Genomic DNA, 111021 nt, shown 5'->3' on the forward strand with positions numbered 1-111021 from the left:
AAACAACCTAATAGAAAACTGGCAAAAATGTGAACAGGCACTTCACAAAATAAGATATTCAAATGATCAATAAACATACAAAAATGTAGTAAGTCTCATTAGTCATCAGGAAAATGCAAATTAAATGCACAATGAGCTACCACTACACACCCAGCATAATGGCTAAAATGAGAGACAGATGAAGCCAACTGTTGAGCAGGATGTACAGCAACAGGAACGCCCATATATACTGCTGATGGGAGTGCAAATCAGTAGAACTATGTTAGAAAACTTTTTGGCTGCATCTACTAAAGCAGAGCATAAGCATATCCCATGATTCAGCAGTTTTACTCCCAGGTATACCCGTAACAGAAATGCACACATATATTTACCAAAAGACACATACAAGAATGTTCATAGCCCCAAACCAGAAGCTACCCAAATGTCTATCAATGGCAGAATGGATAAATAAATTGTGCTATATTCACATCAGTGCAAAGAGGATGAGAAAACTACAACCACACCCAACAACACAGATGTTTTTTTCACATCACATTGAGTGATAGTAGATAGACAAAAAAGAGTATATATTGCAGGAATGTATTTACATAGAGCTAAAAACAGACAAAACTAATATGCGCCCTTACAAGTTAGGATAATCATTTTTCTTTGCAAGGTTTTAACTAGAAGGGGGCATGAGGTAGGCTTCTGGTTTTGATCTGGGAGCTGATTACTTGGATGTGTTCAATTTGTGAAAAATCATCAAGCCGGACACTTAGTATTTGTGCATAAAACTGAACACTTACAATTTATGCATAGAATAAAATCTCATTGCAAGATAGCTTACGATTTTTCTGTTTATTTTTAATTATATTTCGAGAGGCAGATTTTACATGATAGCTTCAAACCAACCATTGTGCGTTAACCAAAGTTCACACAAGCCATTTGAAAAAAGATCTAAAAATGTGCTTAGTTATTGGTATTATATAACATTGATCAAGCACCAAGAGTGTGCTGAGAGCTGGACAGACAAACATAGGAAAGACAAGTCCCTGCCTTCACGGATCCCCGTTCCTTTAGAGTGTCGCACATACAACTTCACTTTACATTTCAAACCCTTTTATTCATAAGGCATAAATAAGGAAGTTTGTTGCATTTCTCATTGTTACTTCATTAAATAACTAATACCCTTTTCCCCAATTATACCAATAATTACTAATATCTTTGCCTTAAATACAAATTTCTGTAATACAATATACAGTATATGCTGATTTGGTATTCACACAATTGACCACAATATTCTTGCAAGTTGGTTATAATATGAATTATGTTGAATTTCAACATTCACAAATTTTTAGACCACTTAACAGAATCATTTACTGTTGGCAGAGCTTTTTTTGTTAAAAAGAAAAAAGAGAGAGATGCCGTTGCTCTTATATTGATAAACTGTAAACAAAAACAGCACCGCCTTGATTCCAATAAAAGTATCAGAACTTATGGCACAGAGGCCGGCCCCATGGCTGAGTGGTTGAGTTGGCACGCTCCGCTTCGGTGGCCCAGGGTTTCACTGGTTCGGATCCTGGGCACAGACATGGCACTGCTCATCAGGCCATGTTGAGGCAGCGTCCCACATGCCACAACTAGATGGACCCACAACTAAAATATATACAACTATGTACTGGGGGAATTTGGGGAGAAAAAGCAAAAAAAAAAAAAAAGATTGGCAACAGTTGTTAGCTCAGGTGAAAATCTTAAAAAAAAAGAAAAGAACTTATGGCACAGTCAGAACAGTGAATTTTAGCACATCTATTAAACTAGCCTTGCAGATATCAATCACATAGCTGCATGCCCTAAAATACTAACAATTTATGATCAGCTATTAATGGGTGATATAAGTATGATTTGCTTTACTGTATTTGCAGTTTAAAGAAGGGAGTACTGGTGTAAAATATCTGAAAACTGTGAGCTGGGAAATTATTTTGCTTTTCTGCAAGGCTGTGTTCAAAGCAAATTCAGACTAGAAAAGAGGATGAAATGATTCTGCATTTAATCATTGGCTAAGGATATCTGATTTCAAAATAATCCCTTAAATAACAACATCTGAGTATTCATTTTTTAAATGCAAGAGAAATGAAGTGAATTTTGATAGTGTAGTGATTTTAGGCTCAGGCACAGGAAATTATACTCTATGTGAAAATGCCAGAGAGTGTGGTATGAGATGGCACCCAGTACAGAAGATAGGCCAGTCCCTATGTCACCTGCAGGGAGCTCATAGCAGCAGGAGATGAGAGGTAAATTTTAGAGGGATGAGTAGATGTCTCCTTCCAAGTCAGACTCTGGTCTTGCCCCATTCTGCAAACAGAGGGATGGAGGAGCCAGCGTGAGGATGGGGTCCAGGGAAAGAAGGCTTTAATAAGCTTGTAGTCAATGGAAAGAAAGGACCCAACTGTGAACTTCACCTTCTCTAGATCCCAAGACCCCAAGCATCCATCAGCTTCAAGCTGTGGCACAGGTCCATAACTTGACAGCAGACTGGAAACTATCAGGCTGAGGATGACCCCTTTCCAGAGGAAACCACTTGCCTTTGAGCCATCACTGTCTGGTTCCCAGGAGTATTACCAGGTCTGGATGTTTCCATTACGTGGCAATGATGTTGAGTGGAATTTTAAAGCTATACTGGACTTAGAGCAAGACTAAATTTCTCTGACTACCTCCAGAGATATGCAAGGTAGAAGAAAATTCTACAGAGTCCCTTCCTTCCACGTGTGGGATGGGGCTTATAGTCACACTCTCCTTAGGTAGCTAGGCACATGGACCAAACAAGGCCCATTAGGAATAGATTCATCCAAGGGCAGTGGCAATAGTGGTTTGGTACATCCCCCATCATCCTCCCTGGCAAATGGAGGAGCCCGGTTGGGATTTGACAAGATTTTTCTTATCCTGGGTAATAGCATCTCCACTTCTCTGCAAATCATGGAGCAAAAGATTGGGAACTACCTATCTCTGATGCTCTCGTAGCTTAATCTGTGATAAAGGGGAGAATAGTAGGACTAGGTTGTGTTACAGAGCCATACTGGTTGGGAGGAGAGTTGGCATGGCAAGAGTAAGGTAATCTAGTATTCCCTTTGGGGTGAAAGAAACAACCTTATTGAACGTGCCCAAGTGAAAACAGAGCACCAAAAGACTAAAATTCTGACAATGGACAGTAATATATATATATATGTATAATTTTCAATTATAAATCCTCAGTTTTCCATACTAAGGCTTAAGTTTCAGTCACCTAGTCAAAAATCCATACATGAACATGAGAATAGAAACAGATAACATGAAGACCTCCAGAAATAAAGGCTCACTACAGATGGAAGCATCCATCCTTTATTTGTTCACAGCATGAAATGTTCTGACTACCCCTTATGATGAACAATAGAGTTATACACAGCAAGCTAAGCACTATTTGGAAGTTTTTAGGATGGATGCTGGACTCCTATTGCTTTAAAATCTGAGGAGTTTCCTAAACCTCTCTTTCAGGAATTTATTATATCATCCAGAGTGATTATTTTTACTACCAAGATCTATTTATATCCCACCTTGTTCTCAGAAGAATTAATTAAGGTAGCTAGTTTCTGTCAATCATTTTTCTCTAACTTGTAACAAGGCATTAGAATCAAATGCTGAAAATGACTCTGTCCAATTGTGTCAAAGCACCATTCAACAGGTGGAAACTGAGATCAAATTCTAATGAAATTACAACGGCTTCCTGTACACTGGAGAAATCTCACTCTCAGGTTATTTAACAGAGAAGACAAGAGACCAAAATCAGGTATTTAGACAGACATATAGATAGATAAACGGTTAAATAGATAATATTTTTTGCACTGCTGACAAGTATTCAAAACTCTGGAGTAGATGTTGGAGTAGCTGAGAACACCTCAGTGCCTGTATCGTATTATTGACACACTTTCAAAATCTTTTTAAAGCCATTGGAAATGGCTGATATTAGTGATGCACAGAAACCATGGTCTACATTTAGAGTGTCAAAGTTTACCCATTGTCTCTGCTCTTCAAGGCACAAGGACAAGTTCCAAATTCTTCAACTCATCTGAGAGAAGCAGAGCATCTGGTACCACCAGGAGACAGAAGCTCAAGGAGGGAAGCCACACACCAAAGCAAGAATGGGAGATCCTTCGGGGCGGCTGCGATTTTCAAACATTGACCTTACATTATTAGCAAGCAGCTCTCCCGTCTTGGGGTGGGGACAGGAAGGTCTCCTGGCCCGAAGACCTTGGCCTATTCAGCAGAGAGAGCGCACTTTACACCATGTCTGCTTTGGGAGTTCAGCTCCTTCCTACCCTGGGCACAAGGAAGAAGGTGCAGAATGCGCCCATGAAGATCTGCAGTGAAGATCAGAACGATGACAGAAGGGCAAGAACGGAAAGTCGGTAGCCCTTGACAAGAGCCAGAGGAGTAAGCTCCTTTATGGACAGACACCCTGTCCCTTCACCTGCAATGGTCTAGGAACATTAAGGAAGATAGAATCTCTCCTTTCGTCCTTCTCATTTTGCCACCTCCCTTAGCTTCCTCCAAAAGAGGCACGTATTAAATATCTTCTGTATAACATATTCCTTGCATGAAACCTCATCAAAATGGAAGGAATCCAGTCAATCTTCCTGGAGTTTTTTGTTTGTTTTTCTCTTGGAGTTCAATTAGTATCTACTGGTAGTCCATTACAATTCTTTTGGTAAGAAAAGATATTGCACTTGTAAAAATGTATCCGAATGTAATTAAGTCAAAGCTAATAGGTAGGTAGATTTCTCCCTAGAATGCAGACTTTCTGAACACCATCTTCAGCATTTGCAGAAAAGCCTCCATGATTTCATCTCTATTTCAGCAAACTGTTGCCACATTGCGGCATAATTTTAAACTACGGAGGGAGACATTACTAGTCATAAGCTGTACACAACGTTGCATCCAGAGGCTCATGATTTCATTGTGCAAATGGGCACAACGATGACAAGGATGACTGTGCACGCGGCAGCAGCAATCACAGCGGCTATCTTGCAGATCTTGGCTCGTCTGAACTCGGCTTCTTTACGTTTTAGTAATGAGTCGTAGCCTGGAGTATAAATATCTTCCATCCAATATTCTAAGTTGTTTGGGTTTAAAGATTCTTGTGTCTAAAAGTGAAGAGAAGATGTCAGAAATATGGTGAACACTTGCAACAAGGTCCAAGACATTCTGACAATCGTCGCTCCTGCAGCACCTAAGAATTGTGTGCAGCTGGCAGTTAGAGGTGACCGAGGCATCCACCACGGCCCACCAGCCCCGCCTGAGACAGGGACTCAGGCTCCCATCCATCACAGACTGCACCTGCCCCTCCCTTACTGCAAATGTCATGATGTTTTTGACACAGGGAACCCCATGGCTCCTCTATTCACGAGCAAGCAAAATAGGGTGGAGACAAACAGGACTTTAAACTTTAAGGATATACAACCAAGAATAGGCTGCCCCCGCCAGAGGAAGTCTGAAAAATATTCTCCACTAACAGTCCTGAAGAACAGAGCTGTTTGAAGCAAGACTATTGTATCGCTCTGATTCAGTTCTCAGTTCCTTGGAAAAGCTTCTGCTGAAAAATCAAAGGCAACTCTCGGATAAGCAGTTCAAACAAAACATAAAATATTTCAATTTCAAACATTTGTCTGAGCAAGTCAGGCCACTGCTCAAAGTCAAGGCCTACAGACCGGTGACAGACCATCCCCATGCCAGGTGCAGCATCCCCAGTGGGAGAGCCCCCACTGACATTTGTCTCCCAGTCTCCCTGAGATTAATCAATTGTCTGCAGGAGAAATACCATATTTAACCTGTATTGCTCATAAGTCCCATTCCCCGTTAATAGTTACAGTCATTTCCATAAAGAAAGGCAGTGTTCTCATTTTACGGCAAGCATTTAATAATGTAAGTGTCACATAAAAGCAACAACACATTGCCATTCCAAGTGAGGTCACCTAAATCTTTGAAACACAAACAAAATATCCATTTTGAAGATTTTCTCAGATTGTTTAATGCTCATAAACATGGGCACATTAAAAATCACACATACACACACACACACAGGATTACAAAACAAACCCTCCACAAACTTAACAAAACTCAGTTGTACCACGTTATTGGTGGAATATTGATGATTCTAACCCATGCTGGTCATCCTGCACCTGTCCTTGCAGACCTGTTCTCTGCTTTTATCCACCTTGTTCTGTTGCCCCGGGAGACTGGCCCATGTAAACGCAGCAGGGGGCTCCCAGGTGGGTTCAGTCAGTGGGATGGGGTGCTTACTCTCCCGGTTCCTCCCTGCTGGGCTGCAGTTGGGCAGAGGCTCAGTTTCTGTCAAGCACCCGCTCCCAGTCCGGGGGGCTCTTAGTGGGTTTCAGAAACAGCTCCTTTCCCTTGGCCTTCAGATCCAAGGGTGCAGCAGCCTCTCCCTGTTCCAGGCTCTAGATGTTGCCTGCACCAATGTAATACTCTCCCATTACCCCTCTGAGTGTGCTGTCTGCTTCTGCTGGGGCGCTCGCTGACTACCCAAGGGCCATGAACTCCTCTGGCTGCTTTATTGCTCTCCTGTTGCTAATAGTCTTCTAGAACAGGGGTCTGCAGAATGCGGCCTATGGGCCAATTCCAGCCCAATACACGTCTTTGCACAGCCTAAGAATGGTTTCTACATTTTTAAATGGTTGAAAGAAAATCAAAGAAGAACAATAGTTCGTAATATGTGAAAATTATATGAAATTCAAATCTCAGTGTCCCAAAATAACATTTTATCGGAACACAGCCACACTCAGTCATTTACAAATTGTCTATGGCTGCTTTTCCTCAACAACAACAGAGCTGAGCAGTTGTGACAGAGGCTGTAAGGCCTGCAAGGCCTAAAGTAGTTACTATCTGGCCCTTTACAGAAAGAGTTTGCCAATTCCTGTTCTAGTATATTCTATACAACATTGCATAATGAAAAGAGCATGGGACTTAGAAACCAGGGAAATTCTCCCAGGTCCCCTTCCTCTCTGAAGCACAATGCTTAAAGGCTATTGTCAAATTTTTCATGTTATCTTGAGGGGCAGAAGGCAGTGCTGGCCATGTAGGATGCCCATCAAGAGAAACAGGACACTCTCAATAATGGAAAATTCTTTGGAAATGCAGGGTACTCTGTTCAACCCTACAAACTTTGCAAGAAACTCCTACTACAGCATCCTCAGCTGAGTCCCAGAAGCCACAGTCTCCTTAAGCTGCCCAGGGCAGTTCTGCTACTGCCCAGCCCTTATGTGTCCTTATGCATGAGCTGTAACTCCCTCTCCCTCAAAACTCTGCCCTCCATGGGCACTTGGGATCAGTCTGCTCCTCTAGGTATGAAAGTCCCTCAGCAATTTAATGGGCACTCTAGAAGGGAGAGATGGATCCAAGATGGGCATATTTTCTTGGGAGACTGGTCTGCAGGGGTGGGTTGGGTTCAGGCAGAAGGCTGAAGTACCAGCCCTCCCCACCCTGGCACCTTGAAGACAGGCTCTGGCCGTGGAGCTTGAAACAACCACCTATTCTTCCCAATCTTCCCAAGTCTGGCCCAGGAGGTAAACAGTGTGTAAATGACACGTCAGCTTTTGTTGTGTTCCCTCCAGCTCAGACAGAAGGAAACTGGCTTCCTTTCATAATTATATACACTTTATGGGCTGGGATTCAGCCTGTGAAATACACTATTTTTAATTAGTTTTTTCAATAACTGTAAGCTCTAATGATACCAAGTAGCAGAGAGGTAATAGCAAGGTTTCAAGGGACACAGGCAAGTGTACTCAACTGTCAATTAGGCCTGCCCAACACTGGAAATGAAAATAGGGCTTGCACCTCTGCCTATACCCTCAAGTGGCCACCAGTGATGGCAAATCTACATCTTGACAGCAAGGGACCCCAAGAAGATTGTCCAGATGCTGAAGGTACCCTAAGACAGTACCTAAGTTTCTGCAAAATGATGAAAACTAACAAGGTAGTGCCTCTGCCTTTATCGAGCTCTGGATGCCCAGGCCACTTTGCTGCAATTACCCTCACAAGGTTATTGAACTCTCTGCTCCTTCATATTTTGTGCAACTGGATAAACTATCCTTTGTATTTTTAAGTGATGTCACATAAAGCTAACTCAAGGATCTGCTTTTATTTTTTATAATTTTGTCTTTATGCTTATAAACATTGGCACATTAAAACTGCATGTATCTATAGGGACAAAATCTCCCAGCTCCCTCCTCTCAAACTTCAAAAAGATGTTTCTCAATCTATGACTCATTCAATTTATCTGACCCTTTCAAGTTCATCTGATGATACTGGTTAAATATTGATTATCCCACTAGTTGAGCAGTTCACACTTTCAGGTCCTTCCTGGCTCATCTGCTGCTCATGGTATCCTAATACCCATAGATCATCCTGTGACACCCATGGCACAGCTGCACAGGGACCCACTTGCAGAAGAATCAAATCTTCGTCTAGCCTGCTTGACAGCAGGACAATGACAGAAGAGGAAGTGGCCTGAAGGGACAGGTGGCATGCAGCACACACAGGGACATAACATGCAGGGGATAAAAGGGGCAAGGAATATCTCAGGGACAGTCCTGCTGCCACCACAAACCTCGCTCTCAGGATCTGGCTAGAGCTGCCCCTTCCAATAATTGCTGTCATTTAGAGTCCAATATAAACAAACGTCACTGCCATCACGTTTGTGACATGAAGCTCCATTATACTCATCGACAGAAAAATGAAATGGTGGAGAGGTAACAGAAGAGAAAGAACACAAGACTTGTTGCCAGGTAGTCCAGGATGAATTTAGACCTGTTTGGCCTGGGGCTAGTTACCGAGCTTCTCAGGACCACAGTTTCCTCATTTTTAAACCGGAGACGGCCATAGCAACTCCTGCCTCGCAGGCCACCGCGTCTTGCCCTGAGAGCCTGCTGTGAAAAGCACCGTGAGAACTGATTGATTTCAGTGTCACTTCACCAGCCCTGACTGCCTTTTCAGTGCCTACTTAATGCCAAGTACTTTAAATACATTATTTTCATTTCTCACAATGACTCCACAACTTAGATATTATTATGCGCATTTAACAGGTGAGGGAGCCGAAGCTCAAGCAGGTGAAGTAATGTTCCAGGTCACACAGCAAACGAGCCAGCCCTGGATTAGAACCCAGCACTGCTGGAAGCCAAAGTTCTCTTTTCTCCAACATGCTGCACCTCCCCATAGCCCTCTCTGCTTTAGAGGGAGGCCATTTCTGGGGGGCATTGCCATACCAACCCCCACTGGCATCTCTCCAACTGCCCTTTAAGTGGCATGGTCATTCTGGGACCTGTTCATGACTGGGACTGTTGGGACTACGACCTCACTGCCTACAAACCTAAGCCTACAGGTGGAGACAGGGTCTTTCCTGTGCTGCTGCAGTGATGTGGAGACAGATAGACATGGTGTGAATGGAACCAGGTGAAGGTGCCCATCAAAATAAAAGTGTGACCAGAACCCAGTCCTGCCTGTGGGTGAACAGAAATATGCCCTCCAGCCACAACGGCACTCACAGAGCTTCTGGGGATGGCTCTTACCTGGGACTGCTCCGTATGGAAACATAATCCATAGCTTGGCTCCCACAAATATGCTCATCCCACGTGCTACACATGGAAGGAGAAATCAGCTTGTATTTCATTAAACAGTTTGGCTCAGGTCTTGTGAGCAAATATGAGAATCTGCGCTTGGTACAGAGTCTTAAATGCATTGTTAACAAATAGGATGGCCAAAGGAAATCAGTCAATCAAGCATTCCCACTGCCAAATGTTTACAAATTAGCAAAGTAGCAATCCCCTTGTTAAAAATCTCTGCTCTACAATTTACTAAAATTCAGAATTCCATGGTGGGGACCCAGGGAGCTGGGGGTGAGGGAGTGGGCTGGTCTAAGCCATCTGCGATCCACTCCTGTTTCTGCCAGGGCGAGGCTGGGTTCCCCCTGCCCCAGTCAGCAAGAGGCTCACCTGCAGGTCCAGGGCTGTCAGCTTGCCCTTGTCACCCACGTTCCGTGCATACTCCTCGATGGTCCAAGAAGGTTGGCCCCGCTTCACCTCGGCCAGCTCGGTCAGCCGCATGTCTGTGTACAGGGGGTTGTTCTTCATGTGGGCCTTGAGGGAGGTGGGATAAGGGTGAGGGCTGAACACCTGCTCCACCAGGAAGCCGTCTTTGGGCTGCTTGGGCAGCCGGTGCTGCGAGGGGATGTCGTACTGCCTGTCTGCCTGCAGAGGGGCACAGAGAAGTCCAGAAAAGCAGCACAGATGCCATCGGATTTCACAGTGCAACTGGGCAGCCACGAGCTTTACATCACTAAGCTCTGTAGACAGCCAGGTAGCAAAATGCAGTTGTTTACAAACAAATAGAAAGTAAATCAGGACCGGGGGAAATTCTCCAAGAAAAGCCTATGATGATAATAGCACGAATATGAGCTACCATTTCTGTGCCAGGAAGAGATTATTTTCTCTAATCCTCACATCATCACTAATATTATGAACCCTCATTGTGCAAGTAAGGAAATAGAGCCCAGAAAGACTCAATAACCTACCCCAGGGTGCACAGCTGCCCCTCTATGTGACTACTTAAGACTGCGTGCAGACCCCTCGGCCAGCACTGTTCCACTGACCTGTAACCACCTGTTCGCCCGCCTGTCTCCTCTCCTGGACCGTGAGCTCCTTGAGGGCAGGGGACTGTGACGTACATTTTTAAGCCCCCACTCCAGCAAAATCTACCACCAAGTAGAAGGACAGATACCATGACATGAAGTTGTGCATATGAAATAGCACAAAGAGCTGTGCATGTGAGCAACAGAAAGAAGAAAAGGAAAAACAGGAATGTGAGCAGAGGTGAGTGTTGATGAGTAAGGGAAGGAGAAGGAGGTGGGGTGTCACAAGAGGGAGAGTTTACGTAGGAGCGTGTGATAAGCAAGAGAGATGTGAGTGTGTGTGTATCCTACACATGGACCAGACCAGAAGCACACGTCCATCTCTCAGCAAACCTCTTACAAACACAGCATGATATTTAGGGCTTCCAAACCATCCAGACTGCTGACACAGATACAGGGGAAGCAGGATAAACTTCGCCAAACCCAAACAAGGAAATGAGGTTGCCTCTTACTTTTTAACTCATCAAAGCCAAGTATCTTCTAAGAGGCTTCACTGATTTTATTTATTCTGCTCGTCATGGCTACTCAACACTCATAGAGCTCCCACTGCATGCAGGGCCCACACTGAGCAGGTGGAGTGGGCAGATGGCAATGACAATAATGACAACGGCAGCTACTGCAGTCATAATTATCAATACTTGAGGGCTGACTGTGTGTCCACCGCTATGCTCATTGCCACATGGATCATCTCATTTCATCTTCTCAAGAACATTCCACGGTTGTAACTACTATTCTCCCCACTATGGATCTGGAACTCGGATTAGAGAGGTTAAGAGATTGACCCAATGTTGCAAAGGCAGTAAGTGGTAGAGCCAGGATTTGAACCTGTTCTCACCTGTAAGACGGAAAATTTCACTGCAGCTCATGCCTGCCTCCCTGGTGCTTCCACTGCATTCTAACTTGGCAGTCAGTATATACAAATATGCATTTTTAAAATAAAAGTTTGTATCTACTATGTCTGAACAAAGAGGATGAATGGCTGTAGATCAGAAATCAGCAATAATCCTTGGGAAAGCTTTCAGAAGTTTACGAATTGAGGGGGGAACACAGGATCTAGATCAGCACAGAGTAGGTGGACAAGACATTCTTGATGGAGGAATCGTGTGAAGAAAGGTTTGACAGTGGAATGGGGGCTGGTGATAATGGATGCTCAATTAGTATTAACTGAATGCGTGACCGAAGGAATCAGCATGGCATTTTTGAGGAAAACCAGGTAGACTCGTCAAGGTAGAGAGGGACCAGTCTGGGTGAATTAGAGCCTTCTTATTGGGGAGAAGTACGTGAAATTCCCAGACTTAAAGGCTTGGCTAAGAAGGTTGAAATTTTTCACTGAGCAAAGAGGAGCTAAAGAAGAGTTGGGAATAGGAGCCACCGCACATTCACCAAGTACAGTTTAGGAAGGTGAACATAGCAGCAGTCTATGAGAAAAGATAGACGGTGAGGAAGATAAGTAAAGGAGACCAGTTATGAATGTGCACAAAAAGCCCAGGTGGGATGTGGTAAGCGCCTGGACTGAGGGGAGGGAGGATGGATTTAAATGGAAATGGAGGCAGAGATGCAAGAAACATCACTCAAGATAAATTCACAGGGTCTAGTGGCTAACCTGGATATGAGAGAGCCAACGAGGGAAGTCAAAGATCAGCGAGGCCTCTTTAGTTTGGGGAATTGCTAGAAAGGTGACCCCAGAACGGAGACAGTGAGAGGGAACACTGGCTTTGAAGGGACAGAAAAGTCTAGTAGGTACCTGCAGATTTTGACACATGGGTAGACATCCAAGGGAATTGGCCTTGAACAATTAGAGATATGGGACTGAAGCTCAGAAGGTGGGCCAGGGCTGGTCACCACCATGGGAAGTGCCAGCCCAGGGGGGAGGAGAGCCACAAACCAGGAGGGAGAAATGAGGTCACAGAGGGTGACAAAATGAAGAAGACAGCTCATCCCAAATATTAGCAACTTTGTACTATGCATTTCAAGCAGATCTTTCTCAAGCTTTCGGCTACTTCTGTGATTGCATGAGGCTTTGACATTTTACAGATTGGAAGCACGGCCAGTTCAGTTTAACTTGATATTTCTATAGAGGTGTCTAACCATTCAAGTCCTCTAAATGCCCACTTCTCAATGCTATCTAGGACCCAGGCCTCCAGAAAGCTGGCAGACCCTGGCAGAGAATGACAGTGGACCCAGAGGAGAGGGCCAACAGCTGGGCATCTTGTCAGAGCAGTGGGATGCTTTACATTCCAGTTTCTCCCCACCACCATATGTTGTCAGTGGCTACAGAAGATCAGAGCAGTGGCCAGCACAGATACAGGAGGTTTCTTTGGGATCAGAAAAAAATCACTTCTTTTATTTACTCTTTACCCCCACTTTGACCCTGAAAACTTCCTTAGAGCCCAGTTTTCCAAGTTTTGCTTTCTTGGCACGATCTGAGGAACCCAGCCTCCTGCTCTGGCTTTGAGTGTCTGCAGCCTACAGCATCTTCGCTCTTTCTCTCTGATGGCTGGATCCTCTAAGATCTCAGGAGGCCCCATGGTCTGTCCACTGACCTTTAGAATCAGGGAAGGGAACTGAAACAAGCAACAAACTGAAATTACACCACTTTAACCAGAAAGAGTTCATGTAACCCATGAAGAAGAGCTGCCACAAGTTCCACTGAAACAAATCATCCTTGCTGCAGAGGATGAGAAAAAGAACTAATGTGAGTGTACGTTTGTGCACTCACTCCAGACCTGACTGGGAGATGTCGGCTATCATGATGCAGAAACACTCAAGCTCACGCAAAAAGAACAGAACATACAATTGCATAGGGAAAGAAATCTAAAAAGCAAAGGAAGACACTATATTAAGAGTTGCTATAAGAAGACTCTATATTAAGAGTTGCTATGCTTGGGTGGTGGACCAATGAATAATTTCCTGATCTATCTTCTTTTCTTACTAATCATCTATTGATCTTACAATGAAAAAAGTCCAACTTTTAAAATAGAACACGACTTGTGCAACGAAGTACATGAAAGGGACATATGAGTTAGCCCGCTTTTAAGTCATTTCCCTCATTTTCTTTGCCTGCATCCTGTTGTTTCAGAAAGGACAGGAAGATATCCATGGTGGTGCTCACCTGCTCTGATACATTCCCCATTCCATGAAAATCAGGTCTCCCACCACCTGTCCAATATCTGAACTGTACTCTCTCCTGTTGGCAACATGGCGGTGTGTGCTGCTCCAGCTGACTGACAACTTGGTGTAACAAACAACCTGCTTATGCTGCCCTCTCCATTTGGAGAGGAAAGGCCTGCCAGATCTGGAAGGATAACTAGCACATGGAAGGAAGGCCTCTATCTTGTTTAATGTAACATTCAAGGCTTGGAAATACACCAGGGCCATGATAAAGCTTGTGCCCAATTATGTGAGCTTAAACGTCAGTTACCTCTTTCGAGTTTCGATGCCAGTCCTTATTCTCTCCAAGGCCTCTGTCTTTTATCTCTTCCTCATTGAGGCCCATGCGGTTGGTGTAAGTGATGGTGCGCCAGTCCCTGGGCGAGTTGGAGATGCTGGCGATTTTGGACTCTGTGGCACTGTTCTCCTCTGTCAGGGACCTAGAGGATGGCCTGGTGAAGAGGCTTTTTTTTAAGGCCTTTACATGAAGGCTTTCGCTGTTGCTTCCACTGGCATCAGAACAGCACCAGTCGGCAGTATTCTCCAGTTTGGGTCCATGGGAGCCATTCTGCGTATGGAACATACGGGAAGAGGCACTCTCATCGGACGGAGCCTCGCTCGTCAAGGAATTCAGATCTATCTGCACACTCACCTTCTCGGGCTGCTGTATTTTCTGATCCAATTTATTTAATTTTCCCAGGACCTGGGAGATTTCCTCACGAACACCTGACAGTGATTCCAGCTTCCGTTCAATTTCACCAATCCTGAGCACCAGTTTGCACACACTGGTCTTCAACTCCTCTTCAGAGTGGTGGCTGTTTTCAGGCCGGTTGCCCTTTTCTCCTTTGCTGCTGGTGAGCCCGTTGGCAATTTTGGTTAGGTTATGCTCCGGTGAACTGTCACAGTCTGACTTGTGCAGCTGAGACAAAGACCCTGTGCTGTTGTAGCAAGATGACTGCATCACTCCCGTCGAGCCACTGATACTCATGTCATCAAGAAAACGGAAAATGTCACTGATGTCATCGCTGACAATTTCTGAGTCATCATCTGATTGCTTCATGGCATGCCTGTCACTGTACTTGCCCTGCCCCAAGGTGCACAAGTCTTTGCATTTCTTGGGTTCCAGCACATGCTGCTCAGTCTGGGTGCCCACACTACTGGTATCTGAGCTGAGCTGCCCGCTGGTGCAGCTAATGCTCTTGTCTTTAAACTTTTTGACTGGTTCGTGCTTCTCCAGGTCAACGGGGGATGAAAGCTCTTTAGATTTGAGCCCGTTTGGTTTTGCTGTATAGCCAACAGGGAGAATCAGCTGTTGATCCTTTGGCGTGAGGTAAGCCGGGCGCCTGTCTGGGGCTGGGAAATTGGGGGTCTGGCTGCTGGAATTTGGATAGTGTAGTTTCTCCTCAGAGGGATTTCTATTGAAAAAGGACCGTTCAAAGTCAGGGACTTCTTCGGTGTTTAGGCTCCAGCTTTTGGCTGGCCAGGGGGTCTGCTTGCCCGGCCTCCCTGGATAGCGCCTGGCTTCCTGGGTCCCCATCACTGGAGTGGGTCCAAAATACGTAGAGGCTTGAAGGTCATCTAAGCTTTCATGTTTTGCCCGCCTTTTGTCAGGAACAGGGGAATACGCAGGATTCAGGTAGTGGCTGTTGTAGGGCATTTCAAAGCTGTGATTAAAGAAAGCTGTCTTGTGGGGTTCCTTTCGACTCTGTGGTTCCCCATGTTCACCATCTGCCTTGTTAGCGGGGCCAACCAAACTGGGGGCCACAGTCATCAGATTGTGAAAATCCTCTTTGAAGATGTTCCTCTTCTGGACACAGGACTGGACCACAAATGGCTCCTCATTAGAAATGAAAGTCTCCTTGATGCCCTGGCTGATGGGCAGGGAGTCCTGATCGGAGATGGACTCATTCTCAATGTTCGTGGGGAAGTAGGTTCGCTGCATCTCACAGGGCTGAGGGCTGGCCACCGAGTACGGGGCCAGGGCCTGCAGCCTGTCCAGGGACGCAGCCCGATTTTTCAGCTCTTTGCTGACACCTAACAAGAAGTTGGGTTCGGAGGCAGGTACAAACTGTGGGCAGTCCTTGCAGTCCATCTTCTGGCACTTGGACGACTGTCTGGTGGGGTAGCCCCGGCTGAAGGGCCTCTCGCTCAGCTCACAGTTCAGGGCCTCACACTGGGCCGCGGTGCAGATCTCTGTGTCGGACCTGCACGATTCAAAGGACACCTCCTTCCTGCGCACCTTCTGCTGGCCCATGGGCAGCTTCTCCTTGGCGGCGCCCCCATTCATTTGAATCAGGTTGAATATTGTCACAATATCTGCTGCCACCATGATTTTCTTTGATTGCTGGTTATTCATGGTGCATTTCATCTTGTCCTTGAATAATGTGGCTGGAAAACTGGGATCAAGACAAGCCGTGTAGAAGAGCACGCTTCTCAGTTTGGCAAGCTGGGACAAATCAAAGCGGGCACACAGTGATTTGCACAGGTCCTGGTAGGAAACGGTATTTTGCTTGCTGTCCAGTTCCTCTAAGATCTTCACCAAGAAAAGGGAAGTTTCCTGACTGGCCTCCATGATTTAGAATTTCAAAGGCTCGCTGACTACACTGAAACTTTGAGTCAGTTCTACAGGGACAATATTGGGAAAAAAAGGGAAGAAAGAGGATTATAAACACCAGAGGAGTTTTAAGTCAAACTTGTTATGAACCACACAAAGAAACACAAGAAAAGACTTTCTAATGTTAAAATTGCATTAAGAGCTTTAAAAAAGATTTATAACATATGACTTTGTAATTCCCTTCCCAGGAATCTACCTTAAAGAAATGATCAGTGATGATGATTTATACATAAAGATGTTCACTATGATGGTATCGATAATAGTGAAAAAAAATAAAACATCTTAAATATCCTAATAATAGGGGAATGCATAAATAAAACACGTTATGATATATAATGACTTTCTACAAACATTAAAATCACATTAATGTACATCCTTATAATGGAATACTACTCATCAATAAAAAAGGAAGAAACTACTAGTACATACAACAACATGCAAGAGTCTCAGAGGTGTTGTGCTTGAGTGAAAGAAACCAGAGTCAAAAGGCTACATACTATACAATTCCATTTTAATGACATTCAGGAAACATCCATGGTTGCCAGGGGCTGGATGTGAGGTGAGGGGTTGGCTACAAAGGGGCACAGAGAAATTTTCTGGGATGATGGAACTGTTTCACATCTTGATTGGGGTGCTAGTTGCATGACTGTATGCATTTGTCAAAACTCATGGAATTGTGTGCTAAAATCTGTGCATTTTACTATATGTAAGTTTCATCTTTAAAATTACATAGTGAAGACTTTTCTGACAAAAGAAAACTATGATACAATATTGAGTGAAAAATATGAAAATAGATCTGTATATGGAGTAAGATCTTAATTACATAAAATTATATGTTCTTGGAAATGAAAATGAAAGAAAAAAGTACACACTAAAACGTTAATGGTGGTTATGTTTGGATTGTAAATATGGATTTTTTTCCTGAATTAGTAATCTTTGTCCCTTAATATTTTATCAGGCAAATTTTCAAGCATATTGCAAAGTTGAAAGAATTTTATAGTGAACACTCATATACGCACCATCTGGATTCTACCATCAACATTTTTCTATATTTGCTTTATCACATATGTATCCATCTATCCTTCATCAAGCATCTTATTTTTTAAATGCACTTCAAAGTAAATTGCAAACATCTGTACACTTCCCCTTAAATATTTCATCACGCATATCATTAACCCAAGCTCTATAATTGTTTACAGTTTTTCTTTTAACATAAGATTTACATATAATGAAGTGCGCAAATCTTAAGTGTGCGTTTGCTGAAGTTTTAACAAATGTGTACGTCTGTGTAGTAACCAAACCCCTTTAAAGATCTAGAATATTCCCATTTCCCAGAAAGTTCTGTCATGCCCTTTCCCATTAAATCACTGTTCTTATTTTTCATAAAAAGGTAATTTTTATTTTTTTCTTTATAATTTCCCATCTTTTTCTAAAATGCCGACAATGAGCACGTGCTATTTTGTAATCACCAAACAATAATAAATCTTACTTTGAAATGGAAAGAAAAAGCTACATTAAAGAATCTTGAATGGAAAATCTAAAAACACCAAACCAAAAGTTCAACAAAATTTCATAAGAGAAAGTAAAGCTCAGTGATCAGCATGGACCCAGGTTCTGAGATTTACAAGGAAACATCAAACTACACAAAGCGTTAGCTTCCCCAGTCACACCCTGCTCAGAAAAGGCATTTTTATGGTTGACTTATTGATTTTAAAGTTGACTCAGTCCACACAGTTCCACCCCATTTTCTAGGGGAACAATGTCTTTTCTTTGGGTTAAATTTCAGCTGCTCTCAGCAATGGGCTCTCTCTCCATTCTGAGGGCAGTGCTCCTTCTATACACTTTAGCATGCTCTCTCCCTGTCTGCAGAGACATGCAGAGACCGATGGTTTGGATTTCTTGTATGGAAAAACGCAATGAGGCCCTGAGAGGTTTTGTTCCTGCTTAGAACAAGTCACTGGGAAAAGCACCTCTCCCCACACAGCACTCCCTGCCCTGCCCCAGCCATCAAATTCATCTGATAAAAGCATCTTGTGTCAAGATGTTCTGGTTTGTTAAAGGTACAGACAACCTTTCATGCTTGAGCTCCAAGTAAATAAATGGGCGTAGAAATCAGAGCGGAGGACAAATGAATGCAGTTGAGGGGAGAGCAATGCAACTCATGCACATGATATTTTACAGTTTTGGTGACACAGAGCACCTTCATAGATACTCTCTTCTTGAATTCTTGTAACACCTTATGAAGCCTCTTTCACTTTAAAGATTTTATTTTTTCTTTTTCTCCCCAAAACTTCCCAGTACATAGTTGCATATTTTAGTTGTGGGTCCTTCTAGTTGTGGCATGTGGGATGCCGCCTCAGCGTAGCCTGATGAGCACTGCCATGTCCGCGCCCAGGATCCGAACCGGTGAAACCCCGGGGCCACAGAAGTGGAGCGCACGAACTTAACCCCTTGGCCACGGGGCCGGCCCCTCTTTCACTTTTATCATTACTCTCTGACAGATGAGGAAACAGGCTTGGAGAGCTTAAGGAAGCAACTGGGAGCAATGAGAACGAGAGCCAGGACTTCCAGGCGCCCCCCCATGCTGTGCCCTCTGTGCCTCCCAGGAAAACCCAAGACTGCTTCCTCATGAGGCTTTCTTGATTTCTATGCTACTTTGCATGGCTAAAGAATTATTAATCCCAGGTCAAAAAAGGTACTTGGAAAACCAAGGCCCAGTGTCTCCTAAAGCAAATAAAAGAAACACAAGTGATGTGCTAAACCTGAGTCATTTTTATTAAAACTGAAATTTGGGAGCTTATGAATGGGGTAGGCACGTGCCCCCCAGGCAAACAGATGCACGGATATGTGCGGGGCATGTGTGCATACGACAATTAATCGTCATAGAGAAACTCCATACAGATTCCTACAATACGCCAGTGGGAACCAGAGAGGAATAAGGACAAAAGGGAGGCTCAATGGAAAAGTTGATTTCTAGGCTCTGTACAGTGGAATAGGATCCAGCCTGCAGCGCGCGGCCCCTGGCCGCTACCTCCCGGGACCACACAACAACTCCGTGGTGTGGGAAGAGCACTCCAACCTTACAAATGAAGAAACTGAGGAACTGAGAGAGGAAGGAACTGTCTAATCCAGAGAGGTGACCGGAGTTGCCTCTGGGTTAGGGGCCCAAGTGGACCATAACCCAGGCTAATGATGCTGTTAAAGGAGCACCAGGCTAATCTCATGCCAGGAGGAGGAAAAGCCTCCAGCGCCAAGTGATAGAAGTGAATTGGGGGGTGGGGACAAGCAAGGGGGCCCACTACAGCCTGACCACCCTCTCTGCACCTGTACTTTCCAGGAAATGTCTACAACAGCCTGGAGAGGGAGGCACCACCACTCTGCAATCTGTTCAGGAGAAATGAAGGAAATGAGGCTACAGAAATTACACTGAGCAAGATGCGTGATCCGAAGCCAAATCTGGTTAAATCTGAAGCCCAGGCTCTTTAGTCAGTGACAAAAGAGCAAGTGAGAAACATCAGCCTGAAAGCTCTGGGAGCTGAGGGAGACTGCCAAGGAGCATGTATGGGTGTGTACACACAGACAGACACACTCACACATACAGTCACGCGCACACATTCATAAACTCACAAGCATTACAGACACAGACACAGGGGCATACAGACATTCACACACAGACACACACACATACAGGCACACACATTCACGCACACACATTACACACGTGCACACACACACACAACTCTCAGCCACACAATCACATTCCCACAATTCACACATGTACACACGCTCCCACTCCCACACTCACATACATATGCACACACAGTCTTATCCGCACCCTTGTTCTCTTTGGTCTCTCTTAGCTGTGCCCTCGGGGTTTGAATATTCTTAAGCTCCCAGCACAATCCGATGCATATTTTGGGAAAGGCCGAGACGCCAACACATGCACCCTCTCTGGAGTTTGGGAGGCCAGCCCTCTAGCACATCACCCGCTGGCAACAAGCTTCTCATGAATCACAGTAAATACCTGGAGATGGCAAGCACCAGGCAAGGCTGCACAGCACTTTTGCTGGGCAGGAAAAGCTCCACAAGGCACTGAGAGGTACACGAGTACATGACACCCACCACCCCCAGCCTTGGGAACTACGTTCTGAAGGATGGCCACACCCCCCCACAGGCAGGGAAACCGGCAGAAGGAACCGGGAGCAGCTGAACATCTGGAAATCAGACCCCAGCAGGACCCCATCCGGCCCAACTGACCACCCAGCTCAACCTCCAAGGTCCAGGCCTCCCCTCCGCGCATCTCCTACAGACCACTCTGCATTTCCCACGGAAGGCCTGAGGCTCCTCACCGACCACTGTCCAGGAATCCTGCTTCTCTTCCAGGCCCTTCTCAGACAGCCCCCTTCCCCCCAGTCTCTCACTGGTCCCCCTAGTTTAAATTAGTTGTTCCCTCCTCAGTGGGAGCAGCCCTCTGCCTGTACCTTGGTTATAGCATTTCCCACACAGGAAAGATTTGCCCGGAATGGTTTAAAACAAACTGAGGTCTGGTCCCTCAACCTCAGACCAATTAAACCAGAATTCCTGGGAGGGGTCCAGAACATCAGGGGTTTTTAAAGTCACCCAGGTATTTCTGAATCATGGGCCTTCAGAATGAGGGATTGAGAAGACCCATCTAGAAAATAGAGGGCTGGGTTTTGTGAGAAGTGGTGAAACCTAATGGTTGAGAGGATGAGCCATGGGGGCACACAAACCTGCGCTCACATTCCAGCCCTGCCCATCACCAGCTACGTGACTATAGCTAGTAGGTTATCTACAGCCCCCAAGCTCAGTTTCCTTATCTGTAACAGTGGTTTTAATCAGCAAGCACATGTGAAGCACTTAATGAAGTGTCTCCCAAATGACAGCCATTCAACAAACGACAGCTGTCAGTCACCGGATAGCTGTAGCAGTGGAGGTTCTAGGAGTCTCAGTTGGTTGATGCCTCACGGCGCCTCTTGTAGGTTATGAAAGAGGACTACATGTGCATTTTTTGAAAAACGACTCCATTGTATGCAAAGAGCAAGACATGCCTGCCTAAAGCAACATTTTGGCCTCTCTATTTTTACATTTTCAATGTCAAAGACTTAGTTTCCTACTGTAGAAAACTCTGTCCTCAATCGCATGCTTCCACGGACCCTCATTAAACCACAAAGAAGAAGTTGTCTACAGAGTTCATTATTCATCTCTTTTTTAAACAAGAGGAAAGTTCATAAACTGATTCCATGAGGAAGTTCTGAAGGCCAGAGTTTGGAATTGTCCACTCAGGATAAATGGAGGTGTCCTCTTAGCCATCTTCCCACACATCACTGTAAGCCCAGCCTGGCCCTCCTCATCACCTACATGGCACCCACTCGGTGCATCTGCCTCGTGTCTCCTTGAAGATCCCGCAGGCATTCAGCCTTCACACACCTGAGCACCATGACGTACACGACACTGTGCTAAGCACAGCTGAAAAAGATAAGAGGGCTACTGTCACAGAGCCCACCATCTTGGAGAAGAAAACAACTGTTAGAGTCAGGCCAGATGGGACCACAGTGAGCAGCCAGGCTAAGCCCTTGTTTTCACCAGTGGGAAAATTGGGCCCAGTGCCATAACTCTTCAAAGGCATATGGAGAGTTAGTGGGGGAACTGTCCCAGGACCCAGGGTTCCTGACACCTAGCCTGTTTTCACAAGTGTCTGCAAAATGCCCAGTCCTGACTGGTAAGTGCCAGAGAAACACAAACAAAGAGTGGGGAGCCTGTAAGACGGAGATGAATTCCAGCCACAGGGAAAGGGAAAAGCTGACTACACAGAGCAGGTGCCATGTGTCATGGCCTCAAGACTGAACAGGAGAGGGGTGTTTGATGGTCTGGGGAATGGGGACAACAGAGAGATTCTAGGCAGAGGGCAGGAGGCAAGAAGGCACAGCGGGGCAGGGTGGAGTCTGTCTGTTTGCTCAGGATGGAGAGAGGGAGGTAGAGCTGGACGAACAGAGGGGATTTAGAGAAGGCAGGGTGCCGAAACTGGGCTGGGCGTCTGGACTTGACTCTGCAGGCAGTGGGAGCTGGGAGCACAGACAGAGCAGGTGTTGGAGTGTGTCAGGCCTGCGGGTGAGGATGAGCACTCAGCCTACAGAATGCGAAGACTGGGATCCACATTCTCTTCTCCTTCAACACCTCCTGCATCTGCACAGCCAGGAGAACTCCAGGCTCTTCTAACTGCAGATCCAGGGCCATTTCTACTAGACAACAGGCTATGGCTTTGGGAAGGGCAGGAACCAGATGCTTGATTTTTTTCCCATTATTCATGGCACCTGTGCATTTCTTATGTCACACTCTGGGCATGACAAATACTGTTGTCCAATCTAAAATAAATGTGCACCTTTTCATAGCCTTTTGCATTTTTAACTGCTCAAAGTGCTGACATCTGATCTTGATCCAAATGGAGCAGAAGAAAGACAGATACAATTTAGGGATGTAACTGGCAGGATTGCTGCGTGAATCTCTGGGCAGAAGAAAAGCTCTCTGAGTTTCATTTCCACCAACTCACTTAAAGGTTTCATCTTCCCTCTGCCAACAACCCTAAAATCTGATGATGAGAACAAATGATATAAGCCTTGAACTGGATTAGTAAAACTCAACTATAAAGTGATTTTTTATTAAAGCTTTCCCATATTCCATAATATACTGATCTTTCAGAAACCGAAATAATATACCTAGATAGAGTACGGCCACAGTGTTCTCACTTCACGCTCCTGAAAAGTGCTCTGTGAGAGAATCTGGCTACAGGATTTGTGTAATTCCTGCCCGGGTGTTGCTTGCTCATTGTTTTGGATTTTGTTTTTTTCCAGGATGATGCTTGCTATTTGGATTCAGTGAAACTATGGCTTCAAAGAAACTATAAAAGGAAGGTATTAATTTAGGAATCTAAAACTTATGGTCAAGAATTTCTACAGTCCCTTGTGTAACCTTTAATAAAATTTCAAACTGAAAGGAGACCCCTTTCTCTCCTAGAAGCAGCTTTATTCTGCAAAAACTGCTAAAGAGGGCAGCATGGAGTTGAGAATGGGGCTACACTTCTGTTTGCTAACATGTATCCCCACAAAGCTCAACTCTGGTCTAAGTCCTTGATTAAGAAGTCAAGACATTATGAAACAATTTCCAGACCTGGCAAGAATGCAAGCTTAGAAAATGTGGAAAAGTCTCCCATTATAAACTCCTTGAAATTCTGGATAAAATAATATTTTCCCCCTTAACATGTGTAGCTAAGCTTGCAAGAGAACAGGTACTAGAAACAGAAAAGACCGAAAGTCACAGAAGTAGGAAGGAGAGCTGATAATGTGGCTGTTCTAGGGGAGGAGAGAGGGAGAGGTTCCTGCTAAGTTAGACTAGAAAAGGCCCTCCATGAGAAGACAAGTGGGAACATCGATGTCTGCATAAAGCAGGGACCATTGATGGAACTGTTTTCTAACTCAAAGTGAAAGTATGAAGTAGAGAAAAAAATCTGCTCATGAGAACGGGAAACAAGGAAACTTGTCAGCCTCTGCCTAGGCTCCAGGTTACATAAAGTAAAAAATTACCCCACAGGAATGTAAAACAAGGCTAATGTCTTATACTTTAGGATTCAAAGTTAAGTTGCCACAGGGTTTAGGACTCTTGAGCTAAGAAATTAATGTGAAAATAGGCTCCATGCTGGTGATATCCCTGAATACAAGCAAAAACAAGTACAAAACTGCTCTGGAAAATCAAGGCTACGCCACAGAGAAAATAAGTCACAAGAAAGTTGAATTATATTTTTAAAAATTACAACACACAGCAGGAAATACTCAACAGTAAGAGTCAGTAGACACAAAATAATCAGGAGGATTAAAACTTCACAAAACGGAACAGCAATCTTAAAAAAAGTTGTAGGTATATTTAAAATAAGTAAAAATATTTTAAAAATTAGGAAATCCAAATAAAAGAAGACACTGTGAAAAAAACGATATACAGATCTGGAAAAGAACCAAATAGTATTCCTAGAAATCAAAAATAACCATGAAATAAAAATTACAATGGACAGATCAAATAACATATTAGAAATAAGTGAAGAGAAAACTAATGAACTGGAAGATAACTCTAAGGGAATTTAGAAGGATGCAGCACAGAGAGATAGAAACATTTGAAAAATATGAAATTGAAGTTAAAAGACATAGAGCACAGAAGAAGTTTTAACAAATGTCTAATAAGAGTTCCAGGAAAGATAAAAGACAATGGTAGAAAGTCAATAACCAAAGTGATAATGTTTAGGAATGCTCTAGAATTAAAAATATGAATCCTAAATTCAAAGAGCAACATAAACCCCACATAAGACATCGTGGCCGGCCTGGTGGTGCAGCGGTTAAGTTCACACGTTCTGCTTCTTGGGGGCCCAGGGTTCGCCAGTTCGGATCCCAGATGCCGACATGGCACCACTTGGCAATAGCCATGCTGTGGCAAGCGTCCCACATATAAAGTAGAGGAAGATGGGCATGGATGTTAGCTCAGGGTCAGTCTTCCTCAGCAAAAGAGGAGGATTGGCAGTAGTTAGCTCAGGGCTAATCTTCCTCAAAAAAAAAAAAATATATATATATATATATTAAAAAAAATGAATTCACCCACACACACCAAAGCATATCATATTGAAACTGAAGAAGATCAGAATCAAAGAGAAAGCTTTAAAATTGGGGGGAGGGGACCAGCCCCATGGCCTAGTGGTTAAGTTCAGCATGCTCCACTTTGGCGGCCCAGGTTCAATTCCTGGACATGGACCTACACCCCTCATTGGCAGCCATGCTGTGGTGGCAACCCACATACAAAAAATAGAGAAAGACTGGCACAGATGTTAGCTCTGGGCAAATCTTCCTCAAGCAAAAAAAGAGGAAGACTGGCAATAGATTTTAGCTCATGGCAAATCTTCCCCCAGGGGAAAAAAATTTTGGAGGGAGGGGTAATGAATTACCCAGAAAAGAATAAAACTAAAAACAGATTTTTTCAAGAATAAAAATAGAGACTAGAAGCCATAGGAGTAAAATCCATTAAGTGCTAATGAAAAATAACCTATAGTTTGCAATTCTATTACCAGGTAAACTATTGTTCAGAAATAAAGTCAAAAAAAATTTTCAGGGTCTGCCCTGTGGTGTAGTGACTAAGTCTGGTGCACTTGAGCAGCCCAGGTTCACAGGTTTGGATACCAGGAACAGACCTACACCACTCATCAGCCATGCTGTAGTGGTGACCCACACATAAAGTGGCAGAAGACTGGCACAGATGTTAGCTCAGGGCTAACCTTCTTCAGCAAAAAAAAAAAAAGAAAAAATTCAGGTGAAGACAAAGAGTTTGTCAATCACATTCCTCACTATAAAAACTACTGAAGAAACTCTTTCTGAGAGAAGGAAAGTGAACCCAGAAGAAAAAAAGCTGGTAAACATATAGTTTATTCTGAACATGTATCAACTGTATAAAACCATATTAAGGACTAATTTTAGAGGTAAATGGAAGGGGGAGCGATAAGGGCTAAAACTTCCTAAGCATTACTTTGTATTCTCTGGAGGAGAAAAGGGATGTTGAGCAAATTTATATGTTAACTGAAAAAGGTATGTTAGAAAAATTTATGGATAACCAATAATAGAACAGGAAAAAAATCTAGAACTTAATGTAGGACTTCTAAACCAATGTTGAGAAAACAGGGAATAAAGAAAATTCAACCAATTAATAAAAGGTAGGAAAGCAGAGAAAGGAAGCAAAGACAAAGGAGGGCAAGCAAAAATCACAAAGATGACAGAACTATTTCCAAATACATCAAATCATAGTAAACGTAAACAGGCTAACCTTACCAGTTAAAAGACTGTGATTCTCAAATTGGATTTTTAAAAATTAAAAAAAAATTGCAGTCAAATGCTACCTATAAGAGATATACCTAGACGTATTGTCACACAAAAGTTGAAAGTATTCGGATGGAATAAGATATATCAGTCAAAACCAAATCAGAATATAGTTGGTATTCATTACAGGCTGAATGGCATAATAGCTGAAGATCACAGACTCTGAAGCCAAATGTCCCAGTTTAAACTGAAGCTCTTCCACTTACTAGCTGTGTGACTTAACGAAGTTATGTCTCTCTTCGTGTCATTTCCTCAGCTGTAAAATGGAGGTGATAATAGTATTTACCTCATATGATTGACTTATATGTATTAATGCCTGACAAACAGTAAGTAATTTGGCAGTATGGATAAAGCTCAAGATAAACAAATCCTGTTGCCCTCCCGACCCACCTCTAGTTGTACACCACAGATAAACATTTACATGAGTTCACAAGGAGGCAAACTGTGTTTTAAGACACTTTTTAGTAGTAAAAGACACAAGTAGGGAAAGAGATAAACTTGGGTTCATTCATATAGTTAATATTACACAGCAGCTAATCTGAAGGAATTATTTACAATAAATTTAAACATAAACTTCAAAAACATAAAAAAACATGGAAAAAGAAAGTTGGAAATAGATGTATCATATCATTGATGTAATTGGAAAAAAACCAGATTGTTTAGGGATGTATATATAAAAAGGAAAGTACAAAAACATACATGGAAATCACATACATCAGGTTTGGGATAGTGATTTCCTTTGGTGAGATAGAGGGGAAGGAAAAATGTGGTGAAAGGCTGAAAATTAAGGCCCAATATTATGTACTGCCTTCGCATCTGGTGAAATGTGGGGGGCCTTGAATGACCTAACCACAAGTTCCTTTCCCCTCTCTGCTCCCAAACGTAAGATCTCTTTTCCAAATAACCTTCATGATCAAGAGGACCAGCCACGGTTCCTACTTATCCCTGAGCATCAGGTTCTGGTAGCCTGCCAGCCCAGAGAATTATTCAAACAAACCAATCACAGCTTTCCATGGGAACCAGGGGTCACCTCACTATCTTGTTACTACAAAGCTTGCCTCTCACAGACCCTGTTTGTTCACTCTGTTCCTGAGTGCAACAGAATGTATGTGTAGTGTGCTGCATTCTCCTCCTCTGGGCTGGGAGCATATGTGATTAATAAACGGCTGTTAGAGAGAGGCGGAGCAGAATGGTGGGGTAAGCTGACCCGGGACTCTCTCCCCTCCAAAATACAACCAAAGAAACGGAAAAACTGCATTTCAACCAATAACCCCTAATGCTGAGAACGTCAGAGACCTACAGAGCAAGACAACATTGGACAGAGAGGCCGCAGCTGGCCTCAGAGGAGCTGGAACGGGTAAGAGAGAACTTCGCTTCCTCCCCTAGAGACTGGGATCGCTGCTGCGAGTGAGGGAAGGAGTGGGGGAGGGGCCATGCGACCGGGGGATCGTCCAGGACTCCCTCCACCGGTGCAGTGGAAACCCGCTGACATGAGAAAGCTTCCATGTGTGGGGACCCCATCAAGCCAGGCCCTCGGGAGACCAGAGAATGAGAGCTGATCGGAATCCAGATCGGCACACAAGAGACAGTGCACCTTCTCCCCCAACCCGCGCTAGGTACCACCATCTTGGCTGAATGTGGAGGGCTCAGAACGTGTGGCTCTCGACCCCCATCTAGTGGCGACAGGCTGTAACTGCAACCGAATACTACCATCATGTGAAAAAACCACTCCTCTACCATTCAGCAATTTATAAAAGCTCCAGACCAGAAGGAAAACAATAAAAACACAGAATTAAGTCCTGAGGACTTGGAAATAGGTAAACTAAGTGAAAATGAGTTCAGAGTAGCTATCATCAAAAAACTCAATGAGGTAGAGGGAAAGGTAGAGAAACAAGTCAACGAGTTCTGGAGTTACTTCACAAGAGAGATTGAAACTATAAAGAAGAATCACACAGAAATACTAGAGACGAAAAATACAATGGACCGGATAAAACAAAATACAGATTCCCTGAATGCCCGGGTAGACACCATAGAGGAGGAAATTAGTATAAACGAAGATAGACAGGCTGAATGGCTCCAGACAGAGGAAAAAAGAGAACTAAGGATTAAAAAGAATGAGGAAAATATCAGAGAAATAGCAGATTCAATGAGGAGATCGAATTTAAGAATTATCGGAATACCGGAGGGCGTGGCAAAGGAAAATGGAGCAGAAAGTGTGCTCAATGAAATTATAGAAGAGAACTTCCCAAATCTAGGGATTGAGGGAGAAATGTGTGTGGAGGAAGCTTTCAGATCTCCTAGATTTTTCCATGTAAAAAGACCTACTGCAAGGCATATAGTAGTAAAAATGGCAAAAATGAAAGACAAAAAAAGAATACTCAGGGCAGCAAGACAGAAGAAAATAACCTACAAAGGAACTCCTATCAGACTTTCAGCGGATTTCTCTGCAGAAGCCCTATAAGCTAGGAGAGAATGGAGTGACATATTCAAAACTTTAAAAGATAAAAATCTTCAGCTAAGAATACTCTATCCAGCAAAATTATCCTTCAAATATGAAGGAGAAATTAAATCTTTTCCAGACAAACAAAAGTTAAGGGAATTTGTAACCAAAAGTCCTCTACTACAAGAAATCCTTAAGAAGGCCCTCATACCTGAAAAAAGAAAAAAAGGGAGAAAGGGGTCACAAACCACAGAGTAGGGAGACAGATAGATAGAACAAGAATAGGATAGCAAATATTCAACTATAGCATTAGGATAAAGGTAAGGAAACCACCAAATCAAAGACCATTTTATCACTCTAACTAGAAACTCATAACACGAGTTGGAATAAGAGATGAAAATAATAATTTAGGAGGGGAAGAGCAAAGGGACTAAATCAGTCTAGGCCAAGTAAGTAAGAGACCACCAGAGAATAGACTATATTATACACGAGATTCTAAATACAAACTTCAGGGTAGCCACTAAACTAAAAAACAGAACAGAGCCACAAAACATAAATAAGGAGAAATCTAAGAAACCTAGCATAAGAAATTGCAGAAGTCAATGGGTAGGCTAAAACACACAGGACGAGAAACAAAGGTAACATAGGAAAACCAGATAACGAGCGACAGAATGACAGCATTAAGCCCACATACATCAATAATCACCCTCAATGTAAATGGATTGAACTCTCCAATAAAAAGACACAGAGTGGCTAAATGGATTAAAGAACAAGATCCAACAATTTGTTGCCTCCGGGAAACACATCTCAGCCCCAAGGACAAACACAGTCTCAGAGTGAAGGGATGGAAGACAATACTTCAAGCTAATAGCAAGCAAAGGAAAGCAGGTGTTGCAATACTTATATCAGACAAAACGGATTTCAAAATAAGGCAGGTAAAGAGAGACACAGAGGGCCAATGTATAATGATCAAAGGGACATTTCATCAAGAAGAAATAACGCTTATAAATATCTATGCACCCAACATAGGAGCACCAAAGTTCATAAAGCAACTATTAACAGACCTAAAGGAAGATGTTAAAAGCAACACAATAATAGTAGGGGACCTCAACACCCCACTCACATCAATGGACAGATCATCTAGACAGAAAATCAACAGGGAAATAGTGGAGCTAAACAAAAAACTAAAACAATTGGACTTAATAGATATATACAGAACACTTCATCCAAAAACAGCAGAATACACATTCTTCTCAAGTGCGCACAGCACATTCTCAAGGATAGACCATATGTTGGGAAACAAGGCAAGCCTCTACAAATTTTAAAAAATTGAAATAATAACAAGCATTTTCTTCTATCATAATGCTGTAAGGCTAGAAATTAATTACAAGAAAAAAGCTGAGAAAGGCACAAAGATGTGGAGACTAAACAACACACTACTGAACAAGCAATGGATCATTGAAGAAATTAAAGAAGAAATAAAAAAATACCTGCAGACAAATGAAAATAACATGCCATACCAACTCATATGGGATACAGCAAAAGCTGTATTAAGAGGAAAATTCATCACAATACAGACACATCTTAACAAACAAGAAAAATCCCAAATAAGCAACCTTAAACTACACCTAACTGAATTAGAGAAAGAAGAACAAACAAAACCCAAAGTCAGCAGGAGAGAAATAACAAAAATCAGAGCAGAAATAAATGCTATTGAAACAAAAAAGGCGGCAGAAAGGATCAATGATCTTCTTTGAGAAGATAAATAAAATTGACAAACCCCTAGCCAGACTTACAAAGAAAAAATGGGAAAAAGCTCAAATAAACAAAATCAGAAATGAAAGAGGAGAAATAACAACAGACTCTGCAGAAGTACAATGGATTATAACAGACTACTACGAAAAATTATATGCCAACAAAATGGATAACCCAGAGGAAATGGATAAATTATTGGACTCCTACAATCTCCCAAAGCTCACTCAAGAAGAAGCAGACAATTTGAACAGACCAATCACAAGGAAACAGATTGAAACAGCAATCAAAAATATCCCAAAGAATAAAACCCCAGGTCCTGATGGCTTTCCTGGGGAATTCTACCAAACTTTCAGAGAGGACTTAATACCTATCCTTTTCAAGCTATTCCAAAACATTAGGGAGGATGGAACACTTCCTAACACATTCTATGAGGCCAACATCACGCTGATACCAAAGCCTGACAAGGACTCCATGAAAAAAGAGAACTCCAGGCCAATAATGCTGATGAACATAGATGCAAAAATTCTAAACAAAATTTTGGCCACCAGAATTCAGCAATTCATCAAAAGGATCATACATCATGATTAAGTGGGATTCATACCAGGGACACAGGGATGGTTCAACATCCACAAATCAATCAACGTGATACACCACATCAACAAACTGAGGACTAAAAACCACATGATCATCTCAATAGATGCAGAGAAAGCATTTGACAAGATCCAGCAGCCGTTTATGATAAAAACTCTGAACAAAATGGGCATAGAAGGGAACTACCTCAACATAATAAAGGCCATATATGACAAACCCACAGCCCACATCATACTCAATGGGCTAAAACGGAGCACCATCCCCCTGAAAACAAGAATGAGACAAGGATGCCCTCTATCACCAGTCTTATTTAACATAGTACTGGAGGTCCTGGCAAGAGCAATCAGGCAAGAAAAAGGAATAAAAGGAATCCAAATAGGGAGGGAAGAAGTGAAACTCTTGCTGTTTGCAGACGACATGATCTTATATATAGAAAACCCCAAAGAATCCATTGGAAAACTCTTAGAAGTAATCAACAACTACAGCAAAGTTGCAGGGTATAAAATCAATTTGCATAAATCAGTAGCATTTCTATATTCTAATAACGAGCTAACAGAAAAAGAACTCAAGAACACAATACCATTCACAATCGCAACAAAAAGAATAAAATACCTTGGGGTGAATTTAACTAAGGAAGTGAAAGACCTATACAATGAAAATTACAAGGCCTTTCTGAGAGAATTGGATGACGACATAAGGAGATGGAAAGACATTCCATGTACATGGATTGGAAGAAGAAACATAGTTAAAATGTCTGTTCTACCTAAAGCAATCTACAGATTCAACGCTATCCCAATCAGAATCCCAATGACATTCTTTACAGAATTAGAACAAAGAATCCTAAAATTCATATGGGGCAACAAAAGACCCCGAATTGCTAAAGTAATCCTCAGAAAAAAGAACAACACAGGAGGCATCAAAATCCCTGACTTCAGAACATACTACAAAACTACAGTAATCAACACAGCATGGTACTGGTACAAAAACAGGTGCACAGATCAATGGAACAGAATTGAAAGCCCAGAAATAAAACCACACATCTATGGACAGCTAATCTTCAACAAAGGAGCTAAGAACATCCTATGAAGAAAGGAAAGCCTCTTCAATAAATGGCGTTGGGAAAATGGACAGCCACATGCAAAAGAATGAAAGTAGACTATCATCCTTTGCCATACACGAAAATTAACTCAAAATGGATTAAAGACTTGAAGGTAAGATGTAAAACCATAAAACTCCTGGAAGAAAATATAGGAAGTACACCCTGTGACATTGGTCTTAGAACGATCTTTTCAAATACCATGTCTACTTGGGCAAGGGAAATAAAAGAAAAAAGAAACAAATGGGACTTCATCAGACTAAGAGCTTCTGCAAGGCAAAGGAAACCAGGAACAAAACAAAAAGACAACCCACCAACTGGGAGAAAATATTTGCAAATCATATATCCGACAAGAAGCTGATCTCCAAAATATACAAAGAACTCACACAACTCAGAAAAACCCCAAACAACCCAATCAAAAAATGGACAGAGGATATGAACAAACATTTTTCCAAAGAAGATATACAGGGGGCCAAAAGGCACATGAAAAGATTTTTAACATCACTAATCATCAGGGAAATGCAAATCAAAACTACAATGAGATATCGCCTTACATCAGTTAGAATGGCTATAATCACCAAGACAAAAAACAACAAATGTTGGAGAGGATGTAGAGAAAGCCTTCATACACTGCTGGTGGGAATGCAGACTGGTACAGCCACTATGGAGAATTGCAGCATCATTCATAGTAGCCAAGACGTGGAAGCAACCCAAGTGCCCATCGACTGATGAATGTATAAAGAAGATGTGGTATGTATATACACAATGGAATACTACTCAGCCATAAAAAAGACAAAATGGTCCCATTTGCAACAACCTGGATGGAACTTGAGGGTATTATGTTAAGTGAGATAAGCCATACAGAGAAAGACAAACACCATATGATTTCACTCATATGTGGAAGATAAACGAACACATGAACAAAGAGACCAGACTAGTGGTTATTAGAGGAAAAGGGGGTTGGGAGTGGGCATAAGGGGTAAAGGGGCACATATATACAATGACTGACAAATAATAATGTACAACTGAAATTTCAGAATGTTATAAACTATTATGACATCAATTTTAAAAAGTGCTACAAATACATACTCTTCAACGTTGCTTACAATAAGAAAAAATCAGCAATAATTTTTGTATCCAACAATTGGTTATATAAAATTGTAGTACACCAATATGATGAAGTACCACACAGCCATGAATAAATCATGTTGCAGAAATATTTTTACTGACATGTTTAATTTTTAATGATGTATTCTTAAGTGGAAAAGCATGTTACTAAATGGTATATTGTAACATGATATAAAATTGTCTATATACATACATCCTCTACATACCAAAATGTTAAGAATAATTGTCCCTGGTGTTAATTTCTTCATTTTCTTTCAGGTTTGTTTTGCTTAAATGTTCTGAATATTTCATTTTTCTAATAAAAAATAAAAAGGAAAGGATTTATAGGCAAATCCCAGCAATGAAAACTTGAGGAAGTAAATTATCATCTCTGATCTTTGGTTTTCTCATCTTAGAAAAGCAAGAGATCAATTCCTCCTCCTGGGATTCCTAACAGGGTCAAATGAGACATTCATTTACTCACTCAAAAAGTATTTTTCGTTTTTGTAACTGGCACGTGTCAGGCAGTTTTAGCTAGTGGAAATACAGCAGGATATAAAGAAGACAAAAAAAAAAACCTGCCCTCATGAGCTTATATTCTAGCTGGGGAGACAGGTAATAAACAAAATAAACAAGTAGAATGTACTGTATATTAGATGGTGGAATGCGCTATGGAGCAAAACAGAGGAGAAGGGGAGGCGGGTGGGGGCTGCAATTTTAAATGAGACGGCCAGAGAAGTCCTCAGGGGAAAGATTTCATTTGAATGAAGTCCTCAAATAGGTAATAGAGCAAACCATGTGCCTACCTTCCTTCCCTGAAGAGGAAGGCAAGCTTCCCAGGCACAGGCAACAGCAAGTGCAAAGGCCCTGAGGTAGAAGCATGACTAGCATGTTTAGTTGGCCAGGAAGGCACTTTATAAAATATGGTATGCAAAGAACTATTGTTTATTAGTCTATTATCTATGATATAATATTTTGCTCCAAAATGTCCCCCAAAATAGCTTCCTAATGCTCAGGCATTGCTCATGTTTCATTTTAGAGTGAAATAAGAAGTAGGAGCTCCCTTAACCTAACCCTCTTTCCACCTAAAATCTTCCCTAGGTCAGCCTCCCTCCTGACCTTTGACCTACCAGGAAGAGGTGAGGCCCTGGACCAGGTGATGGCAGCCAGAATGGAGAGGTACAGATAGATACCATTTTTTTGGCAAGGGAAGTCAAAATGTTGCTTAACAGCATAAGAATCCTCTGGCTCATTTTTCATTTAGGAAAGTTTTTCTGATTCTCCTTGCATATATTCTCAGAGGTATGCCATTTTTCTATCTTGTGTCTTAAATTGTTTTAACAGTTTGCTTTCATTTCAGTGATAAATCTAAATGCGTATTGTAGATGCTGTGTGTGGCCACCTTATAACTATGTATGGCTATGTGGTTTCAGTGTCCACACGTGCTTTGGGGACAATGTTGAACTTCTACTGTGTGTTTCCCAAACTGGGGTCCACGGAATCTTTGGGCTGCATAAGTTCAGTTTAGAGAGAGTAGAGTTTTAGGATTTAAGAAACACTGACCAGTGTGAGGATCTCATCAGATTCTCCAGACCGCCCACTGCCTCAGAAGAAGTCAGACAAAGTTATGCTTCTGGTTCTGCAGAGTTCTCTTGCCCTCCCACCCTTAGGTGTCAACTACTGGTCATCTCAGAGGTTGTGCTGGATTAGTTTCTTATGGCTGCTGTACCAAACAGAGCAGTTTAAACAACACAGATGCAGCATCTTAGAGTTCTAGAGGTCAGAAGTCCAAAATGGGTTTAAAATCAAGTGGTCAGCAGGGCTGCATTCCTTCCGGGGCGCTCTAGGGCAGGATTGTTTCCTTGCATTTTCAAGCTACTGGAGGCTGCCCGCTTTCCCTTACTCAGAACCCTTCTTCCATCTTTAAAGACAGCAATTACATCATTCCAACCTCTACTCCAGGGGTCACATCTCCCTCTCTAACTCTTCCACCTCTTCTTCCCCATTTATAGACTCTGGTGATTCCACTGGGCCCACCCAGAGAATCCAGCACAATCCCCCCATCTCAAGATTCTTAATCACATCTGCAAAGTTTCTTCTACCATGTAAGGTTCTGGGGATTAGGACAAGCAGACCTTTGGGGGCCATTATTCCACCTATAGAGGGGCCTTTACCAGAGGGTCTGAAGCTCTGACCACTAACGCACACAGAGAAGGAAGGAAAGCCCATCCTCTCCACTTTCTCATATTTAAGGTAGATATACTTGGAAGGTCTGCAGTCCTTCTCAGAAGACAGATTCTCTGCTCTAGTTGATAAATAAGATCTAGTTTGCCCAACCTAGAAGTTAGAACCCTCTACTGACTGGCAGCCAAGGAGAATGATAACTGGTGATGTTAATAAAGACTCTCCTGTACTATAAGCCTCAAATACATCCTAAAATCCTGGAAATAGGTGAAGCCACACTGTCATGTCCCTTTCCCCAATCTCGAAGCTCACAGCAATGCTGACCCATACCTGCAGCGCATGATGGTCCTGAGACAGAAACAATCACAGTCTCCCAAGGCAGCCTCTTCCACATTCCCAAGACAGTGTGCTTCCACCAGCTAGTCCTAGCCCTGCCCTCAGGACACAGAGAAGTTGAAGCCCTTTGCAAAGGGCAGCTCATCCAGGGTTTAAGGATAGCTCTTAGATCCTAGTTCCTCCAACCACTCACTCCAGGACCCAGCTGCAGCTCCCTGCGTCCTTCCTATTGATGGGGACATGGTTGCAAGACCTGCTATCTAACTTGGAATGTCAGCTCAAACCTGAGCTCTTCCCCTTCTTCAGGCAACTCACAACAGCACTTGTAGATGTGGGTGACAAACCAGGGCTCAGGCCTCACGCCCAGCGATTCTGACTCTGCAGATCTGGGGCAAGGCCTGGGAATCTGCATTTATAGAGATCCCCAAGAGGCTTTGGTATGGTTGATGTACTGACAGTTACTTAGTAATTCTGGACTAGATACACCTTGGTGCCAATGATTCATGGTTCTTCTTTAAATAATTTCCAATTGGCTCACGAAGCATGATGCATCTAGAGTTAAGGCTCCTAATATGGAAGTACGAAAAGAACAGAAGTCTCTTCACTCATTCTGGATGCCATCTTTCACCAAGGATATTTTCAGTGGCCACGCCATACTGTTGACACAGACCAAGGTTATGAGGAATTCAATCATTAAATTTTTTTCCTTCATGCGGCAGCTACAGAGTCAGGCCTCCCCGGTCCCTGCAGAGTGCCTTCTGAATCAGCCAGTGCATTGTTCATTCCCTCCTTCACTGACTGCCCAACCTGTGCCAGACACTGTGATAACCACCAGGACAAAAAGATGAATGACACCATACCATTCTTCCAGGGGCTCACAGTTCAGTGGGAGAGGCAGATCAGCAAACCACCTGCAGTCAGTGCTCTGATGGCAATGGGGCCAAAGAGGAAGAGCCCACAGCCAACTACCCACATGCACTCACTACCCACCCCTACCCCATAGCCATTTATTAACTACCCCCACTCACACCCACTCACTACCCACTCCCTCCCCACCCCACTCACTATCCACCTCACCCCCATTCCAACCCATCACGACTCCACTCATACTTACTTCCCCCACTCCAACTCACTATCTACCCTACTCCCACTCTTACCCACCTCCACCCACACCCACTAACTATCTACCCCCACCCCCACTCACTCACTACCCACCCCCACTCCCATCCACTCACTACACACACCCACTCACTGCCTACTCCACATCTTTCACCCACATTGACAAATGACCCATTTTCTTCAACTTCAATTCTGTAGACAGGCTCCCATTCCTTGTTTCTCTTGGTTGGCCTTCTCACAATCCTTGTCAATCCCCTAGGCTTCCGTGATGTTCTAAAGCCCTTTGTGCTCACAGGACTCCCATCAATCCTTATTGGTCTGTTGACCTTTTTTGTTTTCTCAGCTGTTTATTCAAGTCTCCTCAAGTAACCATAAAACTTGTGTGTTTAGTATCCTTCATAAAACTTTTCTTTCCCAAAATCTAAGTGTTATCAGAGAGGCTGAAATGTGGTCATCACTGCATATCAACCATTGGAGGTCAAAACTGCTCACCAGAACACAAAGGGAATGGCAAGAAGAAAGGGCACAGCCAATGGAAGGTACACTGACAAAGACACTCAAGGCAGAGATGACAGCAGAGGGCTCATTGGCTGAGAGCTTTTGCAATATGCTATTCTTGAAGGCTAAGCCAGCAGAAAAGGATGTCATGAAAGCTCTCATTGGCTGAGGGCATAGAATCGCTCAGAGCACCATAAAAATCATATAGTAATCATATTCAACAAATCACGCGCTAAGAATGGCATTAAATGAGGTACGTGCATATGCATGTAGCCCATTCAGCAGGTGGTTCTCTAACTTGGATAAACAGGGATACGTCAGCATGTCATAGCCATACGACACTGGCCATTCAGCTCATTCCACTAACTCCTCTAGCTGTAATTCCGAACAACTTCTTTTTGTTATGTGCCTTCTAACGGTCATTTCTCCCTGATCAGTGAACACATTTATCATCTTAACTTTTTTTCCCATTAAACTATTAAACCAGCATTTTATGGCATAGACACAAGGCTTTTGGTTATCATGGGTCCTTCTCTAAAAAACTGACCTGGGTATATTACCAAAGGAGCTCTTCAACCAGCAAAAAACGACCACCACATGCCTCACTGTGCCACACTCAAGTCCTGGTCCCCATGAAGCCCTGTCTCAGCAACTGCTGGCCTTCCTGGTTAACACTGCTATCCTGATGTGCTCTGATCCAAAGCCAGCATGATCCTCAGCTCTTTGCATATTATATCTGTCAGGAGAGGCTGGGTTATGCTGTAGCAACAAACAGTCCCCAGATTCCAGTGGCTTAAAACACCACTAGTTTATTTTCCTATCCACAACACATGTCAGTGTGAGTCAACTAGGGGCTCTGCTTCACTGCATCTTCAATCCAGGACCCAGGCTGAGGGAGCAGCCACCTTCTGGAACTTTCACTGTCACTGGAGCAGAGGAAAAGGAAAAACCTGGTGAGGCACCTGCTAACTCTTGAAGCTCCCATGCACATTTCTCTAGCCAAGCAAGGCACCTGGCCACACCTAATTTCAAGTGAGCAAGGAAATGCAATTCTACACATGCTCAGAAGGAGAGAGAATCAGAATCTTTACAAACAGAATTAATAACCACCACACATATATTGCTTATTACCTCTTGGAGCAATCAGTTCTTAGTCAACAACTTTAACTAGTTTAAAGGTTTTCTTACAATGAGCCAAAATCTGCCTGTGCCAGGACGTGCTCTAGGCACTGCAGATATAGCAACAAATAAATCCAAGTCCCTGCCCTGCTAAGACTACACCATAGTGGATCCATCCATCAGACTTTGCTCAGTCACAATACCTTTCCTCCCCCATCATTCCTCATTCATTCGGCAAGCAGTTCCTAAGCACAGACTTACGTGCCAGGCACTGTACTAGCTCAGAAGATTCAGGGCTAGAAGGTAACGGTCCTCCTGGTGCTCAGGTTGCAGGGATTTAGCTAGCCTTCAAGAAGGAGCAGATGCAAGTGAAAGGTACATGACACATTCACAACACAAAACTAGGTAATCACATGTTTCATTTCAAACACTCAAAGAGAGAATATGTCATATTCTAGAGAGAAGCCTTCCAGTGATTCTCAAACTGTGTTCTGGGGAGCTGTTAGGGGTTCCAAAAAGGTACTTCGGAAATCATACTGAAGGGCCAGCCCCACGGCAGAGCGATTAAGTTCATGTGCTCTGCTTCGGCAGCCCAGGCTTCACCAGTTCGGATCCTGGGCATGGACCTAGCACCACTCCTCAGGCCATGCTGTGGCGGTGTCCCACATGGAAGAAGTAGTATGACTTACAACTAGGATGTACAGCTATGTACTGGGGCTTTGGGGAAAGAAAACAAAAAAGAGGAAGATTGGTAACAGATGTTGGCTCGGGGCCAATCTTCCTCACCTAAAAAAAAAAGCCTTTAAAAAAAAAGAAACCTCCTCACTATTTAATCTGTTTCGTATACTTAACTTTCATATGAGATTTAATTTAAAGAGACAGAGAGGAAGGAAAAAAATTATGATCTGGTCTGATGCTCTCTCATTTTATATATTCGAAAATAAACATCCAGAAAAGTTCAGTAACTTACCAAGGTCACATAATGAATTAGAAACACACCTGAGCCTGGCCACCAACCCTCTCTGCCTGTCTCTAAACTCCATTGCCCTCTTTTCTTTCTTTTTATTTTTTCAATTGACACCGAGCCTGCAGGTAAGCTCCAAAAACTAAGATCCAAATGTCAGTGGGAAAAGCTAATCAGTGGGCTTCAGCAACATATTCACAGAGGAGTCTAGACCCTTTTCCCAGCTAGTTTGAGAATACACGTCACCACTTGGCTGGAGCAGAGAGCAGGGCCTTCCCCTTCCTTCTGCTGGGCATCAACTCCCCGCCTGGCAGGGACAAAGCCATAGCTGCAGCACTCGTTTCTGCTTTACATTTGTCAAGATTCGAGAAAGGGCTTATTTTGGGAAGCGTAAGTGAGAAAACCCCCAAACCAGTTCCATGTGCTGTGGATAGAGACAGGACAGACATCTCAACCTTACAGAAGCATGGATGTTTCAGAGGAAGTATCAGAGAGGTAATAAACACAAAGCCTTTTAGAAGCTGGGAAGTCACAACAATTTTGCCTCTACTATTGGTCAGTAAAAAAAGACATTATATATGTAAAATTCAAAAAGAACACACCACCAACAAAGAAATCTTTGTCTGTCTTCCAAGTGTTAAGTGCTATACAACACTCTCTCACCAAACGCATCAGAAATGCAAAGAAACTGTCCGATCGATTCTTTCCCCAACAACTGACAATTATTTTCACGTAGTCCCAGAGCCATACAAATCTCTCGGATACACACAATAAAAATCAGACTTTACCAGCCAGACATTTAAGGTTTTCCCTCTAGGCTCCAGTAACCTGAGGAAATCACTAAATTCGCTCTTTCTGCAGACTCCCCTCCCTCCCCTGGTTCATCTTCCTCTGATATACAAAAAGAAAGCCCATCAAAGTGGGTTGTGCAACTCTCCCGAGAGCACCAGGCACCCTACTCTCTCTAACTCCTTTCTCTTATTTGAACGTGCTCAAAATACTGCTGCCAGGTTGTCAATGAGCTGGTAGCCCAGAGCTCATTCCAAAAGCCACCCTGCAGCCACAGCCGTCTGTTGGCTTCCACCTGCAGGGCAGGCCCCACTGATGGTGGTGGTCACAGAAATGGGAAGGATGCACTGACCCTCTCCATCCCAGAGGGGTGGTGGTGGCAGCTCGTTTGTTGGAGGAAGGGGTGCATAACTGGCCCCATAAGCTACTGCCAGACTCCTCCTGGTAACTTCATGTCACGCATAAAATCACAGCAGAGCCCAGCAATGAAGCTCCCAGTCACAGCCATGTGGGCGGTAGCATGGACGCGGCCATCTCCCTCATTAAACCACCCCATTCACGAGAAATGGATTTGAAGCCTTTAAGATAGACCTCTATTGTTTGTAACATAGACTCTGAATTTTTCCCCTCTCCATAGGTCTTCACCAAACGTGTAGACAACAGTTTAACACAGCTACAATCTCCGAGCAAAACAATGCTGATTGAGCGGTACTACAGCGGAGCTACTCAAACGCCGCCGGAAGCTCCCGGCACTCCCAGAGAGCAGACAAATGAGTACTCGGACTGGATTTGGTAGCCCTGAGGAATACTTGGAATACTGGCTTTAGGAGGGACGGTGGAGCAGGTAGGGGATGCTGCATATGCATGAGTTACATAGCATGTAAGTGCACATGCTCCGCACCCCAGACCTGGCTTCTGTGTTTTCTGGCAGCTGAAGCTGAACTCCTCATCTCCTCAGGAAGAACGAAGATCCCATTGCACGCCAACATGACTGGAAATCTCAATTTAAGAACTGGCTGCACTGGTCGGCCCATATAGGGTTTGTCCAGCTTTCTGTGTTCCTTTGCGCCTCTGATGTGTCAGCTTTTGCACACATATTTAACCCTCAAAATACCGTTTCAGAGAAGCGAATTTTCAGCCACGAAAACTTGTCTCCCAAACTGCATCGTCTTTTCCCGTTGTTTCTCTTCCCGAATCCCTGACCTCTCCACCAGCTTTGGTCAAGCCCAGCACCTCACACACACCTTTTCCATCACAGCCCAGAGCGCAGCGGCAAGCCCCTCCGCGCCCTGGCGGCCTGCAGCGCTCGGAAGCCGAGAGGAGGCGGGGAGGCGGGGAGGCGCGCCCGCAGCCTTGGACTTCACACCGCGCTCGCGTGTGCACCGAGCCGCGGGCACACGGCGAACACACCTCTCACTGGAACACACGCACACGTGCGCTCGCAGCCCCCACCCGCCCCGGGCCCACCGAAGTTACCTCCGAGGTTCCTCCGGCGGAGGGCCCACCGTCTCCTGCTTCTTTTCCCGCCGTGGTCCGCACTGCCTCCAATGCCGCGCCTCGCGAAGGCTGCAGAGCCCAGCCGACCCCAGTCCCGGGCAGCTCGGCTTCCGCGCCCTGGGCTGCACCCCGGGTCTGGGGCGGCTGCAGCTTCTGCCGCCCCGGGTCGGGGTCTGTCCTCACCTGCGGGGCGCCCAATGGGCTGCAGCAGGCGCGGGGGCTGGCGCTCGGCGGCTGAGGCGGGCGCTCGGGCTCCTCCCCGGCAGCGGGCAGCCAGTACAGACTCGCATGGCGCTTGGGCTCGCAGCGGCCCCAGGACGCGGCCTCAGCCCCCGGGCAGCCCCAGCCTCGGTCTTTGTGTCTCGGCCGGCGCCTCCACGTCACGGGCTTGGGGGCAGTGAGCAGCGCGGGCAGGGAAGCCGGCGGCAGAGAGCCGGGCTCGGCTTCTCCATCATCGCCCGGCCGCAGCGCGCAGGTAGGCAGAGCGCACGGGCAGTGACCGCGCGCACCCTGGGGGACAGAGTGGGCGGGCCCGGCGAGGCGCGCGGCGGACGCGCCAAGGGGGTGTCCGGCTGGAGGCTGCAGCGGAGAAGAGCAGGAGTGGGAGCGCCGCCAGAGCTATGAGAAGGCGACGTCGGCTCGGTTCTGGGTTGCGGCTGCCCCGCTCGGGGAGAGCGAGCGGAGGCTGCGCGCTGGAAGGAGACTGGCGGCCAGAGGCGCCAGCGGGGCTCGCGTCTTCCCACTCCCCTATGCTGAAGGTGACTGCGGCCCCCAGTGGCCGAGCAGAAGCGAACGGTTCTCGCCTCTCCTCTTCCCCGGGTGCACTCTGCTCACCCTTCCCGGGCCTCCCACTCCGCAGTCCTTTGCAAGGCCAGGGCAAAGTGGTCACTTCGCTCACTGATTTTCCCTCTTGGCTAGTCTTGGCTTAAGTGGTACCCAGGTTGGAGACTGAAGGTCACATGACCACCCCATCCCCCAAAACGCACAAATACACACACACACACGCACGCATATTTACACACACCTCGAGCCCAACGCAACTGAGGTAGGTTTCCAAAAGTAAAATTGGATACGTGGATCAGAACTGGAGGCCTTTCGTAAGTCAGCCTGTGCGCTGCAGTGGGGCTGCCTCTGGTGTAACCATCTATGCAGACCCTGTCTCCGCGGCTGCGAGGAAGCTCATATTAACAGCATTTTGGGTCCCCTCGTCAAGAAGAGCGCAAAAAGAGTCATTTTTCAGACCCTTGGGATCCCACTTCAAAAGGAAAGCAAAGCCCCCCACCGAGTCGCGAAACAGAATTGCCAAGGAGCGTACCTCTGTGAGGACAGAACTCTCTCCCTGGGCCGTGGTCGCTGGCTTTTCCCGGAGCACAGCCAAGATGCCGGCTCTGGCGTTTGCTACCTGTGGTCTCAGCGCCGGCCCCTGGGAACGCAGGTCCTGGTCTCAGCCTGCCGCCGTGCGCTGCCTGGATGTGGCTGGCAACAACTCTCTAAAAGTGAACCCGCTCATAAATGGATACTTTAAACACTGCCTGATCAGGGTGATAAGTGTTGACAACTTGGTTTTCCCAGAGCTCCTCTCTGCCCGAGTTTCTAAATTCATTTACCTTTAGTACCTTATCGTGAGGCGAGTTCAAACCTCTTCTATGGAGAGGGCAAAAGGATTCGACAGGGTAAGGTGGGAGTCAGGTTTGTTCGTTTCATTCTACCTTCCCCAGGGATTTGAGATTCCTAAACAGTACTGCCTCTATCTTTTGTCCTAATATTGTGTGTGACAAAGAGAGGTGTAAGCCCAAAGAATAAAGGGTGTCGGTCGAGGAGTCTGGCCACAGCCAGAGCTCCAGAGACTCTCGGAGTCTGCCCTTTGAGGTCAGAGGATTTCTCCCCAAAATGAGAGGGGTCGACCTGTGTGAACCACTTACCAAGGAAACTGTGCACTATCTGCCTTTTCACTTGCTCTAAGTTTCCTTTCCTGTTCTTTCTCTTATTTCTTCATGAAATACCACCACAGAGACCAGGTTCTAGGAGGGAAAAACAGAGCTTCCTAAAGCTAAGAATGGGCAAAAATTGACTTTTTCTCCTTTAGTTCAGTTGAGGCAGGCTAGAGGTTTATTTAATTTCTTTTTTGAAAAACTACTTTGGAAACCAACATGTAAAATTTAAAACAGCATAAAATGAACATGCAGAGTGTAGATCTCTGACCCTAAAATCTGACTCTATTCTAGTCAGAATTTGGCTAGTGGTGTTTATAGTTCCAGGGGATTCAGTTGGATGCCCTTTCTCATCCTGGAAGCCCCCCATTCAAGCCTTGGGAAGTATTCCTCTGGCTTTCTGTTTGGCTCCTTACCCCTCCCCAGGAAGGCACAGCTATGATAACACCTCAGCCAGCTCTCCCTCACCGGGCTGTCTGGGAAGAGGCTGGAATTCTGTGACTCCCTTTATGTTTCTGCACACAAAATGGACTTGTGTACCCACCCCATCTTGCCCACCTGAGCCAGAGTGAAGATCATTTCTCTGCATCATTCACTGTGCTAGAAGGATACCAAATATATTCACCATTTATCTATGAACCCAAAGCATAAAGGTTGGAAAAAAATAATGCAAGTTCATGGAATTGTACTCCTAGGATAAGTAAAGATTTAAAATTTTTTTTTTTAGTCTGGGAAACAGAAGGAGACAGAGGACCAGATGGGGACTGGGCACCAGACCACAAAGACAGGAGTGAACTCAGCACCCAGAAACCATCCAGCCTCCACTTTTCGTATGGTGTCCCCCACAGATCGACACATTTCACTTCATAGTATCATTGGTAAAGATGTGGAAATAAGGTAGAAGGGAAACAGCCCTGAATTTGGAATCTGAAGATCTGATTGCAGACATCTGTTAAATGATATAAACTGCCCACGTGAACATGGACAGATTACTTGACCTGTTTTTATTTCTTTAACACTTGAACTGTTGGATTCTACTTAAATTTAACATTTGGGTGGAGAAATATGGTTGATTTCCAACATACAGAATCTGAGCTTGATTATGAAGCCCTAATAAATCTATGAGGATTCATGTGATCCAGTCTCAATAAAGTGTCCAGTTAAATATAGTCCAGCAGCCAGAAGAAATTTATCGTTAGTCATATCCTTTATTTGAGTTTCTCAGGGACTAACATCTTCCTCTCTCTGTCTTCTATAGTTCCTTCTTACCTCAGCTATTTCAGAGCCTCTTTCTCTCCAATATCCCCCAAATGCACTCTAAATACATGGCACACATCTTTCTGTTTTTCTCCCTCCCTTCCCCCTCTCTACTCTTCTTTATTACGTAGATTTACATACTTACTCTCCTCTCTCTAGAGGGGGGAAGGGGAAAATTGTGGTCAAAATCAGAATTCTTTTTAGTGATAGAGCTGGGGGTCGGCTGTGAGTGTTCACACATTAATACTTTTGGTCCATCTTAATTAGATCTCCTTTGGGCGCATTTTAGATAAATTGAAGTGTTAGAAACAGGTACAGGATATAGTATCATTAGACAAAGATTTTTTTCTCCAGCTCCTACTGACTATATATGTAGGTAGACTTGAGACAACTTCTTAACCTCTTCTGAGCTCCAGTTTCATCATCTCTAGAAGTAGAATAGGAACCTTCATAGGGTTGTTTGGAAGACTGAATAAATGCAAAAAGTGAGTCTCATAATAGTCACTCAGCAAATATTGTTGGCACTTAAGATGGCAGGAGAAGAAAAGAAAGAGAGAGAGGGGAGATAGGCGGGGAGGAGGGAGGGAGAGAGAGGGAGGACTTACATCTTGGGCATCCAGATAGAAGTTTGATTGTACCAATGAACAAGGAATTGAGGCACAGGAAAACTGTTCCCTCCTCTAGGCTGAAAGGCTGAGCTGTGATCTCCTTTAGATCCGGAGAGGAGATGCTGCTTTCCTGGCTTGACAAATGGCAAGCAGCATAGTAAAAAAAATCGTTCCACTGGTATGGGTGCCCCATGACTGCTGCTCAGCAGCTCACTCTCTGATTCTCCCCTGAGCAGTCCAAGAATTCTGCCTCTTTCTAGTTCCTCTGTATTTCACCCCTGTCACCTGCCAGTATAGCACTCAACAGGCCTCAGCCTGAGCCTGGGGCTTTCTGGATCCCATCCTGTTAAACCTCACTTGTCTTATATCACATCTAGGGATTTGAAAGGGTATATATTAAGCAGAAATGACTCTCAGAGATCATTTCAGACACTGGTTTTTAAACTGTGGGAGAACAGTAGTCGCTACCCTCTACTTTACCTCCCAAAGATAGCCTTTTGAATATCATATCTGTTCCCAGAGAAATTTCACCAGTGGCAGGAATTTCAGGTACAGTAACAGGCTTATGAGACACAAATGTGGGATGAGGTGATGTATAGAGCTGCTCCCAAACCCTAATTACTTGGCTGTGAGTTACTTGGATAGAGATTGGTGTCAGCAGATTGCCAATCAGGAAAATGAGGCCCAGAAGAAGCTGTCAATTTCTAAGCCATGCTGTGAATTAGGAACAGATCTGAAACTAGAACTGAGGTCTTGTGAATCCTAGCCCAATGTTCACAATGGGCAACTGCCCAAATTTCCTGAAAGGCTGCCAAGGAGTGGCACTCAGAGCACCCCCATGCTGCTTGGGAGCTTCCCTGAGTCAGACCAGAGACTAGGGGCCTCTGCAGACCAAGATGAGTCTAGGAGCACCCATGACCACCTCCAGAAGGCTGGGCCCCGGGCTGGACATACCCTGAGTCGAGTATGAACCTCTGGGTTCCACTCTTCTGCTTTGTAAGTGGCCTTTTCCAAGCAGAGGCTGCTGGGGTGGTATGTTTGGCAGGCACAGAGGATATTTGTTATTTTTTTGGCTGCCTAGATTCTGAATTCTCTTCTTATTTTGGAGCAAGTTGCCACTGTGAAACTTCAATATTCCCCTTCTCCCAAACCCTGGCAGATAGGGTGTGGTCATATGGCCCAAGTTTGGCCAACCTGATGTTCTTCCCTGATGCCATGAATCCAAAGCCATTGATGGTGCAAAAGAATCTGGTGACAGTTCAGAAATTGTTCCGCCACTAGTAGCAGTGGCAACTGGGATGCAATGGCCTGGGTCTCATAGTGGGAACAGCAGAGCCCTAAAAAGACCCTTCCTGTGGCAAGACCTTGGCTGTGATTCCAGCCCCACTGCACTCCCAATTTCCTGCAGTGTGTTTTCCAAACCTAATTCTCTGGCCTTCCCACTGATTAAGTCAGATCCTGAAGTCCTTCCAATAAATTCCTTTCCTGCCCACATAGACCAGAGTCAAGGTCTGATGTTGGCAATCCAGGGTCCTGACTGGCAATGAGCCTTTGTCCTTCCACTCTTGGAAATTCTCATGCCCTGGAAATCCCAGACAGGAAACCAGATTGAGATCTAGCTCAGAGTGTCAGCCACACTGGAGCTGAACTCACCAGGCAACAAGCACTTCCTGTTGCAGGATTCAAGGCCATGTTGGACAACGCGTGAACTGCAGGTTGATGCATGGACCAAGGAGGCAGGCAGCTTGGGTTCCAGTCCCAGCTATCTCCTCTCTGGCTGTATCACTTGGGCAAGGCACTGCACTCTCTAGGCCTCTGTTTCCTCACCTGCTGAGTGACGAGTTTGCATCACAGCATCCCTAGAGATCTTTGTCACTCTGATATTCAGGGATTCTGGGATGCATGGAGGAGAGTCTCAAAACAACATCCTAGTTGCTAGCTTTCACCTCCCATTGAATTAGGCTTCAGGGATGAGCTGCCATGAAGAAGGGACAAGAAGAATAAGATAGTGGGGAGAAGTGGAAGAAGATAGTGGGAAGGGGAAAGGAGTTTTGTCCACAGTTTGAGTTCTTTAATTTCCTCGTGTGAAGTGGGAGAGGAGTAAGATGTGCTGTCCTGGAACAAGGGCGAGTGGGGAAATCAATAAGTTTCAGGCCTCAATAAGTTTGGGAGACACAGTCCATCCTACTTGCCTGTTGATTCGCGGCATCCAAATGGGATAACGGCCATACCCTTTGTTACAGAAAAACCACGATTCCTTTTTGAGACCATAATTACACAATGATGTTTATATAATCCATAAATGTTAGTGCTTGTGTTAGAAGATGAAAGTTGAGACATGAGCTCCCAAGAGAAGTAAATTCCTTCCTTCTATTTCTTCTCAGTAGTACCCAAGTATCCAACAGGATCCAAGTGACTTGGAAAGCAGAAGGATGAGTTTTTTAGATTGTGATAACTGATATATCCCAAGCACTGAAACAGTGCTTGAAACACAGTAGGGACTGAGTAAATATTTGTCAAATGACTTAGGTGTTCTTGCAAACGTTACTTAGCATGATCTCATCCATTTCTAAGTCTCCAGACCCCAGTGCAAGGCCTGGCACATGGTACGTGCTCAGCGCACGTTTGTAGAATCATCTCTGTATTTCCATGGCGTTTATCTAGGCAGTGCCCAGCCCAAGCTTGACATTAACCTCACGATACCCTCATGGTGCCAGGGAGCATGGGTTTGGTTTATATGTTTGTTTTCCTATCATGACTTAACAGACGAGAGAACAACGCCACAGCGCTGGGAATAAAATGACTGCACCAAGGTTGTTCAGAGAATAGAAATTTTCTAATGCTGATCTAACATTTTCTCAACTAGACTGACCTTCAAAAAGAAATTGGATCTCAACTTGGCATACCTAAATAATATTGCCTGACCAAGGAGAGTTCAATGGAGAGAAACTTCATGGAGACAGATATTAAGAAAAATCCATTTACGCTGTGCCTGGATTGCTGGTGCTTCAGGTGCTATTTTGTGATCAGATAAAGGCTGGGCTCTCCATCTGAAAGACTGGTAACTAAGCCTCAATCTGAGATCCCATTATTTCCCTAAAGTTATCTGGATCCCTGAGATAAACAAAAATATTTTTAGGGTTGACACAAATAGGCATGCCTCCAGGTTTTTACTGAAATAACCATCTCCTTTATCGTGTCAGGGATGTGGGGTTACTGGACAACTTGAATCATCCAGAATTATCTACCAGTTACACAGGAGAAAGACAGCTTTGTTAGCACTGGATCCCAGGGAGGTATGCATCTATTTATTCTGTGAAAATGCCGAGTGCCACAATCTGCCAGGACCCCTATTAGCTGCACCTGAAGGCAGAGATGTCATCAAGAGCTAACAATTATTTAAAATTTATTACATACCAGGAATCTGTCCTGAGACTTGTCTTATTTAATCCTTACAAAAATCTCATAGGGCAGGTAATGCTATTATTCCCATTTTACAGACGGGAAATTGAGGTGCCGAGAGAGTCAGCTACTTCCCTAAGGTCACATAGCTAGGAAGAGCTGGAGCAGGAACTTGAGTCTAGGAAGTCTGGCTCCAGAACCTGTTTTGAATCTTTACACTATACTGAGATGAGTGACACATGGTCCCAAAATTCTCACTATCCACTGAGAAAGGCAGATGTCAAGAAAGTCCTTACAACTCAGGGTGCTCAGTGAGGAAGAATGACATGGAAACACCGAGGAGACAAGGCCATCCAGGAGTCATGGGAATGTCACTGTGTTTATCATTAAATAAATTGCTTAGTTTATTGTTTTGAATACGTAATACATACAACAATACAAAATTTTACACTATTCAAAAGATACCAACCAGTTACCCTATCTAGAGACAACTACCTGCCAGTTTCTTACGTGTTCCCCCAGAGATAGACTAAGAAAATACAAGTAGGTTAGCCTCATTTTTTATATTTTTATACAATGGCAACATTCTATACACATTATTTTACAAATTAATTTTTTCTCCATAATTTTTTTGAAGGTAACTCCATATCAGTATTTATAAGACTGACATTCTTTTTTAAACTTTCTATTTTGAGATATATGTAGATTCGCATGTAGTTGCTTGATTCTTTTTATGGTTGCATAATATTCCATTGTACAGATTACCATAATTTATTTAATGAATCTCCATGAATGGATATGTAGATAATTTCCAAATTTTTGCTATTATAAACATTGATTCAATTAATATACTTGTACACATTATTTTACACATTTGAGAGTAAACTTCTATAGGATAAATCCTTAAAAGCAGAACTGATGAATCAGAGGATATATGCAATTTTAATTTATCAATATTAAAAATTTACCCTCTGTTGAGGTTATACCAATATATGCTCCCACCAGAACAGAAAGAGTTATCTGCATGATTTCAATTTTCTAGACAATTTGGCATTTCCTTCATGCCCTGATTTATGGTCAGATTTTTTGAATTTCTGTTTGCCGAACACAGAGTTCAACACATATCAATTTATTTACCTTTTAAATATCTTCTTTAGATCTTCTAGAACTGTTTCTTTTTGCTCCCTTGCTCTCACAGGGACTGAAGTCAGCTTTCTTAGTAATAGCATGTTTTTGTCTATTTCCCCTTTCAATTCCCATAGTTTTTGGGTCATGAATGTCGAGCCCGTGTTATTTGGTGCACACACATCCAGTTTCACACCTTCACTGTGGGTTGCCTGGTGTGGTATTATTCGACCTGGTTGGTAATTAAGATCGCAGCCTCTGCTTTCTTTTTGTTTCCATTTTCCCACAATACCTTTGTCCAGTCTTTAATTTCCAACTTTCAAAGTCATGTTGTTTTAGGAGTGTTTCTGAGCGTCTCCTGGAGAGTCAGTGTTTGGATTTTGCATGGCAATCCAACCTTTAACCAGTGAGTGTATGCTACTCAGATTGACAAGACTTAAGTTTTAGTTTTAATTCAGTTGTCATATTTTTTGTTATGCTTCCCATTCTTACATTTTCTTTTACTACATGCCTGTATTTTCTTTGCCTTTGGGGAGAAGAGATTTCAATAATTTTTTTAAATTGTGGGTTCTTTTACTGACTACCTTTATAAATATAAATGTATGTAATGCACTTAATCCTCTGTTTCTTTGGACAGCAGTCATTAACTATCACCACATTACTGTGATTACAATCCTCCCTATGCACTCTCTGTCTCTACCAAATAGTAGGTTCTTATGTCGCTTACCTTTATGTTTCTGAATATATCTCCATCACTTGATTTATCAGCTTTAAATTATATCATTTACCCTGTCTCCTATTCCCAAATCTTATTAGAAATATATGTATCATCAGGATTTATTACATTTGCATTTTTTTCTATAACCAGAATCCCTCTCTTTATTTTAGTCTTAATCCTACAGTTAAACAAACTGATTACTTTTGCCACTCTTTTTTGGTGATAGTGACTCTATTCACCTCTTGTTTAGCTGAACTTCTTTTTCTAGTAGTTTCCTTAAGAATGCTTCATGGAAACCACACACCCTGTATTTTTACGTATTAAAATATTTCCCTCTTGCTTTTAGACTTTAGCAGTAACTTAAAGCATTGCCTAGGAACTCCCAGACCTGTTTTCTCCGTTGGAGTGTCTCATTGGCATTGCTTTACTATCTATTAGAATGGTTATTTTCTTGAAGAAGTCAGAGCAGCTGGGTATTTTTTCTCTTCATCAATTATTTGTTCTTTTTGCCTGGCTGCTCAAAGGATTCTTTCTTTTTCTGCACTTGTTCACTCCATCAATTTTAGTAGGCTGTATTTGTTGCTAATAATTCTATAAATTGGTCCGGAAATTCAATGTATACTCTCAGTCTATAAGTTCAAAACTTCTTTTATTTCTGGAAAGTTTTCATAATTTAGATCTTGAAATATTTTTTCTATACTGTTATTCTATTCTCTTCTTCAGTAACACCGATGTGAATTGTGTACATTGGATTTCCCTTGTCGCCTTCTTTTTCATTTGTTTTTTCTCTAATACTTTTCAACTTTGTCCTTTTCCATTCTTTTCTTTTCACTTCCTTCAGCCCTGCTTCTGAGTCCCCTCTGTCCGGTTAGCAGTTTATTCTCCTTCATTTGCCTCCAGTTTGGCCTCAGTCCTGTAATGGCCTTGTTTTCTCACACATGCCATTCCTGCGTTCTACCAGCTGTGGTTTCATCTTCTTCTGTTGTCAGGCAACATTTCCCTCATGTTCTCAGATCTAAACGTTGAGCTTTAGTTATGTACAAGTGGTTGCTTCATTATGTTTTTTGGAACCATGACATATACTTGGCACAATTTGGGGGCAATATTTTTCTGGTGAGTGTTCTTCATTTCCTATTTGTTTCTTCTTCTCTATTCCTCTCTTTCTTATCCAAGTACAGTTTCTGTGCAGGTTCTTTGGTTGTTACTCACTTCTGAGTGAAATGTGTCTTTGAATATTTGAAGACTTTTACTGGGAAGGGATGTTTCAAGGTGATGCTTCCTGATTGTGAACAGGTGAGAATTAACACTTTGAGAAACATTGTTCACTGGCACTTTGGGGATGGAGTCCATAGCCTTGTTGGAGGTTAGCAGATCCCTTCCCGGTTCACACAGTTGTATGAGTTAAGATGCTGAGAGAGCAGGAGGTGGTTTTAGCTTTCGCTCACCTCCTTCCCTTCGCAGAGATCAGCTCCTGCAGGGCTGCCCACTGTGAGTCCTGCCTCAACATAGGCTGCTTATGGCACATACCACGTGTCCTCATTCGCCCAAAATTCCACTGTTTCTCTCCATGTCAAACTGGGTTCAGGGACATTCTCACCACCAGCCTACCCACTTTCCCTTTGTTCCAAAGAAAGGAGGGTTTGTGGGGTTTTTGTTGTTGTTGTTGTTTTGTTGTGTGTGTGTGTTTTTTTTTTTTGCCTCATGATGTGTTGTCTTCCTTGGAGAAATGCTGGCTTTGTCAGCTTTGCCTGGGATTTTTAAGGGCATGAGTCCCCTCTCGGGGTCTGCCTTCACCCACCCACATATGCCTTTCACCACATGTGGAAGCCCTCTCCCATTCATTTTTTCCTTGTTTGGTCAAAGATGGATTCTGTACCGCGCTTGTTCAGAGCCCATTCCAAGAGCAGCAGGGGCAATGACCTCATCCTCCCTTTCCCCAAGAACTTCAAGTCCAAGAGCTCCTTGACTACTGTGTCTGGAGGACTGCTGCCCGCCTCAGGGACCACCTTCTGGCCATGGCTGAAGGGGGAGACACAGTTTTTAGGTGGCTGCAGCAGCAAGCTGCAGAGGGAGCAGAAGCCTTTCTGGACGTGGAGTAAGAAGACCTGGCTTTGAGTCCTTCCTCAGCGGCTCAAAGCCACCGTTCCTCAGGCGGGTCACCGCACCCTCCAACACATTGCTGCTCAAAATATGGTCCTCCGGCTCCAAAATATGGTGCTCATGCACAGCTACCCACCCACAACAGTGTAAATACATAAATTGGAGAAAGCATCCAGAAACTTCAATAGCTATTTGACAGAGTAACTTTATGGCTGTTGAATTTAATGATGCTAAATAAATTAGACTTATATTTTCATGTGTCTTCTTTACTTTTGTCCAGTAATTTATTTTTATTTTAATGTATGAAAGCATTGAGCAAGTGGAAATTAAAAACCAAAGAACAACAGCCAGTCTTTTACATCAGATGGTTTGAGAATCACTGCTCAATAAAATACCCAGCCCTACTGTGGGGCAGATGGGGACCCCTAACTAAATTGCTAAAATTAGGGAATAAACAAAGCTCAGAGCCACTGTAAAACCTGGTCCAATATCACAAACAAGCGAGTATGTTAGTCTGTTAAAATTGAGGGAGCCGAAGACAGATTCTAAAACTAGAGTTTGGAGCTGGGAGCCCAGAGCAACAGCAGCCGGTTAAAGGACTGGTTAGGGTGATTTCCAGAAGAGGCAGTGTTGTCTGGGGTAGCTTTGCCTCTTTGCCTTTTTGTCTGTGTGTGGCAACCATAGTTGGTTAAAAGGGATGGTTAAGGGGCCAACGCAATGACAGCCAACCTCTGCCTGCATCAGAGGGTGATTAGGAACATAAAATGAGGAAATTAAATATTAAAACCGTATAGCACAATACAAAGGTAGGGTACCATTTCAGTATTATTATCGACACTATTTCATTCAACATGGTGAATGTATTATTCCACTTTAGAAGTCTCTGGTGAATCCAAGTACTTAAGTGACTGCCAATCGAGACTCCAAATGCCTGTTTCTAAAGTTGTTCACTCCTAGCCCTGTAATGCAGCTGGCCCACAGAAGGTTAGTTGCGTGGTGCTCACGTACCAGCCAGCTTATCCTCAGATGAGAAGGACCAACCCAGGCTCCAAACACCCAGGATATTGGTAAGAGAAGATGCCACAGGAAGCTCACAGCTTGGCTTTTTGTTTTTTTTCTTTTGTGTTTATTTATTTACTTATATTTGTATTATCTACAGGAATGAGGATACGTGAAATGCACAAATAAAACAGGCTTTATTTTGAGTTCTATTTTTTAAGTAATTTTATTGGGATTATAATGATTTATAACATTGTTTAATTTCTAGTGTATATTATTGTTTATCAATTCCTGAATACACTTCATCGTGTTCACCCCTAGTAGTCTAATTTTTATCCATCACCATACGTATGTGCCCCTTTGTCCCTTTTGCCCAACTCCCAACCCCCTTACGCTCTGGTAACCACTAATCTGTTCTCTTTATCCATGTATTTGTTATCTTCCACATATGAGTGAAATCATGCAGTAATTGTCTTTCTGTCTCTGGTTTATTTCACTTAATATCACACCCTCTGGGTCCATCCATGTTGTTGCAAATGGGACAATTTTATCCTTTTTTATGGCTGAGTAGTATTCCATTGTATATATATACCACATCTTCTTTATCCATTCATCTGTAGAAGGGCACTTGGGTTGTTTCCACATCCAGGCTATTGTGAATTGTGCTGCAATGAACATAGGAGTGCATAAATCTCTTTGGATCATTGATTTGAGGTTCTTTGGATAGATACCCAGTAGTGGGATAGCTGGATCATATAGTATTTCTATTTTTAATTTTCTGAGAAATCTCCATACTGATCTCCATAGTGGCTGCACCAGTTTGCATCCCCACCAGCAGTGGATGAGGGTTCCCTTTTCTCCACATCCTCTCCAACATTTATTGGTTTTTGTCTTGGTAATTACAGCCACTCTGAGCTGTGTAAGGTGATATCTCATTGTAGTTTTTATTTACATCTCCCGAATAATTAGTGATGTTGAGCATCTTTTCATGTGTCTGTTTGCCATCTGTATATCTTCCTTGGAAAAATATCTGTTCATTTCCTCTGCCCATTTTTTGATTGGGTTATTTGGGGGTTTTTCTTGAGTTGTATGAGTTCTTTATATATTTTGGTGATCACCCCTTGTCTGATAAATGATTTGTGAATATTTCCTCCCGGTTGGTATGTTGTCTTCCCATTTTGTTCATGGTTTCCTTTGCTTTGCAGAAGCTCTTTAGTCTGATGTAGTCCCATTTGTTAACTTTTTCTTTTGTTTCCCTTGCCCGAGTAGACGTGGTATTCAAAGAGATGTTGTTAATATCAATGTCAAAGAGTGTACTGCCTATGTTTTCTTCTAGGAATTTTATAGTTTCAGGTCTTACATGCCAGCCTTTAATCCATTTTGAGTTAATTTTTGTCTATGGTGCAAGATAATGGTCTACTTTCATTCTTTTGTATGTGGCTGTCCAGTTTTCCGAGCACCATTTATTGAAGAGACTTTCCTTTTCCATTGTATGTTCTTGGCTCTTTTGTCAAAGATTAACTGTCCATAGATGTGTGGTTTTATTTCTGGCCTTTCAATTCTGATCCATTGATCTGTTTGTCTGTTTTGGTGCCAGTACCATGCTGTTTTGATTACTATAGCTTTGTAGTATGTTTTGAAGTCAGGGATTGTGATGCCTCCAGCTTTGTTATTTTTCCTCAGGACTGCTTTGGCTATTTTGGGTCTTTTGTTGTTCCATATAAATTTTAGGATTCTTTGTTCTATTTCTGTGAAGAATGTCATTGGGATTCTGATTGGGATTGCCATGAATCTGTAGAGTGCTTTGGGTAGTATGGACATTTTAACTATTGTATTCTTCCAACCCATGAACATGGAATATCTTTCCATTTCTGTATGTCCTCTTCAATTTCTTTCAATAATGTCTTATAGTTTTCAGTGTACAGGTCTTTCATCTCTTTGGTTAAGTTTATTCCTAGGTATTTTATTCTTTTTTTTGTGATTATAAATGCGATCGTATTCTTCATTTCTCTTTCTGCTAGTTCATTGTTAGTGTATAGGAATGCCATTGATTTTTTAAAATTGATTTTGTACCCTGAAACTTTGCTGTAGTTGTTGATTATTTCTAATAGTGTTCTGATGGATTCTTCAGGGTTTTCTATATAGAATCATGTCATCTGCAAATAGTGTAAGTTTCACTTCTTCCTTTCCAAATTGGCTTCCTTTTATTTCTTTTTCTTGACTAATTGCTCTGGGCAACACCTCAAGTACTGTGTTGAATAGGAGTGGTGAGAGTGGGCTCCCTTGTCTTGTTCCTGTTCTCAGGGGGATGGTGCTCAGTTTTTCACCATTAAGTATGATGTTAGCTGAGGGTTTGTCATATATGGCCTTTCTTATGTTTGAGGTACTTTCCTTGTATACCTATTTTATTGAGAGTTTTTATCATAAATGGATGTTGGAGCTTGTCAAATACTTTCTCTGCATCTATTGAGATGATTGTGTGTTTCTTATTCCTCAACTCGTTAATGTGGTGTACGATGTTGATTGATTTGTGGATGTTGGACCAGCCCTGTGTCCCTGGAATCAATCCCACTTGATTGTGGTATATGATCCTTTTAATGTATTTCTGTATTCAGTTTGCCAATATTTTGTTGAGGATTTTTGAATCTAAGTTCATCAGTGATATTGATCTGTAGTTTTCCTTCCTTGTGATGTTCTTGTCTGGTTTTGGTATCAGGGTAATTTTGGCCTCATAGAATGTATAAGGAAGTGTTCCATCTTCTTCAATTCTTTGGAATAGTTTGAGAAGGATAGGTACTAAATCTCTTTTGAATGTTTCGTGGAATTCTCCAGAGAGGCCATATGGCCCTGGACTTTTGTTTTTTAGAAGGTTTTTGATAACTGTTTCATCTCTGTACTTGTGATTGGTCTGTTCAGATTCTCCATTTCTTCTTGATTCAGTTTTTGGAGGTTGTATGAGTCTAGGAATTCATCCATTTCTCCTAGGTTATCGAATTTGTGGGCATATAGTTTTTCATAGTATTCTCTTATAAGCCTTTGTATCTCAGTGGTATCTGTTATAATTTCTCCTCTTTCATTTCTAATTTTATTTATTTGAGCCTTCTCTCTTTTTTGTCTTGGTGAGTCTGGCTAAGGGCTTGTCAATTTTGTTTATCTTCTCAAAGAACCAGCCCTTAGTTTCATTAATCCTTTCTACTATTTTTTTATTCTCTATTTCATTTATTTCTGCTCTGATTTTTATTATTTACCTCCTTCTGCTGACTTTGGGCTTTGTTTATTCTTCTTTTTCTAGCTCTGTTAGGTGCACTTTTAGATTATTTATTTGAGATTTTTCTTGCTTGTTGAGGCAGCCTCTATTGCTATGAATTTCCCTCTTATGACCACTTTTGCTGTATCCCATAAGAGTTGGTATGTTGTATTATCATTTTTGTTTGTCTCCAGGTATTTTTTAATTTCCCCCTTAGTTTCTTCAATGATGCAATGGTTGTTCAATAGTGTGTTGTTTAGTCTCCACATATTTCTGACTTTCCCAGTTTTTTCTTGTGGTTGATTTCTAGCTTCATAGCATTGTGGTCAGAAAAGATGGTTGGAATGATTTCAATCTTCTTAAATTTATTGAGACTTTACTTGTTTCCCAACATATGGTCTATCTTTGAGAATGATCCATGTGCACTTGAGAAGAATCTATATTCTGCTGCTTTTGGATGGAATGTTCTATATATATCTATTAAGTCTACCTGATCAAGTGTTTCTTCAAATCTACTATTTCCTTGTTGACTTTTTGTCTGGATGAAAACCTTTGTCTTTTTGTTGCTGGTGTGAGGGCATCTTTAATTATTTCTTGTAGAGGAGGTCTAGTGGCAATGAACTCCCTCAGCTTTTGTTTATCTGGGAAAGCTTTTATTTCTCCATCATATCTGAAGGAAAGTTTCGCTGGATAGATTATTCTTGGCTGAAAGTTTTTGTCTTTCAGTATTTTAAATATATCATTCCATTCTCTTCTAGCCTGTAGGGTTTTCTGCTGAGAAATCTGCTGAAATCCTGATAAGGTTTCCTTTGTAGGTTATTTTCTTCTGCCTTGCTGCTCCTAATATTGTTTTGCTATCACAAACTTTTGCTGTTTTTACTATTGCATGCCTTGGAGAAGGTCTTCTAGCATTGATAAAGTTAAGCATTTGAATAGCTTCATTTATCTGTAAATCTGAAACCATCCCCAGGTTTGGGATTTCTCAACAGTTATTTCTTTGAGCAAGCTCTCTGCTCCTTTCTCCCTCTGGAATACCTATAATCCTTATGTTGCTTTTCCTAATTGAGTCAGATATTTCTTGAAAAATTCCTTTTTTAAAAAAAAAAATCTTAGTTCTGTCTCCTCCTCCATCTATAGAATTTCTACATTTTTATCCTCAAGAAGACTAATTCTTTCCTCCATAAGATCATTTCTATTTCTTAATGATTCTAGATTATTTTTATTTCATTAATTGGGTTTTTCATATGCAGAATTTCTGCTTGTTTTTTTAATATAGTTTCAATCTCTTTGGTGAAGAGAACAATTTTATTGCTGAGCTCCTTGAATTGTCTTTCTGTATTTTCTTGTAAGTCATTGAGTTTCCTTATGACAGCTATTTTGAATTCTCTGTCATTTAGGTTGTACATTTCTGTGTCTTCAGGGTTGATTTCTGGAGAGTCGTCATTTTTCTTCTGGTCTGAATTGTTGCTGCTGTTTCTCATGGTGCTTGATGAGCTAACCTTTTGTCAGGGCATTTGTGGTATTCTTAGGATGCAGCTTCCACCTGTTACCTCTAGGGGGAAGCAGGAGCAGAGTTTCTGGCCCCACTCTGTCTGCTGAAGGCTGTGGGGGTATTGTGAGTACTTGTTCCAGCCTGGGGTGTGTTCAGGCGCTTGTGTGGACTATAGTTGGCAGGCAGGGCTTCCTTGCTGAGACCAGGGCTAGGGCTGCTCCTTGGCACCACAGGGGCCCTATGGACTAACACCCACCCCTTGAGCCCTGTATTTTTTAATAAACTGTTTTTAAAGAAGTTTGATTCACAGAAAGTTTGGAACGATAATACAGAGAGTTTCCATAGACCCTACACTCAATTTCCCCTACCATTAACATCTTACATTCATATGGTTCATTTATCACAACTAATGAACTGATACTGACACATTATTATTAACTAAAGTAGTCCATACATTACCCAGATTTCCACCATCTCATCATTTTTACCTAATTTCCTTTATCTGTTCTAGAATCCCATCCAGGACACCAGATTACATTTAGTTGTCATGTCTCCTCAGGCTCCTCTTGGTTGTGGCAATTTCTCAGATGTCCCTTGTTTGTAATGACCTTGACAGTTTGAGGAGTACTGGTCAGGTATTTTCTAAACTGTCCCTCAATTGGGGTTAGCTGGTATGTTCCTTATAATTAGACTGGGGTTCTGGGTTTTGGGAAAAATGCCACAAAAGTAAAGTGTCATTCTCATCACATGATACCAAGGGTACATACTGTTGACACAGCTTATCACTGCTGTGTTATCCTCAGTCACCTGGCTGAAGTCGTGTTTGTCGGTTTCTCCATCGTAAAGTTACTCTACTTCTTCCCCTGTTCCCACTCTATACTCTTTGGAAGGAAGTCACACGTGGAGCCCACACTTAAAAGGTGAATAATTGTGCTCCATCTCCTTGCAGGAGGAGTATCTACATAAATTATTTTGAATCCTTTTAAATAATAGACAAATAAATATCTCTATTCTCTTTCATTTACTTATTTACTCAATCATTTATTTATATCATTATGGACTCATGGATGTTTATTTATACCTTGTGTTATAATCCAATGGTACATTGTTTAGTTCGTCGCTCAAATTGTTTTGGCCGCAGGCAGCTCTTTCAGTTGGCCCCTGTGTTCCTTTGACATACTCTCATTGTTGTATTTTTTTTTAGCACTTCCTTACTTTCTGGCACTACAAGATGCTTGTACATTCCTTGCCCCAGCCCTAGAATCAACCATTTCTCCAAGGAGCCCTGATTCCTTTTGTTGGAGAATGGTGTTAGAAACCAAGATCTGGGTGCTGGATGTGCTTGTTACTGACTGAGCAAGGCAATATATGTGTGTATAATAACCAGTGTATATACACGAATCTGTAAATATTTCTATATGTAACTGTTTGTATCTATGTTAAGCTAACCATGAGTTCACACTGGTGCCTCCAACTTTTATCATTACCCATGGTTCACACAAGCAATCTCCCCTTGCTTTTCTGTAGCCTCCCACTTCAGCAGTGAGAATTGTGACCTCCACTACCTGCCATCCATTCACTTAGATGTTCAATTCCATCCTATATGTATAGTGGTTTCAGATCGTTAATCCATAATCATGGGAAACAACTTTACCAGGTAGAGAACAGTGCTTATGTTCAGTCCCCTTTGCCTTTAGTCATCCCTCTCCATTCATTTCCAAAGTTCCTTAGGTTAATACCCTTTTCTTCCATGCCCCTCAGTGAGGTTATTTTACATATTTGTAATAAAGTTAGACTCTTCTATCATATTCTGCATTCCATCCTAAGATCCCCTGACTTCCGAAATGATTTTTAAAAATTTTCATACATTAGGGGCTGGCCTGGTGGCACAGTGGTTAAGTGCGCACGTTCCACTTCTCAGTGGCCTGGGGCTCACCAGTTCAAATCCCGAGTGCGGACATGGCACAGCTTGTCAAGCCATGCTGTGGCAGGCGTCCCACATATAAAGTAGAGGAAGATGGGCACGAATGTTAGCTCAGGGCCAGCCTTCCTCAGCAAAAAGAGGAGGGTTAGCAGCAGATGTTAGCTCAGGGCTAGTCTTCCTCCAAAAAAAAAGTTTTCGTACATTAAAGTTTACTCTTCATACCATAAAGTTATGGGTTTTGACAAAGGCATGGTGTGGAAGGCTAAATAATGCCCCCAGAAGATATACAGGTGCTAATCCCTGGAACTTGCAAATATTACCTTATATGGAAAAAGATGTGATTATGGATCTTCAGATGACAGATTACCCTGAATTTTCCCATTGGGCCCTGAATGCAATCACAAGTGTCCTTATAAGAGGGAGAGGGGCCAGATCTGGGGCTGAGTGGTTAAGTTTACACACTCTGCTTCCACGGCCCAGGGTTTTGCCAGTCAGATCCCAGGCGTGGACCTAGCACTGCTCATCAAGCCATGGTGAGGTGGCGTCCCACATAGCAGAGCCAGAAGGACCTACAGCTAGAATATACAACTAGGTACTAAGGGGCTTTGGGGAGAAGAAAAAAAAGATCATCTACAGATGTTAGCTCAGGTGCCAATTTTTAAAAGAATGAAGAGGGAGTTCGAGGAAGACACTAAAGACAGAGAGAGAAGGTGATGTGACCAGGAGCAGACATTGGAATGACATGGCTGCAAGTCGAGGAATGCTGGCAGCCACCAGGAGCTGGAAGAGGCAAGCAGTGGATTCTGCCCTGGAGCCTCTGGAGGGAGCGTGACACTGCCAATACCTCGATTTCAGCCTAGCAGTACTGATTTTGCATTTCTGGCCTACAGACACTGACAGAATAAATTCCAGTTGTTTTAAGCTACCAAGTGGTAATTTGTTACAGTAGTCACAGGAAACAAATACAAGTAGCGTCACATCATCTGCCAATACAGTATCATGCAGAAAATTTCTCTGTGCTTTATCTATTCAACCCTCCTCCCCAAACCCCTGGCAACCACATATATACACATATACATATACACATACGTACATAAATATGTGTATGTATACGTATATCGTTACTAATATATTTATGTATATACATATACATATGTATATACATACAGGTATATACATAAATGTATACATATGTATACATGTATATATGTACATATATTAGTAATATATATTAGTAAAATTATTACTTAATTTTCAAATAAAGTGCTTGCATTAATAGTAATACATAAATTTATATAATATATTACACTTCACAAAATGCTTTAAGAGTTCCTGGTTAGCTTGTATAATACTTAAACTATTTGACTTGCAGTCACATCTAGCAGCATTTATTTACCAAGACTAAATATTTCCTGTGATATCTGACATTTCTTTAGGATCTCCTTTTAGTTTACCTGCTAATATAACCAGGTTGGGATATAGACTATCTCTTTGTTTAAACCTGTTAAGCAAAAAATGTAACGAGTATTTTTACCAGAAGTCCTTTCCAGTAACAAAACTGACTTATCCTGCTGAAACTATTCCACCCTATCAAGGGCTTTCTGTTTTCAAGGCACTTTTCCGTCTATTCCTTGCTTTGATCCACATATCAAACTTATGCAGTAGACCAGATTATTTTCGGGCCTTTCCACCTGAATTTCATCTCTTCTCTCTCCTTCCAGTTACTGCTCATTAGTGGATGCTAATAAGTCATATGTGCCCACAGGATAGACGGAGTAAGGGGGTAGGTAGTTTACTGAGGAGTGACTAGAACTTTCTGTTTAGCTCCATCTCATGCTTACATATTCACCAAGATTTTTTTGATTTCATTATCTTACTCTCCTTATGAGAGTGCTATGTGGACTTTTGTCAGGATGGCAAAATAAACTGATATGGAAAGATCTGCCTCTTGTTCTGAAAATATTAAATGTTGGATAAGCTATAACAAAACATTATTTTTTAAATATAAAGGCAACCTCAAAATCAGGAAAGAAGAGGAATACCACGTGCTAGAAACAAAGAGGACTGATTGCCAGCAGGGAGTTGAGCTTTCATGAGCCTTAGAAGAGGGATGGCACACCATGGCCCCTGGGTCAGATGCAGCCCTCTGCCTGTTTTCGTAGTTTGTGACGCAAGAATTTTTACATTTTTAAATGGTTACAATTTAAATGGTTATATAAGCACCTACATACTACCCTTGATTTTGCTTCTTGGTTCACAAAACCTAAAATATTTACTCCTGAGCCCCTTACAGAAAACGTCTGCTGACCCCTGCCTTAAAGTACCAATTCCCTCAAGGGTGTGGTTTCAGCTACAGCCTCAAGCCCAGCCGGAGTCTGTACTTGAGCTGTCTGCGTGGAGCCAGGAGCCCAGAGGGAACTGTTCCACCTGTGAATAGAGGTAGAGAAACCTCCCACAGGTTACAAGTGTGTGTAGTAGCAGGCCCTACCCTGTGTCATGGGTAGAAGGAGACTCGCCTTTGAGCATCTAGGAATCTAAGCCTGTCCTGACTGCATGCATGGAGATGAATTTCTACATCTGTCCTTGTGTAGAAATTCAGATCAAGCAGAGTGGGAGGGAGGCGGAGGGATGGTCAGTGTGCAGCCTTTCAGTGAACCCATGTGAAATTCCTTCCTGCCCTCCACCTCTTCGCTTTACCTGATGTCTCAGGAGTCTCAAGTCTCGCCTGATTCAATTTCTCTGGCGAACAATTCCTTATTTCCTGCCTGGGGAGAGACTTGGCTGCCTGTGTCCTGTGCTGGGGAGCGGGAGAGAGGGTGAAAGAATCATCAGGTCTCCATTCTGAGGCTCTCCCATCTCTCTATTTTCAGCCCTCTCCTGATCCTCTCTCTCCATCTTCTTTTGGTGCCCCTGGGCGCTGGCCTCTCCAGGTTTTGTTGGGTAGAGCAGCTCTTGCCTCCGTACAAATCTCAAGAGAGCGGTTTCTTCCCTGGGCTAGATCATTCGCCAATCCCGCACTTCTTTTCTGTTTCAAAAATGTGTTTTTTTCTTTTTCAGCTGATTTCCCCTCTCATGCTCACTCTGTTCTTCGGAGTTCATGTTTTCTTTTATTCCCTTACCAAAGTTTTAGTGGATTTCATAAAAGAGAGGTGATAACCTCCTATGGTCAATATACTATCTTTGGCTGAGTTCTTTGTGAACTGAAAGCCTCAAAATTGTTTTCAAAATGTTGTAAGCTGATTATGTATGGTGTAAAAATATTGTCTAGACTTTGAACATTGAATGTATGGTTGTTTCCTTTTCCACTATATCTGAGATTTCCAGTATAATTAAAACTCTTTTTTAAGCTACCTTTTAAAAGTTATTTTTAATTGCACAATTAACATGTGAATACATTCTCCATTCATGCTTGATTCTCTTTTTCCTACTAATATCTTCTTTATTCCTGCTGGAGTATACCTCGTAGCTATTCTTTCTATAGGTGATAAATTTATTTGAATCCTTATAAAAATGCCTGTATTTCATTCTCCCTGTAGAATAATAATCCACTGGATATAACATTCCAGCACCAAAAGTTTTTCCCACTCCCTCAGCACCTTAAAGATTTTCCTCTGCTGTCTTCTTTCATCCAGTATTGAGGAGGTAAATTTGATTCTCCTTCATACATAAATATTCTGTCTTTATTTTCTGAAATTTTTAAAAATTTTCTTCCTGTATCGTTGAAGTTTTGAAATTCCACTACAATTTGTCCAGGGTTTGTTTGTATGTTTGTTTTTTAATTCACCCTACTTGGTAAATGGTAAGCCTTTTCAATCTGAGGATTAATGTCTTTCTATAGTTGTAGAAAAGTCTTATCTTTTTTCCCCTCAGATCTTGTATTTATTCCATCTCCATTCTGTCCATTCTCTCCTTCTAAAACTGTCATTAGATGGATTTTTTAATCTCTGGATTATCCTTCCTGTCTCTGAATATTTCCTTTAACTCTCTCTTTTTTCCTTTATCTGTGATCTGAAAGAAATCCTCAGTTCAATCCTACAGTTCGTTAATTCTCTCTTCAATTCTCTTCATCCTGCTATTCAACTCATTTATTGGAAATTTTATTTTAGCATTTATGTTTTTATTTCCAAGATCTTTGTTATAAATTTCTTTCTTGTATCATAACTATACGTGCTCTGTGAGTGAGAGGAGGCTATGAAGCCATTGCACATATACAGTAAAGCCTTCTCGTAAGGTAGCATTGCATAAGGGCCCGATAAACGAAAGGCCCAGAGTGAACCCGGCCCAGCTGGCCCAGCTGAGAAGCACAAGGGCACACCTGCAAAGTCCGAGTCTATCTAAGTCTCAGCCAAAGTTTGGCACACCTGATAGTGGTTGTCCACTTTGGTTTGAATATCAAAGGAGACTATTTTGAGTCATGTGGCTTCTGAGACTCCCGGGGCAGCAGGAACTATCCCAGAAGTCGCCTTGCTAGTTAGTGCCCATTTTATCAGCTCAGAATGAGAATAATACCAAGGCATGGGGATTCTCCAGCTCCCAGCTTCCCTGCCAGCCTTTTTCCTACTCAGTCTTGCCCTCTCTCACGTCACTGCTCCCCACCCCCACAAAGGAAGAATGACAGCCTACGGCAGAAGAAGTGAACCAACACCAGTTCCATTACATCCAAAGTCACAGTTTGGTGGGGTGTGTCACCTTACCATTAAATTCTTCCTTTGTTTGAATGTATTGTCTCTGTTCCATGGGGTTGGCTCCCCTCAAATGTTGGCTGACTCCCAGTTGTGCACCCGTCTTATTAGCTGGGACTCTCAGTTAGTGGATCTGCTGCTGACTTAGGAGAAGATGAAGGAGCAATTCCTGCAGTAGGCACTGGGCTCAGTGGGGCTGGGCCAGCTGGCTGGGCTCCTAGGGCAGCTGGTTATCTGGCCATGAGTGTCCCCTGTCCTCCCAGGGGCTCCTGGTCCTCTTAGGACTCTTCCTGTCCTTTGCAGTCCAAGGGCCTACACTCATTCTTCCCATTGGAGGAAAGCATGCTTCCTGCTGCTTCAGGAAAGGGGAGAAAGTTTGTCTGGGGTCACCCTGGCTGCTCTCCCTGCAGCCACCCAGCCAATCAGGCCATCAGTTACCCTGTCTCCCTCCCACCCCAGCTCTCCCACCTGCTGGCAAAGGGCAGGCTCAGTGCTGTTCCCACCTCTCGGTGCCGGCACTCGCCCCCGCTGTCCCCAGCCATCTCTTCCCTCTGCTCTCCTAGGCTTTCCTCACTGGCTTCCTGACTGCGTTCACCTTTCAGGGAGCCATCCTAGATTTCAGACTGAGAGTATTCATTATTTTTTACAAGGATGACTACTTCTTAAAAAATCTTTTCTATCATTTCTGTGGAGTTTGTAGATGGTCAGGGTGGGGGCAGGGAAATGGCCACATCACGTTGAAGCCACCAACACCAGTCTTCACACAGGTGTTTTTTAAAAGCCAGTTTAAACCCAAGTATCTTATTTAAGTAACATCTGTTTTTGGCTCTTAATAGCTTTTCTGTGTGACTTTGGACAAATCATTTCACCTCCCTGATTCTACTTTCTCACCTGCAAAATGGAGGATCTGAGCAAGATGATCTTTAAGTTTCTTTCCATCTGACATCCTGTATTTATACTTTGAATGCAGCTGTGTGTGACCAACGCTGTCAGCCTTCCTACCCCCAGATTCCCATTAACAACTCATAGCCTTCTCATCCTTTATCTCTGAGGAGAATCACATGATTAATTCCCCCCCCCCGACCCCGTCCCTGCTTTTGCACTTGGCTTTACAGTAAAACCTCATTAACTTGGATGACACTGCTTCAGAATGTATGGTAATTCTGTGACTGGACCAAAGTTTATCTTTGTTTGGTAAAACGTGACTTCATGGAAAGTGCAGATAGACAGTGTCAATAGCACTGCCAAACCAGTGTTCAGATTCCTTAAGAAGTAGCTATTTTCAAGTCCCTGCAAGCATTTTTGCCATGTGCATTTATATCTACCAGGAACCAGCTTTTAACCCAGAGCATCAATCCAAATAGCCTGATGATCACAACTCCTGTGTGCTCTAAGCCTGGCTTCCTTCCCGTTGGCCCTGCCGTGTGCACTTCCTCCATACTTTTGAAAATGGAAAAAATTCCGTGCCATGTAGAAGAAAGAGTAACCCATATAGCAGTGGAAATGAGATAGGGAAACTCTGGCCCTGCAGCAGCAAATAGAGAATTTCTAACAATTACTGCAGCCTAATGGAAAGGGTGCAGGGAAGCAGACTGAGGAGGGGATCTCTAACTAATGAAGAAGAAGCCCATCCAGGTGGCATTTACCATCCCAAAGTCAGACACTAGCAAGTCATTTCAGCAGGTAGCCTTGCAACTTTGAAGGAGAATCCTGTCTTCAGGATGTTATATTTTATAAGTGCCATAGATGATGTCTAAGCCTACCCCAAGGTGAGAAATAGTGCACTGATAAGAAGGGATTATTAACTGGTAGTTAGTAAGACTCACCATTCAGCGGTGCCTGGAACCTATCTGTAATTTAATAGACAGATGGTTAAGTTAACACTTTCCTAAACTGTGTTTTACAATTCTTGTTGTCATTGAGGAGATGTAGCTGAACTGTGGACCCCCAAAGAAATTTACAACACAAATGCTTATGTCTGGAGTAGGCAGAAAAGATAAAAGCAGAGGCTGGCCCTGTGGCCAAGTGGTTAAGTTCATGCGTTCCGCTGCGGCAGCCCAGGGTTTCACTGGTTCGGATCCTGGGTGCGGAAATGGCACCACTCATCAAGCCATGTTGAGGCGGCATCCCATATGCCACAACTAGAAGGACCCACAACTAAAATATACAACTATGTACTGGGGGAATTGGGGGGAGAAAAAGCAGAAAGAAAAAAAAATAGATTGGCAAAAGTTGTTAACTCAGGTGCCAATCTTTAAAAAAAATTAAAAAATACAAGATTGGCAACAGTTGTTAGCTCAGGTGCCAATCTTTAAAAAAAAAGATAAAAGCAGCCACCTGCCACGAAATAAGCTTGGACAGAGCACCTGCCCGTTTGGGAGCGTGTCAGCCCCCTCTGCAGGTGGACCAGACCAGGCAAGCTGGTTTGAGTTTCCTGTGCTGTGGATGTGGTGCCTGGCAGCTGTTTGCCTGAAGGGAAACTTTATAATTTCCTGGGAAGATGGAGATTTTCCAATTCCCTGGGAGAGAGCTCATTGTCAGCTAGTGTCACAAGCTACCCTGTGTCCAGATTGGGGGCAGGGGTGAGGATGCTGAGTGGAGGGGGTCACGTTGTACATTAATGGCCTCTCTTACTGTATGAATTTTTGAGGGTGCACATTCTTACAGACTAGGAATCCTTCTGAGCTAAGAAGGTAAACCCACAATGTCCCCATTAGCTGGCCACCATGCTCCCAGTCTGTCCCACTGTTGTTAATTTGTGGCAGTCCAGGGTATATTGTTCGATTTATTCTCATTTTTTCCATTTTCTATTCTGACTTCCTTCAGTGTCTCAAGTTCTTTCCATAATGGGTCCCCGCCTCCCTCTGTATTTGCCCTTGAAAATCAAACTTCATGAGATGCCTGGACATCAATTTACTCTTCCCCAGTAAACCACCCCATCAGAGAACATCACCGTCATCAGGGAAGCAATTCTCTCCTGTTAAGATGAGACTTACGACACCTGGAAGTAGATCACAGAGCTAGCAAGCTGGGAATTTCTGATAATGGGCAGCTGATAATGGCTGGCCAGGATTTTTGGCCAAGAAGTCTGTCCTATCACAAATCAGGCCCTCCTTTCCAGATGTGTCGAGAAAGAAACACGCCAGATGCTGGAAATTTCAATATCAGCTGTGAAATTCTGAACAGAACTAAGAATTTTAAGACTGAATTATAAAAAGGCAGAGCAGGAAGCTAAGAGAGACATTTCCCAAAAGCTGCCCACAGTGATGTTTGTGGCAGCTTTATCTATGATAGAAAAAATTTCCCAGTGTTAAGAGAAGGATTCTGAAAAGTATGGTACAATCACTTAGGGAGTGCATTCTTCAGCCACTGAAATAAAATTAGTATGATATCTGAAAGAGAAACAAGATGATATGCCATGTTTAAAAACTGCAAAAGGAATCATATGTATTGCCATAGAAACAAAGAAAATAACTGCATATGGACAAGGATTGATAGGTATAGAGTAGAAGGGAAAATAAGTGTTGCTAGTTTTTCTATAAAATTTTCTTTAAAATACCTTGCCGCAAAAAAAAAAGAAAAAAGGAGAAGTTTTCTTGCCAAGCCATGGTTTCTTTGTTTATTCAATCCCCTGAGAGTCTCCAGGTCTCTAATTGTGTTCTCAGCATAGAAGCCTGTCATGAAAATGTGTGTTTCATAGTCCGTGACCTTTCTGGGAGTGCTGCTTCTCCTATGGTGTTGGTGTACTCAGACATCAGACCCTGGAACAACGAAGAGGGAAAGATCCAGCTGGCCTCAAGGAACCTGGGCTGCCCACATCTGCATTGAGTCACCTCTGTTTGCAGTCCATTTGGGTACAGCAATGATCCAAATCCAACACACGATTTCCTAAAACCAGGCCCGCCATGCAAAGATTTTTCCACTACTACTACTGATTTTGGTTTGTGACTTCAGAAAAATTAGGTACCGTGGATAGAAAAATAACAAGTAATTAAATCCATCCCCAAATCTTAATGACAAATGTGACCAGGAAATTGCTGATAAGACAAATGACCTAAGTTGGGCAATCTGCAGGCTCCTTCATGCTTTGGTGCCTAGTAACAAGTTACATTTGTTCCTTTTTAAAAATGACGTATGGTCTGATCAAGCCACTGACCTGTTCAAAGAATATCCATAGCTCCCCACTGCTGGCCTTGTAAATGCAGACCCCTCAGCCTGGCAGTCATGGCGCTCACAGTAGGTGCCTTTTGATTTCTGGGTGTGCCTGTCCCCATTCCAGCCAAATGGCAACTCTTGGCTCCTCACATGTATCCTGTGCTTTCCCTGGCTCTGTTCTGCTTGACCTTGTCACACCTTCCCCTATGGGAGGCCTGTCCTGAAACCTCACTGGATTTTCCACCACTGTGTGAGGAACCCAACATGGTATCTCTGTTGATTCCCCATCCTGACATGAGCAACCTCAAAGATTCAATCTTTGTTCTCTGAACACAGGCCCACTGTTGAAATTTATGACTTACTTTTCTTAACCTTGCTGGAAAGCTTGGCACTTTATCATGAGTTGGACATACTCAAGCTCTAAAACCTTTTGGAACCCCAGAATGATGGCTTGCACCCCTCTTGGAACACTCAGGGTGTTCTGCATTGAGCTACCATGATTGATGTCCTCCAGGTAATTCCTCCATCCCACCTCAATTTGACGGGATCTTATTGGTCTCTGAATCCACAGTGCCTCCATAAGCACACATAAGCATACAGTAGGTATGTAATAAATCTTTATGAAATTGAGATGATTGGTTCAAGGAGGCGACACTATTCCTCCAACCATGCTAGGATCCCCCTCTCTACATGTGTGCCATCTTCATTCTTATCCCCATGCCTTAACCTCCCTGTCCACTCTACTCTAAACCGTATCTACCCATCAAAACTCAGCTCAAACACTTCCTCTTTAGCATCTCCTCTGATTTGTCTCTCACTTACAGCCTCCTGTCCTCTTTCCTCCACTCTCACAGTTTTGGTCCTGACTGCATCACATGTCTTGACACAGAGTCACTTCTCCATACTTACTGTTTATTCAACAAAAATTACTGAGCATTTATTGTGTGCCAGATGAATGGAGATAGAACGATCAAAGACGTGCATATAAATAGAAGATTGCTTGGTAAGCATAGATTCAGTACAAAGGGATCTTAATAGATATGTTAGGGCTCTTTGCATGCAATCACAAAATCTGAATCTGGCTAGCTTAAATGAAAAAAGAATTCATTGGAAGGCTGTGGTGTTTCTTATAGGAGAGAAAGCAAGGCCGGAAAACCAGCGTGAACCATGCAGATGTCTGGTAGCACAGATACGGGACCCCAACTTTTTCAGCCATGTTTCTCTCATTATAATTCACATTCAAGGAGAATGTGTATAAATAGTCTAACGTGCATTATGTCTCAACTAGGGAAGGGCAAGAACTAATTAAATAACACCCAAGACAGTATCCAGTGGCACAGAAGTAAAAGCTCGTTGTTATTTTCAATAGAAGGTGAGTTGGATGCTGGACAGCCATAAACATTTCATGTCCGTCTCTGTGAATCTCAGTGATATGCTCTGAAAATTTAATAACGTGAGGTGAAAGCAGCCTGATATGGCCCGTTCTGTAATTGGGTCAAAACTGCCACTTAGAACAGTCACTCCTGTTAGTAGTGTTAGTTAGTGTTAGTGTTAGTGTTAGTGTTGGCGTTAGGGCATCCTCAGCCCTGGAAGGAGCTGGGATAGGCACTGCTCAAGGCTCGCATATCTCTCTTTATCTTAACTAGATAGTGAGGTTCCTGCTGGAACAGGAAATCCATAAAGTCCATTCCCAGGTCCTCCCAGTGTCCAGTACATGATCCAAGCTCAGTGAACATGCCTTCAGCACAACCGAACTGGTACCAGGCAAGTTTCCCCTCTTCCCATCCTGTGTCTATTTTGAGAAGGTGATTACTCCCATCAAGAAGTTCATCGAAAGACTCAATCAAAGATTTTTGCTTATTTCCATGAAAGAGTAATTCCTCCGTTGGGTTCTACAGAGCATCTTGCATGCATCCCACTCCTTGATGGGTCACCAATGGGATGAACCACAGAGCTCGAAGTATAGCTGCCAGTGTTGCAAAATGATTGACTTGCTAGTGCACTGTGGGGAGCGGGGGTCTACAAGTGCTGCCCTTCTCCGAACCTGGTCATTGTTAAAAAGGACAAAGGGTTCAAATGAGGAAATTCAGAACTATGAACCACCCAGGATTAAGCCCTCCACTTGCATGCTGTATTTCCTCTTTCTCAAAGAGGTTGCCCAGCCTCTTTGGGGAAGAATTTGTCTTTCACAGTGGCCTAAATTATCCTCCCCTACCCAGGAAGTTTACATATTTACCAGCCAGAAGTGGGCAGCTCTTGGGAAGCATAAAGATATTGAACATGTTCTAGTTCCTGCTTTGTCCCTGCTGGGGCAAAACCTGTGACCCCGGATGAGTTACCCAACCTCTCTGAGACTGTTTCTTCCTGCATACATTAAGTGATTAAACAAAATTATTAGCTCTGGAGTCCTGCAAATCCCTTTGCTATTGCCAATTGTGAACAACCAGCATGTCTCCTGCACTCAGGTTTCAAATTTGAAACACAAATACACAGAGGATGCTTTAAGGTGAAGGGTCAAAAAGACTCACATAAAACACGGTATGGTAAAGGTGTGATCTTCGTGTCAACACATTCTGCCTTAAAAAGGCAGGACGTGTTTCTGGAAATTTATTGTGATAGACTTGGGAAATCATGATTTAGATTGAATCCCTTGCAAATCATTGCTTCTGAGGTGTTGCTGCCAACTTTCATAATTTTATTTCTCCTTTTTCCTGGGTACACTCCTTCATACGTATACATCCACGAGGACAGCTATGACACCAGACAAAACTTTCACTGCAATTGCATGGAAATCGGTTTAGTTGACATAATAAATTCCATCACCAACTTAATTTAACAGGAAATGTCTGCTATTTGGGACCCATGACATGATGCTTGATGATTTCCCATAGGTGTTTAAGCTTCCAATTGTAAGGAAAATATAAGATACATGTGTGACATCTATAGAAAGTTGGGGAAAACATTCAGACAAAGTGTTTTTATTTGGCTGAATGTTCAATAAAGGGCACAGGATATTATTTCTGAGAGAGATGTATAGGAAATCTCTTCCAATGGACTCAGTTTACAGTTCAGGAAACTAAGGCTCAGACAGGGAAATAATTGTCCAGCAAGTTAAGGTTGAGTGGCCTATTGTCATGAACTCTGAGCAGTGCTTTTGACTTTGAAAATTCAGTCTAGGGTCTCCTCACCCAGTCCAACTGTTATCTGTCAGTTCACCGGGCTGTATCTGGGGCATGCTGGCTGAGTTATGTTGGAAAATGCAGGTCCACACTGATTTCAAATAATGGTTTTATCTATAGAAACTTGTAAAGACAGCTGTTGGCTGGAAGATTTGGCACTGATACTGAACAGAGAAGGGGTGTTCCAAAGTGGTGCCTCCCAATTCTAAGAAATAAACCTTTGCTCCTCAAGAAAAGCCCTTTTCTGTACCTGCAGACTGTAACTCCTTGGCCCTTTCTTACTACAGGTTGCATCACGTAGTTGGAAATAGATTTCTAGGTGTTAGGGACATTTTGTTGCCTTCTTAGTAATGCAAGTTACAGGCTTCAGAGAAAAACAATCACAGAATCAAGCTTTGGAGAGAAGCTATCTACCAACAAAGAAATATCCTTAGCTTCAATATCCCGCAAAGTTCATGCAGAACAAGTTGAACACGCTGCTGGGTGTCTGCTCAAAACTTTGACACAACGGCCTTCAATAAATGAAGCTGAGATACTTTCTCTGCCTGGGCAGCATACTGAGGAGGGGTTGGAAGGGTCAAGGAGGTAGGAATGTGAGAATGTGGGAATGTAATAGTGGGAGACCAGAAACTCCACCACCTGTGGTGACTTCTCTGGAAAGGTACAGAAGGCAATAAAAATCCACTGATGACAGAGGTATCAGCATCTTTGACAAGCTCAGTGGCCACTGTCTTCTCTTAGCCTGAATTGACAGCATAAAATACTGCCAAAGAACTAGGGACCCTAGTAAATGGAGGTGACAGGATTCCCATGTAGCAAGGATCACATGATCAAAGGCAAGATAGAGGTTTTTCTCATCCTTCTCCAAGGGGAGCTATGGCTATTTACCAGAGTAACTCTGTTTGGACTCTATATATGATGTCTAGGCTACCACTGATGCTATGGAACCCCAAATGTCATCATGAGTCCCCCCCTTCCCAGTTAGAGTGGGGATTTAGGAGTTTAGTTGGGGCCCTGGCCCAAGCTCTCACAGTGGGTCCATTGTATCTATAGATCCACCCTCCAGTTATTTTCCTGGTTGCCAAGTATATAATTATGCCAACTAGCTGGCAGAACCTCTCATTCATTCCATGATTTGTGGAGGAATATACGTTAAAGTAGGAAGGGCAAGCAGAAGCCCCTGAAACAGCCCCTCACCCGCAACCAAGATAGCAAATTAGAAGCCATACCACTTCCCGGGTAGAATGGCAAATACTAGTGCCACCTTCAAAGATTTTGAGAATGCAAGGGTGGTGGTGCTCATCATGCTTCCGTTAATTCAGTCTATCCATGTGGCTTCTGCAAAAACTAGATGGAAATAGTAAATAATGGTAGACTACTATAAGCTGAGCCAAATGAGAGCCCCAATTGCAGGGGCTGTGCCGGACATGGTATCTTTACCAGAAGAGATAAACACAGCCTCAGGCACTAGGAATGTGATTATTGATCTGGCAAATATGTTCTTTTCAAACCCCATCAGTAAAGAAAATAAAAAGCAGTTCACCTTGACGTGAGGACGGGAGTGCACATTCATTGCCTCGCTCTAAGGCTATGAGAACACTCCTGCCTTCTGTTTCAGTAGAGTCCACAGAGCTCTCGATTGTCTTGACATTCACAAAACATCATGAAGATCCACCATGTAGATGACATTATGCTAACTGGATCTGATAAGCAGGAAGTGGCACATATTCTAGATGTCCTACTAAAACACATGCTGCCAAAATACGCGAGATAAAATCCATGGAAATTCAGAGACTGGTCACACTGGTGAAGTTCCCAAGCATTCAGTGGTCTGAGACTTGCCAAGATATCCCCTCTAAAGTAGGTTGCTGCACCTTGCACCCCCCACTGCAAAGAAAGAGGTTTCGTATGCTTTTTGGATTTTGAAAGCAGCATACACAACCCTTGGAAATATTACTCAAACCCATTTATCAGGCTCGCTGGAAGGCTTCCAGTTTTGAGCAGGACGGGAGTGAGAGAGGATTCTCTAGCAGCTCCAAGTTTGCATTTATGCCAATTTGTACCAAGCTCCCTATCACTCAGGCCGTAAGACTGGAAGATCCAATAGGGCTAGGAGAATCTGTGGTGAGTAAGGATGCTCTGTGGATCTCAGGCAAGCCTTATAGGAGAGTTGTGGCTGAAACCCCTAGAGTTCTAGATCAAGGCCATACTATTTGCAGCAGTGAACACTTGTCATTGGAAAAGCGTCCTGTGGCACGCTGCTGAGCATACCTGAGTTCCTGGCCATGGGCTGCAAGTGACTATGAGATTGGAGTTGAGTAATCATGAGCTGGTGTTTTCAGCTGCACAATGTCATAATGGAAGTCATATACTCAGAATGGAGTCCAAGCAGGTTCAGAGGTAGCCTCAATGGGAAGCCCAAACCTCCAAGTCTCCTACCTTTGATATACCAGTACTTTTTCCTCAACTTATATGCATGGCCTATGGCAGAGAGTGGAGGAGGTTAACTAATTAACTAATGGAGGAAGAAAAATTGGGCCTGGCTCATAGATGAATTGCCTCGCTTATGTTGATGCCACCTAAAACAGGAATGCTGCTGCCCACAGCCCCACTCAGGAGTGGTGCTGGAGGATATCTGTGAATGGAAATCCTCCCAATGAGCAGATCTGTATACACTGCACTTGGTAGTCAACTTTGCATAGAAGGACAAGTGAACTGAAGTAACAACATACATAAACTTCTGGGTAGTGGCAAATCGCTTGGCTGATTGGTTGGGGGTCTGGAAGGAGCAAGATTGGGAGATCAAAGATCAGAAAGACTGAGGAAGAGACCTGAGGCAGGACTTTTGGGAGAAGCACAAAGTATGCAGAAGTTGTCTCACATTAATGCCCACCAGATAGTATGCAGTGCAGAGAAGGCATTTGACTGCCATTGAGACAAGATACTTTATCCTGTGGATGGCAGCCAGCTTCTCTCCTCAGCCATCACAGTGCTTGGGCAATGGGCCCATGAATAGAAGCCTACAGAAGCAAGGATGAATGCTATAAATGACCCCACTGCATGAGCCACCCCTCACCAACATGAATCTAACTACCGTTGCCGCTGAATGTCTGTCCTGTCACCAGGTCAGACGAGCAGAGGCTGATAATGAGCCTTTGAAATGGCACTATCCCTTAAGAGGATCAACCAAGCCCCAAGGTGGCAGGATCATTACAATGGACCCCTTGCAGTACAGTGATTCAGTCTTACTGAAATTGTCACCTAGTACTTATAGAGCTTTGACTTACCTGCCCAATTGGCCTCTTCCAGCTGCCACATGCAAGGACTTACAGAATATCAGACTTATTGGCATACAATCTTGAACAAAATTGTTTCAAACCAAGGGATACATTTTATGACAAGGAAGTGTGTGGACATGACTACCATATGCTGTATCACCTGGAAGATGCCAGCCTAAGAGACAATGAAATGCCTATTAAAGACTTACAGTAAGTGCTGAATTGGGGGAAACACTTTCAGAATTGAGACTCTTTCCTCCAGAGAGCAATATGTGCACTGAACCAGGGGCCATCCTGGTCCTGGGACCCCATTATTTAGAATGTGCATGTTTAGGAACCAAAAGGCAGAAGTAGCAGTGACCTCTCTCACCATCACTCCCAGTGACTTTCTTGCAAAATTTGCACTTCCTGCCTCCATAACTCTAAATTCTGCTGGATCATAGATTGTGATTCCCAGCAAGGGAGGACTTCTACCAGGAATACAGCAAGTTTTCACTGAACTGGAAGCTCTGACTACCACCTGGTCATTTTGGGCTTCTAATGCCAGTAGACCAACAAGTAAGAAAGAGAGTTACCACATTGGCAAGGATCAGTGTCTCTTAACACTATAAACTAAGATTACTGCTATAGAATGGGGTCTGACAGGAGTATGTATGGAAACTCCAGGACATTCTGAGAGCTCTTAGTGCTTTTTCACTCACTTCACCCATTTGGTAAAAGGGCAAATGTGGCAACTGCCAATCTAGAATGGTAAGGAAATTAAGGGTTCAGACTCCTTAGGGATGAAAGTGTGGGCCATCCCACCAGCCAAGCAACCAGCCAAACTTCTAGACCAAGGAATGGGAATTCTGGAAGGGGAGATGAGAGAGAAAGATAATGTACATCAATTACTACCTCAGGACCAGTTAGTGCAGCAGGAACTATAGCTAATTCTCCCATATTAAATCCTGAAGGGGTGGTTGTCCTCTACAATGAAGGCGCTATGGCAGAAGCAGTGTGAGGATTGGACTGTATCAGAATCTCTTATGCTTTGCCTCCCATCCTCTTGGCCTGCTTTTTACCCCAATGATTGCGAGAGCTATAAGCTTTGCACAGGTATAACCTGACAGCACCTGGCCTTGGCTTTCCCTAAAGCCTCAGCATGAGCCACCTGTGGGTACCCACCCAACATTCATTCCCACAGGTGTAACCTGGAAGTGGAAGAAAGTTAATATCCATGGGTCACCTTTGACCAATGGGGAATGGGAGCCAACAGATAAATGCTCCCTCTGTGGTATCTGGTTGGGAAACTATGAAGCATGTTCTCTCCTGCTTCTCAGAAGATCCCAGTGGAACGGAGTGCTAGTTGCCCACGGTGGGGCAAATTTTAGAAGGCAGTCTTGATCAGCTTTTCCTTCTTTTCTTTGCTCTCTCCCCTTCCCCTTCTCCTGATCCCCGAGATCACTTCTCAAAATAAACCTTCTCTTGATAAGCCCTTATCACAGGGTCTGCTTTCTGGGGAACTCAGGCTAAGGCAATCACCTTCTTCCCCTGTCCTTGCCTTCCTCATTGTTCCAATTACATAATTAAGAAGGGCCAGTGAGGATCTTCTTAATGAAGAATGTCTCCTCCAAAGTGACTTTCTGACTGTGTAAAAATCTATTGATGGGTTTTGAATCTATAGCCACGTCTCTTTGAAAATGATATTAAACATCCCCACCTGACACCCCATGATACAAATTGTTTGCAGAGTGACATCAGCATCTTGGCAGAGTGAGTCTTTCCCTTTGTCTCTCCTCTCTAAGTTACAACCAGTCAGACATCCAGCAACCAACAAAGGACTCCCTGCACAGCACACCAGAATGCCTGAGTGATCCATGCATCTATACATCTGAAGGTGGGTGGACTAGACCTCTGGGAGGCACTGGAACTAGGGAAGCAGCCCCCTCTCTCTCGTCTGCAGTGGCAATCCTAAACATGGATCCTCACACTGGCACACAAACAAGTCACCACAGGATGCAAGGGCAAACACAGCACTTGTGGCTTGGCCCCTGCCCCCCTCATTGGTGGTGGGTAGCACACACGTCCTAAGGCTCCAGGACACAGCAGAGCCAGCAACCTGGTCCCATTGCCCTCTCCCGGCATTGGCGCCAGTCTTTCCAGCAGTGGGGACTACATCCAAGAGATGAATTTCCTTGGCAGAGGTGAGGTCCCCTGATCTGAGGTTTCAGAGCAGACTATCAGCATGCATGCCAGCACCAACAACCAGAGGCTGCAGCCTCTGCCCCTCCCAGTGGTGCACACGTTCTGAGGCTTGAGGACACATCATGGTGCTGATGATCCAATCCCCTCCTCCTCCCCTGGAAGTTGTGCTGGTCTCTCCCGCAGTGGGGACAGCAACCAAACTGTGGATTTCACCAGCAGGAGCAGGGTGCCCGGACCCGAGATCTCAAAAAGCACATAAGCAGGTGCCAGTGACCAGAGACTGCAGGGCTAGCAACAACACTTTCAGCTTAGCCACTACTCCTCCCACAGGAATGGCAGGTGCACCTGCGACCTGAGGCTTCAGGAACCACAGCAGAACCTGAGACCCAGACCCCAGTGGCAGCACCCCAGACACCAGCTATACCAACAGTGGGGGCTGCATACAAGAACCTGGGCCCCCAACAGCAACAGTGATACCTATGAATGCAGCACTCATGGCAACAGGTAATAAAAGCTTTCCCAGACAAACAAAAACTGAGAGAGTTCATCACCACTAGACCTCCTTTACAAGAATTAATGAAGGGAGCCCTCCTATCTGAAACAAAAAGGAATGGTTTACAAAGCTTTGAGCAAGGAGATAAACAGACAGACAAAATCAGAAAATTACAGCTCTATATCAGAGTAAGTTAGCAAACAATTACAAAATAAAGAAGAAAAGGAAAGAAAACATCAAAAATAACTATAACCACTTCAATTTGGTCACAAACTCACAACACAAAAAATAATAATTTGAGACAACAAATACATAGACAGGGAAGAGGAAAAGGATGGAAGCTGTATAGGCTAATGGAAATAAGAGACGACCAGAAAATGGACTTTCTCATCTATGAGATCTTTTATACAAACCTCATGGTCACCACAAAACAAAAAATCAGAGCAGAGGCACAAATCATAAGTAAAGACAAAACTAATAAAACTATTACTGAAAACCACCAGAAAGAAATGGCAGACAGAAATACAAGGGAGGTAACAATGGAAATACAGAAAAACTAGAAATTAAAAGGTAAAATGGCAGTAGTAAGCCCTCATCTATCAATAATCACTGCAAATGTAAACAGATTGGATTCTCCAATCAAAAGCCACAGAGCTGGATGGATTAAAAACAAGACCCAATATCGCGGACTCCAGGAAACACATCTCAGCTCTAATGACAAACACAGGCTCAGAGAGAAGGGGTGGAAGATGATACTCCAGGCGTTGCCATACTTATATCAGACAAAACAGTCTCAAGATAAAAAAGATAGTGAGAGACAAAGATGGCCATTATATTTTGACAAAAGGGACATTCCACCAAGAAGACATAACACTTATTGATATATAAGCACCTAACACAGGAATACCAAAGTATATAAAGCAACTATTAACAGACCTAAAGGGAGAAACTGACAGCAACATAATAATACTAGGGTACCTTAGCAACCCCACTTACATTAATGGTTAGATCATCCAGACAGAAAGTCAACAAGGAAACAGTGGCCTTAAATAAAACACTAGACTAGATGGATTTAACAGATATATAGAGAACATTCCATCCCAAATCAGCAGAATACCCATTCTTCTCAAGTGCATACAGAACATTCTCAAAGATAGACCACATGTTGGGAAACAAGGCAAGCCTCAATAAATTTAAGAAGATTGAAATCATATCAAGCATCTTTTCTGACCACAATGCTATGAAACTAGAAATCAACTAAAAGAAAAAAGCTGGGAAAGTCACAAATATATGGAGACTAAGCAACAGGCTACTGAACAACTGTTGGAACAATGGGGAAATCAAAAAATACTTAAAGACAAATGAAAATGAAATCACAACATAACAAAACTTATGGGATGCAGCAAAAGCAATACTAAGAGGGAACTTTATAGCAATACAGGCCTACCTCAAGAAACAAGAAAAATCTCGAATAAACAAGCTTACCTTATACTTAAAAGAACTAGAAAAAGAAGAACAAGCAAAGCCCAAAGTCAGTAGAAAGAAGAAAATAATAAAAATCAGAGTAGAAATAAACAAAATGGACACTAAAAAAAAAAAACAAAACAAAACAGTAGAAAGGATCAATGAAACTAAGAGCTGGTTCTTTGAGAATATAAACAAAATTGAAGATAAACAAAACTGTGAAGATAAACCCTTAGCCAGACTAAGAAAAAAAGAGAGAGAAGACTCAAATAAATAAAATCAGAAATGGAGAAGGAGAAATTACAATGGATACCACAGAAATACAAAGGATTATAAGAGAATACTACGAAAAGCTATATGCCAACAAACTGGATAACCTGGAAAAATTGGATAAATTCTTAGAATCATATAACCTCTCAAAACTGAGTCAAGAAAAAATAGAGAATCTGAATAGACCAGTCACAAGCAAAGAGATTGAAACAGTAATAAAAAACCTCCCAAAAAAACAAAACTCTAGGACCAGACAGTTTCTCTGGTAAATTCTACTAAACATTCAAAGAAGGTTTAATTCCTATCATTCTCAAATTATTCCAAAAAATTGAAGAGGATGAGAGGCTTCCTAATTCATTTTACAAGGTCAACATTACCCTAATACCAAAATTACAGGCCAATATAACTGATGAACATAGATGCAAAAATCCTCAACAAAATATTAGCAAATTGAATACAATACATTAAAAGGATCATACACCATGATCAAGTGGGATTTATTCGAGGGATGCAGGGATGGTTCAACATCTGCAAATCAGTCAACATGATACACCACATTAACAAGTTGAGGAATAAGAATCACACGATCATCTCAATAGATGCAGAGAAAGCATTTGACAGGATCCACCTCCATTTATGAGAAAAATTCTAAATAAAATGGGTATAGAAGGAAAGTACCTCAACATAATAAAGCTTATATTTGACAAACCCACAGCCAACATCATACTCAATGGAGAAGAACTGAAAGCCATTCCTCTGATAACAAGAACAAAACAAGGGTGCTCACTCTCACCACTCTTATTCAACACTGTACTGGTTGAATTAGTACCAAATAGGCAAGAAAAAGAAATAAAAGGGATCCAAATTGGAAAGGAAAAAGTGAAATTCTCACTATTTGCAGATGACATGATGCTATACATAGAAAACCCCAAAGAATCCACCAAATAACTGTTAGAAATAATGAACAAATACAGTAAAGTTACAGGATACAAAGTTAAGATACAAAAATCAGTTGCATTTCTATACACTAATAACAAACTAGCAGAAGGAGAAGTCAAAAATACGATCTCATTTGCAATCTCAACAAAAAGAATAAAATACCTACGAATAAATTTAACCAAACAGGTGAAAGACCTGTACACTGAAAACTAGAAGACATTATTGAAAGAAATCAAAAAGACATAAAGAAATGGAAAGATATTCCATGTTCATGGATTGGAAGAATAAATATAGTTAAAATGTCCATATTACCTAAAGCAAACTACAGATTCAATGCAATCCCAGTCAGAATCCTGATGAGATTCTTCATGGAAGCAGAACAAAGAATCCTAAAACTTATATGGAACAATGAAAGATCTCAAATAGCCAAAATGATCCTGATGAAAAAGAACAAAGTTGGAGTATCACGCTCCCTGAATTCAAATTGTACTACAAAGTTATAGTTATCACTACAGCATGGTACTGGCAGAAAACAGACACACAGATCAATGGAACAGAATTGAGAGTCCAGAAATAAAACCACACATATACAGACAGCTAATCTTTGGCAAAGAAGCTAAGAACATACAGTGGAGAAGAAAAGTCTCTTCAAAAAATGGCGTTGGGAGGGGCCGGCCCAGTGGCACAGAGGTTAAGTTCACACGTCCCACTTCAGCAGCCCAAGGTTCACCAGTTTGGATCCCAGGTGCAGATCTACACACTGCTGGTCAAGCCATGCTGTGGTAGGCATCCCACATATAAAGTAGAGGAAGAAGGGCACGGATGTTAGCGCAGGGCCAATCTTCCTGAGCAAAAAGAGAAAGATTGGTGGCAGATGTTAACTCAGGGTTAATCTTCCTAAAAAAAGAAAAACAAAAACAGTGTTGGGAAAACTGGACAGCCACATGCAAAAGAATGAAATTAAATCATTATCTTATACCATACACAAAATTTAACTCAAAATGAATTACAGACTTGAATGTAAGACCTGAACCATAAAACTCTTAGAAGAAAGTATAGGCAGTACACTCTTTGAGATCAATCTTGGCAGTACCCTTCAAATACCATGTCTGCTCAAGGGAAACAAAAGAAAAAATAAAAAAGTGGGACTACATCAGATTAAAAAGCTGCTGCAAAGCAAAGGAAACCATCAACAAAACAAAAAGAAAATCCACCAACTAGGAGAAAACATTTGGAAATCATACATCTGACAAGGGGTTAATTTCCAAAATATATAAAGAATTCATAAAACTCAGCAACAAAAAAAGGAATGATCCAATCAAAAAAAATGGGCAGAGGATATGAACAGACGTTTTTCTGAAGAAGATATACAGATGGCACATGGGCACATGAAAAGATGTTCAACATCACTAATTGTTAGGGAAACGCAAGTCAAAACTACAATGAGATATCATCTCACATCCATCAGACTGGCTGTAGTAAACAAGACACGAAATAACAAGTGTTAGAGAGGATGTGGAGAAAAGGGACCCCTCATACACTGCTGGTGGGAATGCAGACTGGTGTGGCCACTATGGAAAACAGTATGGAGACTTCTCAAAAAACTAAAAATAGAAATACCCTATGATCCAGCTATTCCACTACTGGATATTTATCCAAAGAACATGAAATCGATAATTCAAAAAGATTTATGCATTGTTATGTTCATCATAGCATTATTCACAATAGCCAAGACGTGGAAGCAACCCAAGAGCCCATCAGTGGATGAATGGATAAAGAAGATGTGGTGTATATATATACAATGGAATACTTCTCAGCCATATAAAAGACAAAATCGTCCCATTTGCAACAACATGGATGGACCTTGGGAGAATTGTGCTAAGCAAAATAAGTCAGACATAGAAACACAAATACTGTATGATTTCAGTCATATGTGGAATATAAACAAACAAACACATAGCTAAGGAGAACAGCTTAGTGATTACCGGAGAAAAATGAGGTGGGTGAAGGGTGAAAGGGGTAAAGGGGCACATGTATGTGTGTATGGTGACAGATAAAAGCTAGACTTTTGATGGTGAACACAATGCAATCTATACAGAAACTGAAATATAATAACCTACACCTGAAATTTACAGCGTGTTAAAAAGCCAATATGACCTTAATAAATTTTTTTAAAAACCAAAACCTATTTGACAGGAAAATCTTCCCATTCATCAACCTTCATATTTCTTTTCCACTTGTCCTTTTCGCCATTACTGACACTCGGAGGCAGAAAGTTGAAGCAACTCTTCTACACTGTACCAACTTCTCCATCCTTCATCTTTCCTGATCAGGGTAGGACAGGGTTTCTCAATCTTGGCACTGTTATCATTTGAAGGCAGAAAATTCTTTGCTGTGTGGGACCGTCCTATGCATTGTAGGATGTTTAGCAGCATCCCTGACCTGTATCAGCTAGATGCTATTTGCACCCCCCAGTCGTGATATCCAAAAATGTCTCCAGAAATTGTCAAATGTACCCTGGAGACAAATCACTCCTGGTTGAGAACCTCAGGCCTAGGAAATCCTTCCTGAGGAAATCCTTCCTTCCTCCTTCAGGCCCTCCATCATCTCCCCTGGACTACTGTAATGAAAGTACTTCTCTCTCCTTTTCTATACAAACATCAAATATTGGTGAAGCAGCGCTATGTGCCAGAGCATGTACTGAGCACTGTGCCATTAGAAAACTAGTTACTGCTACTTAAGAGTTTAATTTCATTCACTCATTCTACTAATGCTTATTGAGTGCCTACTTTGTGCCAGGGAGTATTCTAGACCCTGGAGATATACCAGTGAAGAAAGAAAATAAAAATCCCAGGCCACGAAGTAGGCACTCCTCCTGGTGCAGTAAAAAGTGTTTGGGGTTTGGAGATAATACAGACCTAAGTTTAAGTCTAACTTTTGTCACCTTCAAGCTGTTTGGACCTAGGCAGTCACTTAGCTTCTTTAAAGCTCAGTTTGCTAGCTAGGAAAAGGGGGTACTATAATGCTCACCTTAGCAGGCTGGCCTAAAGAATAGAGGCAGTGTATGACAGGTGCTTGTATATAGTACCTGCTTACCACACAGCAAATGGTATTGTTAATAATGAACATTTGTTACATTGTGGTGAAAGATCAGAAATGAAAGGGTCTTTTGATATCAAATGGTCCAACGCCCTCATTTTATGGAAGAAAATTTTTTATTAGTGCCCTTGAGTTGATTCCAACTTCTAGCAACACTGCATACAGTAGACAGGAGCCCCACTCATCTTTTTGAGCCATCCTCTCATCTTCTGGTGCTATATCAGACAATGCTCCATTCCTATCCATAGGGTTTTCATGGCCAATTTGTTTTGGAAGTGGGTGGCCAGGTCCTTCTTCCTAGTCTGTCTTAGTCTGGAAGCTCAGCTGAAACCTGTCCACTATGGGTGACCCTGCCGGTATTAGAAATACTGGTGGCATAGTTTTTAGCATCACAGCAACACACAGATGCCACAGTATGACAACTAACTGACAGGTGGTGTGGTTCCCTGACCAGGAAACAAATCCAGCTGTGGCAGGCCAAATCTTAACCACTAGACTACAAGACAGGAGAAAATTCCAATACTTAAAATGGTGACAAAGTTAGAGAGAGAAGATGGGTCTCCAGAAGTGTTGTTCATTTCTTGTTAAATGAGGTAATATGTGCAAAATTATATTGAAACAATAACATTGTGAAGTATTGTAATTATCACTCCCTCCCCTGCTTCCCTGTCACTTGAGTATGCCCAGTAATAGACACTCTAGCAATAATGATAATTAGGTAATTCTCATCAGTTCTAGACCCTAGACATGATTTGTGCATTGCTCATTTAATCAGCAAATATTTATCAAAAGCCTATTATGTGCCAGGAAATGTTCTAAGTATTGGAGACTTGAAGGTGAGCTAGATAGTCCATATCCCTGCCTTCCTGGTGCCTATAACTTAGTAAGAGAGATGGACAGGAAATAATTAAACACAGTAATAGGTGAAATGATTACAGATTGTCGAAGAAGCCAGAAAGAAAATAAACGGATGTTACGATAAAGAATAACAGAGCGACTTACTTGGATGAGGCGGTAAGGGAGGGCCTCTTTGTGGGAGTGACATTGAAACTGAGATCTAAAGGATTAGAAGGAACTAGTGCTGCCAAGAGTAGGGACAGAATGCTCCAGGCAAAGGGAAGAACAGTTGCAAAGGCCCTAAGGCTGGAGTGTGGCATGTTTGACAGAGGGAAAGGAGGCTCCTGTGGCTAGAACATAGAGAGAAAGGCTGGAGAGAAAGACAAGAGGCTACAGGGCTTTGGTGTTGGATTTTATCCCTAAAGGTGTTTGGATTGCATTCCCAGCACAATGGAGTGAGGGGGAGCAGTTTCCTGATCTGACGTACCTTGTAAATCTCCTGAGTTTCTGGGTAGAGAGGGTCATTGGCCGTAAAGGGAGCTCAAGGAGTGGTGGAGGCCCTGACTCCATGGGACCAAAGCATGTACCAGCCAGGCTGGCTTGGATCCACGCTCCTTGATTTTGGCTGTCACTATGGATAAGAGCAGGATTACATTTGACAGTTCTCACAGATGCAATTTTTATTTAGCCTTTCCAGAGCCCATTTAGGTTGGCATTTGAGTAATGAATACCAGGAGTGTTCTGCTCAATATAGGGAGGCAGGTTGGAGACCTTTCTAAAATGCAAATCAGATTGTGTCTCTCCCTTGCTTAAAACCCTTCATTAAATGCTGGATAAAGGACACGTTGCCTGGCATGGAATTCAAGGCCCTTCAACACATGGCCCTGTCTCCCATTCCTCCTCTTATCTGCTGCCACTTCCCCTAACCCTGAACTCCTATGACTCCTGAACACATTACGTGGGTTCCACGCCTCAATTTCTCTTCTCTTTCCTCCTCTTCCTTGCCTTTTTGGACTCATGCAACATAGGGTGAGCAACTCACGCCAGGACTTCTCCAGTTGTGGCCCTGCAAGTCCCAATTTGGGAAGTCCTTCAGTCTTTGGCACAGAGGGCAGTGGATATGATGGTGAATTTTATGTGTCAACTTGACTGGGCCACAGGGTACCCATACATTTGGTCAAATACTCTTCTGATGTGTCTGTGACAGTGTTTTTAGAGGAGATTAACATTTAAATCAGTAGACCGAGTAAGGTAAATTGCCATCCCTAATGTGGGTGGGCTTCGTCCAATCAGCTGAATGCCTTGAGTAGAACAAAGAGGCTGACCTTGCCCCAAGTAAAGGAGATTTCCTCCTGCCTGACTGCCTTTGAACTGGGACATTGGCTTTTGTCCTGCCTTTGGACTCCACTTGAAACACTGACTCTTTTTGGGTCTCTAGTCTACTAGCCTTTGGACTAGAACTACACTATCAGCTCTCCTGGGTCTCTAGCTTGCTGACTCACTCTGCAGATTTTGGGGCTTGCTCACCTCCAGAATTACATGAGCCAATTTCTTACAGTAAATCTCTTTATATGTATACATCGTATTGGTTCTGTTTCTCTGGAGGACACCGACTAATAGAGTTATCACCTATACAAATATTTCCTGTTCCAGGAAGCCCTCTATGACCCCACCAGACTGAGTCAGAGCCTTCTGCTTTGTTCCCAAGTCTCCTTCCTCTCCCTTTACCTCTAGCAAAGTATCTTCTGCCCTGTATTGTTACAGTGGTCCACTCACCTGTGTCAGTTGGGTCTATGAGAACACAACCAAGGCAAGGCTCTGTGAATCTCTGGTGACTCAGCAGCCTTCAGTTGCAGAGGGTCTATGCAGCAGAAGTGATCCAGGGAATAAAGGGGTTTCAACTAGCTGTGGTGTTTTCCCTACACTTCTCTCCCTACCCAGTACCCTTTTTCTCTAAAGAGCCACATCATCCTAATCCACACAGTTGGGCTCCTGCTTCAATTTTACGCCCAATGCTGCAGTTTCTCACTGAAAATGCAAACTGCTTTGATCCCTAGTCCACCTAAAATGAGTCCAGAATCCCTGACAGTCCCCACTAGCCTCATTCCCTCCCTGGGTTAGGGGCTTGATCATGCCCTGTGCTGGCTGTGTTACTCCCATGAGCAGCCACACCACTAGAAGCCTCCACATTATTGCCTGCCTCACTCAGCCTTATCAGAGATTTCTTGCCAGCAGGAAAAGAGAAAAGTAATGGGGTTTTTTTTTTTTTTTTTTGAGGAAGATTCGCCCTGAGCTAACCTCTGCTGCCAATCCTCCTCTTTTTGCTGAGGAAGACTGGCCCTGAGCTCACATCCATGCCCATCTTCCTCTGCTTTATATGTGGGACGCGTACCACAGCATGGCGTGCCAAGCAGTACCATGTCTGCACCTGGGATCCGAACCGGCATACTCCGGGCCACCGAAGCGGAAGTGCACTTAACCGCTGCACCACCAGCTGGCCCCAAAAAGTAACCATTTTGAAATAGGTCAGGGTATTCTGTTCTTCTTAACAAGATCTGCCCTTAGGGGAAACTTTTTTACCAGAGCCTAACCTATTGGGTTTTTATCAGAGCCCAACTGACCTGGTGGAAGAGAAATACCCAAACCCAGCCCTCTTTAGACATCCTGTATCACCTAAAGTGGTGAAAAAAAAAAGAAAGGCACTGTGAAGTTCACAGCCCAGGGATACAGGCTCATTAAAAGACTGAGACCTAATCATAGGACTATAGAATGCTTCCCTCCCCCAACACCTTACCACCACGTTACTAAAGGCCTATTCACCACAGTTCTTTTTGTCTGCTACATCATATCTGCCTTTCAACAAATATGACAAGGCATTGCAAAAGGCAAAAACACAATTCAAAGACATAGAACAAACATCAGAACCAGACACAGATATGGCAGAAATGTTGGAAGTATCAGATCATGAATTTAAGCAACAATTATGAATACACTAAGGGCTCTAATGGAAAAGGTAGACAACTGTTGTCTGCAGCCGCAAAGGGCAAGGAATGACAGGTACCGCCAAGGCTAATTGATTGTTTAAGCAATCAAAGTTTATTGATAAAGGGAGACAGAAAGAGGAGCAAGGATAAAGGCAAACAACAAATCCGTACTTACAACATCCACAGCACAATCAGCCGGGGAAGTCCCAATAATTTGTAGGGCGTGTGGGAGTACCGATTGTCCAGGTCTGAGGCAAAACATCTTCTCAGCGAGATTTCCAATTGCTCTATGTCTGTGACTCCCTTTTATCCTAAGGTTTCTCTGGGTTCTGACGCAGGGTTTTAGACATTTCGATACTTTGAGTTATTTCTTTGTGTTCCCACAGATGTAGTGTTTCTATCTTTTTTGTTCCCATGAATGGGATGTTTTTAATGTCCTGTCAGGTGCCCGTCTGGGTGGCCAGCCCAGACAAGGAACATGATGCAGGACATATTCTTTGTAACTTTTGCCTTAGAGGCAGGGCTGAAGTGGCCATCTTTGGCCCCGAGCCCAGACACATTCCTTCATGTAGGGCCCAGGCCCAGTGTCCTTGGAAGGCGGGGAGGTCAATGAACTCTGTACAACAACATATGAGAACAAACGGATAATGTAAGCAGAGAGATGGACATTGTAAGGAAGAATCAAAAAGAAATTCTAGCAATCAAAACACTATAATGGAAATGAAGAATGCATCTGATGGGCTTATTATTAGAGTGGACATGACTGAGAAAGAATCTCTGAGCTTGAGTAGTGAGCTATGTCAATAGAAACTTCTAAAACTGAGAACCAAAGAGGAAAAAGACTGAGAAAAATAGAACAGAGTATCCCAGAATTATGGGACAACTACAATTCCTACACATGTAATGGAATACCTGAAGGAGAAGAAAGAAAGGAAGGAATGGAGGAAATATTTGAAGCAATAATGACTGAGAATTTCCGCTAAAATTACTGTCAGATAGCAAACCACAGATCCAGGAAGCTCAGAAAACACTAAGCAGAATAAGTGCCCCAAAAACCCTACACCTAGGTACAACATATTCAAACTGCATAAAGTCAAAGATTAAAAAAAAACTTGAAAGAAACCAGAAGTAAAAAAAAATTTTTAAACCTTACCTACTGAGAAGCAAAGATAAGAATTACATCTGATTTCTCAGATAACATACAAATAAGAAGAAAGTGGAGTGAAATATGTAAAACCTTGAGAGGAAAAAACCCACCAACCTAGAATTCTGTATGCTGCAAAATTAACCTTCAAAAGTGAAGAACAAATAAAAGACTTTGTCAGACAAAAATTGGGGGAATCTTTTGCCAGTATATCTGCCCTGCAAGAAATGTTAAAAGAAGTTCTTCAGAGAGAGGGAAAATCCTATAGATCAGAAACTGAGATCTACATAAAGAAAGAAAATAAAACATAAAAAAAGAAATATAACTGCTATGCTAAGAAACAAGAAAAAATGGAATCATATAAAATGCTCAATTAAAACCACAAAAAGCAAGGGAAAAAGTAGCAAACAAAAGTAGGAAAAAAGAATGAGGCAAAAAATAGAAAACAGTAAATACATTAGATATTAATCCAACCATATCAATAATCACTTTAAATGTTAACAGTCTAAATACACCAATTAAAAGGCTGAGATTGTTATAGTGTATCAAAAATCAATATCCAACTATATGTCATCTACAAGAAACCACATTAAATATAAAGACACATATAGATTAAAAGTAAAGGGATAGGGAAAGATATATCATGTTTTTAAAATTTTAGACAGAATAGATATCAGAGCAAGGAAAGTTATCATGGATAAAGGATAAAGTTATCATTACAGAATGATAAAAGGGTCAATCCTCCAAGAAGACAACAATCCTTAAAGTGTGTGCACCTAAAAAGAGAAAGTCAGAATACATAAGGCAAAAACTGATAAAATTGCAAGGAGAAATAGATAAATCCACTATTATAGTTGGAGACTTCAACACCCCTTTGTCAGAAATGGACACATACAGTAGGCAGAAAATCAGTAATAGACATAGTTGAACTCACTAGCACCATCAATCAACTGGATATAATTGACATCTATTTACTACTTCATCTAACAACAGCAGACTACACATTCTTCTCAAGCTCACATGAACATTCACCAAGATAGACAATGTTCTGGGCCATAAAATACACTTTAACAAATTTAAAATGGTAGAAATCATACAATGTCTGCTTTTAGATCACAACGGAAATAAACTAGAAATCAACAACAGAAAGACAGTTGGAAAATCACAAAACATACAAAAAAATCTCAAGAGAAATTTTAAAATGTTTCAAACTAAGTAAAAATGAAAAGAGGGAAATTTATAGCATTGATTGTATATATTAAAAAAGAAGAAAGATCTAAAATCAATAATCCAAGCTTCTACCTTAGGAAACTAGGAGAAAAAAGAGCAAATTAAATCCAAAGTAAGCAGAAGAAAAGAAATTATAAAAATTAGAGAAAAAATCAATGAAATTGAAAACAGGAAATCAACAAAAGGCTGATTCTTTGAAAAGATGAATAAAATCAATAAGACTCTAGCCAGGCTAACTAAGAAAAAAAAAGAGAGAAGACACAAATTGCTAGTATCAGAAGTGAAAGAAGAGACATCACTACAGATCCACAGCCATTAAAAGTATAATAAAGAAATACTATAAATAACTCTAAGCCCACAAATTGATAACCTAGATGAAATGAGCCAATTCTTTGAAATACTCAATCTGCCAAAACTCACACAAGAAGAAATAAACATTCTAAATAGGCCCATATCTATTAAAGAAATTGAATCAATAATTACTAACCTTCCAAAACAGACAGCACCAAGCTCAGATGGGTTCACTGGTGAATTCTAGCAAACATTTTAGGAAGAAATTATACCAATTCTCTACAATCTCTTCCAGAAGATAGAAGCAGAAGGACTACTTCCTAACTCATTCTATGAGGCCAGCATTATCCTAATATCAAAACCAGACAAAGACATTACAAGAAAATAAAACTACAGAACAACATCTCTAACGAATGTTGATGCAAGAATTCTCAACAAAATATTAGCAAATCAAATCCAACAAGGTACAAAAAGAATTATACTTCACAACCAAGTGGGATTTATCCCGAGTATGCAAGGCTTATTCAACATTCAAAAATCTATTAATGTAACTCATCACAAAAACAGGCTAAACAAGAAAAATCACATGATTATATCAATAGATACAGAAAAAGTATTTGACAAAATTCAATATTCACTCATGATAACAACTCTCAGCAAAATAGGAATAGAGGGGACCCTTCTCAATTTGACACCTTCAAAAAACCCCCAGCTAACATCATATACTTAATGGTGAGAAGCTCAAAGTTTTCCCTCTAAGATCAAGAACAAGGCAAGGGTGTTCCCTCTCACCACTCCTTTTCAACATCATACCGAAATTCCTAGCTACTGCAGTAAGACAAGAAAAGGAAATAAAAGGTATACAAATTGGAAAGGAAGAAATAAAATTATCTTTGTTAACTGATGGCATGATTGTCTATGTAGAAAATTCAAAAGAAATGACAAAAAAAAACCTCCTGGAGGGGCTGGCCTGGTGGTGTAGTGGTTAAGTTCACGTGCTGCACTTCAGCAGCCTGGGGTGCATGGGTTCAGACCCCAGGTGCGGGCCTATGCACACTCATCAAGCCATGCTGAGGCAGCATCCCACATAGCACAACCAGAAGGACCTACAACTAGAATATACAAGTATTACTGGGGGGCTTTGGGAAGGGGGAGGAGGGAGAGAAGGAGGAGGAGAAGAAGGAGAAGGAGAAGGGGAAGGGGGAGGGGGAGGAGAAGGAGGAGAAGAAGAAGAAGAAGAAGAAGAAGAAGAAGAAGAAGAAGAAGATTGGCAACAGATATTAGCTCAGGTGCCAATCATTAGGAAAAACAACAGTATCATTTACATTAGCACCAAAAAAGTGAAATACTTAGGTATAAATCTAACAAAATACATATAAGATCTATATGAGGAAAATTACAAAACTCTGATGAAAGAAATCGAAAAAGAACTAAATGAATAGAGAGATATTTCATGTTCATGGATAGGATGATTCAATATTGTTAAGATGTCAGTTCTTGGCAATTTTATCTATAGATTCAACACAATCCAAATCAAAATCACAGGAAGTTATTCTGTGGAAATAGACAAGCTGATTCTAAAGTTTATTTTGAGAAGCAAAAGATCCAGAATAGCCAACTCAGTGATGAAGGAGAAGAGCAATGTTAGAGGACTGACACTACTCAACTTCAAGACTTACTATAAAGCAACAGTAGTCAAGACAGTGTGGTACTGATGAAAGAACAGACACATGGATTAACGGAACTGAATAGAGTGCCCAGAAACAGACCTACATAAATACAGTCAACTGATCTTTGATGAAGGAGCAAAGGCAATACAATGGAGAAAAGAGTCTTTTCAACAAATGGTGCTGACAAAACTGGACATCCACATGCAAAAAGATTAATCTAGACACAGACCTTACATTCTTCACAAAAATTAACTCAAAATCAGTCAGACCTAAATGTAAAACACAAAACTATAAAACTGGTAGAAGATAAAGTAAGAGAAAATCTAGATGACCTTGGTTATGGGGATGACTTTTTAGATAAAACACCAAAGGCATGATCAATGAAAGAAATAATTGATAAGCTGGATTTCATTAAAATTTAAACCTTCTGCTCTGTGAAGGACAATGTTAAGAGAAAGAGAAGACAAGCCACAAACAGGGATTTAAAACTCAACAAAGGAACATGAAGAACCTAATTTAAAAAATGGGAAAAGGCCTGAAGAGACACTTCACCAAAGAAGATATACAGATGGCAAATAAATACATGAAAAGATGCTTAGCTCCTATGTCATTAGGAAATTGCAAATTAAAACAACCATGAAATACCTCTACACACCTATTGGAATGGCCAAAATCCAAAACACTGACAACACCAAATGCTGACAAGGCTGTGGAGCAACAGAAACTCTTCTGCACTGTTGGTGGGAATGCAAAGTGGTGCAGCCACTTTGGAAAACAGTTTGTCAGTTTCTCATAAAATTGAATATACTCACCTTACAATCCAGAATTGCACTCTTTGGTATCTACCCAAAAATATACCGAAAAAATACCTAAAATACTTTTGCTATTTACTCAAAAGAGTTGAAAACTTATGTCCATACAAAAACCTACACACGAATGTTTATAGCAGCTTTATTCATGATTGCCAAAACTTGTGAATGGATAAATAAACTGTAGTACAGACAATCTAATATTATTCAGCACTAAAAAGAAATAAGCTATCAAACCATGAAAAGGCATGTAGGAAACATAAATTCATGTTACTAAGTGAAAAAAACCAAACTGAAAAAGCTACATACTGTGTGATTCCAACCAGATGAAGCTCTGGAAAAGGCAAAAGTATGGAGACAGTAAAAGGATCAGTGGTCGCCAGGTGGTAAGGTGGAGGGAAGAATGAATAGATAGAGAAAAGAAGATTTTTTAGAGCAGAGAAACTTCTTTGTATGATATTGTAATGGTGGATACATGTTATTACAAATTTTTCAAAACTCAGAATGTACACCACCAAGAATAAACCCTAATGTAATCTATGGACTTTGAAAATGATATGTCAATACAGGTTCATCAATTGTAACAGATGCACCACTCTGGTGAGGGATGCTGACAGGGAGGGAGGTTGTGCATGAGGGGGTGGAGAAGGACAGAGGCTGTATGGGAACTCTGTACTTTCCACTCAGTTTTGCTGTGAACCTAGAACTGCGCTAAAAAATAAAGTCTATTAAAAACTATAATCTGAATTCTGGTACAAAATGGCATCTGGTTAGAACTCTCAGTGCTGCTCTCTTGATTTTTTATTAAAACATAGGCAAATGCAAAAATGTATATTGACTGACTGACTAATAACCTAATTCCAGAATATGGGAGAAGAGAAGCTGAAGCAAATTGCAAAGCAGATGAACTAAATAGGGAAAAAATTACTCAGCTTCAGCTCATGGCATACCCTGTTCATTGGCCTTTCATACAATAGCGATAACATGGTCACAGATAGGCCTGCACTTTGAGCCTCTTTGTTTTTGTGTGTCCACACGTCAGAGTCCAAGAACAAACCAGAAAATGGGCAGCCAGTTCTCTATTCCGTATCGTTATCCCATGAGGAGGGAAGAAGGCAGTTTGGTTCTGTCTACCACCTTCCTACTTCTAGACAGAGTGCAAAACTCAGAACAAGTGAGCACGTAAAAAAGGAGGCGTAGACTGGTGTGGGCACAGCACATTCTGAAAGGTGTGGTTCTCAGAAGAAAATTCTTTTTTCATTCCCCAGAAAAGTACAAAAGAGAGAGTCTCTATGTAACTGGAACAGAAATGTCTAGGGAGAGAGCAGATTTAGATGAAAAGATAAAAGGATAAAGTAAACAGACAGAAAAAGGAAAAAAGAAGATGAAAAAAGAAATGAGTCGAGGAATGCTAAGCAGTCAATGAAAAACACAGCAAGATGGTTTCAAAACATGACCGCAAATTCTTTGACCCTCTTGCCTTTGAGAGTCTGCGTTCCCACCTCTTAAATCATCCAGTGCTGTCCAGGATAAACATAACGCAAATAACATGTGTAATTTTACATTTGCTAGTAGCCACATTAAAAAAGTAAAAAGAAACAGGTGAAATTAATGTTATATTTTGTTTAACCAAATATATCCAAAATATTATTCCAACATGTAACAAATATAAAAATTATTCATGAGATATTTTTCATTCTTTTTTGAATAGTAAGTCTTTGAAATCCAGAATATGTTTTTTACTTACCGTGTGTGTTAATTCAGACTAGCCACATTTCAAGTGCTCATAGCCACATGTGACCAGCAACCATCATATTATATGGCGCAGATCTTGACCAATAGTATCGTGGAATTGATACTCTGCGGTTTCCAAAGCTTTATCATAAAAAGCCATGCAGCTTCACTTCGCTTACTAGAAACACTCACACTTGGAGCCCAGAGAGGGACATAAGAAACCTGAGTATCCTGAGGGTGCCGTGCTGTGAGGAAGCCCACACCCCATGGAGAGACCACATATAAGTAGCTTGATTTGCATTTCTCCTTTAGCATGACCATTGAGTCTCCCAGCCAGGGACAGGACATGTGATGGAAGATTCTGGCGCCAAGTCATTCAAGTCACCCTCAGCCATGCAAAGTTCCTAGCTGAGACCCCAAACCTGGTTGGAGCCAGGACAAGTTACTCCCCATGTGCTCTGTATAAATTCCTGATTCACAGAATCCACAAGCATAATAAAATCGTCATTGTTTCACGCCACGAAATTTTGGGGTGATTTGTTAGAGGCCAGTAACCTGTAACACACACCTGAAGAGAAGTTACCACCTCAACACAAGGAGCGGGGGGTAGAAGTGATAGAACCAAAAGTAAAATAATTGTTGTGGAGGGCAGACTTGAGACTCTGCTCTGGAATTCAAAGGAGAAGAGAGAAGGAGATCGAGCGATAAAAAAATGTTCAATATGAAGTCAGAGATGAAGACACAAGTTACTTTTGTCTCTTTGAAAACTTGCCTGAATTGAAGCAATATTAAAGTAACCCCGGAAGAAATATTTCCCGAGCAGTTAGACTGAAGTTTAGACTGACTTCTTACCAGCAAGTCCAAAGAAAACACTGATATATTCAAAGTAGCCACCTAAAATTGTATTCTTTGCCATAATGTCCTCTGGGAAAAAGGGCAAAATGAAGACATTTTAAACATTTAAAGACTGTTTACATGCATAGACTCTCATTAAAAAGCCTATTAAGGATATATTTAAACACAAATGGAAACGTGAAATGGAAGAAACAATGATGAAATACATTGGTAAAATGTATTGTCAGATTTGATTAAACATCTACTTTAAAAATCTGATATTTGGGGGGCCAACCTGGTGGTGTAGTGGTTAGATTCGCATTCTCCACTTCGGCTGCCCAGGGTTCACAGGTTCCGATCCTGGGCACAGACGTACACACCACTCAACAAGCCATGCAGTGGCAGCATCCCACATACAAAATAAAGGAAGACTGGCACAGACGTTAGCTCAGGGCCAATTTTCCTCACCAAAAAAGAAAAATCTGATATTTTTGTGTAAAAGATAAAACTAAAATTCTAAACAAGAATAGCAAAAAGAGGTAGGTATTCAATGGGTATCTAATTGATACCCACAAATCCTTTCAAATCCGTTATCCATAATTGGGGGAAGAATGGAAATATAGTCTTTCTTTGTTTTAAAGTATAGTTAAATATGCATTTTTAAAAATTAAGGGTAGGTACTAAAAGGACACAAACATTATCTGTAGTTTCCTAATCAAAATCAAAAGAGACTTTTTTAGGGCCAGCCCAGTGGTGCAGCAGTTAAGTGCACACGTTCCACTTCAGCTGCCTGGGGTTCGCCGGTTCGGATCCCAGGTGTGGACATGGCACAGCTTGGCATGCCATGCTGTGGAAGGCATCCCACATATAAGGCAGAGAAAGATGGGCAAGGATGTTAGCTCAGGGCCAGTCTTCCTCAACAAAAAGAGGAGGATTGGCAGCAGTTAGCTCAGGGCTAATCTTCCTCAAAAAAAAAATCAAGAAGAAAAAGATTTTTTTAAAAAAGGAAAACAGAAAATGTTATCAAGCCAATAGAAAAGCAGAGAAAAAGAAAAGAGAAAAGAAAAAAGAGAGGAGGGCAGGTAAAGAGAAGTAAGTGCAGCCTTATTAGTAATATTCCATTTATTATAGCTTGAAAGCCTATTATACACTGCTTTACAGTGTTTATAAATGCATGAATATGTAGTGAAAGTTTACAACCACATGCATGGGGACACACTCAAATTCATCACAGTATTTACCCTTGGGGAAGAAGAGAGGGTACTGGCTTTAGGTACTGCTGGACAAGGCACTTCAATTTCTCTGCAACACTTGATTTGTTTCAACAAAACTCAATTAAATTGGGTACTGTGTTAAAAATTTGAGAAAACTGAGATAGTAAGTACATAGGTATTATGTCCCCATGCACATTATTCTGTATTCTTAGCTGTATGCTTGAAATGTTCTCAATGAAATCAACGTAGTAGGAGAAGGAGTACAAGAAGCGCTTCTCCATCAGTAGCCCCGTCTTTGTGCTCAGAGGAGGCTGAATCTGAAGTGGGCCGTGAATGGTGGGAAAACCTCATCCAGGGGCTTTTCACCAGAATAGTAAGTCAGATTTGAGTGCCGGCCTGCGGATCTGAGAATTGCTGCTCTATCACAATTAGACTTCAAAATGCAAAATCTGTTTGCAAACTTCCCCCTCCGTGTGTATTTTGTAGGAAATCTCAGGTCACCAACAGAAAGATGAGTCAGTCTCTTGGCTTTGCTAGCCAGAGACACAAGCAGAGCCAGGAGAAACACGTCGCGTGAACACATGGGGATGGGAGGCGTTCTGCAGGAGTTATTCGGTGAAGACTCACAAAGCTGATTTTGTCACAAGCTGTGGGGAAAATAAACTCTTAAAGTATCCCTTTTTGAATGAACTCTTTAGATACTTGAGGCAGACTTGTGAATATATTACAAAAATGTCATTTGGTCCTAAATGTGTACTGGTCGTCCACACACATACACACACACAAAATGAACCAACATTCCTTATTCCTCTCCTGGCCGTCCAGATCCCTTATGGTAGTTTTATGTGTCAACTCTACTGGGTTAGCATTTGAACTGGCAACGTGCGTGAAGCTGATCACCCTCCGCAATGCAGGTGAGCGCCATCAATCTGTCGAATGCCTGACAGAACAAAAGGCAGAGGGAGGGGGAATTTGTCCCTCTCTGTCTGACGGCTGAGCAGAGACGTCAGTCTTCTGCTGCCTTTGGGCTTGGACGGAACTACCCCACCAGCTTTCCTGAGTCTCCAACTTGCAGACAGTAGATCGTGGGACTTCTCAGCCTTCAAAATTGCATAAGCCAATAAATCTCAATCTCTCTCTCTCTTTCCATATATTGGTTCTGTTTCTCTCGGGAACCCTGACTTGTATACCTCTTTCTGGCACTCAGGATTTCAATTTGTTACATGCTGATAAGTCAGCTCCAACTCCTGGTGGCCTGATGAGTGAGGGATGTCTACAACGTCCTATCCTCAACAGCGCTCCTCAGCTCCTGTAGACTCGTGCCTATGGCTTTCTTTATGGAGTCAATCAAGCTCATACTTGGTCTTCTCCTTTCCCTGCTGCTTTCTACTTTTCCCAGCATTACTGTCTTTTCCAAAGAATCCTGCCTTCTCATGATGTGCCCAAAGTAGGACAGCCTACTTTTATCATTTTTGCCTCCAGCGATAGTTCAGGCTTAATTTACTCTAGGACACACTTGTTTGTCTTTCTGACCGTCCTGGGTATTCATAAAGCTCTCCTCCAAAGTCATATTTCAAATGAATCAATGTTTTTCTGTCAGGCTTCTTCACTGTCCGGCTTTCAAACCTGTACATAGTAACTGGGAATACAAGGGTGTAGATAATCTTGGCCTTGATCTCTGACGACACTTCCTTACACTTGATGATCTTTCCTAATTCTTTCATTGCTGCCTTCCATGCCTGAGACTTCTCTTGATTTCCTGGCTGCAGTCTCCATTCAAGAACACAGTCAAATAGACTGTGGAGTGAGTCTCCCCTCAGAGCCAGACCTATATTCATGACTGTTCATGAATTAGAGCAGAAAGGAGGCAGGAGAGTATGAAATGCCTAAATGAACTAAATGACACTTTGTGTTCCCTCTAGGCATTCATCACTTGCTGGCCATTGCTCTTTCTGTTTCTCCAACCTAGAATATACCCATGGTATCTACCCTTCAAGACCCAGTTTAAAAATCGCTTCTGCTTGAAGCCATCCTAATGTCACTAGGCAGAAGTGAGCTTCCACAGAACTTTGTCTATATAGATCTTTTAGAATATCCCACTTTATATGTGGTATTGTGCTCATGTATCTGCAATATCTTCCAAATCCAAGCCAGAGTGCCTTGAGGACAGGTATTCTGATTCATTTCTATTCTCTCACTGGCATTTAGCCGAGGTACCTGCACACGGTAGCTTAGCTACTCAGTGATATTGTGTTATTCACAAGACTCAGCTCTAAAATGGACAAGGATTGTTGTGAGAATTAAATGAGAGAATTTATATAATTTAATAGTCACAAAATAAGCACTTAATATATAGTAAGAAGTTCTACTTTTGCAATTATGAGATGTACTAATGATAACAGTTAGATAGGCTTCAATTGCTAAAGAAGACTCCCCAGACCAAAAATGTCTCTATTAGTCAGGCTTCTACAGAGGAACAGAACCAATAGGATGTATATATATAATGGAAGACATTTGTTATAAGGAATTGGCTTGTGCTATTATGGAATGATAATAGTATGGGCTGCAGTGTGGGCTGGTAGGCTGGAGACCCAGGAGAGTTGGTGGTGCATATGAAATTTGAAAGTAGTCTGCTGGAGAATTCTCTCTTACTCAAGGTGGCTATTCTTTTGTTTTATTCAGGCCTTCAACTGATAAGGTGAGGCCCACCCACATTATGGAGGGCATCTGCTTTACTCAGATTTCAGGGATTTAAATGTTAAACTCATCCCAAAACACTCTCCAAGTTGATGCATAAAATTAACCATCACAATGCTTACAAATTTACAGTTTGTGCCAGGAAGAGGCTACGCTATAGCTACACCAAACTGCCTGTTTGGTAGAGTCCAAGACCTAAGAACAGCTTTTACATTTTTAAATGTAAAATGTAAAAAAGACCATTAGCCTTTTGATAAGAACAGTTGCTCAAAGAATTGAGGGCATTGCCTTTTGGCTTGCAAGCCCGACACATTTGCTATCTGAATTTTACAGAAAAACTTGCCGATATCTGTCATAAAGCAACAGCGTTAAAGTAAGAACAGGCTGCCTCGCAGTAAGGAGCTGGGGATGCAAGGTGTGAGCCACAATTGTTCCTCTTCCGTTAACCAACACATTCTCTCAGATCAGGAACCACTTGCTTGTGTGTGGAACATGCTGGAAATAGGGAACCCAGAATCAAGTCTTGACTAGGGTTTATTACACTCTGTTGGTCTCATAAGCGTGTTTTTGCTACACAACCAGCCACAAAGATAGCCCTCTAGGCACCCACAAGGACCAGGTACAAATCATCAATCTTATTGTTGTCAATAAACAATGCTGACAAGCTGGCACAAACCTCCTTCAAATGCCTCAGAGCCATGGTGACAGTGCAACACTATTAATCAGAATGTTTCATGCCTTGACCAGGGGTCAGTGCTGGGCAAGAGCTTCAGCGAAAGAGATCAGGACAATTCTAGGGCTCCTGGAACTAACCCTTACAGCACGCCACTATTTCGTTTTCTTTTTCCCACAAAGCAAACGTACAGTTCGATATTATAAAGTAAAAACCCACTTTATCACCACACAGGTTAAGAAATAGAACACTGCCAGCACTCCAGAAGCCCTTTGTGTATCATTTTCACATCGAAACACCCTTCCTCCTCAAGCTGACTTTTGTGCTAATTGCCGCTTATTTTAATTTCTGTTTTTACCACCTAAGCATACATCCTCATGCATGTGGTTCAGTGGAGCCTGTTCTTGACCTTTGAATAAGTAGAATAAGAAGTTTTCTACTTTTGCTCAAAGTTATGTTTCAAAGGTTCATCGGTGTAATCACTACGTAGTATTCCATTGTAAAAGTACACCTCAATTTCTTCATCCACTTTATGGTTTGATAGACATTTGGGTTGTTTCCAGGTTGGGGCTATTAAGAAAACTTCTGCAGTTAACACTGGTGGGTGTACAGCAGCATATGTGCCTGCACCACCTGGGGAACGTACATCTCCAGCTTCACTAGATCACATGAAAGGATTCTCCAAAGCGCTGTGCTAGCTTGACTCTACGGGGATGAGTGCTCCTGTCCATTCATAGTTCTCTCTGCGTTCTGCATTTTCGTTCCTTGTTGGGTACATGCTTCTCCATTGAAGAGATGTTCTCCCACTCTGGTGTTTGCCTTTTCACTCTCTACAAGATGTCTTCTGAGGGACAGAAAACCTTGGTTTTAATGTAGTCTAATTTATCAACTGTTTCCTTGATGACTAATGCTTTTATGGCTTATTTTTTAAAAGGCCAAACATTCTCAAAGTTAGGAAGAGATTCTCTTGTATTTCCACTAAAAGCTTTCTAATTCTGCCTTTTATATATAAGTCTATAATCCACTTTGGTTGCTTTTTGTAGATTTTATAAGATAAGGATCTAATTTTATTTGATTTCTCTGTACCAAATCCCTATTGCCCAGTTCCATTTATTGAAAAGACCAACCTCTCCCCTTTCCTCTGCAGTGTCATCTTTGTCATAAATCAAATATCTACATATGTGTGGATCTGTTTCTAGGCTCTTTATTTTCATTCATTGATCTATTTGTCAATCCTTCTGCAAATACCACAGGGACTTGCTAAAAGAAGGTTTATAAGTTTTGACATTTGGTAGATCAGTTCTCCTACATTGTTGTTCTTCAAGAGTGTCTTGGCTATTCCTGGCCCTTTGCATTTCCATGTTAATGGTAGAAACAGCTAGTCAAATGAAAAACAAAAATCTAAAAACAATATAACCTTGTTGGGATTCTCACTGGGATTGCATTGAATCTATAGGATGATTGGGGAGAATGACATCTTTGCAATATGGAGTTTTTCAATCCATTTCTTTACATTTATTGGAATCTTCTTTACATTTCTCTCAATAAGATTTTATATTTCTCTCTATACAGGTTTTATACATCTTTTACTCTCTGTATCTCTGGATACTTGATATTTCTTGATGCTATTATAAGTAGTATTTTGAAAAATAGACATTTTCTGGCATCTGGAGATAAAATTGGTTTTATTTCCTGAAACTTTGCTAATCTTTCTTATTAATTTTAATATTTTATCTGTAGTGCTTCTGGACATTCTATGAGCATAATCATGACATCTGCAAATATAGGAATTTTATTTTTTCTATTCAAATCTTTATATATTTTATATATGTATATATATTTTTGTGTGTATATATATACTGGCTAGGATCCTGGTAAAATACTAAATGGAAGTGGTGGTAGTAGATATTCTTGTCTATTTCCTAATTTCAGAAGGTAAAGACTTAGTATTTTACCATTAAGTATGATGTTTTCTCTAGCCTTTTCTTTCTTTTCTGTAAATTTATCAAGTAAAGGAAGTCCCCTTCTATTCCTAGTAAAATTTTGAAAGGATAGGTTCAAATGCTCAAGTCTACCATTACCAGAATTGGAAGCTATTAGTATTTCTATGCCTGGATTCTGGGAAATGAAGCTGGGCATAACTAGTCTTGCAGAGAACAGAGCTGAGTCTTGTGAATAACACAATATCACTGAGTAGCTAAGCTACCGTGTGCAGGTACCTCAGCTAAATGCCAGGGAGAAAACAGAAGTGAATCAGATTACCTGTCCTCAAGGCACTCTGGCTTGGATTTGGAAGATATTGCAGATACATGAGCACAATACCACATATAAAGTGGGATATTCTAAAAGATCTATATAGACAAAGTTCTGTGGAATCTCACTTCTGCCTAGTGACATTAAGATGGCTTCAAGCAGAAGCGATTTTTAAACTGGGTCTTGAAGGGTAGATACCATGGGTATATTCTAGGTTGGAGAAACAGAAAGAGCAATGGTCAGCAAGTGATGAATACCTAGAGGGAACACAGAGCGCCATTTGGTTCATTTAGGCATTTCATACTCTCCTGCCTCCTTTCTGCTCTAATTCATGAACAGTCATGAATATAGGTCTGGCTCTGAGGGGAGACTCACTCCACAGTCTATTTGACTGTGTTCTTGAATGGAGACTACAGCCATGAAATCGAGAGAAGACTTAGACATGGAAGGCAGGATCTCTTGGAGCACCAGGCAGAGAGAGAAGTGGCAGCTGGTGGAGTCCCGTGAGTGCCCAGAGCACCATATGGAGTAAGAGGCAGCAGTTGGGGGAGGTGTGCAGGTGTAAGAAAGCACCCCTTCCCCTGCCTGGCACTCTAGGCCTGCAATCGCCCAGAGCTCCACACAGAGTGAGAAGCAGAGGCTGGGAGAAGCATAGGGCAAGGAGAGTACCCCTCCCCCTGGCCACTGCTTGAGATCTGCCATCAGCCAGAGCATCACACAGAGACAAAAGTAGCCAGTGGCCGGAGCTGGGGAGTGCTGGACCATGCTGGGCCCAGAATACACAGTGCCTGACCCCACCCAGTGGAAGCATGAGGCAGCAGTAACTAGTCTTAACACCATGTGGAGGCAAAAATCCACACCATCAAGCAGTTTGAGAAAGTATAGTAAATCTCCAGACCAGAAGGAAAATGACAAGTACCCAGAAACCAACCCTGAAGACACAGAAATCCATAACCTAAATGACAAAGAATTCAAAACAGCCATCATAAAAAAACTCAATGAGTTACAAGAAAACACAGAAGGACAAACCAACAAATTCAGGAGCTTCTTCATAAAAGAGATTGAAACTATAAAGAAGAACCAATCAGAATTGTTGGTAATGAAAAACAATAGATGAGATAAAGAAAAATCTGGACTCCCTAAACAAAAAAACCGGCAATATGGAAGACCAAAGTAGCAATTTAGAAGACAATACTATAGAAATGCTTCAGAGGGAGAAGAGAGGACTGAGAATAAAAAGAAGTGAAGAAGCTTTCAGAGGAATATGTGACTCAGGAAATGCAACATAAGTATTCCAGAGGGGGAAGAGAAGGAGAATGGAGCAGAAAGCTTGTACAAAGAAATAATAGTGGAGAATGTCCCAAACCTGGGTAAGGAGATGGAAGTCCACGTGAAAGAGGCTATCAGAACTCCCAACTATGTCAATGTAAAAAGACCTACTGCAAGGAATATAGTAGTAAAGCTGGTAAAAGTCAATGACAAAGAAAAATATTAAGGGCAGCAAGGCAGAAGAAAATAACTTACAAAGGAACCCCTATCAGGCTTTCAGTGGATTTCTCAGCAGAAACCTTATAGGCTAGTAGCGAGTGGAATGATATATTCAAAATCCTGAAAGACAAAAACTTTCAGCCAAGAATACTCTATCTAGAGAAAATCTCCTTCAGATATGACAGAGAAATAAAAACTTTCCCAGATAAACAAAAGCTAAGGGAGTTCATCACCACAAGGCCCCCCTCCCCCACAAGAAATCCTCAAGAAGACCCTCATGTCTGAAAGGAAAAAAAAATAGGAAAGGGGTTACAAAGCCCTGAGCAAGGAGATGAATAGGTCGGCAATAATCAGAAAATGGCAGCTCTCCATCAGATCAGGTTGGTAAACACTTAACTTTTACATCAAGGGTAAAGAAAAGGAAAACACCAAAATAAAAATCATCTCATCATTTTAACCATAAACTTACAACACAAGATGGAATATGACAAAAGTAACTTAGAAGGGGAAGAGGAAAGGGATGGAATCAGTATAGTTTAAGGAAATAAGAAGCAATCAGAAAATGGGCTATCTCATCTACGATACTTTTTATATGAACCTAATGGTAACCAACAAACAATAATTAGAACAGAGACATATGTGATAAACAAGGAGAAAATGAAGAAAACCAACATGGAAAACTACCTAATCAAAGGTAGCCCGAAATACACAGGACAAGAAACAAAAGATATGCAGAAGAACTGGAAAACGTGTGATAAGATGGCAGTATTAAGCCCTCATATATCAATAATCACTCTAAATGTGAATGGACTGAACTCTCCAATCAAAAGACACAGAGTGGCAGGATGGATTAAAGAACAAGACTCAATAATATGCTGCCTCCAGGAAACACATCTCAGCTCTAAAGACAAACGTAGGCTCAGAGTGAAGGGATGGAAGATGATACTCCAAGCTAACGGCAAACAAAAGAAAGCAGGTGTTGCCATACTTATATCAGACAAAGTAGACTTCAATATAAAACAGGTAAAGAGAGACATAGAGGGGCAGTATATAATGATAAAAGGGACACTTCACCAAGAAGACATAACACTTATAAATACTTATGCACCCAATACAGGAGCATCAAAGTACATAAAGCAACTATTAACAAACCTACAAGGAGAAATTACCAACAACACAATAATAGTAGGGGCCTCAACACCACACTTACATCAACGGGTAGATCATCCAGACAAAAAGTCAACAAGGAGATAGTGGAATTAAATGAAAAACTAGACCAGGTGAACTTGATAGATATATAGAGACCACTCCATCCAAAAACAGCAGAGTATACATTCTTCTCAACTGCACATGGAAAATTCTCAAGGATAAACCATACATTGGGAAACAAGGCAAACCTCAATAAATTTAAGAAGATTGAAATCATATCTACCATCTTTTCTGACCATAATGCTATGAAACTAGTAATCAACTACAAGAAAAAAGGTGGGAAAGGAACAAAAATATGGAGACTAAACAACATGCTTCTGAACAACCAATGGGTCATCAAAGTAATAAAGGGAGAAATCAAAAAATATTTGGACACAAACAAGAACAAAAACATACCATACTAACTCGTGGGATGTAGCAAAAGCAATCCTGAGAAAGCAATTTATAGCAATACAGGCCCACATTAACAAACAAGAAAAAGCTCAAATAAACAATCTTAAACTACAACTAACAGAAATGGAAAAAGAAGAACAAACAAAGCCTAAACTCAGCAGAAGGAGGGAAATAATAAAAATTAGAGCAGAAATAAATGAAGCAGAGAGCAAGAAAACAGTTGAAAGGATCAATGATACTAAGAGCTGGTTCTTTAAGAAGATACGCAAAATTGACAAACCCTTAGCCAGACTCACTAAGAAAAAAGGAGAGAAGGCTCAAATAAATAAAATTATAAATGAAAGAGAAGAATTTACAAGGGATGCAACATAAATGCCCAGGATTATAAGAGAATACTATGAAAAGCTATATGCCAACAAATAGGATAACCTAGAAGAAATGGATAAATTCTTAGAATTATACAACCTCCCAAAACTGAATCAAGAAGAAATAGAGAATCTGAATAGACCAATCAAAGTAAAGAGATTGAAACAGTAATCAAAAACCTCCCAAAAAACAAAAATCCAGGACCAGATGGCTTCTCTGGTGAATTCTACCAAACATTCAGAGAAGATTTAACACCTATCCTTATCAAACTCTTCCAAAAAATTATAGAAAACAGATCACTTCCTAACTCATTCTATGGGACCAACATCATTCTGATACCAAAACCAGACAAGGACAACATAAAGCAGGAAAATTACAGGCCAATATCACTGATGAACATAGATGAAAAAATCCTCAACAAAATATTGACAAACCAAATATAGCAACATTAAAAAGATCATACACCATGATCAAGTGGGATTCATACCAGGGACACAGGGATGATTCAACATCTGCAAACCAATCAACGTGATACATATGCCACATCAACAAAATGAGGAATAAAAACGACATAATCTCCACAGACACAGAGAAAGCATTTGACAAGATCCAACATCCATTCAAGATAAAAACTCTCAATAAAATGGGTATAGAAGGAAAGTAACTCAACATGATAAAGGCCATATATGACAAACCCACTGTCAACATCATACTCAATGGGGAAAAATTGAAAGTCATCCCACTGAGAACAGGAACAAGACAAGGGTGTCCACTCTCATGACTCCTATTCAACATAGCACTAGAGGTTTTGGCCAGAGCAATTAGGCAAGAAAAAGAATTAAAGGAATAAAAATAGGCACTGAAGAAGTAAAACTCTCACTGTTTGCAGATGACATGATTTTATATATAGAAAACCCTAAAGAATCCATCAGAAAACTATTAGAAATAATCAACAACTACAGCAAAGTAGCGGGGTACAAAGTCAACTTACAAAAATCAGTACCATTTCTATACTCTAATAATGAACTAAGAGAACAAGAACTCAAGAATACAGTCCCATTTACAATCGCAACAAAAAGAATAAATATCTAGGAATAAATTTAACCAAGGAGGTAAAAGACCTATACAAAGAAAACTATAAGACATTACTGAAAGAAATTGATAATGACATAAAGAAATGGAAAGATATTCCATGCACATGGATTGGAAGAATAGTTAAAATGTCCACAGTACCTAAAACAATCTACAGATTCAATGGATTCCCAATCAGAATCCCAATGACATTCTTCACAGAAATAGAACATAGAGTCTTAAAATTCACATCGGACAACAAAAGACCCCACATAGCCAAAGCAATCCCGAGAAACAAGAACAAAGCTGGTGGCATTACAATCCCTGACTTCAAAATATATTACAAAGCTATAGTAATCAAAACAGCATGGTACTGGTACAAGAACAGACACATAGATCAATGGAACAGAATTGAAAACCCAGAAATAAAACCACACACCTATGGACAGCTAATCTTCGACAAAGGAGCCAAGAGCATACAATGAGAAAGGAAAGCCTCTTCAATAAATGGTGCTGGGAAAACTGGAAAGCCACATGCAAAAGAATGAAAGTAGACCATTGTCTTTCCCCATGCACAAAAATAGATTCAAAATGGATCAAAGACTTGAAGGTAACACCTGAAATGACAAAACTTCTGGAAGAAAGTATAAGCAGTACACTCTTTGACATCAGACTTAAAAGGATCTTTTCAAATACCATGTCTACTCAGACAAGGGAAGCAAAAGAAAAAATAAACAAGTGGGACTTCATCAGACTAAAGAGCTTCTGGAAGGCAAAGGAAACTAAGATCAAAATGAAAAAAACGACCCACCAACTGGGAGAAATATTTGCAAATCAGATACTAGATAAGGGGTTAATCTCCATAATATATACAGAGTTCACACAACTAAACTACAAAAAAATAAACAGCCCCATCAAAAAGTGGGCACAGGACATGAACAGACATTTTTCCAAAGAAGATCTACAGATGGCCAATAGGCACATGAAAAGATGCTCAACATCACTAATCATCAGGGAAATGCAAATCAAAACTACACTTAGATATTATCTTACGCCCATTAGAATGAGTATAATCACCAAGACCAAAAACAACAAATGCTGGAGAGGTCACAGGGAAAAGGGAACCCTCATCCACTGCTGGTGGGAATGCAAACTGGTTCAGCCACTGTGAAAAACAGTATGGAGATTTCTCAAAAAATTAAAAATAGAAATACCATTTGACCTAGCTCTCCCACTACTGGTATTTATCCAAGGAACTTGAAATCAACAATTCAAAGAGACTTATGCACCCCTATGTTCACTGCAGCATTATTGACAATTCTCCAAGATGTGGAAGCAACCCTAGTGCCCATCAACCGATGATTAGATAAGGAAGATGTGGTATATATATACAATGGAAACGACATACTGGTCTCCCCTGTGCTCTGCCCTGTGTGCCTTTTCCCATTGCTCGTTTTAATCTGCATGCTTTACTGTAATAAACCATAACCATGAGTGAAACAGCTTTGCTAAGTTCTGTGAGTCCTTCTACTCATAGTGAATCATTGAACCTGAAGGCAGTCTCGGAAACCTCCTAAAGTTGCAGAACTCCTGCTCAATAGTTTTTTTTCTCCACCTAAGGGTACCATGAGTCAAATGGCTATAATCTTTGAAAGCCTTGAAAATACCCTCCAAAACCAGGAAACTAACAGCCACGTTGGAAATCAGGTGGCTGGCTGTTCCCTGGAGAAAGATGATTGCACTGATTACTAGGCCAGCAATGACTTGTGCAGATGAGGGGGGCAAGGCCAAGAGTACAGTGCACCATGGAAGTAAAGTTGTTGCTGCCTGGTAGTCTAATTCTTAGAGGGCTATGCCCCATGGAGCACATGCGGGAGGTCAACAAGAACACGGAAATCCCAAATGATGATTACGCCAGAAACCTTTGTTGTGGCCTTGGTATTGACAAAGCACTGGGGTCCTTGGAGAGATATTAGATCATATTGAAGCCTTTGAAGTTTGCACATTGAAGCCTTTAACTTTGGTCAATGGGAAGAAAGAACATACTCTTTTGGTAGAAATGAGTGTGTGAAGTATCATGAAAGATAATCTAAAAGAAGTTCCCTGCCTCTGTGTCTGAAAACACTACTCTATAAGCAGATGATCTGACCACAGTTCCAGGGTTGGGGGTGGCAGGCAGGATAGGCGGCTGGCAAATACATTAGCAATGCTGATAGAAGTTCAGAGTAAAGTGGAAGACACAGGGAAAGTATGGGCAATGATTTCCAGCCAGGAGGGGAGGGGAGTAGTGCAGATAGAGATAGTCACCTTCTAAGCCAAAATAGCTAAGTACCAAGAGGAACTGTGCAAAGCAGATGACAGACCACACCAGCCTCTGGCAGCTTGGGGAACGCCAGCTTGGGGTACGTGCTGCCAGTGCAGGCCAGGCCTCCACTGTCAGCATGGCCCATCCTCTTGCAACTGCAGTTTAGCTACGTATTCTGGCATGGTGCTTTCCCTGTGGGCATCAGCAGAGGAGAGCTCTGGGCAGGTACTGCTGTCAGCCAGGAGAAGCTAGGGCTAGCCACAGCTTTTTTTTCTGTAAGACAATACTTAGAGGAGAGGCTGGGGGTCGAGCCAACCTAGGGCCCTCCTAGAAAGAAGTTCCTTCCAGGAGCAAGGCACGCTAACCTGGTCATTTCATTCTGGCTCTTGAGTAGAGTCAAAACCCGAGAGTGCAGTGAGCCCATTGCCTCCACAGAAGCCTGCATTGTAGCCTTGGTGTCTGTCTCTTCCTGAGCAGGCCTGCTGTTCATATCACTAAGGGCTGCCAAGAGGTTTGGGGGATCTTCACACTACCAGCTGCAGAACACAAAACCAGAAAGGGAGGAGACTCCTTCCAGTAACGTCCAGGGAAATCCAAGCCCTAGTCTTAGGGGGAGGCATTGAGGATAGAAGCTCCTCTCAAGCAGCTCCTTTGGACACAATGCAAATAATTTTACAGATAGGGAAACTGAGGCACAGAAAACTTAAATCACTTCCTGGTTAGTGGCAAAACTGGCCACCTTTTGGCCGTGGTGAAATGTTCTCAACTCCACATGCTGCCTCTCAGCATCGAGAGCCTGGGGAGCACTGGGAGGAAGGGGGCAGGTACTGTGGGGACAGGATGGGCAGCCCTAACATTAGTAAGTCAGAAAGTCTAAGCTGACTGCAATCACACAGCACACAGAGCCCTTTAAAGCAGTGAAAGAATCAGAAAATGAAAGTGTTTGTCACCCCTAAGGGATAGCAAGTAGCTCCGACAAGGCAGGGGCCAGGTGAGAGTGGCTGTGGCATCACTTGTCTTCCCTCGTCCTCTGCGAAAGTTTCTGATGAGGCACCAAATCTGGCCTCCCAGCCTGGGCACATTGATGCAAGAGAACAGATCTTGCCGACTTGCAGCAATTGTTCTAGACAAAAGTTACTCAAGTGAGTTGGTCAGGTGCTAATGCCGCAGAGCTTCCCCGCAGGGAAAACGTCAGGATTGTTCTTACAGATCACCTGCTACCTCCTCATTGCTCCAGAGAACCTTTTAACCTTCATCCTGTTCTGCTCAGTGTGCATCTCCTGAGCTGTCTGTGCTGAAGTGAGCAGATAACGAGATTCAGAGACATTCACCCTAGCTCCTGTCTCTTGTGGGATTTTCTCCTTCTGGTTCAGGGGATGGTGT

At 42.1% G+C, this 111021-nt stretch overlaps 2 protein-coding genes across 11 annotated transcripts; one reads left to right on the forward strand and one right to left on the reverse strand.

Annotated features, from left to right (window-relative positions):
* Positions 1-822: 822 nt before the first annotated feature.
* Positions 823-88719, reverse strand: MINAR1 (membrane integral NOTCH2 associated receptor 1). Of its 10 annotated transcripts, XR_011424860.1 has the most exons (6): positions 88433-88719; positions 14514-16483; positions 14133-14429; positions 10017-10271; positions 9594-9659; positions 823-5153 (listed from the first exon to the last, which is right to left on the reverse strand). XR_011424860.1 is itself a non-coding variant. In XM_070232333.1 (5 exons), exons 2-5 carry the CDS (start codon positions 16431-16433, stop codon positions 4956-4958), a joined length of 2670 nt encoding a protein of 889 aa, XP_070088434.1. In that variant the 5' UTR covers positions 16434-16483; positions 41870-41988; the 3' UTR covers positions 823-4955. The 10 variants fall into 10 exon arrangements, 4 of the variants coding, with proteins under 4 accessions (XP_070088434.1, XP_014589614.2, XP_023508183.2 ...); XR_002811421.2 differs by having other exon boundaries at positions 14133-16483; positions 88433-88544; XR_011424847.1 differs by lacking the exon at positions 88433-88719 and adding an exon at positions 42074-42418 and having other exon boundaries at positions 14133-16483.
* Positions 37760-44813, forward strand: LOC111775256 (uncharacterized). The gene is made up of 4 exons (XM_070241181.1): positions 37760-37774; positions 41031-41185; positions 41608-42365; positions 44549-44813. Exons 1-4 carry the CDS (start codon positions 37760-37762, stop codon positions 44689-44691), a joined length of 1071 nt encoding a protein of 356 aa, XP_070097282.1. The 3' UTR covers positions 44692-44813.
* Positions 88720-111021: the final 22302 nt, after the last annotated feature.

The sequence above is a fragment of the Equus caballus genome, chromosome 1 (genome assembly GCF_041296265.1).
Source record: "Equus caballus isolate H_3958 breed thoroughbred chromosome 1, TB-T2T, whole genome shotgun sequence".
Lineage (NCBI taxonomy): Eukaryota > Metazoa > Chordata > Mammalia > Perissodactyla > Equidae > Equus > Equus caballus.

Coding starts and splice junctions, on each gene's coding strand:
- MINAR1 (XM_014734128.3), bottom strand. CDS start 16,433: ATGGAGGCCAGTCAGGAAACTTCCCTTTTCTTGGTGAAGATCTTAGAG. Junction 10,272..14,132: donor GGCATCGAAACTCGAAAGAG/GTAACTGACGTT, acceptor GCCCCTCTGCAG/GCAGACAGGCAGTACGACAT. Junction 5,154..10,016: donor TGACAGCCCTGGACCTGCAG/GTGAGCCTCTTG, acceptor CTTCACTTTTAG/ACACAAGAATCTTTAAACCC.
- LOC111775256 (XM_070241181.1), top strand. Junction 41,186..41,607: donor GAGTACTCGGACTGGATTTG/GTAGCCCTGAGG, acceptor CCTCTCCACCAG/CTTTGGTCAAGCCCAGCACC. Junction 42,366..44,548: donor CGCCCGGCCGCAGCGCGCAG/GTAGGCAGAGCG, acceptor TTTTTTTTTTAG/TCTGGGAAACAGAAGGAGAC.